Genomic DNA, 144,179 nt, shown 5'->3' with positions numbered 1-144,179 from the left:
GTATACCTATGCAAATGGAGACACCTATACTGGCGAGTGGTTTAACCACTATAGGTTTGTTTCATTCTTACAGTGATTTTTCAAGTCACCCAATGGCATTAAAATGCAAAGGTTATTTTCAAAGCATGGCTGACTGCAGCAAATCAAGTGCTGCTGGATGACCTTGACAATTTAGTCCAACTTGAGTCATTTCAGCTACTTAAACAATACAGTTTTAATACCTAAAGTATAGTAACATCCTAAATTCTTAATTTTCAGTAATATAAAGCAAAATTATTATTTTCTCCTTAGGCACGGGCAAGGTACATATGTCTATAAAGACACAGGATCTAAGTATGTTGGTGGTTGGGCGCATGGAAACCAGGAAGGAGAAGCTGAACTTATCTACCTAAACCACAGATTTAAGGGCAGGTTTTCAAATGGAAAGGTAAGTGTGCTGGAAAAGTCTTTGTTCATCTGAACAGTTAGCATCGACTTGCATTGATGTGATCTGTTTCCACCTAAAATAAGAAGCTAGGCTCCTGATCTTTTGTAGTATTTCTTGTACCGTAAGTTTAACATATGAAACTGAATTAACCTGTTAGGACAGAATAACAAGTTTCCCCTGAATCTTTCCTTTCTAACTATATTGTTATTGGCTATTTTATGAATTTTGTAGGAAAGCGAATTTTACATTTGTATGCTTAGAATGTGTTAACTTCATAGTTCTGCTGACTTTCGTATCTTCGTGCAGCCTGTAGGTCGTGGCAAATATGTCTTTGATACTGGATGTGAACAACATGGTGAATACACACAAGAGCAGGTAAAAAAAAATAGTGCAAATTATACTGAACATTGGAGAACTCTCTAAATCAAATCTATTGTTGAGTAATCTATAAAATGCCTTAGAGACACTGATGTTAATGTAGATGTAATCAGTCAAAAAAGGGTACAAACTCATGCATTCTTCAGAACTAAATGCAGTTTCATTTTGCTTCTTCTTTAGCTTCTCTACTGTGTAATCTTTGACAAGTACAAGGTGTGATTTTCCTGTACTTGCAGACAGGAGTCTTTTATGCTTAGTTTAGAAGAATCAGGATCTTCCCAAAACATTTGAAGTTTCAAACCACAGAAGAATGTAGATGTATTTGTATATTTAGCCTGTATTCTGTGTTGTTTGAAACATCAGAAAACAAAGTCAAATATTCTTATCTTTCTAAACTGCTTGATGCTATGTGTACAGATGGTAATTTCCAGCAGATTCATGTTTTGGAAGTATGTCCCATTGTTGCCCAAAAAGCTGTGGATCTCTTCCCATCCCTGGAAGTGTTCAAGTCCGGGTTGGACAGGGCTTTGAGCAACCTAGTCTAGCAGAAGGTGTCCCTGCCCACGACAAGGGGTTGGAACTAGATGATATTTAAGGTCTCTTCCAATCCGAACCATTCTGTGATTCTATGATTGTTGTCCTCGTCCTGTTAGGAACTTAATATCTGCACTCCTAATAACTGTAGAAAGCAATTAGGATTAGGCCCTTTTTTTCCTTCATGCATGAATGTTTTGAAACATTTCTGATTAGTATGCTGCAAAATAGCCATATAAATAAATATATGCTAATATTACTGGTTTGATTTCATGAAAATGTGTCACATTTTAGCTTACAGTTTGCTGCTTCTGTTGTCTGACAAATTAGTTCTCATTACATACTCTTTGAAAATTCTTCAATGCAGCAGTTGTTTCTTAAGACAAGGACAAAATAATAATAATAATAAAACCTCCTATCATTAGTGATAGAGATTTGCAAAACATGGAGACTGTTTTGCTTTTTTGGCTAAAAGCATCCAAAATGATGTGTATCTAGTATCCTCAGTACAGTTGGGAATTGTTGGATGTGCTGATTTTGGAATATTAAACATGAATTTAAGAGCCCAAGGTTAAGCACTTGGCATTAGTAATAGTCAGCTGATTTCATCAAGGTTCAAAGTGTAGTTCTCTTCCAAGAATTGCAGCTGCTGAAGTTTCTCCACCTGTAAATACTTTAAAAGGCCATATCATCACCATTTTGAGCCCAGATAAAGAAGTTTTAGTACACAAAGTCTAAGGGAGTAACATCTTAGTTACTGCCATAATACCTATAAGATGAGATGCTGGATTTCATGAGCTGTTTTCTAGGATAAAGGAGAGGAAGAAGAGGAGGAGCCCTCATTGCTTGCTGAGCCAAAATGGAAAGCATTAAAAATTACCAAATTAACACTCCGGACTCCCCATGGGGAAAGCCCACCTCCTCCCAAGGAAGCCTCTCTAGAGGCAGCAGCAGCTGCAGAACCAGAAGCAGGAGCAGGAGAAGATGGAATGGAAGAAAGGCCAGCAGCAGCAGTAACTGAAGAGAAGACAGTTCCATCCATTGCAGGTTTGTTCTACTGGGCCCTCCGTGCTTTGACTTTCCCCTGAAACCATGTTTTTCAGGTTTAATATCAAGTGGTGTAAGAGGTTTATTTTGGGAGTTTGGGTTGTTTGTTGTTTGTTTTTTTTTTCTCCTATAATTTACCACATATTGAATGTTAAACTTCCAAGTCTATTGCTAAACTGCACAATATATATATGACTGGTTTATCTCATAGAGCACAATGAGCTACAACTTGGGAAGCCTGTATATCATTTTAGTCTGTATCATGGCTTGGTATACAAACTTGATAATAAACAGTTACAAAAGATTTTGTGGGATTCCTCCTGTGAGTAAAGACTGCAGACTTCAGTAGAAGTTATTAGCTACAGCATAAAAACAATGGCTGAGTGCAAATTTGTAAATTTTGTTTTCTTTGATATTTCTAATGTCTCCTGTTTCAGTCACTGATGAGTCTGATGAGGGTAGGTATGATGAGCCTTCTGCTTTTGAAGCATCCTATGAAGTTCTTAGCTCAGTGAGGGACACAGGAGAAGAAGAGGAGGAAAACAGAGAGGAAGAAGAAAACAAAGACCAGGAGGATTAAGGTGAGGAATGGGGCATGCATGCTCATTCTTCAGTCAGGGTTTGAAATGATGTGTGTCAATCTGTTGAAGTCATGCTGCTGCTAAGAGTTCTATTATGAAGCTGAAGAGACCATGGGAAACTCTATCTTTCATAAGGGGGGGGCAGTCCTCTATACATGTCAACTGGGTTTGAGTAATCAAGTTCATATGCTGTAACAGCACAAATTAGAAATGCCACTTCTGTGCAGCATTATCTTGCCTGTATAGTTTGACAGCATGTCCTGAGCTGAGTTTGTTAGTGATTGCATTTGCAAACTATTTTTTGTTACAAAAGAGAGATTTCAGACCCTGGGAAATTCACGGGGGTTTGAGCACTCCACTTTTCTCTCATGGATGGAACTGTGCATTCTTACTCTCTTACCTGAAGTAAAAATGCAGGCAAAACTAATATGAAGAAACAATTTTTAGGTATTACTATGCATTATTTTGAACAACCTCAAGTCGGCTTGTTTCTCCTACAAAACAAAGAGATTCGGAATTCAGAAGCCTGTTTTAAATAGAAAATTACTAAGAAGCAACAAAAGGATGCAAATATGATTACTCATATTTAGCCTGTAGGCCTCCACCCAGTTCTGTTGTTTGCCTTTATTAAGTGCTAGCATTTACAAGTTTACATATCTGCTATATGAAAACATAAGATGAATTTATCCTTTTTGTAATCAGTCCATTTTATGATAAATCAAAGCTAAACAGTATCCATAGGGATCAGAAGGACTGTTAAACCATGTGAAAATGCCTGGGTGTCTAGGTCAGCTCTTGGAATTTATGTAGCTCATTTGCTCTCATTTTTACCCATCACCTCTGAAGGTGCTCTCCTGCTTCAGGGAAGACTGGCCAGCTAGCTACCTTGTGTGTAGAACTGACATCCAAGTCCTGGGCTTGGATCAGATTAAGCAGAAATCTTAGCAGGTTTCCTGCATAACTCTGCTTTGGATCTGGCAGAAGTTCATAGAGCCTGGTTTGTTTCATAGTACCTTGGACTCAAATGAACATTTTGACTGAACTTGATTATAATAAGTTTTCTGGCCTACCACAATGAAGTGGTTCTGGTATCCCCACTGGTTTTGTTTATTTTTAAAGAAAAATGGACCCACGTATCTGTCAGAGACAGCACAGATGCAGATACACATGCATGAACATGTAGGGATGTGATTGATGTTCTCAAAGTTTCTTTCAGCTCTTTATTCCTAGAATCAGAGTTGGATGATTTTATAAATTTTTTAACGTAGGTGTACATCCATAATTAATTAGGCAACATATTTTCCTTTTGTTCTTAACAAGATTAAGTTTAGTAAGAGGAAATGTTTGGAAGAAAATACACATGCTGTGAAGAGCAGATGTAACGAAATCTGTTTTCTTGCAGCCGTGTATTCTCTGTCCCATTGCTGTCATTTTTTTCGACACAGGAATTCCATCTTTCTCACTCCACATTTCTTATGATACCATCTAAATAGGAGACATTCTTTGGTTATTCCCAAGTTACATATGGGCTGGCTGTCAGTCAATATGCGTGTACTGAGTCTGTCTGGCAGCTGACAATGTATAGCAGTTAAATTCAAGTATTGGCAGTGAAAGACATTGGGGGAGGAGAATGGAATTATGTCCTAGAATTATGTTTTAGGTTAGTAGGATTACTTCCCAGTATTTTGTAATTAAATGCTTCTCTATGTCCTGTCTTTACTTTCTCTCCACAGGAGCTAGTGGTTTAGAAGATAAGGAGGAAGAATCACAGTGAGCAGAGTAATTGGAAATAATTAGAGATGAAGAGCCAAATGAAAGGAAATTTTGGAGTAAATAATTTATTATGGTAGACCTGCAATATTTTTATTAATTAAAAAAAAAAAAGCTGTGTTAAGATACTTTGAATAAACATTTCTGTCATGGTTCTGTCTGGAATATGTATATCTGAAACTTTTATGATCTCAGTGTGCAGTCTCACAACAACTTTCTTTATTCTACATAGCAAGTAGTCAGTTGCTGGATTCACTACAAGATTATTCTGGATTCATGAAGTTGTGTCCTCACACACTTCCAGAAGCAAAACCAATCTTCTCCCACAACTGGCAGTTCTCTTCCTTGAACCCTGCCTCTGGAACAGAGAACTGGGGGTCTTGCTTGTGAAAACAAAGGTAGCGCTAGGTTTCCCAGCTCTATCTGTATCCCCTTTCACTATACCAATTATAGGCCTACATTTTCCTAGTTTATTATTTTTATTGTTCATGTAGCTGTAGAAGCTCTTCTTGTTACCCTAAATCTCCCTTTGATAACTGAATTTTGCTGAAAACTGAATTTTGAGTTCCTAACACACTGGTACAGTGTTTTTAAACCTTTTCCTTTGTACTATGTTTTCCTTCCACTTTCCGCATACTACTGCATTTACTATTGTATGTTGCAGCTCAGTCCCGAGTTTGTTGCTTCCATGTAGCTTTCCCTAAGCTGTTTAAAGGAGACTGTAAGTGGATTGGGATAAAAAAGTAGATCTTCAACAAATTCCCAACACTATGCCACACTTAATATCCACAAGCTGTCAACCAGCATGTTGTCCATATATCTCCATGCATTCAAGCTTCTTCTTCACATAGAGGAAAACTCTCCTCCTTATTTTCCCTTTCTATTTTTACTAATGATCCCTTCATTCATTGGAGAGCTCCAGGTGTGTGAGCTGTCCCACCATGTTTTTCCAAAGATGTCACAGTTCTGCATCTGCACACAGAGCAGTTCCTAGTTCATTCTTTTAGTTTCTCAGTCTGGGAAACATTTGTATATATATAGAATCATAGAATCATAGAATAGTTAGGGTTGTAAAGGACCTTAAGATCATCTAGTTCCAACCCCCCTGCCATGGGCAGGGACACCTAACGCTAAATCATATCACCCAAGGCCTCGTCCAACCTGGTCCTGAACACTGCCAGGGATGGAGCATTCACAGCCTCCCTGGGCAACCTATTCCAGTGCCTCACCACCCTAACAGGAAAGAATTTCCTTCTTATATCCAATCTAAACTTCCCCTGTTTAAGTTTTAACCCGTTACCCCTTGTCCTATCACTACAGTCCCTAATGAAGAGTCCCTCCCCAGCATCCCTATAGCTCCCCTTCAGATACTGGAAGGCTGCTATGAGGTCTCCACGCAGCCTTCTCTTCTCCAGGCTGAACAGCCCCAACTTCCTCAGCCTGTCTTCATACAGGAGGTGCTCCAGTCCCCTGATCATCCTCGTGGCCCTTCTCTGGACTTGTTCCAACAGTTCCATGTCCTTTTTATGTTGAGGACACCAGAACTGCACACAACACTACAGGTGAGGTCTCACAAGAGCAGAGTAGAGGGGCAGGATCACCTTCTTCGACCTGCTGGTCATGCTCCTTTTGATGCAGCCCAGGATACAGTTGGCTTTCTGGGCTGCAAGCGCACACTGAACCCGGCTCATGTTCATTTTCTCATCAACCACCACCCCCAAATCCTTCTCCGCAGGGCTGCTCTGAATCTCTTCTCTGCCCAACCTGTTGCTGTGCCTGGGATTGCTCCGACCCAGGTGTAGGACCTTGCACTTGGCATGGTTAAACTTCATGAGGTTGGCATCAGCCCACCTCACAAGCGTGTCAAGGTCCCTCTGGATGGCATCCCTTCCTTCCAGCGTATCAACTGAACCACACAGCTTGGTGTCATCGGCAAACCTGCTGAGGGCACACTCAATCCCACTGTCCATGTCAGCAACAAAGATGTTAAACAAGAGCGGTCCCAACACCGATCCCTGAGGGACACCACTCGTTACTGGTCTCCAGCTGGACATTGAGCCATTGACCACAACTCTTTGTGTGTGGCCATCCAGCCAGTTCTTTATCCACCGAGTGGTCCATCCATCAAATTGATGTCTCTCCAATTTAGAGACAAGGATGTCGTGTGGGACAGTGTCGAACACTTTGCACAAGTCCAGGTAGATGACATCAACTGCTCTACCCCTGGCCATCAGTTCCTTAGCCCCATCATAGAAGGCCACCAAATTGGTCAGGCAGGATTTCCCCTTAGTGAAGCCATGCTGGCTGTCACCAAGCACCTTGTTGTTTTTCATGTGCCTTAGCATGCCTTCCAGGAGAATCTGCTCCAAGATTTTGCCAGGCACAGAGGTGAGACTGACCGGTCTGTAATTCCCCATTTTCCCCTTCTTGAAAATGGGGGTTATATTTCCCTCTTTCCAGTTGTCGGGAACTTCACCTGACTGCCATGATTTCTCAAATATGATGGCCAGTGGCTTCGCAACTTCATTTGCCAGCTCCTTCAGGACCCGTGGATGGATCTCATCAGGACCCATGGACTTGTGCACGTTCGGATTTTTAAGATGGTCTCGAATCAGATCCTCTTCTACAGTGGGCACAAGGTCTTCATTCTCACAGTCCCTGTATCTGCCTTCCAAGACTTGGGTGGTTTGGTCAGAGCCTTTGGCAGTGAAGACCGAGGCAAAGAAGTCATTCAGAACCTCAGCCTTCTCCAAATCCTGTGTCGCCAGTTCTCCCGAGAGCTTCCTGAGGGGGCCTACTTTTTCCCTTGTCTGTTTTTTTATTTGCTATGTACCTGTAGAATCCCTTCCTGTTATTCTTAATACCCCTAGCCAAGTTTAATTCTAACTGGGTAAGTTAGAATATACTAAAGGTAAGCTCCCTTTTGACTTGTTTTATCTTTCCCAAGGGGTATCTTGGTCCCACCATCTTGCCCTATTTACTTACTATTTCTGAACACTGTTTCTTAGTGGATGGCAGTAACAGCCATCTTACAAGGTATCAGAAGAGGCTCTCCAACTGCTACCACTTGCTGCAGATGCTCAAGCCAAGCACGAGTGGCTCTGAAGCTTTCCTTAGCAGCACCTTTTATGGCTATTAGGGCTCAATACCAACTCTCTGTATTCAGTCTGTGCAAGAAGGAGCAACATTTCTCCTGCTGCCAGAAGTCATGAACTTCAACAGCTTCCCTCAGGGAAGCCCCCATGCACTGCTCCAACCTGCACAGCCCCTAGACATCCCTCTACCTCAGGCTCAAGCTCTCACCTGTGTGGAGACCCTGCTGATATATCATTTACTCTCCTTAAAAATGAACAGTTGGCACACCTCCTTCTGCAAGTCCTTGGACAGATAGCATCTGGACCACCACACAACTCCCACAAGGGAGGAGCCCATTCCCCACAGCCCTGTGAAAAAGTCAGACACAACATCCCGGGCCCAATCCCTGCCTATGCTGTCACTGCTGATGCGCCAAGGGTACATTCTTCACTGGTGCTGAAGATCAGGCCCAGTAGCCCATCAACATTGGTGTTGCACAGTCCCACGCTGCTTGGAGGAGAGTTTCTGCCTTTCCCCAGCACCCTTGCAAATTGCCAAAAGCTTTTCTTGCTTCATTCTTATCTTGTAGCTGAGTAAGCATGCCTACACAGCAGACAAAAAACAGTCCAGCACCTCCTAATCAGTAGGCAGTCAACTACAGAACATGAAGCCCTTTTAAATTAAGAACCTGTCAATCAGAAAGCAGCCAGCAGGAGAGAGCAGCTGCAGAAGTCCCCTAGAAGCTACCAGAATCAAATGGCATTATATAAATAGTAAGCTAAAAGTACAATGAGGCAAAGCTGCAAAAAGTATTACACAAGCACTAAATGCCACAGGCAAATCTTTTCTTATCTTCTGCAGGTGAATAATTCTGCTCTGAAACACATTTTCCTGATAATATGTAAACGATACCCTAATTATTAATATATGTATCTGTCTGAATTTGACTCTCTCATACTGTAGGTATGAATGTTGATGGGCCTGGAGCCTGAGGTAAAGACCTGCCAGCCAGTAGCGGGTTTCTTTTTCAAGTAAAATAACCACTTTTGGCCCGGCTGTTGTACTGGTATTGCTGAGACAGGACTTGCGTTTCCTTAGTCACCTCATAACAGGAAATCTGTACTAAAATCTTAGAGGGAAATCATTTTAAAAAGTTCCTTTCTCTACAACTCACAATTCCAACAAAGTTATGCCTAGAAGTTTTGAAGTTAGTGATAAAAATGGAGTAACAGAGTGGAGATAAGGAAATGAGTCATATGAAATAGTTTATTACATCTTCCATGTATTTTTTCTCCTATCAGAAATTTCATAGTAAGAAAATCACCATGCAATCTTTCCCCTCCTATCTTACATACCATTTTGTCTGCAACTTCTTATCACACTGATGTGACTTCAGTGAGGATTTTGAGAGGTGTTTCTCTCTTCCTCTTAAATGCTGCGTTTCCATTATTACTGTAGCTAGATCAAAGCAAACTTGGCTTGCTCATGTTGGTAGGTTTTGTCTTTTTCTAAAAATCTAAAACCAATTAGTTTGTTTGATAGTTTCAATATATTTCACTGTACTGAGAAATATCCACACAACGTATTTCCCAGCTCACATTTAAAAGTAATCTTTGGGTCACGTTGTGTTCATTCTTGGGTAATTTATATTACCTTTTCCATGCAGCACTGTACTGTTTATTAGTACATGAGTGACCTCCAGTGGTATATCTGCAAAAAAAAAAAAAAAAGAAAGAAAAAGCAGCATCCTGTCTGTAATACAATCACAGAAAACTAAGGACATCTGGAAGTCTCTAACATGTTACAGAGTGCTCCTTTTGGAGACTACCAGTCCTTTTGTTGGAAGAGACATTTAATTTCACTATCTTTTCCAAGAAATACCTTGAGGATCATTTGGAAACTAGTTAATAGTAGTTCCTTCATTTGTAAATTGAAGAGGGAGGAACCCCTGCCCAAACTTGTTGCATGAAGGTGAGACAAGCGGAGCACAAAATTACAAAATGAAATATATAAACCTTTGGAATCAGTTTTAAGCAATGTTAGGTTTGATGGCTTTGTAACAGTAGCAATGGAAAATAACTGAGATGCATCATTTGCAGAAAAAAAATAGAGTGCAGCTAGAGAACATACCGAGAATTCTTGTACAAGATAAATCATTATAGTTGACATAGTTTTAGGCCCTTATGACTTTAGTACAAACTGAGTTTAAGAAAAAAAGGCTAAAAGAACAGGACGTAAGGATAAGGAGTATCTGGGAATGGCAGGTGTCCAGGGCTGCAGTTAAACTAATTGATAAGCAGAAGGACAGGATGATGTGTCTGTGGTGTTAACAAACCAATTAAGCTGGTATAAACATCTAGTGTTTTGAAGGCTGCCAGAAGTGATGAAGATTGTTGGGAGAAGTCAACGACCCTCAGAGACCACCACCACATTTTTGTACGCATGCAGGGAACATTCTGGAAAACGATGTAATCCATACGTAGCCTCATGAATATGTATGTATGCCCAGTGGCTATATAAGGCCAGCTTGTGTAGCAATACGGGGACACGTGTTGGGAGGAGCTACCCCCTGTGTCTCCTGGCGCCGCAATAAAGAATACCTGCTTGTCAGCTTGAAAACTTTGTTGGTGAGTTTGTTCCTGGAGTTTTCTCCAAAACAAAGGTATGCTAGCCTCTCTCATCCTTCTGCCTCTTAATTTTTCAGTAATGAACGAAGACCTCTTTAGATGGTACTGCAGCAGTCATTTTTTCAGACCTCTTCCTAAATAGACTAAAAAAAAATGAAGCTTTCCTTCCAGGTTTTCAACCTTAGATTATCACTCTTATGTACAAATTACTTATTCCAAAGTTGGTGAAGCATTCTTTAAAAATATTAGGCTATTTTAACCTATGCATCTATGTCCTGGGTTCAGTAGTAGCAGTCATCTTTTCTCCTTCTTAGTAGCTGGTGCAGTGCTGCGTTTTTGACTTTCAGCCTGGGAGCAGCGCTGATAACACCGATGTTTTTAGTTGCTGCTCAAATGTTTAGTCTGACCAAGGACTTTCTGAGTCTCATGCTCTGCCAGGGAGGAGGGGAAGCCAGGAGGAAGCAGAGACAGGACACCTGACCCAAACTAGCCAAAGAGGTATTCCATACCACGTTATGCCCAGGATGTAGAACTGAGGGCAGTTACCTGGAAGGGCAAGTGCACTGCTTGGTCGGGCTGAGTATCAGTTGGTGGGTAGTGAGCAGTTGTATTCTCTTCCCTTGTTATTTCCCTTATCATTATCATTATTGGTGGTAGCAGTAGCTGTTTGTGTTATTGAGTTACTGGACTGTTCTTATCTCAACCCATGGGAGTTACATTCTTTCGATTCTCCTCCCCATCCCTCCATGAGCGGGGGAAGGAAAGGGGGGGAGTGAGAGAGCGACTGTGTGATTTAAGACTGAGCTTAAACCACAACAATCTAATATTGATTTAGGTGTCCAGCTTTTTACCTTTAAATCATAGAATCATAGAATTCTTTGGGTTGGATGGGACCTTTAAAGATCATCTCATCCACCCCCCCCTGCCATTTTCCACTAGACCACGTTGCTCAAAGCCCCCAAGGTCCAACCTGTCCTTGGGTACATCAATGACACGTAAGTCATTATGAGTCTGAGGTTAAGAGTCAGTAATCATCTCTCAGGTATGAAGCTGTGTATAAAAAAAAAAGATGCTGAGAGTATCTATGCTCCACATGTCTTAGAAAATCATCAGGAAACTCAATTGTATGTGACTTCCAGAGCTGCTTCTTCCCCAGAGATGAGGCCTTTTCCACACTTGATATAAAAGCTGGTCACAAGAATTCATTGCAGCTAAATGAGGCACTCAGGGTTGTCAAGATCTCACACTAAGAAAGTATCATCACAGAAAACCCAGGAAGCTCAGGGAGATCCCATATAGAGGTTTTGCAGTTTGTCTTCTCACTAGGTGTTATGAGTCAAGAGCCCCAAAGTGCCCTCCAGACCTTTTGTGATCTCCACCAAACACTGTATTATAAAATTCAATTATTCACTAACTCCTTCCTATTCCTTGTAGCACAGTCTTTTATTTGTTCAAATCTTTCATGCTGTTCTCAAATTCAAAGAGGCTTGAAAATTTTAATTTTTAATCATGCATTGAAGAAAGCACTAGAAGATCAAGACCAGATCCATACATTCTTCTGAACTCACAGTAAACAGCTTCTTGCAGTCTTATAGATAATAAAAATAACATTTTTTTTAATCAATAACAAGAAAAATCCTTTTGTTTGGGAGCATTTCAATAACAAAGCTCTCAGGAGACAATCAAAAATACACTCAACTGATTTAGTCCCCAGTTGAGGATTTAAACTTGCACAGAAGGAACAGAATTAACTGCTGCTCTGAGCTGAATTGCACAAGTCAACACTGGCACAAGAAAAAAGCTTTGGAAAAATCATGAACAAAATGTTTGTAACATTTTTTTTTATCTTGCTTTTGAGAAGAACTGAACTTGTCTCTCCAAGCAGTTCTGCCTAAAAGTAGTGCCAAGCAGTATCAGACATTTCTATGTTACTATCCTTTCAAAGTGTATGGAAGAAGTGTTTGTGTTTGAAAAAATAAATAATACATAAAGCTTGCTTCTCTGACCCACCTGACCCACCTTTCAACCACACAGTCACTTAAATCTGAGGTCGTGTTTTCCCACAAGGTGTCCCCATAGATTAACTTCTCTGTAGGTCTTTATCAAAGGAATTTATATTTTCAGGTTTTAAGATATAAACAAAACACTCAGATTATCTAAGTGGTACTAAAAGCATTTATTGAAGTACATAAGTTTGTAGTGAAATAGATCCAATTAAAGAAAATTGCGGTATAGTAAAGCAACATCTATTTTTTGAAGTTGCATTAAAAAAAAGTAAAATCAAGAAACTGGAAAAGAATTTCATATGTCTTTTGCTAACTGAAAAACCAACTTTGAAGCTTCCAAGGACATGTGTTCAGCAAATAGTTTCATATTATGAACACAGCACATTAGGAATTCTCTCTCTCTCCTAAGCACTAAATTTTTACAATTAAGAACCTTTGTATGTTAAAGACATCATTTCAGCTCTGATCCTACAAAGTGCTTTTTAGAAGTAAACCTGTGTTCACCCCCAAGCCCTTGTCAAAGCTGGGACCATTTCTCACATCGGGGTTTCAGTCTGGGGTGACAGCCTCCCAGGTGACACCTGTCCTGTGGCTTGAGATTGCTTCATGAAATCAGAGAAAACTGTGCCAAAAGCCACAGCTTTCATAGAGAGGAAGACCCCATGGGAGCACTGTGACTCCTCTGCAGGCATTGAGCTCGAACCTCCCAGGACTGAGAAGAGATGTGCCATGCCCTAGGCCAGGTCCTTGCCCCGTGCCATCCCCATTACCCTGCTGTCCCCATTTTCCCCTGCCTTTCCACTTGCACAGGCTCCTTAGTGATGAAAGAGGGTGCTCAGAGGGGCTGCTTTTCATCAACTAGTCGGACTTTCTCCTGTGGTTGGGGCTGAGGCCAGCCTGAGAGAGCAAGTGGTGTGATGGGAGACCCTTGCTGGTTGCCTTTAGCACGGCTAAGCATAAGACTGAGATGTTGCTCCCTCCCTCACCACCTTGCTCTTCCCCTTTGTGCTGATTTTCATGTACCGTATGGCCCTTTCTCAGCTAGACTTCTGCCTCAGAGCCCTCCCTGAAGACCACAGAGGAGCCTTGCCACTGCCTTGAGGGCTCAGCTCAAAACAGTCCCTCACCATACCAGCCCTTCAGAGCTGACAGCAAGTGTGTGCTGGGGTGAGGTGTCAAAAAGTAACCAAGCCAGTCTTCTCAGCACTGAGGGGGCCTCCTGCTCCTCTGGAGAAAGAGGCGGTTGTTATGGTACTTGGGGTTTCATGTTTTTCCAGGGTTGCATCAATAGCTACCCATCTCATGCGCTTGAGCTGCAAGCAGAGATGCAGTCCAATGCCCTCCCTTGCTAGGTAAAGAGCTTCTGTCTTTGCCCTGAGGCATTTGATTTTCACTTTAAAATGAGAGCACTGTCAGAAAAGGAAGAGCTTGAGGAAATCACCAGAGCAAGAAAGTCAAAATGAATCATTTCAGGTGCAAGATCGAGATAGGAAATCTCCACACCCACAGACACTGGTGCTTGTCAGACACCACTCAGTCCCAAAGCCTGAATGTTGGATGGCCTGATGGCTAACAGCATGCATGCAGAGATATGTCAAGAAGGAGCAGGGAGATGAAGAGTGAAATTGAAAACATTTTTAGTCACGTTAAGAGAGAAAGAGAAACCTCCATTTTTTCCTTTCATTGAAAGAAACACTTGCACTTTCCCAGAGGTAATTATCTGAGAGATAACTAGAAAAGAAAAGAGTCTGAAGGAAGGTATGTTCCTGTTTATGCAGGTCTACGTTCCCTTAATTAAACAAATCTCCAAAAGAAGAGCTACAGAGACATTTTGCAATTGTTTTGCAATTATTTTGCATCATTTATGCAATTTGGCACAGAACAGCAGAAATGAAAGCTGCTGTCCTGCGAGTGCCATCTCAGGAAGTGTTCAGCAGTTAGAGTTGCCCACATCACAGTTTTGCCACCAGTACAATAACTCAAGGAGTCTTTTTTTTTTTGTTCCAGCAACACTAAAGCAATCAGTTTTCTTCAAAAAAGAATCATTTAGTCCCTTCTGCAATACAGCTCACTCAAGAATCACTGAATGAGGAGCAGTTGTGATAAAAAATGGGCCCTCTTGTGGGAGAGGTAAATAGCGTGGTGTTTGCTCTCACGGAACTGATGGAGGGAACAGGAAACCCAGTGGCTTTAGGTAGAGCTGGTCTCAGTCTCCTCTTCAGGTAGGAAATTACTTTTTTCAGTCCCAGTTTCTCTGATTGTCTGAAAATATCCAAGTGCCTTAAAAAAACCCAATTCTTACTGGATGAATTTTGGTCTTGGAAAATGCAATATTGTCTATGTTTAGTGCCTTCAGCAGTAGAATTTATAAACAGGCAGTTCCATATTTATTAAATGTTGGTATTCTCAGAAAGTGTTAAAAGGTACTCTCTTCACCATCAGAAAAGTTATTTCTCACTTGCATGCCAGTTACTGGGTTCCTTCTTCTCGGCCACTGAAATAAAAACAGAATTCAGGCACCAAACTTGGAAGTGTTTTTCTGTGCTTTGACAACTCAGGGAGGGTATTTCCCACCCTCTGTAAGTTCTGGAGGAATGACTGTACTGTGCTGAACCATAACCTGTCTTTGGCTTCTTTTTGACAACAGCACAGGCAGAGCCTGCATTCTAATCTTCCACAATAGCATTTCTCCAGTTAAATGCTGCGTTTGCTCCATGGGTTAATGTCGTCACTGGTGGGTTGACCATCTGCCACCTGTTCTCCTCTGTCAGCTCTTCACAGAAACACATGCCCAGTGAAGGGATCTAGGAAAGAAGTTACCAGCAGAATTACTAGCAGGGTTATCGTTTTGACAAGAAAGAGGGGACTTTGCTACAGAAGCGATCAGACCCTGAGATTGTTCTACGGGGGGGAGACACCAGGACATTTTGTCACTTTTGAGAAGAACTAAAAAACAGAGTGAAGGCCTGTGAGGTGAAAGCTGAACTTGAGTCATCACTGCACATTCATACTTGTGTTTGATACTCAGAATATATTCATGCTTTCTTATGCTTTGACTGCAGTAGTAAAAATATATCTAAAGACTGAATTCTCTGGTTGGTCATACTAGGGCATGTGGTAAGGAAAACTGGGGTGAAGAATTCTGTCACGGGTGATAATACACGAACAGAGTAAACAAAAAACCTTGGCAACCAAGTCTCAAGCATAGGCCCCACCAGTGAAGCTGGCAAAAACCCCTTCTCTGTTCTGTAGCTGAGTGTGAAAGTTGTGAGATTGCAGTGACTTGAAAAACAGTTTCTTAAAGAGTGGCTTCACTGAACATAGCTGCAGATTACGCTCACAGCATCCTGGGGAGGAGAGGGTGGGCTCTTAGCCCCACTTCTAAAGAAAAGAGGCTAGCTCCAAATGGAGAGGTTTCCAAATGTGCCTCATAGAATCATAGAACGGTTAGGGTTGGAAAAGACCTTAAGATCATCAAGTTCCAACCCCCCTGCCATGGGAAGAGACACCTCACACTAGACCATGTTGCTCAAGGCTCTGTGAAAGCTGGCCTTGAACACTGCCCCATTCCAGTGCCTCACCACCCTCACAGTAAAGAACTTCTTCCTTATATCTAACCTGAACTTCCCCTGTTTAAGTTTGAACCTATTACCCTTTGTCACTATCCTGATGAAGAGTCCCTCCCCAGTATCCCTATAGGCCCCCTTCAGATACTGGAAGGCTGCTATGAGGTCTCCACACAGCCTTCTCTTCTCCAGGCTGAACGGCCCCAACTATCTTAGCCTGTCTTCATATGGGAGGTCTGTAGGTGTTACCTGGCATTGACTTTCCAGTGGAGTTGGGTGAAAACCTTCTACAAAGTCTTAGCTACTAGTTGCATACTGTTTACCAGGAGAAAATCCTTCTCCGGGCCTACAGTGTTTTGCCAAAACTACATGAGATTCCGTTTGTAATGAGAAAGCTAATGTCATTGGTACTGGCATGCAGCTACAGTCATGTCTCACTGCGTAAGAAGGCTCCTTTTTAAAAGTATAGTAAAACAAAAAGAAAGCTTCTTACTGTAAAAAAAGTCTTCTTACCTTTCGTACCACCTGGGCAAAGTCTTTGCTGTCTCTGGTGGGGAGCCCTATCAGAGGTCGAGTGAAAGATGCCAAGGAAGAGCCATGGCCCACAATGAGGATGACACCTGATACACCAGGAAAAAACAAAGTAGTAAGGGAGCTGCAGCACTGACGGGTTACCCATCAACTTTTAGATCTTTTTGATAATGTGGCAGGGTGCATTGTCCTGGTCAGAAAAATTCTGCTGTGTTGCAGTCATGCCAGCTGGTGAGAGAAAGAAATTGCAAGGAAAAGAGGAAAAGAAAAAAAAAAAAAGCTTTCCACAAAAGTATATTATCTTATGCAGAGCTGCATCCTGATGTAGCAAGACCAAGTAGAGAGTATACTTTTGCAATTTAGTACTCATCTGTCTTTTAATTTTACTTTTTAATTTCTATCCCATAAATTGCATGTATTTTAACTTAGTGTAGCCCAGGACAAAGTCTCCACCTTAAGCTTTGTGCAGGACCAACAACTCGTGTTAAATGTGTTTCTGTTGGCAAATCTCTGCCAGGTCCTGTTGCTGAAGTGCCTGATAGAATATATAAAGACCTGAAACCTTTACCTTTGCTGGGGCAGGCAGTGATGATCTGTTTTATAACCGCAGAGCTTCTGCTTACATACTCTTCATAACTTTCCGATGGCACCAGTGAAGAGAGTGGGAAGTTACCCCTGACATTAAAATCACAAATATATGTTAATCTAGATAAACACTTGGACACTGTTAACACTATTGAATGACTACACTGGAGAAAAGGCACTTGGTTAAATAGATACAGGTTTATCTACTGACTTGGCTGATACACTGCTACCTCATCTTTCACGGAGCATTAGCTTTCCCCCACATCAATTTCCATCAAATCTTATGGCTAAATCTCACAGCTCATAAAGCACCAGATGCAGGGAAACCCATGCTTTAATGAAACTTGTAGATTACAGCGAACATTACTTAAGGTAGGATTCATGCCTAAAAAGAGGTGAGCTTTGAGCAGCTCTGTCAGCAAGGACCACTATAGCCCAGCTACAGACTGCAGACTTACAGAGCCACAGCTCTAGCAATCCTGACCAAGTTCAATCCAAGGCAAGACACTGATGATGTGAATGCTTTCAATATGTGGTGTCTCAGTGTTAGTCCCCTTAATAAACAAAGCAAATGAAATCAACAACAACAAGTGAGGCGTATCTACATTAGCTGGACAAATGGAGAGTAAAGATTTTCACTCCTAGAGTGAAAGAAAGTGTTTCTAGGGACATTACAATGCACCACTCCTAAGTATCTGAGCACTGCTAGTGAGACCAGGCATTCTTCTTCCTTTTATACACTGGAGCTCTTCATGCACAGAATCTTTTCCCCAAAAAGAAGGAGCCAGAGCTTCAAACTGCTTCGAATTGGGACAGCCACACAGGACCAGTAGGGCTTGGGCTGATGGATGCCACTCACCCTGCCCCAGCCTGGCAGCAGCAGGGAAGAGCCTGCATAGCCCTGATGTGCAGTGGCCAGTGATGCTAAGGGTAGGCAGCTGGGAACAGTGAATTCCCAATGATTGGAGGCTCTGACAGCCTTCTCAGAGATGCGGGTCAGGCAAAGTGGGCAGCAGGAGCAGCTATTTGCTGTCTCTCAACAGGCTCCTCTCTTTGATGATGATTAAATCAGTGCTTCTCAGCAACAGAATAAAACTTCACCAAAGTCACTTTGTATTTTTCAAATTGTCCACTTAATCTGTCTTCTCTGGGAATGGGAAGCATTCATTGCTACAGCTGGCAGTCAGCCGTACACTGTGATACAATACAGCGTGCTAATTCTTTTCTACAAACAACTGCCCCCCTCACCCTGATTTGATTGTCTGCTTATTCAGTGAATAGGCAGGAGTGAGATTAGATTAATATGTTGTAGTAAGGAATGGTATGGCAGTGTATTTTCACAGGTGAGTCCTCAGTACATTATGTCAGCACAAATGGCAGTAATAGAAAGTAGGTGGTAAGAGCATGTGAAAAGCTCATGCTGGGTTGCTAATCATAGCTAATATTAAGCCTGGCTAGGCTGGACAATCTAGATTGGGGTACTCATAACTAGCCTGCTAGATTCCAGGGAGTTATGAGGGGGTCTAAACCCTGTGGTTAGCATTGCTTCAGAGCTTCCCCTCTGAACTTCCCACTGCTCCACATTTGCACACTTTCTCCCAAGGCAAGTGAGTCTGTACTGAAAAAAATAGGAAAACCAGTCTCCTGGTAGTAAAACACACCAGAACACACTATGGTCCAAGAAAATGAAGGATTTTATTCCTTCATGCAATTTCAAATGAAGACACTTGCTTCATTATGCTTCATAATGCAGAAATGCAGTAAGACAACATGTTTCCTTTCCCTCTTTCTTGTACATGTAGGAAACCCCAGAGACCCTGGGGTTTGTTAACTCAGTAATTTCCTGGGTCTGCCTGTGCACTGTGAACACAGAGCAGCCTGGTTTGTGAGCAAGATGAGAAGCTAGATTGAATTGGAGGTTTATCATTTCCTGCCCTGCTGTGGTTTGCAAGCGCTCAGAAAAGGCATCACCCACCCTCCCCAGATTGTGAAAGCTCCAAAAAGTCCTTGCTAAGCAGAGTATTAATCTTTGAGCAACTCAAACCAAACCAAGCCCCCTCCCTGACCAAATCTGGCACAAACATCAATTATAGTGAAAAGCTGTTATCCTATCTGCCCCCAAAACCAGAAGGATGGATGGTTTCTGTTAGGCTCACCTCCCTCTCCACAGTCCCTGCGTAGATCTGCGCAGGGTTGGCCCCTTGCTTTCCCTTCCTCTTGTGTCCATTGCTTCAGTGACACAAACCAGAGACATTTCAGGCCTCAGCCTTCTCCCAGGCTGTGCCACCCTCTGCTATGGGACAGACCTCTTGCTGCTGCCCTGCAGACCCTCGGCAAAGAGCTTACTAACCTTTTCTAAAGTCACATTTCCCCGTTGCTGAGCACCAGCATGTTATCTACCCAAGAGGTTATTCTTCACGTTCCTAAAGCGTGCTTCACATGAGCCAAAGGTAAAAACAAGACTCCTGGTACCTGACACTAATGCCTGTAACACAGCTATGCCTGTGCATGACACAACGTGGGCCTGAGCCAGCAGATCTGAAGGCAACACCACAGCAGGGCTGGTCTTACCGCAAGTTTTGTGTGTGCAGGTGCACCCAGGCGCTACGTACACGCACGCTGTCAACTGTGCGTCAGAGCAGCAAAGCTGATTCGTGTTACAAGACAGCTGATAGCATCTTACTTTAGGAGCAGATCATGCAGGCTTGAATCAGAATCAGGCTTGACCAGAATCACCCAGCTTTTGCAATGTTCATAATTGTTTATAAAAAGATGAGGAGACAACTTGGGAAAAAATAAAATACTTTAACAGTTACATATGGAGCAATTACCTGTAACTTGCATCTATTTTGTAAGATGCTTCTACCAGTTCTGTCACAGTCATGAAGCTAGGAATTACTCTGCTTGCTTCCCACTTGGTCCATTCAAACAGTCCTGGTTCCACCCTGATTTTGACTTTTTGATCTAATTTAAGCCCTGCAAGAACAAGAAATGTTACCTAACAAGAGGAAGGTACACTCAAGTGTTACACTCAGGCTAAACATTCTGCCTTGTTTGCTATAATACTTTCATCAATGTAAATGAATTATTTTCAAACAAAAGAGGGTGATGTTGATTAAATGAAGCGACCATTACATTGTCTGACTAATGTTAAGACACTACAAATTATTACATTACCATCACAACCATCGGTATTATTTTTATTACCGGAGCTCTCTTGTGATGATCTGCAAGGTACAGAAGAGAACAGAAGAAAATGCCCCAGTAATGTTACAGTCTGAATAAACTTCAGATGGGAAATATTTTTGTGATTTTTATGTAGCATTTTGCTCAGCTGTCCTTGGTGGGGCACTACATTGTCCTACAGCTCTCAAAATGGAATCCTCTGATCAAAAGACACGTTCTTTTTTTGATTATTCTCAAGAGAGGTTACTGAGAAGAACTTTGTTTCTTCTAGTTCCCAGAAGAAATACACTCCTATCATAATTCTGATGAAAACATAGTAATGAGCTGTGAACCTGACAGATGTGTCGGAGGGGACAGAAGAGGAAAAAAGAAGAGAGGAAGGGGAAGAAAGAGAAGGAAAGAGGTTCTGCAATACAAAGGAATGAAAATAGTTTGGCTTGCAAATACAAATGCTTTCAGAAGAAAGCTGTCTTCCCTGATTCACATAGATACCCTTCAGAGTACTGGAAACATCTGCTTTTTGGCTCAGAACACTATATGAAAAAGGTGGCAGTGGTGATCAGGTGAGCAGGTACTAATGTTGAATTCATCCTGATGTGAAACGCCTCTATTTCATATAAAATTAGATTCCTTTTTAAATAGTGAGGACTAGAGTTAATACTCTGCAGACCATACACATGGCAGCAGGTTTATTACTGCCTGTATTACCAGCGAGACAAACCCACCTTGTCTTCCTTGCTTTAATATAACAACAAATAACCACAAAGCAGTACAGGTTCTTAGTTGCTCATCTCAGAGACTTCACAGAAGTCTGACAAAGACATTTTCACTGTGGCAAAAGCACCCGGCTGCTTTCGCTACCTTACCCTGCAGTATGTGTTGAGCTGTCTGTATGCAGCGGAGCGCAGGTGATGAGTACACGTAGCTGACTGTCACCTCCTGGTCCAGCAGAGCTTCTCCTGGTTGGGAACAGCAAAGCGAGTTGCTCTTTTACAAATCATGACAAATGAGAAACTACCACAAAATGCTCTCTGCAGAAAACAGTTTGGATTTTTTCAGTTTCATTGACATGGAATACATTGACAGTAATTTTTTTCACACTACTGGCCTACTGAGCCCACTAAAAAGCTCATTCTGGTGGCAGCAGCAAGTTTAAAATGAGTGTTGGAGAGGTAATTGCTGAAGATTCACTCAATCTCCATGCAGCAGTTACTTAGACATTTGCTTGTCCACATATATCTGAATCAGAGACAAGCATCTGCAGCAGACTTGCATTGTTGCAGTAGGCACAATTGCTCAGGGAGCAGAAACAGCTTCGTCGGGTGAGTGAATTGGGTCAGACTAATTTTCTTTACCAGGAACTGGTAGAATGGGTCTCAAAGACAAGCAATCAGTGCTTCTAGGAGCTTTTTCTACTACAAAGCCAGTATGAGCTTTTGCAGATAATGAAAGCCTGCTTCCAAATCCTGTACATTTGCAGTAGGGTATTATCCAGCTTACCTATAAGCCTTGACTGGAAAATACCACAGCAAGACAAAGGAGGATCATATTCAAAATGCTTCATGCTGTCTTTCCGCTTTGGCAGGGTTGAAGGGAAGTTCAGATCTGCTCTGTAGTATTTTCCTGAAATGAAGTGAGACATTTTACTGTGCCGCAAGGGAGGCAGCAGCCTCAGGTGGCATTTTATTACAACGGCTTTGTTTCTTCTGAATAGTTGGATGGCTGGTTCTGAAAACTCAGCGCAGAGTGATGTCTTGACTGGTAAATGGAACAGGTCAAAGCCCATTCCCTGGCCGAGGGCAAGTGATGAAGAGCATCTGCCCAAGGAACTAATCTCTCTTCCCTCCACCTCAAGGACCCATGCTGCCTGTCCACTGGGGCCAGACTGTGGTCTGCACTCACTTAGTTTGGGGGATCATGGGGCAGTGCCTGAACTCAGATGCCTACAGGTTTATTTTAGTACTACAAATAGTGTATCTCACGTTTGAAAAAAAAACCCCAGTCACTGCTATTACCGTCATGTTTTAAGGTCACAACACTGGCTTGGGAAATCACCTGTCCTAACAAAACAGCACCTCTTTGGCAAGCTCTGAAAGAGCAAATATAGGGGAGAAGAGATGGGACAGGAATTTGTGATAATCCAGCTTTGTGGTGCTCAAATGAAACAAAAATCTACTCCACATTGATATTTTTCTACCATTGCCAATATCATGAAAATCAGCATTCCCACCAAAGAAATATGAAACCAATGAACTGGATATGCAGCCAGAAGGTACTACCTTAATATCCACTGTGAATTTCACACACTTAACGTAGGAGATCTCCAGCATAATGAAGGAGTCCTTCAGCACAAAACTCTCCCTTCTGAACTCCCACCTTCTTGTTCCCCTCTTCCCTCTTGACACATATTTCCCTGCTCTGGGTCAGCTTTCTTCATCTCAAATTTTTTTTTTGTTTGTTTGTTTTTTTTTTTTGAGAGGGGGTCTAGAAATCCAGTTTTTAATTTAGATCAGTGCTGACATTTCCACCATTGTTTGCTCTTGCTTTTTTTCCCCAGGTTTGACTAGTGTTATACAGTGACTCTGATCAACAGACCATGGTTCTGACTGGGAGGGGTCTGACAACCACCACCTTGTGTAATGAGCAGTAGAGATCCTGTGTTGGACAGACATCCGTCAGTATCGCAAGAGCTTTGCTTGTTCTGCAGAGTTTATGCAACATAAACATGAAGGACTTGAGGACATTATGAACTGGTTCCATGCTGGTCAAAGCTACTGTGTCTGATTTGCAATGTTGCTCGCTCATTTGCTCAGTGTCTACATTTACATGTAGGAGATGGAGTCTTTTGCATCCATCACCAGCGTTAATTGGTTCTGATTTGCTAAGATCCTCCTATCATCTTACGCACCATCTGCAGTTAAGCACTGTTGAAGCCAAGATTTGCCAAAGACCTGATCAACTCTTTCCCCATGGCGCATCACCAGCAAGCCTCTCCGCAGGGTGGCATTCTGAGACATCTGTGTAAAAAGGGTTTTTCATTAAGATATTATATATAATATGCATGAAAAGTCTGGATTCCTGGATACTGTCTGACAGAGGAAGGAAGAGCAGACCTGTCCTGGGAGGTTTGTAACAAGTGAAGAGGAGGAGAGAAAGGAGCTGCTACAGTTGATGTTGTGCTAAAGATAGGCAATAAGCCTGGCTGGCTCCCCACTGAAGGCAAATGAAAGATTCCTGACCTTCATGGGATACAGATTAGGTTTTAACTCTGGGTTTACAGTAATGAAAGGTAGTGCTGATAAAAGATTTTTTAATTCCAGTATGTGAAGGAATTATAATTTTAATATACAATATATAGCTGATATAAACAAAAGAGGGCAACTAGCTAAGATTTAAGTGATAATGCTCTTCTCTACACCAGGACTAGCACTAAGCTTGTCCTTCTTTTGCAAATGAAATGCTGCTTGTACATTTTCATACCTGTGTGGCCAAGTCAACAGTGAACCCAGATATCTTCTGAGGCCACTTTTTAACTCAGACTGTATGTAATTACAAAGAAGTTCTAAGTAGTTTGGGGTTAGTATACAATGCACGTTAAATACAGATGAGAAGATAAAGAGGCATGGGTCAAAGGCTTTAAATCTTTTTCAACAGTAACCCATTGCAGCGTTACTGCTGCCGCACTGAGTTTAGTGATGTGTATCTACAGTTGCAGGGAAGGGAATTCTTAAGAAGTGGTATGAAATTTATACTCGTGTATTCTGCTAAACACTATTGCATTTCTGCCATGAAACAGAAATCAACTGCCACAAGATCAGAGTTTAAAACTAAGATTTTGTGGTTTTGCTCTTCTGCTTGTGAGGAACCCAGAGGCCAGAGAAACTCTAGACTGGAGGTGTTCACGTTGCAAAACATGTTCCTCAGCCCAAGCAGTGGCTCTGCCACAGATTTGAGCTAGATAAGAAAGGCCAAGAGCAGTCAATAGTCTGTGGAAGGATGAGTGAGTCATGTGGAAGTTTCTGTCTTACTGTCTTACACACAGCATCCTGGGACGCCCCAGGATGGAAGTCCCTTCAGGGTGCCCTCACGTTTCTCTTATGTTAACACAAATGAATGCAGGGTTATCCCCCAGCACAGTGAGAAGAGAGGCCATGGGGCCAACAAGCCCAAAGGGGTTTCTGCAGCATGTCAGTGTTTCAGAAAGGACCATCTTAGCAACCCTGACAGAGCAAATAAGGCAATGCAGGTGCAAATGTGCTGCAGGTAAAATAAAAATCCTCATTTGTTTTGTTCTTCCTACCAAAAGGCAAGTGGAAAACCTGTGAAAAAAAATGATGCATGTTGATTTTGAAACTGGGACAAAGATGCAATCCCATCAGTGCTGCTATCCCTTCCAGCTAGTTGCTCTCTTGCTGCAGTTCTATGCAGTTATTTGCATTAACTATGTATCTAAAAATAGAAAAGAAGCTGAAAGATTTAAATGTGCTAAGATCTGGGACTATGTAAGCCACCAAGGTGACATGCATAGAATTTGGCCATAAAAGTAACAATGAACAATCAGCATAATTCCATTTTAGTTACTCTGCTATAAACTATATGGGACTCAGGGGAGGTTGTGGCTATGTCTCACTTGTCAGACTTGTTGCCAGACCTTTGCACAGCTTACCCAGTAAGGCTTGTGCACAAAGAAACCTGAGTAGAGAACTCATGCATTATGCTATTAGGACACAAAGGAAAATAGCTTTATGAAAGAAGGCAAGAGTAATATAAATCTTATGCATTTCAAAATATTTGTGAACTATTGTAACATACCATAAGAGCGTATGAATGTGTGGATATATGTATATGTGCATTACAGCATAACATGAAAATGTGAGGAAGAACAGGGAAGATATTATTAAATTTACTAAATGCTTTTAATTAATAGCATACCTACAGAAGCACATGGCAAAGATAAGAAATGGAAAAAACCCAGTTACCTGAAGAGAAAGTACCTTGGTTACGCTCCTTAACATACTAGGACTTTGGACTTCTCCATTTGTCTTTACATTAGTTTCATTTTCAGTTTGAGTGAAGAGTCTTGAAGCTGTTACAAAAACATATTCCCTGTAGAAGAAACAGAAGCAACGCGCACACACACAAACATACGGACACACACACACAAATAGAAGGGATTTTTAAGTAATGATTTTGTCTACGGGCACATGTAAGTCAGGATTCTTGTTTCATTCAATATTTTTTGCAACCCACTTCATCACTTTGCTCTTGATTTAGAATAAACCCAGTAAAAATGAGGTTAAATTCTATGAACTGATGGCATGTATTGGATGCAGCTCTGCTGAAGTGTGATCTTCAAGCAAGAAATACTACCTGGTTGCCTTCCCTCTGTCTCTGAAGACTCAGCAAGAAGTACACCTAGACCTCGCTCCCTAGAAAAACCAGCTCTAATCTACAAATAGCATCAGCTGTGCTGACAGCTGCAAAGTACAGGAAGCTAGGTAGATGCCTGCTGATAAAGAGCGAGTCAACAAGACAAGGGTAGGCTCAAGGTGGTGGAGTAACCTTTTTGTGGTTTCATTTCCAGTTGACTTTCCAAGCTCTTGAAATGAAAAAAAACAAAGGAAGCAGTGAGCCAGGCTGGAGGCTCAGCCTGCCCAGCACAGCATGGAGTTTTAAAATTCATTAGGATATTCAGATTGTTCAAGAGCAAATAGGGGTCACCCCTTGGGCATCTTAACAAATGAACTCCGGGTGTCTGTGGGTGTGTGTCCTATCTCTTGTCTTTCAGAAGCCTCAGCACCCCACCCAGACCCCCAGGACCCCATTCTGCTCTGCCAATGCTGCCTTCAGCTCCCTCCTAGCACCCCACCGCTCATGGTTAGGAGGAAGACTGCCACAGCTCCCTAGCAGCAAAAGCAGCTGATGTAAAGCAAAGCCCCAATTTACCTGTGCTTAACCCACGTGTCCGACTCGTTGGCCCTCTCAGTGTAGTTTTCAGGAAGAAAACCCCTGCAGCCTGTCCGATGTGAGGTCCCGATCACCCAGCCTTTGCTCACGTCAGACTGCTCCGTCGGGTCAACATAGATGAAGTCTCCAGCACTGATCATGAGTTCATCGATGTTCTGGGGCTTATACTGGAAGAGGGCCCTCAGTGTCTGGGTGAAACACACGGCAGGGTCAGGCTGATGCCCAGAGCCTGCTGCTGCCCCAGCCACAGCAGTTCAGGGGATGCTTGTCCAAATCTCTGCTGGACATAGCAATCAGTACTGTTTTCTACTCTACAATGTGCTTTTTAATGGCACTTGGGCAGAGAAAAAGGAAGACACTACCACATTTGCAGTATGTGTAAAAATAGGCACTTGGTTTTCATAAAAACACTTTTTTTCCTGTAACTGGTACAGACTATTTGAGAGCAAACATAGCAAAACTGTTATCAGCTATTTTTGTGATTACTTGCAGCTCTCCTGAGTGTGACCAAAATCCAATGCGAGACTTGCAATATACTGACTAAAAAATGTTGATCATTCCATAACTTAATTTTAGAAATTAAAACTGGAAAAATGTTGACTAGTTTGAACTAAGAGTCTGTTAAGCAAAAAATCACCAAGAGTCTGTTAAGCAGAAAATCAGCAGCAAGAGCTGTGCCCTGCTCACTGATACTTAATCTGAGTTTTTGTCATGGCTGAAACAATCAAGAAAACTAATTTTGCTGAATGCACTTTAACTGCAAAGCTGTGACCTGACAAATCCTAGCAAATACTCAAGGATCATCATTTCCTGTCTCTTTTAATTTCTTGTGTGATAGTAAGATTATTTTTTTCTGCTAGAGTTTGGAAGTAGACCTTGCTGACATTCAGGTCAAGCAGCCCACCATAAAGGTATCTTCTACTGATTTGTGAGTACAGTTTTTCAACCCTAAGAGGTACTTGAAACAACCATTTTTTTTTAAATGCTGAACTGTGCATGCACAGATTTTCTTCATGAAAAAAGTCATGGTGACCACAGGCTCAGGAAATCAAGTAAGTCTGATGATGGTACCTGGTAATGCACAAAACGCATGTCCCGTGAGTAAAGTGCAGCTACCCACTGGCAGGTCTCCTCTGGGTTAATGCATTTGGCCAATTGTTCCAAAGTCTTCTGATGGTGAGGATAAAACTTGTGAGACAAGGTAAGGTGGAGCTGCTTGAGGCAGGGCTTCACATGGCAATCTAGGAATGAAACAATCACTTCACAGCATAGAAGCAAAGGTCATTTAAAGCTCTTCTTGTTTTGTCCTGCATGCTTTGCATGATGCAGGAAATACCATAGTAATTAGTAGTAGAGTAGGTCACAGATTTGATGAATAATGGTTTTGCAGAACATCATGGTTTCGATCAAGCCAATATAATTCACAAATCAGGACTGGATTTGCTCCCTGGCTTCAACCAGGAAAAAAAGATGAGCAGGGCTTGAATTCCTCTCCATGTCTGAAATGTCTTGAACTTGTTTCTCCCAGATGAAGCTATGCTGGGGCTGTGTCTCCTCAGTCTACATTGGTGATACAGGGTCCTTTGGATGTCACTAGAGTGGGGATTAGAACCTGTTTCTCAGGGATGCAGTCTGGCCACCAGTCTGGGAACAGGGAGTATTATATCCCTGCCCATTTTGGATATCCTGTTGGATGGCTTATCAAGTTACACTGCCAACCATTTCAGCTTCTAGACAAAAACACTGTGTCTTTGAAGTCTGAACCATGTTCCCCTAGCCATGTTGTTTTCAAATCTGCATGAGGAAAGGGTGCTTTCTGGCAGTAAAACACCAGCTGAGCTTCCAGAGAGACATGGGAGATGTTTTCAGTACCATGCCTAAGCATTTGTGCTATGACTCACTCATTTTCCCACCAATGTTTGTCCTACCTGCCACAGCTGAAGCTTCTGAGGAGAATGCCTGAGCAAACTCTTTGAGGATATCTGCATGTTTGTCATCAATGAAGAAGCCAAGGTAACTGGTGGATGAATGTAATAATAAGGAAACGGATGGTGGAAACCGTAGTGAAAAGCTTTCACCGACTCTCTTTAAGGTGTCATACAATAATTCCACTTTCTGGTCTTCACACTGAAAGAAAATATGAGGAGCATGCTTTATCCACGGGCTCAACAGCCATATCGTAGCCTGTGTTTTACAGTAGTACCAGAAAACAGTGCACGCATTAGACTTCCTGAGAAAGACACACAACTAAGAACTTGCCTGAAATTCCTGGTATTGAAATTAGTAATTCTGAACAATTTGATCAGCACACAGTATCCTGGTGCTACAATAGGAGATGGAGCCTTCTACGAGGAAACGTGTCTAGCCAGGGTAGGACAGAACCAAAAGATTTTACCATCTGACAGGTGTTCAGTAGCCTGTCTGAAAATAGGCTGGGATCATGATTTTCCATTTCAGTTCTAAGTAAGAAATTGTGTTATTGTTGTCCTACAGTCCTTTAGCTCACATTGTTCCTACTAAAGCTTCAAGATCTCAGATGCTGAGCAACATACCTAGCAAAATTCATAAGGCATCTTTGTCATTATGATCCTTAATGCTCTAATCACAGCAAATTAGATTGTACAGAACCGTGCTTCCACAAAAAATATGGCAATTAAGTAATTTATGAAGCACAGAGACAAATAAGGAATTTGTACCATGCAGCCCAAGACAGGAATGTTAACAATGCTCCATTTCTGGGCTGCTTCATTCTCCTCCATAGAGCTATTTGCTCCATTTAGTCATTACACTGGGTCAAGCAAGTGCAAGTGTGGAGGCACTGCTCTCTGTTTCAGTGCATCTCTGCTGCAGCTGATGTTCATCTCCTGCACCATCAATATGTGAAACCTGGATTCCAGGTGGCTCCAGAGTTTTTCCAGGGCAATAACTCCTTGCTGGCCTTTGATAATAAGCACATTCACCTATGCAGAAGCAGTTTTGCTGGGAAGTTCTGTAGGGGTTCTCCAGCAATCAGAAGGGCACTTAGGAGAACAGTAGCATCTCTAGAACCAGAAAACAGCCTTCCAGGAGTCCAACTCAGGAGCCAAACTTCCATGTCAAATTATTGACAAAGTGGCTCTGTTGGACTACACTCTGGCTCCCCTTGCTCCTTCCACCCCTGTGCACTCTGCTTCTCTCTTTTTCAGAACATCCAAGCTTCAATAGAAAGGGTAAAATCTGGGACACACCACCGTAGCAGTGACCTTCTGGTTGGGGCTCTCTGGGGAAAGCAGGAGTTTCCCTGAGATTCTCATAGGCATAATACCATAGTTGTCTACATCCTCTGATAATGCTGTCACTATTTCACATCTGGCTGAAGGCAGACACTCCTGCCCTGGCCATGAAGGTTTAACATCCTAGGTTGATGCAGCAATGGGCATGGTCCCCAAAGCCAGCCGATAGCTGTATGCTGGCAGGACAATGTGTAGACTGGACTGCAAAGGGTTGCTCTAGGTGGATGCTAGACATGAATCACTCAGCTACCCTGAAGCATCCCACTGGCATCAGCATTCAGTGTTTAGGTACACCAAGGCCTAAGGTGGGTAACTAAAGTGGGTGGTGGGAAGAAAGCCCCTGGTGCCTAACACAGGGTCTGAGCATTCAAATATTAAGCAGGCACGGGTCATGTCAGTTTGATCTCCGAGGAGAAGTTCTGGTGTAAGACAATGGCAGGCGGTCCAGTTCCATCGGTAACTTATATGTGATACTTGCACACATTTTGTGCCTTACCGTGAAGAAATCGCAGAGAGTGATGTGTGGAAAAACCTCATGGGCTCTGTTTTTCCCACACTGGCGTTTGCTCTCCTTCCAAAACTCTAGCAGGTAGTTATTCAAGCAGCCAGTGGGGCACAGGTAAAGAGCATACTCCTGGGGGATTGGGTCCTCCAAAGAGGGATCATTGCAGTGAGAGTGCAACCTGAAATCAAGAGCATGTCACAGAGGATAAGTGTGTGCACTGCCTACTCTTGTTTCCTGTGGTTGAAGGCATCCATAGCAGAGACCAGAAAAAGGAAATACAAAGTTGTTGTTTTCTTACAAATGAAAAGCTAAAATAAAAACTCATTACAAATTTTCTCTCTGAAGTACTAGGCAATGGAGATTTTTTTTCTGCTAATTTTTGTGTACTTTACATTTTATGATGTGCTTTCAATTCTTTCAACGTCTGAAAATGGAAGACAACAAAAAAATGACTTTTTTAGGGGTTTTGAGTTATTTTTCATCTTTTTCATGATTGGAAACAGAGGACTGGAGGGGAAAAAAAACAACATGTAGAAAATATTTAAGAATGAGAAAATAAAAGCTAACTGAAGATATTAAAAACACTCAAGAAGAGCAAGTCTTCTTATTCAGCCCTGATAAAGGCAAACAAATCAGAAAATGCACAAGCAAAGATCAGAAACTTATATCCCATGTAATTATATCCTTCACCTTGCTTTTCCTATGCTGTATGTTTGGCTTTGTGGCTGTTGGATTGGGAGTGGTTCTTGAAAAGCATGGTAGCATCCAGAACAAAAGAATACTGGGGAAGAACACGCCATACTCAAACGTGTCCTCTGGCTTTTCACATACAAAAAAAAAGAAAAAAGCAACCAAACAGAGGTGGGGAAGAAAGTCTACAACAAAAGACAGGTTTTTTTTTGTGGCAGATAACTTCATATTCAGTGACAGAATCAGCACATGAAGAAGGGTTTTCAGCCAGGTTTAACGCAAAAACACTTAGTAGAAATCACAGGTACTTACCATTTTGCAGCCTCTTCTACTGTCTTTTGTCCAGTAGCAGCCAAGGCTTTTTGACTAAAATAGAAACCAAAATGGATTCCTCAGAATGATAGAAAGAAAAATCCTAGAAATTAAAGCATGGACATGCTGTCATCACCAAGCTTATTTTCCAGCACAGGCAGGACCTCTAACACGTAGGTAATGCCTGGCAAATATTAATGTTCTTGAAGCCCTCCAAACAGTATTTTCCACAGTAAGTCTTTAATTCTTTGAAGACTGGTAGCCTGTCCTCCTCACAGGATATCATCCTGTGTATTCTGGAGGTGTTTCCTCCACAGCCCTACTGACCATAAGGATTTCCTTAGGGTTGGGTAAACCAAGTCTGAGGCAGGTGAATCTCCCCACCTCCTCCACTCTGGTGAGACTCCACTTGGAGCTCTGCATTCAGCTTTGGGTTCCCCACATAAGAAGGACATGGACAGGTTGGAGTGAGCCCTTAGAGTCAGGAGATTATTATCCTGTGACTATACATTCTATGCTTCCAAGATGAGCAGTGAATATCAAAAGATGATGCACAGAATAAATTCTGAAAATATAGTATATAGTAGGGATAAGCCTTTGAAAATCTCTATTAAAACTAGTGTATTTACTGAGAGGATGAGCTGTTTCTTCCCTAAAGCAGAATTTGCTGACACACATTCAGTTCTGTGTAAGCACCAGGGAAGGCCCATTTTGTTGATCAGATGCTTAGCTTGTCCATCACATATTTGGTCTTTATTCTTTGGGGAAACGTTACTTTGGCCTGCTGATTCTACATTATGAGAGGTTGGGGAAACGTTACTTTGGCCTGCTGATTCTACATTATGAGAGGTTTTGTAATAGTTCCATCCAACCTCTTTTTCCTCAGGCTAGAAATTAACAAAAGAACAGCTTTTCAGTACTTCCATTTACGGGTCAATCCTGGAGCTATACAGACAGCTAAGAGGTTTTATAAAAACACGATCAACATTTTGAAGGTCTTAAAGTCAATAAAAATGAATATATTAAAAATAAAGTGCTTTTGGACATTTTGTCATTTTATGTCGATTTGCATAGTACTTCTGCCACTGCTTCTTGATTTCGATCTGGGAAGCACAAAGCCATCTTAGAAACAGCAGAAAGTGTTTAGAAGGGGATTTGAAGAACATTATATACAGGACAAAAAAAATTGAAATCTAGCCATTACTTTGGGGTGGCCAAACTTACAGCATTACCAGAGAAATGATGAGCTATGTTCTCAGCTGAAATTCCACTGTGCATAACCTGGAACAAGGGACCCACAGTTTCCTTGTAAACTGTGCACATTGTGTCTAAAGTTGAGGCGCTAAACACAGCTATTCCTAAAAAAGCATCCCAACATTTATGAATGGAGCCTTTTCAACTTGCTTAATTTTCAGTCCGAAGGGAGAGATATTGGTCTGCTTTCTAAAATACTTTTATGAGGGGTTCTTTGACATATAAATATCTGTTTTTTGAACAATTTGAACTAAAGTGTCCATATTTGTCCTTCAGAAGCTGGAAAATCCTCCCCAGAACTTCCTTCTGCAGCTAGAATGATGTCTGGGGGAGGAGTGACTGCCATATTTCTTTTTCATTAGCTTGGTTAACTGCCACCAGTTAATCTCTTACCTGCCCGTGGTTACCAAGAATAGTGCCTTATTCTTTACTATTATATTTTCCAGGTACAAAACACTTTTGGAACAAGATCCTGATTCAAGATGGGAAAAAAACTTGACGGACTTATGTGGCATCTTTTTAAGGAAAGTTTACTGTTTTAAAACAGTTCCCAGTGACAAAACCCAGTAGGAGGTCTCTGCCAGGCCTGAAAAAACTTTGAGTAGAAGTTAAATCCTCATTTAACTCCCTTATAACAACAGTGAGAAGCAGAAAAAATGAAACACGATATATCTCAAGAGCAAACTACAGACTTCAACTTTTTAACTCATTGTGGATCCTCTCAACCTGAAGATGTGGAAGGACATGAATTTTCACATATACATGATATTTATAAAAATGGATACAAAGCAGGGTGGATTTTCTTAGCAATATAAGCAATACACACTGTTTTACAAGAAATTAAAAGCAAGACAGGTCTGATCCCTGTATAGGGACACCACCCCAGGTTGCAGCATGCTCTCTTGATGAAAAAAAGCAAGCTGCCAGCTACCAGGATCTTATGAGAAATACCTCTTATTTTAAATACCTTTAACTGTGCAAAGCAGCCAAACACATTACTCACGCAATATGAGCTGGGAATCCTTTGGCAAGGAGAGACTCAAGGAGTACAGAGGTGCTTCTGCTCCTGTGCTTGTTGGACACCTTTGCGTACAGCTGTGTCTCAGCCACCGCCATCTCCTCCACACTTCTCCTGACTGTGTGATAAGAAATTGTAAGATGGGAGGAGGATGGGAGGGAATAAGAAAATGAGAGAGAAAGAGGCAACTAAAATACAAAAACCCTCAAACCTCCTGTGATCTTCTCTGACAAAAGCTGACATCCTGTTTTCGTAGTATCTGCGTCTCTGAAGTTTTGTTTCAGGGTGGCTAAAAAATCAAACTATCTTCAGGAGTTTCCCATCCACCCCAGCAGAAGACTAGTAGTCCAAAGGCAAACACCACAGGGTGGACTGACAGCTCTGAGACAGAATCTTCTAGCCTTGCATTTTAAATAGTCTTCTGAAAACTGGGAAATCTGCCTGCTACTGCAGCACGGGGGAGGTGAGCAGGGATGTCCTGAAACATGTAAGAAGTTAGTCTGTAGGGCACATTCTATCCTTTGGGGCTCGATTTTCATGTCTTCCCTTCCCTATTCTACATAGCTCCTGCTTTGGTCTTTTCAGGCATAGGCGATGAGCCAGCCAACTGTTCAAGGTCAAAGCCAATGTCCCATCAAGACATCACGCCCTGAGACTAGGCTTGTGGCAGCTCATGGTGACAGCAGGGTGACCTGTCCTTTCCATTGGTACCAGGTCCACAGCGAGAGCCTTTGTACACCTGTACTGTCTGGAACCCAGTGTTTCCAGAGTGGCCAGAGCAGGTGAAATGGTTGGAGACAATTTTCTCTGGCTTGGGCTGTCCTCATTGCAGGTACCACAGCTCTCTGGGAAGGACAGGACACCTCACCCTGTAGACTGAAAGGCTCACCTGAACTGCTGGTCTGCTTTTGTTTTTATACTTTTTCTTATGTCCCCCTGTGTTTCCCCTTTCCAGGGAAGGCTGCCGAAAGAGTGGCATAAGAGATGATGTACTCTTGATGTCATGGCCTGAATGTGAACAGTTAACAGGATCATGATGTGGCAGCCTTTCTTTTGGAAGTGCCAGTTTCCACTGTGCACAGCAAAGGGACTGAAGAGCTTCTCTCATTGCAACTGTGTTTTGGCATGGAAAACCTTCATTTCTTCCCTGTTCTCTCAGGAGCCTCATTTCACTTAAATTATCATGGCCTTTTGCTTCATCTCTCATCCTCCTTCTTCCTTCCACCCGCCCCTCTGTCTTCAATTTGTCTTCTTAGAAAAACAAACCAAAACCGCCAAACAGCTAAATTTTTACTTATTTTGAGCACTTTATGAAGCTGAGCATACACTTTTATTTTCTAAATCCCAGACTACAAATGAGTTGTAGCATGAGATACTGATTGCAAGGTGCTTCCAAAATATTTTGCAGTATTTAATTATGTATATTATAGTGTAAGTTATTCAGGACTATCATGGTTTAAATCCAGCTGGTAACTAAGTACCATGCAGCCATTCACTCACCCTCCCCAGGTGGAACAGGGAGGAGAATCTAAAGAATGTAAAAGGTTGAGACAAGAACAGCTTAATAACTAAAGTACAATATACTACTACTAATAATAATGATAAGGGAAATATCAAGGGGAGAGAATATAAAACTACAAGGGGAACGGGAAAAAAACCCTCAAACAAACAATAAACACAAGCAACGTACAATACAATTGCTCTAGCTTTGTGTGCTGAAGAGATAAAGCACCTGGATCTTCTGCCTTTTGCCACCCACAGCTATCGTCAGACTCCTCAGCTGCACTAGTCTTGATAAAAGATGAGCATGTGCTCATCAGCTGTGGTGATGCTTCTTTGCTGAGGGGTTACAAAAAGGTTTGCAAACACCACAATATTAACTGACCTTCTTAGGCTAATTAGAAAGCATGCTGAATTTTTATCTTCTTTCCATAGCCATGCCATCCAGGGCTACCTGATACCTGTCACCAGGTTGAATTACACAGGCGGCTGCCATAATGCCATATGCAACAGATGACTGAACAGGCAGCCACAGCGACTCACTGAAAACATTTCCAGAGCAGACTGGCTTAGCAACCTCAGAATTTCCTTGTGGTTTCTTTTGATAATGAAGAAAGAAAACAGTTTTGCTTTTAACTATGACTTCTCAGGAAGAGGTGAGTGAAGCTTTGGGAGTATATGGTATCATCTAAATAAACGACACATCAGTGTCTACCTTTCATGCGGTATACTTCACAATGTTTTGCTTTCTGATGGACAACCTATGCACCAGTTACAAGGCTTTTTTTAAATATATACATATATTTAAAATCATACACAGTAAGCTGTCCTTTTCTCTGCCTTAAAGCCAGAAGCCTCTATATAAAGTTTAATTTACGTTCATTGAAACGTACATGAAATTTAGCAAATGAAAGAGTAGAAAACTTACTGTACTTGTTTGCTGAAAGGTGAAAAAATATTCCAGGTGACTTAAAGTGCTGCAGATAAAATATGTATTCTTTGCCTGAAATGTGGCATTGTGAGCATTTTCTGGAACTGACTCTGTGAACATGCTGCTTTTACAGCTGACCAGTTCCACTGTCCTTAACAAACTTGGACCTATTTCACAGAGCTGTGAGTTCAAAAATCTGATTTCTTTTGCAAGTGACAGTGTGCATAACCAGAATCAGAAATTAGCATTGCAAATCTATTTACTCTGAATTCTAGTATAGCCTGGTTTAATTGTTTTTCACTGTGTGGAAAGTTATCAAAGATTTTCTGGAGTAAAATTAAGTGGGCCCCTGCATTAAGATCTTGTCAGGTGATGTGTAGCTGTTATATGCTTTTTAGTCTCTGTTATTTGTTATTGACAGTAGAGAGCAGGGGATGGATTCACACTCCCAGCTATTAAAAGTAGCTACTTGGACAAATTTTAACAAATATTAACTTCAGTAGTTTGCTGTTCAATTAATTGTAAGAGCTCCTCTCATGAACATTTAAGTACACAACTTACTTGACTGTGTCTAGCTCTGGAGTCCTCAGCACAGGAAAGACATGAACCTGTTGAAGTGGGTCCAAAAGAGAACCACAGAAACGATCACAGGGCTGGAGCACCTCTCCTATGAAGACAGGCTGAGAGAGTTTGGGTTGTTCGGCCTGGAGAAGAGAAAGTTCCAGAGAGATCTTGTAGCAGCCTTCCAGTACCTATAGGGGCTTATAAGAAAGATTAAGACAAACTTTTTAGTAGGGCCTGTCGCAACAGGACAAGGGGTAATGGCTTTAAGTTGAAAGAGGGTACATTTAGACTAGACATAAGGAAGAAATCTTTTACAATGAAGGCGGTTAAACACCAGAACAGGTTGACCAGGGACGTGGTAGATGCCCCATCCCTGGAGACATTCAAGGCCAGGCTGGATGCGGTTCTGGGCCACCTGATCTAGTTGAAGATGTCCCTGCTCATCCCAGGGGTTTGGACTAGATGACCTTCGAAGGTCCCTTCCAACTCAAACCATTCTATGATTCTATGTGATTATCCTTTTTCTTCTTCTTTTTTTTTTTTTTTGAACCCAGTTGAGTCAAGTACAAGAGACAAATCCCACTACTGGAAGTCTTGAAATCATCTCTATTACAGAAGATGAACCACCAGTCCCAGAAATACAGTTTTCCTTCAAACGATTTTTCTGCATACCACAAGCAAAAGTGGACCCCACTGCAGATGGATGTGGTAGGGATACTGCACAGCTTTTTGACCTTTATAATCTAATGCCGAATGTAGGTTTTAGCCTTGCAGAACTATGCTTGCCCACTAAGCCAGAGAAAGCAATCACTTAGAGGATGAAGAAACACAACATCACTCTCCATTCGTGAGGTTTGCCAGCGTATTAACAGGCGATGACATCTTGTGTCAGTTTGCATACACAAGCATTTTTCACAGCCAGGGTATTCGCACACTTCAACCACATAGCAAATATTTGCCCACACTTTTCAAACACATTTTGGAATAGCTTATGTGAAATTTTACCAACCTGGAAATAGGTCCATTAAAAATCCTGAATATACAGTACAGCAGCCTTGGAGGAATAGCATGCGTGTTTGCTACTTCCCATAGGTTTCATGGCAAAAATAACCATTAACCTTAACAGAGGCGGGGTGAGCATGAAGGATGAAGATAGAGCAATTCAATTTTCTAGTTCATTAGCTACCTAATGAACAGCTGACTAAGATGCCAGCATACCAGACACCAACTCCATTGCCAAAACCACTTACTCAGCTGCGGCTGACAGAGTTTGTGTAGGTTGGGATTTACTTGTGAGTTTATACGCAGTGGGAGAAATATCTCATCCTTGACTGATTTGAAGTGTCTGCCAATCTCAGAAGGAGAGCTTTAAGAATGATGGGGTGATGAGCTGCATGAATTAAAATTGAAGACAAGGTTCTGCCAGCTCCTGTTAGTGCCCGTGCCTAGCTGTGTATGCTATTATCCCATAGTTTGCCCTTTGTATATCAGAACACATTTGAAACAAGTGAACTGTTCATTAATTTGAGTGGAATCTGTTGTCTTCCAGGTTGACAATACCACTAAGCTGAGGTCAGCTATAGGGGTGGCTGGTGAGCGTGACTGGTCAAGATCATCCAACATATTCAGCAATTATTAACTATATATATTTTAACTTTAGATGCATGTTTTTCCCTTGAAACCTCCAAACTCAGCCTTGAGCCATTGGTCAGTTGTCTCCCTCTCTTTATAGCAAAACTTCGAACAGATCATGTTTTCCCACATTTTTTAAGTCTAGTTTTGGGGTCTCATTTTTTGCAAATTTAGATTTCTAACAGTTAACCTTGCTTCCAAGTCCAAAAGGACTAATGACTTTCCTCCTTCTTGTCTTGAAAACCTATTTAGTCCTTTCTTTTTCTAATATCCTTGCTCCTGTTTGAATCTTTAGGATCCTCTTCCTAGTTTCTCTGCCTCTGCTACCCCAGCTCTGGAGGAAGTTATTGAGCATTAGACATTGCTCCCCAGTGCAAGAGGCAGAACTATGTGGTCTCCATCCTCATCCCAGGATTTCCTTTGTCCTGGACACTCAGTTGTCCCAGTGCTCAGAGAAGCATCCAGCTGGGGCTACAGCTTGGAGGGAGCACTGCAACCACAGGCTTGGTACCAGCAAGAGCCAGGAGGCATCACAGGCAGGAACAGTCATAAGGAGGAGTCTCAAACTAGTCTTTGCTACTTCCACTGAAAGAATTTATTAGTCCACTTGAGCTTTCTGAAGTCTTCAGAGGGTATACCTGTACTTTCCACACTGGCTTGTTTTCACAGACAAAACAGGTCCAAATTTCATTTTTCAGTGTGATGTAGCCCATGAAAATTAATTTAGAGCTCATACCCTTGACTGCATTTAGAACAGGCCAGGTGCTCTGTAAGAGCATGATTCAAACCCCTTTTAAGGTAAATGTTGAAGAGATGTCTGAGAGCACCAGTCAGCCCCAAAACACTTGGACCCTTCTCAGCCTCTGAGCTGGGGGTTCCAAACCACTCTGAGTCAGGTCAGCTCATGAAGTATACGAAGGAGTTACTACTGCCGTCTAGTTTAATGTTGGATAAACCTTTTTAATTGCAAACTCAATCTTTTCATTGTAAACTCAATCTGGTTTAACTTCACAGAAGATGTTCTCTCTGTTTGGTTTCTAGGAGATATCGAACCACCTTCAATGTGCCATGTTTTTATGTCCCTAAAGTACTTTCCATATATCTGTGGTTTATTCCTCGCAGTAATCCTAGCAGTTGCCATTGGCCTGGGTGGTGAGTATAATTAGTTATTCATTAAGTTCTCGCTTAACCTTTCAAATGCTTAATTTTTCATGAGCTTTTTACTTAGAATGGAATTAAACTGCTACTGTGGCTTGTTTGCTGAAGTAAGAATCTTGATGGTGTGACGGCTTTAAATTTTATTTACATGTAGGAATAAAATAGATCTGGCACTCATGAGAGGATTGGTGTAATATTTACAGCACAGGGGAACCCACAGCTCAAGGAAACTTTTCTCTAGTAAAACTTCACTGATTCCCTTTGGGTAGTAAGATGCGGGGGAGGATTCGGGTAGCACACACTGTATTCTTATCCTGTAATTCACATCTCTAAGTTTCTTTTCAGGGAATTAAAAAACTTTACCCTTTCACAAGCAACTTTTACAAAGCAAAAGAAAATCCTGAATGAGTTTAGTTGTGACTGGAAAGTGTGACCTACTCACATCCAGGTGCTAAATACCTCGATGCTAAGAGCAGTACCTTCACACCATAAGCTTGTGGAAGGCAGCTCCTCAGGAAGGAAGTACACTGGCCATGTTTTGCAAGCGTCTCTTTGCTTTGCTGCTGAGAGGCTGAGGCCTCAGAAACTTGCCCTGGAGTGAAATATAAACTGGGTAGAGAGATCTGGGAAACAGCACAGATAGCAAGGCTGACTCATCCTACAAGTCATCATTAATAGATGAATTTAACAGCACCATGTAGCCACCTGAAGGTTGTATTTCAAAAGTTCCTAGAGTACAGGAGTTATCTTTTCATTAGCAAGACAGAAATCTGCACAGATAATGGAATTCAGAAGTGTTAAATTAATATCCAAGTGTATTTTCATCACCCTGTTTTCTTTCGTTCTTGTTAGTCCAATACAACTGCATTGGGAAGTTTCGCTGCAGATCATCCTTTAAGTGTATCCAGAAATCAGCCAGGTGCAATGGTGTCTTCAACTGTAAAGAAGGGGAGGATGAGTACAGATGTGGTAACTTAAATTTGGTTATAAATCCCTCCTACCTCCTCCTGTAGCATCTGGCACATTATCAAGAAATTCATGTTGTAAAGAGTTTGGGTGAGACAAGAAAGATAGAGGCTGATGGACTATCTAAATCACCACTTCAGAGGAACAATCTCTCTGAGGTATTGATTTACACTTTTTAAGAAATCAAACTGCTCTTAAGATAAATGTGATGATTGCTGAATACCTCTACTGCCATTTTGGGCATGTTTCTCCATTAGAAGTCTAGATGGTTCTTGACTGTTAGCATTTCCTCTACCTGCAAGGTGTACCATCACTGCACTGTGGTGTGTATATACAGTACTGTACTCACTGGCACACAGCTGCACTTGTCAGTTTTGAAGATTGCAAAAGCCAGTAATTATCTTAAGGAACGTGGGAACAGGAGAGATCAGCACTGCCTTTTACGCATTGAGTACTGCAGAGTTTCATATGCAAAATATATGCCCCCATGTCTGAGTTTCTCTCTGTCATGAGCTCCAAACCTGTGCATCTCTCCTCTCCCCAGCCTATATATTCATATCAGCCCAGACACGCCAGCCCCATTTCAGGAGAGGGAAGCAGATAGGAAACTCCACAGGATTCCAGGCATGGCTGGGAGCAAGTGCATCCACCTCTCTGACAGTGCTGTGCAGCACAGGATGTACCAACCACCTGTCATCACTTATCTTGATCGTAGGTTTCTTTGATGCCAAGGCATCTGTAGCTCCAACTCACTGCAATCAGCAAGACTTGCTTAGGCTCACTGGAGGGCAAGGCAGTCTTCTGTATCTGTATTAGAGCTAGCATCTCCCATCCATTGCCATGAGCATAGACTTTTTATTCCTGGCTGTTGCAGCTCAGCATATCTTGAATACTTCCTTAAAGAGGAAAAAACAATCTGTTAAAGGACCCAAGTGATGAAAAAGACAAGCAGTACAAATTCAGTGAGCCAAGAAATGTGGATGCCACAGTAGTATATTGATGCTGTTGTGTACCCAGTGGCTCTTCTTCACAGCTCACTCAGGCTTTCCTTTTCCACAATCTCAAAGTCAGGTTGAGTGGCAAGAAAGCAGTGCTGCAAGTGTTCACTTCTGGATCCTGGCGAACAGTCTGCTCTGATGACTGGAAAGCAGAGTATGGAAATACTACCTGCAAACACCTGGGTTTCTCAAGGTAGGAACACAAAATGGAAGAAACTTTATTTGGCATTTTGAGCAAACTCCGGGGTTTTCAATCTTTCTAATCAAACCTTGTATTAATCTGTGCTTTAAAAGAAAAAGGAATTACCAATCCACATTTAAATGATATGGTTGAGGAGATTTAGAATTATGTAAATACTTGTGCACTGCAAATACCATTTATTACTACTATAAATCTGGGATGATGGCTAAATATAATGGTTTGCTTAAATCTTCTGTATGGGATGCAAGTGCCTGAATCCTATTTGTCTCTCTAGTAGCTTACAACCTGTCAGGGAGCCACTAAAAACCATATGAGCGTTTTCCATTTCTTTTACTTCCTCTGCAAAGTAGAAAATAGGAATTAGGAATAAGTAGGAAATAGAAAAGTAGGAAATAGGGATTATGATAGGAAAATTGTATATACAATTGATGCCGTGACATCTGTTAGGAATTAAGGTCCATCTTACTATTGGAGAAGAGCATGGCGATTTAGTTCTTGCTGGACTGATCCCATTCCTGAAAAAGCACTGTGTCTTTCACTAACTTTCACACAATTGAGAAAGAGTTTGAAGTTGTGACTTGCAATGATGCTGTTATTTCTTCTAATGATGTCATTTTGTTTTCTGCACACTGTAGACAGCAGCATAAAGCTTCTTTGAATAAGTTCTTGCTGTCCTTAGGGTAAAATACATCTCAATTTTTCAACAAAAAAGGACAGGAAAAATTACAGATTATTTATCCTTCCTGCTGCAAAACTTAACTCTAGAAAAAGGCGTCAATGAGCTTGCCAGTGCTAACCAGTTACAATGAAGACTTTGTTGCAACATTAGAATTAAAATTTACTTTCTCAGCCAGTTAAATGACTCTCAGCATGTTGTGACTTCCACACAGGGTTGTGGCAAAAATACGTGCATGTTATGAAAAACGTTTCTTGGGGAGGACGCAATTACTTTGTCAAGTGTCTGAGTCTGATTATTGTGGTTGTGACACTGGGTTTTCATTAGCAGAACCGCTGAATTATTTAAGCAGATTACTGAAATGCTGCCTGAGGAAGCTGTGCTTATGGTTTATTTGTAGTTACGTGAGTTCAGGTTACCTGCCCGTGGCTGCTGTTGAAAAACAGTTTCAAAGACATTTCGTATCCCTCAGTGAGTGGTTATCAGCAGATCAAGCTACATCCCTGCACAATGCAACAAGCCTCAGGTATGCCTCGGTTTGTTCACCCTGACAGAAAGAGAGTGGTTGATAGAAGCAGAATTATCAACAGTTTTGAGATTGTTACCAGTTTTTTCAGACAAATGGTAAATGGTCGGTAGTGTTATCCATCATAGACCAAGGTTCAGTAGCAGTCTTACTGGAATACCAATTTGGAGCCTGATCCAAGGCCCATCAGAAACAGCAAAGGCTTTAAACTGAGCTATTTGCAAAGCCTGTTTGTCCCGTGATTCTCTTTTTGCAAGCAGATAGACACCAGACACATTTTTTCCATTGTGAAGCAGTTTGTTTCAGTTTACAGATCCCTAGATGTTTCCCAGTGGGCTCATGAACCCATTATGGCCCATTTCTTCCTCCTGACAATTGCTTGTTTTTCTTAGTTACCTTTCACTGAGAAGCAAGCTCCAAGGAGTCTACAGATCACACATTGAGAATTGCTGATGAGCCTCCCCTTGCAGAAGAAGAAACATTCTTTAGTGGGGCAGCATATGGTCTTCAGGCTCACAATGGTGTCTAAGCTCCTAAGCATTTCAGCTAAATGCCCTAAGTAGATTGGATGAGTACATGACTTTGTACCTCTTTCAATATGAGTTACTTGTATTTATGTGCACATAGCTGTACAGGAAGATGTCAACGATATTGAAAACACACTCAATATTTGTGAATTGGAACTAATACTGCACTGTCTTTTCATCTTAGAGAGGAATGCACTTCTGGCAATGTGATCATCTTAAAATGTTTGGGTAAGAAACAGGAAACAAAATCTGAAGTTGTCCTTCTTCATCTACTGCATGGCAAGAGTTGGGAGGAGCTGTGTACACAGGGCATGCTATACCATCAGTTTATCACACCAAAGAAAAATTGTATTTCTTTTATAAAATTTGAACGAATTTCAGAAAATGAAAAGAGGCTGAGAGGGCAGATTAGGAGCACCAGGTTAGGAGCAGGAGTGTTTTGATGAGAATCACAGTAGACAGTAGATGTTTAAGAATGTGATTTGAGTGCATGGAATAATGCTGTAATTCCAGTTCTTTGTCATCTCATCAGGAAAAGGGAAATTTTGTTTTAATATTTGAACTTTCATCCCACATCTCTCCATGTCAGCTAGGTTTTGGATTGGGGTATGAAAAGTCAAAAAAAACAGCAGCAAAATAATCATCGGGGAGAGGACATGCTTCAACTTGCCTGTGTGGGGCCCTGGGACCCTGGGACCCTGTGCATTTAAGGAGGGCAGAACAGTAGGGTTACAGCTCAGCTCAGAAGTGAGCTTCACAGCCCCCATATGGGCTGCCAAGCACGACGCTGCAGGGATTGGAGGGAGGAGGAGAAACCTCTTGAGCAGCTACAACTCAAGATGTAGGCCATGGGGATGGGGATGGTCCTGCTGCAGAGACCTCCCAGCCTCAGCGAAGCTGAGAGCAGAAAGGCTGAAGATGACAAAAACCATGCCAGTGTTTCCTCCATGGACCCCAAACCTTTGCTTTCTGGCAGCATGTGGGACACGGGCCAGCTACAGGCCACGGATCGTGGGGGGCAACGCGTCCTCCCCTCAGCAGTGGCCCTGGCAGGTCAGCCTGCAGTTCCATGGGCAGCACCTCTGCGGAGGGTCCGTCATCACCCCGCGCTGGATCATCACAGCTGCCCACTGTGTCTATGAGTAAGTTCCTAAACTGTCTTGCTCAGGGTGTCCCACTCACCCCACCTGCAGCACGTCTGTGTGTGGGGCCACTGCAGAGGAGGGCTAATACACTGTGCTTTCTCTAAGAAATAAACTGCAGAAGAGACTGGGTTATCCTTAGTTCACGGGCTTGCTCCATTACATTTAAACCACCTCTCTCCCTTCTTGTGTAAGTGCGAGTCTCTACTGAAAAAAGACTCTCCCCAAGAAGTGGGCTAAATCAGGAGACTCGCTTTTCAGATGTTATGGGCGCTCCTGGCTTCCTGGGAAATCAGCTTAAAACAACATTGAAGAGCTAGATTTTAGGTATCCTGATCTGTAGTTTCTGTATATTGCATCTGAGTTAACAGGTACAAGAATTCGTACTTGGTTGCTCAAATACCTTTTAGCTTTAAGATTAATTACACAAACCTTTTCAAGTTCACAGGACCAATCAGTGGTAGTTAGGAAGTTGCACTGTGCTTAGTGCCCTTTACCACATACTCACTGCTTCTTTTTATGCTGTTCAAGTAGTCTTTGAGTTGTAAATAGATGCTAAACTGTAATTAGCCTCCTCTTCTTTGTTTAATTATAAACATAGCCTTCCCTTTTATAATGAGTTGTCTGGTTTTGCAGCCTTATTTGTTGCTAGCAGTGCAGGAGCGCCCTTCTCACTCCTACGAACTCCAGGCCACTTTCACCTTATTTCACTTTATTAATACATAAGATAGCAATTACAGCAGACTGTCGCTATTTGCCTGTAGAGTTTAATGTGGTTCGTAAGTTCGGAGGGCAGTTAGACAACCTGAAGGCTTTCTTGAGGGTTTTTCACTCTCTCCTACTTCTTTTTTCAGCCTGTACTTCCCGAAGTCATGGAGTGTGCAGGTTGGTTTTGTGACTCAGCAAGATACCCAGGTTCACTCATATTTGGTGGAAAAAATTATATACCATCGAAATTATAAACCCAAGACAATGAGAAATGATATAGCACTGATGAAACTGGCAGCACCGCTTGCTCTCAATGGTAATTCTTCCCCTTAGCTTTCACTTGGCTTTTTAGACTTTCTAGCTAAAAAATGAAGGGTCTTTTCCAGCACAGACAGGGAAACTTCTGTTGGTAGCCTATGCCTGACCCAGGACAGTTCAGTGTATCCCCACCACCTCTACAAGCGATGATGGATGTGCTGTGTGGATGTAGCCAGTTTGCTGCTGAGACAGCAAGGCAGTGGTCCCTGTTCAGACTACACTGGCAGAAATCCCTCAGAAATCCTCTCAATATCCAGGCATAGAGAGCAACAACACGGTCACAGAGCTCTGCAAATTGTTCCCAGTCTATTCTGGTATTGGCTTACTGAAGGCATTTAATAATAGGCAAACATTAACTTTATTCTTTCTAAGTATTTTTTCCTATCTAAAATAAACACCCCACCTCATTTTACTTGGAGATCGTGGAGATTTTTGTCCTTTCTGTGAGTATGTGGAGATCCAGCAGCTTTCAAAGCTGAAAGTTAAGCTTGAATTTCAAAGAGAAGAAAAGGCAATCTAAATATAATGATGCTTTTAAATTAAAACTACTTTTGTTTCCTCAGCAGGATGCTACCTACAGCTGACACAGCTAATGAATTGAAATAATGTGTATGAATTGAAATGGTCACCTGCCAGTACCTCCTAATCACTGAGAGCTCTCTGCAAAGGGGAGCTGGCTCTCTCTGCCACATACAGACTGTCAGTTCCTAAATCAATTCTCTTGAAATACTCTAGACTTCCACCTTGAATGAAAATTAAGCTTGAGTTTGTTCTGCTTTATATCTCAGCTAGTGCTGTTTTGTTTCGCCCGGGGAAGAAGTCTGGGAGTCTGTCAAGAACAGCGATAGCATTGCACCTGAGATACCTGCTATGCCCTGTGGGGACTGGGGGCACGCCAGGGGTCTTGGAGGCTCCACAGTGGGTGCTTTGTATCTTGAGCTGGGATCATTGCACAGTGCAGAGCTGAATCACTAGGAATTACCCAGTAATACCTTGTATCTTCCCTCCCTTTGCTCAGTGCCAGCTCACCTTACATGTCAGTTTGCTCCTGCAAGCATCAAACGCTGATTATATTGCACTGCATTGCGTGCCCCAGGGCGTAAGCCGACTGGTGGGAAGCAAAAAAGATGTCTTGCTGCCCTTTCAGAAGAGAGCAGAGATGTGCATATGTGGCTCTTCCTGTGCCACTGCACAAAAGCTGTTAGAAAGCACCCTGCAGTTGTGCCATGGTTAGCTAAAGCCATTTCTCTGCCCAGCCAGTGTGCGGTGGGGTCTCTGATCTACCAGTCAGCTGCATACATGGTGCATTTCTTGTTTGCTCATTCTTCAATTTATTGAAGAACACTTCCTTTTGTTGCTTCATACTTGAAACTAATTAGGCCTGGGGCAGGTATTGATTCAAGCCTATGGAACTGGCCCTAAGACAAAAGACCTGCAGAACTGCCAAGCTGTTTATGTGGGGAGTGGGTGGTGTTCATAAGAAGTTCACTGCATGCCAAATCTTTCGCCAGTCTTCACTGCATGCCGAAAGTTTTACTGAGTCACAATATTTTGCTAAATTTTAAAGGCAATTTTCTCTTTTTATTTTTTTAAACCAGGTCACATAGAGCCAATTTGTCTGCCTAATTTTGGTGAACAGTTCCCAGAAGGGAAAATGTGCTGGGTATCAGGATGGGGAGCAACTGTGGAAGGAGGTATTTTAAATGACCTGCTGTTAATTACACTACATCTCACATACAGTAAATACAGGATTTGGTTGTTCAATATTAAATTTTCTAGAATATCTGGGATGGGGGGGACAAGATTTATTCCTAAATTTTATGCTTACCCTAATGAGTAAAAGTGCTGTACAAGCCCTTATCGTGAGGAATGGATGGGTATGCTCTGTGAAAAGGTTGAAAATGACATGAGGACTGCATCGATGTTGTACTCAGCCTCAGCCAAACAGGTGGTGTCCTTTATAACTTCAATCATAGAAAGCACAGAATGAATGCAAGAATTGACCATCCATTTTCTCAGAGACAGCATGTATGCATTTTCAGGCAGGTTGGATGATGTGGAAATCAGATCTGTGAGCAGGGAATTCTTTTTTCTCTCTTACCATTACTCATAGGTCATATTAATCAATTATCTATAGTGAATCACTTCCATGTGAAAATACTTGAATTCTCGGGTAATTGGGTTTTATCATTCTTCATTTGTCTCAACTGACGTGTTCCCATTGTTCAGAGAGCAAGAACAGTATGTTACCTGACCTACTGGTAACAGTGGAAGGTAGGAAAAAAATGAAAGCAAGGTTTACCACATAAAAGTCAGCTATAAATGGACAATAGACATTGTGCAAATACTCCCATTTACAGAAATGATCCGCTTAGACTCAGGAGAAAATAAATATTTATAAAATAAATCAGATATTTGCAGATGATTTGCTGACTAACAGAACAGGTGATAAATTTGAAATGAATTTTGGCACTGGTTTAGAAGACACTGTCCAATCAACTTTTCATTATTGTCATTGATTCTCTAGTCTGAAGTAAAAACACACAAGGTACAGCTTTGTATTACATACTGTGACAATCCACATCTCTACAGAGTTGCTAGTTACTAGATTTTGTATGTGATGAGACACCCAGTTCCCTTTATTTGTTTGGTGTCATTTTAACCACATTACTTTCAGCCTTGCTTGCCAATTCTTCACATACTGAAACACTTTCTGTGTGTAATTAGAGATTAGTTTCTGCAATAGAGAGCTTTTTCTTTGTGAGGATTTTTTTCCTTTTCTATTTTAACAGGTGATACATCTGACACCATGAATTATGCAGGTGTTCCTCTGATTTCTAATGCAATTTGCAATCACAGGGATGTCTATGGAGGGATCATAAGTCCTTCAATGCTTTGTGCCGGTTTCCTGAAGGGAGGGGTAGACACGTGCCAGGTATGGAAGTTTCCAAATTGCAACTCAGCTCATTAACAGCAGCAATGGAAAAACATGACTGATAAGTTATCAGAAGGCACTCCCAGGCTTTTCTTGGACAAACATTTGGTTTTGTGCCATTTACTCTGTTTACCATGAATATCAATCAGTGAATGTGCATGCATTCATACGCTACAATTCCCTTCTGATGTTTAATCTGTGGCCTATATCTGCTACTTCTGAAGCCAAATTTACTTAAGACATTTTTTAATTTCTTGCATGTGGTACAGTGTGGTGCCATCCTTTCATTGCTCTGGCTGCGGCCTCTGCACTGCGCTGAATTGTACTGCAGTGCGCTGAATTTTACTGCACTGCACTGTGAGAAGCTCTGAAGGCCTGCAAGGTGTAGAAACCCCATGGTTAAAAGCAGCTAAAGTGTACATCAATAAAGAAACACAAGATTTTGGAAAGAGCAGAGTGAGGCAGGGAAAGGAAGAAAGGGAGAGGTGTCTGAGTAACTCCATAGACTGGTAATGACTCTGGAGGAGAGCGTTCATAGCAGTGATGAATCAGAGCATCCTTCACAACACAGTGTGGTAATGCTTCAAAATCACTGTCAGAGTCAAGAGAGTGCCCACCTTGTGCTAGGTCTCATTCCCATACACACTAATGTGGACTCACCATGCTAGTCATGCATGAAGTGCAAGAACTAGGAAGAAATTTGTTTCCAGGTATGTTCAGTCCCAGTTTCACAGGGAGCAAGACAAAGAGAAGACATGAGGTGCATAGATATTCATTTATGCCCCTTTTTGCACTCCCCCCCAGTCTCATCACTATGCCTATGCGAGCTGCCCAAAGGCAGCACACTCAGCAACAAAACAAGCTGTACTCACCAAAGGGAGAGGCTTGTTCCAACTTCCCTTGTTTTCCATTGTTGTGCTGACTCTGATGCTCATAGGGAAACTGCCCCAGGAAAATAAATAGGGAGTTTTCAGTTCGTAGATGTGAGTCCATTGAGTTGAATCTGCTTTGCAAAGTGCCAGGGACAGAAAAGCACTATGTAAGACTGCAGGTAGAAGCAGGCAGGGAAGGAGGTGGGGTACAAGCTTGTTGCAACCCTGGGCTCAGCTAAGCTCAACAGCCAGGAGCTCTTTGAGAGAAGCAGCTTCAACACTGCTTCTCTGGACTGCTAGATAGGGAAAGAAAGGTATGATCTAATACACATCTCTAAGAAGTCTCCAACTTCTACCATAACATATGCTTTTCCCAGTACCCAGAACAGAGCAGATACAGAATACTTTGAATTACTAGACTATGCCTCTCCCCCTACCCCCCAAATAGATCTTCCACTTCATTTCTGAGGCACTAACATTTGTTCTAATTCTTTGTCCTCCAGGGAGATAGTGGGGGCCCTTTAGCATGTGAAGATAGGAGTATCTGGAAGTTGGTGGGGACCACCAGCTTTGGAGTGGGCTGTGCAGAAAAGAACAAGCCGGGTGTCTACAGCCGAACCACCTCTTTCCTGGACTGGATACATGAACAGATGGAGGTCTACTTTTGCCCTGTCTCTCTGTCTTTGCTTGCTGCTTTGCTCTGCCACATAGTTTAGGTCGTATTTGTCACAGCTGAGTTGTGTTGTATGGACACATGCATTCTGAGTGCACATGTGGGGATTGCAGCATGTCCACATGCAGGGCAGAGAGAGCAAGATGCAGGGGGCGCTGGGCAGCGGTATAGAGGAGAGAAGAGCATGTATCAATATGGGTGGGAGTGACTGGTGAGGGGGCCTGGAGGCACAGAGTGGGGAGGTGTAAGGGAGTTTACCTGAAAGCTGTGAGGCAGCTACAGAAAAGCCTGGGGAGTCAAAGCTGAGGGGGCCAAAGGAATTGGGGAAGGTGTTGGCTGGAAGGAGAGAATAACAGAGTTAAGGAAATGGGGGGAAACTGCAGCCACCTTCACCTGACCCAAGGGTGATCCACTCTCCAGAGACCAGGTTCTCTGCTGTCAGCATCCCTCGAGTGCTGCCAGAGAGATGTTGGGTTGAATCAGCTGAGCAGGAAGAGTTGTGCTTCAGGAGGAATCCCAAGCAAGGATCTGTTGCCTAAGCAGAGGCATATAGAGCCATTTGGGAGACCCCAGGCTGTTCTGCCTGGCTCACAGGTATCCCTGCAAAACGGAAAGGATCTGCAGCTAGACCTGGGTCTTACCTACCATCTTCATGGGGATGCCTCATATAGCCTGCTAATGAGCCTTCCAACTAAAAGGAAAGAGAATAAACCCCTTCAAAGCTTCAAAGCCTACCCCTTCCTTCTATCACTAATATATTCCTCCATCCTCTGAAAATGTATTTCTTTATGACCCTTATGTTCCTGTCTTAGCACAGGCTGCGAACTGGTGAAATAAAGTGGTGGGAGAAGCTGCTCTCATTTGCTTGGGTTAACAGTGTACACAGCAGGAATTGGACCACATCACACCTCTTGTGGTGGTGGTGGTGTGTTTTCCTGACACACTTCTGCTGGTAGTCCCGGCTCCAGCAACCCTGCAGTTCCTTTGGTGACCCTAGTACAGCAGGGGAAAAATATTCATTCCCTTTCAGAGTTCAATAGGCAGCAACACAAGCATTTGAATAGATGTATAACTGGTTTTGCTTCACAGAGAGAAGAGCTGCAGACCTGAGGAGAGTAGTGGCGCTTCTGAACACTCACAGCCCCACAGAAGGACTCACCACACTCTTCTGGACACCTGCTCCAAACTTTGTACCTTCACAGACTACTTTGTACCATTTGGTTTTGGTACTGGTAGCTGTACTTAATGAAAACTGCTGCACATCCAGCCTCCTTTGGATGGAAGAGACAGTCGAATGCTGGATAATGGGCATGCGTATTTACTGTCAGCTATGAATTTCACACATAGAAAAAGCTCTAAGACTGATAACCCAGGATGCTTTATCCCAATAAAGTTTTTCAGGAACAATGAGTAAAAGACTAGAACAACTTCAGATCAGGTTGTTAGCTGTTATTTAATACTTACCTTCCAAGAACCAGATGACAAAAAGACTTCTTTTCTGGAAGTATTCATGTATAAAGTCCACGCTTGCACAGGGAGCAGTAGCTTTCTCTGAAGCCATAAAGCAAGCCGGAAGTAGCAGTTGGCAAGCATTTGGCAAGTATGCTCAACTCTTTTTGGAAAAATTCTCTGGATTCTAATCTTTTATCATGTGGCTGTGAGCAAAGTCCCTAAAAATGAGGGAGTTGAGAGGGGTATTCTTGTGATAAATAACTCTGGAATGAGCAACACAGGCTGTAACTTCACTGAAAAATCCTGAGATTACTGAAAGGGAAGTCTGAAAGGGAAGAGAAGCTTCTTTACTGCCTTTCAATAGGCTAAAGAGCCAAAATCATTGCTGTATATATGATGAACGATGCAGTGCAATAGCCACCGAATACTCCCAAGTTTGCATGATGTAGTACAGCTCACCAAGGCACTCATGCTCAGTCGCCTTCCATGTTTTCCTTCTCTTTCTCTGCAGACAGGACAATATAGATCCCTCACTCTTTGTACCTGTTAGTGACATCAGTACACTATGCAGATGAACTGATGTCAGCCAGGCAAAGGACAAAATATCTGAAGTGCTGCTGTGGTTTCCTATTTGACAAGACTTTTTAATGTAACAGCCTCGTGTTGTTAGGTTGGAAAGCACGCAATTGTTTTACACTTGCTCTTTGTAAAAATCCTGGGTGGAAGTTGTCAATTTTAGAATTGATTGTCTGGGTCTAGGTGGGCTGAATAATGGATAATATTGTTAGAGCTTTTCAATATCAGCCAAAATTGATCTTATCATCTTATCAAGTGTGCTGATCTGCTTGAAATGTGGTTTTGGGTGCGCCTGTGTGCTTCTAAATCAGTATCCGTGTCACCACTGTCATCCACCACTGCCACAAGAAAGTGCTGGCAGAACTGGAACTGCATTTTCACTGCAATATGTTGGATCAAAATTGAGAGAGAACAGCAAACCTGCACGAACTGTCAACCTCCATGTTGCTCTTTGATCTCAGAGGACACTTCACCAATACTTTTCACCCTGGCTAAAGAAACTGCAGTACAATGGAAACAGCACTTACAAACCTGGCACATTGTTGAAAAGAAGAGGGAAGCATTATTGCAAAGCTGATATAAAAACAGGAATAAAATGGGAAATTTGACAGAACCATGATGGAATTAAAACAATGTTGAGCCCTTGTGTAACTAGGAAGTTTTCAGGAGAGCTTTAATGTTCACTGGTTGTTTCCATAACATATTCACAGCCCCAGCAGGGCTCGTGTTTTAGAATTATCAGCAGTCTGGAGATGAGGGCACTGCTGTCTGAGCTCATGGAGTTGTTATTTCATGTTTCTGAAAGGACCCCTGAAAATTCTGTTTGGACTCCTTTTATTTCCATGAGAAGACTGTATAATGAGTATCCATTGTGATCTTTATGTTAAAGAGAAATGCAATGTAAAATGTAGAAAGGTAGTGAATTCTTCTCAGCAAGAAGCCACACTGACCCCCAGATCAATGGCAGACACTTATGAGTATACCTAGCTCAGGTTACCAAATCTTTTCCTTTTTTCCTTTGGCTTTTCTCCTCTTTATTCAACAAAAATAATTGGCTACACCACACGTGCATGACAGAGGCCTGCCAAACCAGGCAGGGCTGAAGGCAACTCCAGTTTAACTAATCCTGATTAGGAGATTTATGGTAAACACCTTGGAAGTATTTAAGATCTTTCTATTAGAGGGGTGTATATCTGCTACACTATTAAAGAGGCTGCTGAAACAGCTTCTAGCTTGTGAACTCACATCTCTGGTTAAAATGGTTGCTTTATCACATGATTATATTACAGCCATAGTGTCCCTTAGAAATACAACCTGCTTTTATGCACAGCTTGTGGAGAAAACTTGCATCAACGTGTACTAAACTCTCAGAAAATGTACTCAACCTCACAAGAAATGTCCAGCATGTGAAGATAAATTCCTTTGGGATTCATCACCTGCTCCTGTATTCATGATATATAAGCGTGGAAATTGAGACGAAGCTGGTAAGTTTGGGTAAACCAGATGTGACTTTTATTCAATGTGCGGTTTTCCCAGACACTCTGAAAAAGCATCACATGCATAAAATCTCCTGTGGCCAACTCAAAACTCTTTTCTTTTTCACTTGAGAGGTACAAATAAGGCAACTTCTGAAGATACAGAGATAAAACTAAAACCAAACACCTAAGTTTGGTGTCCGAGAAAGCTGAGAGGTGACATGCTTTTAACATGCTAATACATAGCGCACCAGGAAGCAATCAGTGCACAGAGGTGGCGATGCCTCACAGCTCTGCTCATAGGGGCTGTCTCACTGACAAGATTCATATAACTCTGTAAATAGAAATTCAAGAACTGCACATTAAAATTAAAGAAATGGATCTGGTTAGTCCATTTTTTATTTTTTTTTTTACTGTCTTCAACATCGAAACAAGGCAGGTTGGAATCTTATAATCTAAGTGTTGCACCATAAATCTTGCTGTAGTTTGATCCCTGAAAGGTACACACTCTCCAGTATCTCTGTGAGTGTAGTACCATTTTAAGATGTGCAGATGAAATCTCTTCAACAAATAGCCCTGTGACAAGCAGTATCACTTGTAGGCAGCAGGAGCCTGAGATTACATCAAGCACAGTAAGAAGTGAGCTTACTTGAGCTGTTTAAGGAAGGGACAAGGAAAGGTATGAGGAAGTGTTTCTTATTGGAACTGAAAGAGTATGCTCAATCATTGCCTGTAATCTCTGTTTTTATGTGTTTTACATTAACAGAGGCTTCTGAGTTTGTTTTGTTGCTTTTGTCACGTGTTCTTGCTGTAAAGTACAGCAGATTGCGTCCCCACCATTGACACTGGTTGGGTGGGTAGGATTTTGAGAAGTTTGCTTCAAGATTTGGCAGGGGAGAGGTAAGAATGCAGCCTTCTGAATGGCACAAAACAACTAGACCTATTTTTGCTGATTAAAAGAAAACTGATTCCTTAACTGATTCATTTTGCTGAAGACCACTTTGTTAGCTGCCAGTCTGAGCAATGCAAGTGTAAAATGCAATGGGCAAGAGAGAAAACATTAATGATCCCCCATCTCCTTATGCTGGAGTGCATTTATACAAGGTAGATGAAGGCACATGACTAGCAGCTGAGTGAGGAGCCTATCCTTGCCTCTGGTACCCACATCAGACCTCTGCTCTAGGGCTGCCAGCATACACCTCTGTGTCCCCATAGCCAGGGCTGGGTATGGCCACACAGCAAAAAACAGCTTGGCAAAATGCTATCTTAGAAGATAAAGCCAAAGCAACTGCTTTAATGCTTTAGCAGAGGACTAAATAAATGGAAATTAGCTGCAGCAAGTGGGATGCTACCCTGCGTACCCATAATTCAAGGACTGCTGAGCCTGGTGCAAGGCAGGCTGGTGGAGCTCCAGTGGCTGGGTAACCACCTGTGGCTTTCCCAAGACAGCATTTGCTTAATTCCTGTTGGGATAAATGTTGAACTTGATTATCTTAAAGGATTTTTCCAACTCAGTTGAATCTATGATTCTGTGAATTAAAGTGGCTTGCAGTGGCAATAGTAGGAATGAGGCCTTTGTCTCTCAGGTGTGGTCCTAAAACAAATATGGTCTCTCTGAAGCTTTCAGGTGACAGAGGGAGGGAGTCAAAAGGAAGAAGAATAAAGAACAAGACTTGTCTTGAAGCGCTACAGCATAAAGCCCTTGGGGAAATAATTTGCAATTAAAAATAAACTTACCAGTAAATCTGGTAAATCTTCTTACAGATTTCCAGCTTTTTGAAGCACATTTTGCAGAGACAGTCCAGTGATAGGAGGCTTTAAATCCTTTTTATACAACTAGTGTGATCGTCATGTACCATTTATTTGTGTACCCTTACTCTCAGCAGCATTACCTCTATCAGAAATAAATTTGAAGTGCTTATGATAATATGAAGCCCTCAGCAGATGGCAGCATACATCAAATTTTTGTCTGCATCCTCTGTTTTAGAAAACCCCAAACTGAACTCTTCATACCTCAGCCATTACAAGCAGGTAATGAGAACATGGTTATGGTCCCTATCACACTCTTGGCTGTTCAAGGAAAGGTTACTGGAGAGATAAAATTTCCTGATCAGAGGAGGGGACTCTCAGGCACCTGGGAGCATGGTGAGAGCATCCACAAGCCTCCTCATGTCTCTGGTGAGTGCTGGCCCTGGCTTCCCTAACTGTGTAGCTCTGCTGTCTGCTAGTGCTGCTGGGTCCTCATGCTATGGGATGCCCTGGAAATCACAGCCTTAGGCTTTCTCATGCTGTGATATTTTTAAATTATTTGATATTTTAAAATAATTTAATGTTTTTAAATTATTAAAAAGTTACAGTGGAATAGCAGTAAGATGTTAACTGCAGAGCTGATCTAGAGAAGTCTGTTGTACAGAATACTATCCATATCTCCAACTACTTGGCTATTCTCAGCTGAGACTAAAACTGTGACTAAATAACAGTGAAAAAAAAACCTTTTCCCTGCAAATTAGTTTGTGTCACTCACCAATGGCAGGAAGAAAAAAGTTTATTTAGAGGTGTAGTAACCTTCCTTTTTACTAGCACTTTTACTAGGACCAGGACGGCATCACAACTTTACCAGCCTCAGGGCAAAAATATCACTGTCACATAACAATATTTCTGTGCAGGTACCCTGTGCTGGACGCTTACAGCCATGTACAGATACCCATCGGCTTAATTTTAACAAACCCTTAAAGCCAGTAGGAAAATGGAAGCTAAGCTTCTCCAGAATCAAAGGACTTTATCGCACTGTGGCTGCCGTGAAAGTAAAAGGAAAGTTGTTTAAGATTTCCTTCACCTTTTTCTGCTGCTTCTGCCTGCGGGAGGAGTAAAGGCATGGAATGTGCCCTCTGGAGCCGCAGCCAGGCGCTGCATTCTTGCTCCTCCATGGGTCTGCGTCCCCACATCCACACACACCAGAATGATCCCTGCTTTTTATAGTGCAATGCCCCTAGATCCTCTCCACCTCTCAAGACCTCTTTCTTTTAAGCCTTTTGCTGTCTCCACCCCCCCTGTGTCCCTAAATACCCGTCTTCCCTCCCCTGGCTGCCCCTCATGTCCCCTACCCGTGACATCTGTCTGGGCAGGAGGCAGGACAAGCAGAGCCAGCCAGTCAGCCCAGCATCTGATGTGCTGATGGCACACCAAATCCTGAAACCTCCCTGCTTCTCCTTCAGTCGGAACAGTCAGTCAGATCGTTTTCTTCCTCCCAGATTTATCTTTATTGCTGGCAACCCTGCCTGCTGTGTAATGCCAGATGTACTGCATGTGTGCTACACTGGGATCAGCATTTCCCACCTTTCTGAATCTGAGGGCTATGGAATCATTTTAAACAAAGCTAGGGACCATCTGGCACCATGCAGCCAAACTGATTTTACACTTACAAGTAGAGATGCTTCTTTATTTATGCTGGTTTCTTTTCCTGTTTATCCACTTGCTTGCTTGGGCATGTGCTCATATTTATGACTTCCCCCCCTTTCTCTTTTGGCAGTTGCTGGTGCAGTTCAGCCTCCGATCACTAACAGGCTGGGACTGGAGACTCAGGAACACTGCTCCAAATGATGAATTAATTCCCCTTCATGCTGCAGTAAGACAGTAAGGAAATGCTGACCACTGACTCCTCTGGGACCTGAAGCTCCTCATCCCTGCCCAAGACATGAATGAGCTGGAAGGGAGAGCAGTGACTGCTGTTTTCAGCAGCCCTCTGAGTGCTGTGAGCATCCCTTTGTGAGACGCCGGGGATAACAGGTATCTACCTGACACAGTTAAAAGAAAGGAGAGGTAATAAAAAGCCCCTCTACAAATCCATTTGCATTTGGCTCTATGCTTATATGTCTCACTAAAGAAGAAATCTTATTTGTTGCTTTTTTTCCCAACACTTCCAGCCTCTGCTCATTTTGCCCCTGGACTGAGCATTTTTTGAAGGCTCCCCATTACTTACATAATTTAAGAAGCAAGTAAAAAATATTGCTGAACACACACACATAAAGGCGTTGATTTGGTGATTCACCATACTGCAGATAAGTTATTTAGCAACTGGCAGAACACACACACAGTGATGCGTGGCAGTACTGTACAAAACATGAAGAAACGCTTCCCGCTGAGGGTCTTAGAGCCCAGGCAGGGTGCAACAACTGTCGTGACTCAGACATTCTGGCCCAACCTCTAGTGCCTGGGGCATCCTCAGCGAGGTGCCTGCAGCAGAGCATTTCCAGCAGATGGAGGGGGAAAGGCCTGTTTTTGCATCAGAGGGGTCTGAAGACAGGCACCCCAGCGATCAACCCCATCATCACCGCTGCGCTAGAGCTGAGACTTTTTGTGTGAGCCCCCTTTGCTTTTCACATGGACCCTCGCTGACACATTGCTCACAGTTTCAGTGGCATTGCTCTCATATCACAGTTAAGTCATACCCTGCTTCATGTTTACACCTAACAAGCTCTTAACACCAGATGTTTGCAACCTGTCACCACTGCCAGCAGTCTGTTTCCACAAGGAAGCAGAGCAGCACAGTGTCACCCCCTCAGAGGCTCCTTGGGGTGACATTTAGAGGCAGACCAGTCTGCACAGCAACATTATGGTCATACACACAGATAGGTGCCAGGGACTAGTGTGGAGAGACCATTAAACTGGGAAGATTAGCATACTCCAATTCTGGTAGCTGGCCAAGACTAGATCCTGCTTCACTAAGTAGCCCTTTGCTTAGAGTATTGACCTACGTTGGGCCTATTTGTAGTAGAAGGCACTGAGTTCACAGCTATTTTTGATATTTGGCCAAGCAGATCAAATATCACAGGCAACCCTTGAGTGGCTGCACTGATTAGTTAGGAAAAATATTTCTATTAACTCTATGCTTTTACATATTCTTATATAAATATATGTATTTATGTGTATGCATATGTTTGTGTGGCATATTGGTATATATACATGTTATTTACCTTATCCTGTGCTTTAGATAGACTGTAAGTACTATGGTGTGCACCCAAAAGCAAGGGAAAATCACAGGCTTCTGGGCATCACAGAATCATCACAATGCTTAAAATTGATGTGTTGCTCTGAGCCAACCATCTCAGATGTGCCCTGGTGCTTCAAACCTGTCTCCAGGCAGTCAGCATTCACCAGAAGCCTGCCAGATGTCCTCAGTTTTTAATGACAGGCCTTCCTGTTGTGGGTTTCTCCCAGACCTGTGCTATGCTGAGGGCTCAGCACTGATGATCTGCATTTTAAGATCAATGCTGGACCTTACAGAATGGATCTCAGGTCAACTAAACATCATACCACCTGCAGCTGTTGCTCTCTGGCTGGTGGCACAATGCCACAGTTTGAAGGAGAGCAGTATGCGGTGTAGGAGCACGGTTTAGTGGTGGACTTGGCAGTGTTAGGTTTATGGTCGGATGAGGGGGGCCTTTTTCCAGCTCAAAAGATTCTGTGACCCTATGATATATCTATATGGCTACCTGCCAATGTGCACATTAGCAAGGGCAGGTATGGCCCTTCCTGACATGAATGGGGGGGCCAAGGAGAGGCTGCTCCTTCCCCTGTGCTGATGCTGGGCCCCTGTGACATGCAACTTTCAGGTCCTGCCAAGGAGACAGCCTGTGATGTGGTGCAACCTCAGTGCTTTATCTACCAGGCTTGCAGCGTGGGAGGAGGCACTTGGGAGGCAAATCCCACTGTGTACTCCAAGCAAGTACAACTGAGGAGCAGGAACAAGTGCTGGGAGGAACTCAGGGTTATCCATGTACTGACCCAAGCCAAAGGGAACCAGTGCTACCTTGAGCCCATGAAGTAGACAAACTAACCAGAAACAATTGATTTCTTTCTCTTGCAGCAAGTGGTGTGGCTCAGGCAGAGCTGTGCTCAGTGGGTGGTGGAGGGAGGGAGGGAAAGGGAAGAACAGGAGGATGGTCCTTCAGGACCCTGGTATCTGGATTATGGGAACCATTTAAACAAGCAGCATTGTGTGCAGGAACACATGACAGGGAAGAGGCAGATTGGGTTGCTCACACCTGGGTATTGGGTGCCCGACAACAAGCACCCCAGGTCCTGTGTGATACCGGCCATCATCAAGGAGTGTTGAAGATGCCATGGGGTAGTGCAGCTGGCACCAGTGGTGCAGACAACCAAACTGAGCCCTAATACAAGGCTCTCAGAGACTGTAGCATGCCCAAACTCACAAGCAAGCACTATCAGGGTCATTTCCACAGCACAACCCACGTAGTGGGGTTTCTGCTTCAGGAGACACCCCACTGGGGTCCGTGCCTATGCAGCTGGAGCAGGAGTTTCCTCTCAAAAGAGGCAAGTAGTTTGCCTTACAAAGAGGAGTCAAAGCCCCTTTGGGTGGGTGAGGATGGCTGGGGAGAGCTGGGGCCAAAAGGGGCTCAGAGCAGACAGGGCTCCCCACTGCCAATACCTGCAAACAGCTAGCAGCCCTTCTGCAGGGGACCACCGCCACTGTCCCTCCCCTTCCTCCCTCTGCACAGCTAGTCCATATGCCAGAAGAGGGAATACAAAGCCAACTCACAAGCAGGGCTCCATGCTTTGGATGATCAGTGCTTCCTAGATTCAAATGTGCTCAATTTATAAAGACCTCTATCTCTGGTAAGTAATCCTTTCATATTTCCTGTTCCAATATCGCTGACAAAGGAAAAGCAGGAGGAAAACATGGGGTTTGCAATTACCAGCCATTCCCATGGAACCCTGAAGTGCCAGCCTTCAGGGTTCCATGGGCAGGAGCAGCTCTCTGGAGCTGCCGCAGCTCTCCCGGGTCATGGATGGCCCCGGGTCCAGGGCTGCAGGCAGGCAGGCAGGCAGGGCTGTGGGCAGGGAGGTCAAGCTACGGCTGGGGAAGCTTCTGCCCTCCCTGTGGCTCAGTTAAAGCTGAACTGCTGCTGCCTTATCCCTGCACTCTTGTTTTCAGGGGAAGGGGGGCAAAAACACTTAGACAGCACATGGAGAAGATAGATCTGCTGACATCCCCAGAAGCTGGGAGCCTGTGGTCCTGGCTGTGCTCTCTTCAGGCAGCAAGGCATTGGAGCGGGCAAAGGCTGGGGCAGCAGAGCCATGTGCTGGATGCAGGGTTAAACCTGCTAAATGCAAATACTGTGACCCCATCTCTCTCCATCTCTTGCAAGGATCTTGCATTTCAGAGAGGGTTTACTCTTATGACTTCAACTCTGAATAATTAACCCTACGCTACAGCCTGTGGAAGAGGATTTCACAAACAGTTTTGCTAACTTTTAGGCTCAGGAGGCTTGTTACAGATGACTGGAGAAGAAAGACATCTTCTATGTTTAACTGAATGGGAGGGGTCTGAGGTAAAAGACCTGCTGAAATCCACTATTCTTGCGCTCCTTTCTTGCTGAGGGAGCTCGCTGTCTATGCCCTCTGAGCACACTGGGCTATGCAAGACCTCAGGGGAAAAGCTAGCACCCAAAGCTCGGGGCAGAGGCCTGATCCAGCACCTGCAACCTTGGTCTTTCAGAAGCGAGCATTGACCCAGTGTGAATGAAGGGTCTTGAGACACTGCTGCTGCCCCTGGTTTGTGAAGGCAGGTGAGAAGGTGACTGCCCATCTAAGCCTGGGGTTATGGTTGCCTTTCCCTGGACACTAGTCCAGGGTGCATCAGATGGAAAGCCACCAGCCCAAGCAGGAATGAGCCAGCAGTATTAGCATAAGCCTTCTGCTGGGCTGTTTGAATTGAGATATTGGCAGAATTTCTTCCTACTGCTAATGTAATTTTACTAAGTAAAAGTACTTTAAAGAGGCAAAGGGACTGACCCAGGAATTTACCTCCAGTCCAGGACAGAGGAGAGAATGAGGGGAAAACCCCCAACCATAAAACCATCAGGTGAAAGCATCTGGCTGGGGCTCCCAGCTTCCAAGGCTTTGTTCTGACTCATGTAGTTCCCCTCTCACTTTTTCCCCTTGCAGCTGGCCCTCCTTAAGGCAAACAATTAAATGGGCATTAGGTGAGAGTGGCTGATCCTATTGCCTAATGAGAAAGGCATTTGGCAGGAAGGCGACAGCACCTGGCTTGTTCAGAAATCAGGCACTTTCTTATAAGGGCCTCATGTTCTCCACATTTCTAAAGTTCTCCTTTGTTATCAAAGAAACAAATAAAAAGGTTTTGAACCTCTACAAACAAAGTTCAGCCAGCCTGAGACTAAAACCCAGAAACAGTGCATGTAGAACAGAGTAACAGTGGGTTCCAGCAACCAGAATTTCACTGTCCAGTTTATATGTAGTTGAATCTCACTGGCCCTCTCATCAGCAATGAGTGCTGCCATTGCAAAGGCATCAGCTGCAAAGGGCTGTGTTCCTGTGCTCTGCACTTGTAACTGGTTCAGGATGCGACACAGTGGGACTCTAAGGGTGTGGACTGGGACATCTGCCCCAAGGAAATGTTTTCAGTGGGGCGGGACTGGTGAGAGGTCTGGGCTGCTTTCCGTTATCTGCCTGGTGTGAACATGCCTGTAATGGCTGGGCAAGAGCCTGTTGCCTCTTTGGGAAAACTGATTTCACTTTGGGAGAAAAGCAGTCTTTGATCTCTGGATGGTGAGATGGGAAATGCCATGGGCTCAGCCTGAAGTCCCTTGGGATTGCATAAATTTCGTCAATGAAAAGCCTGTCCTCAGTGCACATGTTCCTTCACAGAATTTATTGCCTAAATAAGCCATCCAGAAGCCTCAGTAGCTGTTGACAACAGTCACTGGATCTCAGCAGCACTTCTTGTCTAACCTGGATGTGGTTAATGTGCATTAGCCTATGAGTAAGATGCAGCTGAGAGCTATAATGCAGATACTGCAGGTCCTTCGGATCAACAGGAAAAGGTTGGGGATGGATGGGTTTCTGCACAGAGCTGATTGCAGGAGCACTGTCCACATCACCTGCAATGATGTCCTCCTTCAGCCCAGGGTGAATGTGACTCCCAGCAACCACATTTCATGGTATAGCCTTGGGGAAGCAGCAGCCCCTGAACTCCCCAGAAGCCTTCTACAGAGCCTGAGCTGAGCCAGGCTGCAGCATGGGCTGTCAGGAAACAGCTACATGTTGGGTGACTGCCTGGGCAGCCAAATGTCCCTGGAGGTAAAAGGGAGCCCACACGGTCTGGGGCTCTGTTTCAGTACTTATCATCACCTTTCAAGAGGGATCTGTGATGTTACTGGACAGTGATGCTCAGTGGGGTGGTTTCCTGCCCTTTTAGTTCACCAAAAGCACAGACGCAGTCCCTCCCTTTCGGAAAGGTAAAAGCCCACAGGGCATCTCCGATTATCCCACCAAAAACTCTTCCGGAGCAGCATTTGTTAGCACTGACACCAGCATACCCCCAGCCCTCTTCCCTCCTCAGCCTCCCTGCACACCAGCATCCAGCTGTCTGAAACAGTGCCCAGCCTACTGCCTTTTTCCTTTTTCTCTCTCTATTCTTACTTGTAGTCCCTTCATCATTAGTTCCCAGAGGACTATCAATAGCGTATGTGTCTGACACAGACATTTTCACTGCTATAAATTCTCCACAGATCATTGAATAGAGACTTTTTAATTAGGTTTTAGAATTTTTCCATTAGCAGAAAGACATTGAGATTTCTGGTCTCACTTCTGAAAAGCAAAATATGATAGGCAGGGAAGCTGCTTGATTTATTGCAACATTAACATTTTCCTTCCTGTATTTATGGGCATGAATCAATTGCTGTTTTGCCACTGTGGACATGAATGTGTTTGGCAATTTATTTTACTGTGCAACAAAAGAGAGATTTAACCCAGTGAGCTTTCTTGGGCTGCTGTATTGTCTGCATAACATATACAGAAAAGATGAACAATGTATTTTATCATCAAAACATGACTGTTTTCCGATTTGCACCAAAATGTCTATATGTTCTCACTATTAAAGGGTTTTTCTGGCTTTAGCTCTCAATTTTCCTCACAGATCTGAGATAGGGCTCTATATGAAAGTAGAAAACATTGAGTTGGTGCCACCTCCTCTACAAGTATGAAAGAGCAAAGCTGTGCTGCCTTTGGCCCTAGACACCAGCCTCCATGGTCACGAGGAGAGGGCAGACATTTGTTTCTAGTATATTCCAGGTTGCTGAGCATTCCAGAGTGAGGGAATTCATGAACCAACTGTGATATTTTGGGTTTTTTAAAAAGCCTGGGTGGATTTTTCCCTTCCAGGAACTGTTGCAGATGGCTTTGTATTGAGCTGAGAGAGAACTCTCTTGTTTACTGTCTGTCCCATCCAAAACCACCTTCAGAGTGTGAAGAACTGTCACGGCATTGTTTTGCCAATGAAACCCTCGCAGGCATCAAGGTTTTATTTCTATCTACTCATCCTGACAAAACTTTATGTTTTTAAAATAATCCCAGCCAACTCTAACGAGCAATGCTTTGATCCTGACGAATACATCTCATCCAGTTCTTGCACCTGTTCTATAGGCCAGTGTGTTGCATCATCTTTTGTTGGGTTATACTGGGTAAGAAAGAGGCAGCAAGGGCAGCCTCAGGTGTCGTTTCATCTACTGTGGCATCCTTCATCCCAGCTGGAGACCACCAACATGCTCGCCTGGGCCTGAGCTAAAGAACTTTGCGGCTTCTGCAATGCTCTCACATGCAGTAATAAATGATAAAAAACACGGTAAAGAAAATGTTCTTATTAAGATTTTACAGTTTCAAGAAGAGCAATTTTTTTCTTCCCTTTCCTGATTCTTGACCAAACTTTACTTCATATGCTCACTCACTCTCTTTACAATCCTTAAAAGGAAAGCTTTAAGCTTTGAAGGAATTTTATAACTAGCCTTCTTTTATTTTTTCTTCTGAAATTTCTACTTTTTCTGTCTACTTTTAGATTTCATTATTTTGTTAACTCCTTTAGAGAATTTAAGTATATAGACATTTTTCCTCTGAAGTAGCACTCCCGTTAATCCTCATATACACTGTCCAGCATTAGAGCTTACTATTTCTCCCTCTAGTTTTAACCACATATAATTGGTATAGGAGAAACACTTCCTGACCTCCACTCACTGTCATCAATGGAAAAAACAACAACTGAAACTTGCTAAAAGCAGCAATTGCCTTAACTCCTCTCTGCCACCACTGCAGGCAGTTTTTCCCAGCAGCTCAGCTGAGCCAGACTGCATCGCTTCCTGCCCTCTGTTTTTTTCACAGACCCTGACACACTGTACCTGCCTCTAAGCCTTCTCCAGTCCTCACCGTTATTCACCGGAGACAGCAGTTTAGGCAGTATCTTCTTGCTACCCATTTCTGAAACAGCTAGGGTGAAACTTCTCTGAAATGGCCATTTCCTCCCCCACGGTGTCTTAAGCCTTGCTTATTATTTTCCAAGTTTCCTGCTACTCCTATTTCAGGAATTTCTTATTTGCATTTATCTCTTTAACTGTTTGTGCCAGAAATAACCTAACAGCCCTTTCCATGTGTCGCCTGGTTTTCAAAGTTTTGATCACTCAAAGTTCCCATGGGAGAAAATGAGAACTATGGATTACTTTCTTTTCCTCATATGTCCTGAATGATATTCAGTCCTTGACATATAAAGTGAAAACCAGACTTCACAGTCTGCTTTAAGAGTCTCAAGAAAACGGGGAGCATTTACCTTTAGCTTTGCAGGATTAATGGCTGCTAACTCCTGCAGTCTCCTGTTTATGTTACTACTTGCTCTGACATTAATGAATTAATTATGCTAAAGTGGTACAATATTTATCAGCTGTTCCATGCCATTGCCCTCAGCACATCAGTGTTTGGAGCTCTCTTGATGCCTCCCCAGACCTTGTGCAAGTGAGAGCTGTTGGCCTGCTCATATGCCTTTGCTATCTGCATCACAGGCAGTGCACTTTCACTGCACCTCTGAGCATCCCTCCCTCCTGCCAGTCACCATGGAAGGAAGCCAATCCAGAGACCCTCCCCACTTCACACGTAGTGCTAGATTTGGGGCTTTCTTCTGGTAATCACAATCAATTCACAGGTGTGGGTTTACTTTGGGGTTTAGTGAGTTTCAGAAGCATCTGTAAACCTCCACCCATCCCAGCAGTTCCCATTTCTCCAAACTGGGACATTTCTACCAGATTCAGTATTAAAACCAAACTAGATTACCTTGGGTTTAGGCTTGAAACTTTCACCAGGTGATTCAACTCATCAGTTCAGGAGAGTTTGAAAAGATGCTCCTGAAAAAAATGATGAAAATCAAAACATGCAATGGTAAAATCACAGGACAGGCTACAGTAAGCTAAATCCATCTCTACCCCAGTTCCCCATGCCATGCATAGCCACTTACAGGTGCTTACAAGAAAACTTCAAGAAAAAGCAGAGAGAATACAGTCATACACCATATTCTCCTCATTTACAACACCTGCCTTATCATTTTATGGAATTTGTTTTATTCTGAGAAATCATGAGTAACATTAACTAAAGACCCCACAGCCACAGGCAGTGATACTTGCACAGGTTATTCTTCCAGCCTCCAGTGATTTGCAGCTTAGACATCTCCTGACATAGATGTGTAGTTTGGGGGTTTAATAGCCCCAAACAGTTTTTCTTCAATGGGTTCATGCAACTGTTTTTCAGACCTGTGTGACGCCTTAGCATCCACAATGTCCTGCAGAAGGGATCTCCACAGAGGAACTGCATTGTACACACATGCTCAGCAAAGAACCCTCTTTCTTTGTGTGTTTCTAACCCGCCACTCAGACTTTATGTTAGATGAGACAAGGACCCCTGCCTCCTGTGGCTTGTATAGAGCTCAGGATCTGGAGAGACCTAGTGTATGTGGTCATTCCTGGTGTGGATGCTGTCCCACACTGCCATCTCCGTCATGGGACCTTTTACAGGCTGGAGATGGAGAACACTGCAAGAAAAAGTGGCTGTACTGTGAGTTTATGAGATGGTATAACAGTGTGAATCTGTGTGAGTCTCTGTCCCTTGCCTAACAATTGTTAACCTGTCACTTGCTTTTCTTGTGGTTGCTAAGCACTGAGCTGGTATTTTCATAAAGCTGTCTGTTACCCACCATATGCTCCTGTCATATTACATTGCACTCACGTGTACCTGAATGATCATACTCAGCTCAGGGCCCACAATTTTATTTGAAAAGGTAGGATTGCTCCTTTCCCAGGTGTGCATCACTTCATGTTTAAGGACATTAAGTATCACCTGCCTCTTATTCTGCAGTCATTCAGATTTGCACAACCCATCTGAGCAATTTACTACCACAAAAATATGTTACTAACAAATCTTACCCTCTCACCTATTATCTAGGTGTTCCTGCTCCAGCAGGGGGATTGGACTAGATGATCTTTCAAGGTCCCTTCCAATCTCTAGCGTACTGTGATACTGTGTGATACCTCTTCTTCCAGATGGTTTATGAGTTTGTAAATCTGCAAACATCCCAGCATAACACTCTGCCTATTACCCCTTATTTATCCAGGAGAAAACTTCCTCCTCTGTCCTGGGACAACTTAGTCCCTAAGATCTTTACACTCTACAAGATCTTTCTTTGTAGCTCATTTCTCCTGTGAGCCAGAGGGCTTTTCTCAGCATCTCTTCTAATTACACCTTCTCCTTTTTAATTTGGGGTGACTGGGACACCACAGAGTGATACAGGCACGAGAGTAGCAGGGATTGCCAGTGAATCAAAATGATGTTTGCCACTTTGTACTGAGTCCCTTTCCTAACAACTACTAAAACTCAAGTTGCCTTTTTGACACTTTGAATATTCAGTTGGCATATCTACAGCAATGCAGAGCTATGTGAGTGACAATAGCTAATTTACAGCCCCTCTTTGTGTTTGTATAATTAGGTTACTCTTCCTCCATGCACTTCACTTGGCACTTACCCACTCTACCTTTCATTTGCCATTTATCACCCAGTCCTTAAAGATATTTCTCCAACTGTTCAGTTACCTGCACTTTTGAAAAATATGAAAAATAATTCTGAATCATCAGCATATTCATCACTTTATTATTCCACCAAGCTTTCCTGATCATTTCTGAACAACAGAAATCCTCTCCTCTCCCTTGTGATCGCTAACCTTTGTCTCTTACCTTAAGAGAAGTTATTTATTTACCTCGTTATGATATTACTTACCTTTGGTCACATTTTTTTTTTGTTTTCTGTTTTGTTTATTTGGCTTTGGAAAAAAGTCTTTCTTCTATAGCTTCCTTTCCTCTCCCATTTAGTTTTGCTGGGTCTATATGTGTGCCTGAGGACATTCTTTTCATATTCTTTATTTGATGGTAAATATTTACACTGAATCATTCCTATTGTGTCTTTAAATAGCACCCTGCTGTTTGTGAACATTTCACCCATTTTACTCTTCCTTGAAGTTACATTTAATAAGTCTCCTTGATTTCTATGTTTCCCTTTTTAGAAGGTAATAGATCAGGATTTGGTCTCTCTTGTTGCTTGGGGCATGGTAAACTGAAATGCATCACAACCACTATCATAAAGAGACCTTTCAATGGCCATGTCTTCAACCAGATCTTCTGCATTTCTCGTACGGAAGTCTCTTCCTCTCTCTGGGTCATTGCAAAACTGATAGAGTATAGAAAAGAAACAAAACACATCTTTCCCTGCCTTACTTTATTTGTCTTTATTTCATTTTTTGTAGGTTTTAAAAGGAAGCTCATCTCTGTACCATGCCTTGGAAAGGACAAGCAGCATGTGGGAATGTGCCTATTGAAAACACAAGGCTCCACAGAACAGTAGCTGGAAGAGACCAGTGCCCTAATTCCAGCCACAGCATCTTGTCCAGACATGTACATTGAGATGAATGTCCCTATGTCAGGAGCGCAGACCCTGCCCAGAGATGCAGCATCTACCTGATCTACCTGTGGGTACCCTGAGTATACACACACATAGATGGTTTGTGTTGGTGCCCTACATGTACCACCCATATAACTTGTCTTGGTAGAACAGACCCACAACATGGCTCCACAGGCCCTGTGGGAAGTACACCCTGAGAAATACACCCTTTAAACACTTTGGTGAAACAGGTCATACCTGTGCTGCCTGCTCCCCACATCAATCCCCATGTACCTCCGAAAGGAATGGAGGAAATGAGATATAGCAGGGCATCAGAGGCTGTCGTGAAGCAAGCAAACAGTAAGTCTGAACAATAATGATAAGGGAGGAGAGTACTACTTATTGCTATGGCTTCTGGAAACGCTCATAAAACGCAGTATTACAGGGAATGAGCGGCATGTAGTGAGGTTGACCTAAGAGGTGTTGTCAGACTATCCCTGCTCCTGAGCCTGTCCTCCTGCTGAGTGCCCCTCACACAGATGGAAGGCGCGAAGATTCCCCCTTCCTTTGTTTCTGATTTTTTTCTCTTTTATGATGGCTTAATTTAGGGAACCCTCAAAACTTGGGATTTAATTTGTGAGCTCACAAGTAGTGTTGTTGGTCCAGTGACAGATTTCTCAGGTCAGCACTTATATTGTTACCAAGCAAGGAAATTCCCTTTAGGACAAAGAACACCCTTTGGGATGTAAAACTAAGTTGTACTATTGGTTGCTAGTTCTTTGTTTTTAAGTTAAAGAAAAACAAAAAACCAAATCCCTTAAAAGTTCTGTACTATCAGAATAAAAATTTGTAGCCTGTTACTGGCCCACAGCAAGAAGGTCCATACCAGCCATGGTGATTTCTTCATTTTCTTGCTGGAAAAGAAATGAGAGAAAGCCCTGTGGGACTGGAGGACGGTGGTGAACATGTGGGACATGGAAGCTGAAGAAGAGGAAGGAGCCCTCCAAACCCCCTCTGGCCATAGGAACTTGCCCTGTGGGCATCCTATGCTGAGTTACTAAAAGATCTAAGTAGGTGCCGGCCTCAGGGAAGGAAATACATTTGCAGGGAAACCCCAGATACTTTTCAAGGCTTTGCTATATAAACATATTAAAATCTGAAAGTAATCCGCTGGCAGATAGCAAGAAGCTTATTTCTGTCGATGTATTTGTCTTAAGATAACAATCAAATGCTCTTTCCGCAGCAAAAAGTCAGTGCTGGATTTGTTTTTGTGCATGCAGTTGGGATCCCGCCCAAGAGGTGACAGCTGACAGATAAGACTTAATTAATGTCCAGTAAGAAGCAGGAGGGATGAATGTTATCAGCAGTTCCACCTGACTCATATGATGGGCTGATAATCTATTGAGAGCTCCATGGAGGTCTGAAAACAGTGGGTCCCCTCCTTGGGATCATAGAATCATAGAATGGTTTGGGTTGGAAAAGACCTTAAGATCATCTAGTTCCAGCCCCCCTGCCATTGGTAGGGACACCTTCAGCTGACTGCTTTCCTAGCATGCACAGGCAGTGTTTCAGCCAATCTCACCCCTTGCACCATGAGAAGAAAGCTGATGGAAATATTAGTAATAACTTGGCTGGATCAGAGATCAAGGTGGGCCTTTAGGAGAGCTGTCAATGTTGCACATAAAGAGAAAACCGGGCTTTTAACTTGTAAGTTCGATGTTTTCTCCCAGTGATGGAGATAAAAGCCATGACATGAACTGCTGGAACACAGTCCTCTTCTGCAGCTTGGATTGTGTGAAATGAAGGATTCACAAAATGTCTGGTTTACAAATCGTAACTTTCCATGAGAAGTGCCATCAACATACTGAATAGGGATGAACGTAAATGAAGTCCATAAAGTATTAAGTAAGTTAAACAGTAGGAAAATGAGCTCTATTGTATTTTCCCCTCAGACCAAAATTCCTAAATCCTCCCACAGGGTTCAAAATACTTTTCAACAAATGAATTACCTTAAAAACACAACCATAGAAATTCAAAGTTCTCACTTTGAACTTTGTCAAGGAAAGAGGCACAAATCAAATTTATACCAAAAAAAAAAATCAAAGGCATGAAGAGACACTATCACAGATTAAAAAAAAATGCATTTAATCCCTGTTTTGGTGATAAACAGGAAGAATTCCATAGTGGTTTTCCCATGGGAAAAGGGACACTGCAGAGCACCACGGGGGCTGCAGCTGGCCCTACCAGCTCTGCAGGTACCTCCTCTGTGGAGGGTGTGGAGGTGTTCCATCCCACTGCTTACCTCCCCTTCCCTGGAGCTGCTTTGCTTGGGTTCAAGCATTGGGAAGTAGTTAAAAGTTTTCCTATTCCAAACTGGTGTAAATTGCCACATGTGTGGAAACAAACAACAGCTTCAGCCAGGCTCAGTACTTCACAGTCACACCTTCTACTTTCTGTGTTTCTGTATTTCTTCAGGTGCATGGTTTGCCCTGTGGTCTCCTGGAGTTTCACACCTCCAGCTCTCCTGCCTTACCTATCTCACATTAAGCATAACCAAAATCTTAAGGCCAGGAAAAAATTGAAGCAGAATAGATATACTTGAGTAGGAAATAACTCTATGGATATTTCAGTAGTAGCAACCATTTAGCACTGTCCAGAGGTCTGAAACACTTTAATGGCAATGAAATCATCTGGGGTTGCCAGAGGCACCTAGCAGCACCGATTTAATAGGTTATGGCATCATGTAATAGATACGTATCTATAGGTACGTAATAGATATGTAACCAGCAGCTCATGAAAGCCCCGAAATTTATCTCAGATATATCAAAATACGCATGGCAGGATTTCCTAATTAAGCAAAAGAAAAGCAAGCCTCTGTGTGAAGTGTTGGATGGAACAATGTTATCAGACCTCTCTGGGCAAACACAAAGATCGTATAAAATAGGCTGTTCCCAGGGAAAGCAGCACGTCTCCTCCACCCGCCTTCCAAGAGCAATGGATCTCAAAGTGACCTGTGTGCTTTCTGTTGTTCTCATCATAGCCCTCAGCACCTTGGCAGGTGCTGTACCAAGTAAGTACATTCATCTGCTGTAACCTTCACAGGTGTGTATGTGGGCCTCATCCTATAACTGCGACAAGAGCATGGTTCCAGTTTACCTATCAGACAGCGAATGTCTCGCTCTGGTGAACATCCAGCTTTGCCAAAGCTGGAGTCTACTTTATAATTTTTTAGAGAGCTCTATGGCAAAACAAAAAGGCTGCAGGTGAACTATTGTGTTGCTGGAATAACCACAAAGGCAGAGGGACAGACATCCCCAGGAGCTTGCCAGCACTAGAACAGCAACTAGCTTTGTCTACAGTCTGCTGACATTTATTTTATGCTACTTTGCCACATTAGTGCAATTGCAAAAGCATCTATCAGCCTCCTTAGTGAAAGACAAGTCCTTTAGGCAACTTAAGAAAGCGAGTAACTATGACAGACACCTAGGATATCGCTAGAATTTCTTGGTTGTGGATGACTGTGCAGCAGACTTAAAATGTTTAAAGTATAGTGCAACTATTTGCATGTAAACCTATGTTTTTATAGACACCTTGCAAATATTTTCTGGAGAATGCAGACATCCTTGGAAGTTTCTTTGAGCAACCTGCTCTAGTGGAAGGTGTCCCTGCCCATAGTAGAAGGGTTGGAACTGGATGACCTTTAAGGTCCCTTCCAACCCAAACCTTTACACGCAAGAGAAGCTGTGGATGCATCATCCTTGGAAGTGTCCAAGGCCAAGTTGGATGTGGCTTTGAGCAACCTGCTCTAGTGGAAGGTGTCCCTGCCTCAGCTAATGGTTGTGCAGACTGACAGTAACTCGCTACTTTTGTCCTGAACAGCAAGATGCCAGTGTAAAATGGAGCCCAAGGAGCGGAGCAACTGTGGCTACCCAGGAATCACAGCAGAGCAATGCAGAAAAGCTGGGTGCTGCTTCAACTCTTCAGTCCCTGGCGTTCCCTGGTGCTTTTCTCCTAAAGCAAAGAAAGGTAGTGCCTCTGACTATGTGAAAACGTGTATAACTGCAGAGCAGCTCTGCTTTTCTCTTCAGGCCAATGAAATGGCCACAGACCTCTACTAGAAGGCCACCGGCAGTAGAATGCAAAGTCAAACCTTGCTTACACATGAGTCTTCCATCTCATCCTCTTCACTTAATATATTTTGTCTTCCTTCAGTTACCAAATGTTATCTCTTCTCTTTCTTCTATTTGTCAAATAACCCATGCTGATTATTCAAAACCTTTTTACTGCCATTTGTGTTCTTGTTCATCATTAGAGCAGGGGATCCTCAGCACTTATTTAAACGGGTTTTCTATGTAGCTGAGGAGGACTTTAGCACTACGTGTCAAAGTCCTGAGTATGTGAGTCCCTCTGTAGTCTTTTGACACCTGTACAAAAGACCACAGGCATCCTGTAACTTCTGGGTTTCTTGCTCTTTTCTCCAGCCTGTTTTGATAATTGCTACTTCTTCCTCTCTTCCTGTTTCCCAGCCCAAGTCAACTTGGTGGTTCTTTTTTTTCTCTCCCATTTTTGCTCACCGTTTTAGTTCAATGAAATCTCAAAAATACCCTTTGGGAAATCTTTCTCTCCATTAGATTTTTCCTTATGAAGCTTCTTAAGTCCTGCTTCTGGTTTTTGCCTTTGTTTTCTCAGAGGGTAAGAGCTGCTCTCGAGTCCTTCAAGGAGTGGGTGTATGTTTTACATTATGCTGAATGGAAGCCACATTTGCTGGGCTGACTGCGTGACTTTTTCTTAGGAGAACTTCAGGGCAATCTCAGCAACTGCACAGGTGAAAGGAAAGGAAGTGAGGGTGCAAAGGCAACATTACCCAGTGGAAGAACTTGATATGAATCAAGATTGGTCAACAGGGCTCAGAATTGTTGGAGGAAAAATTAACTGTGCTTTTGAACACTGTTTGCATTTAATGAAAGAAATGAAAACCAAATGGCAGCCCTTACAGTACCATTTTGTAGACTTGCTTTTCTGAGCAGAACTGTTTCAGGAGAGGAAAACTGAATTATTCAGTCCAGATGGTATAACCTCTTTACTTGTGATTTTACTTTAAATGGCCTGGATGAGCTGTGACTTCCTCCTAAATGACCCACATCCTCAACTTGGTATGCTGAGGAGGCTGGTTTTCCTCTCCCCATACTAGTCAGGCTGCTCTGAGGTTAGCATTGGGTCAGATCATGAATACAGCCTGGTCTGAGGCCAGCGTCTGTGGCACCATTATGGAAGACATATGGCTTTTCACCCCATTGCTGGATCTAGGAAAGGTAAAGTTGGGTCAGTGCCTACCAGACACTTCTGGGGGAAATTTTGCACTCTCTAGCCCCACACTGGCAAATCCACACCCCTTGGTATTTAGTTTTGCCTATTAGGCACGGTAAGGATTTGGGTGAACCTGCTGGCTGAAATTGGTACGGGGAAGTTCATCACGACTGTCATGCTTGCTCACTGACCTCACCTTTGTGAGTTATGCCACCAGGTAAACAGAACATAAAGTAACACTGCCTCCTTTCTTCCTTGGTGTTGGCTTTATGCAGTTAGGAAAGTATGTCCCGCTGATTCTCGCGCCAGGATAAACTGCGGCTTCCCTGGCATCACGGCGAAGGAGTGCGAAAAGAAGGGGTGCTGCTTCAGGTCACATCCCGCTGGTGTCCCCTGGTGCTTCTACCACCGCGTGGTGGAGGAAGGTAACATCCTGCATGAGACATTGTCCCCACATCCCTTTGGATCATGATGGCTCCTGGCAGGGTCCATGCTGAGCCCAGTCATGGTGTGCTCTGACAGTCTGGTGCGGCAGGAGGGAGCAAGAAGGGGTGTCCCACTCTTCCCAATGTGGCTGCAAGAGCTTCCTCACTTACAGCATGAGTGGGAAAGAGGTGGCTAAACTCTAAAAAGCCTGGCTTTGCACAGAGGGGTGGGTGTTGCCAATGCATCTGAGTCAGGGACTTGTGGCCAATGTGGCTAGATAGGTAGTCCGGGATCATATGTGAGCTCAAGCCCTCAGCGAGAGCAATGATAGAGGTGCAGCTACCAAACTCACACCTACTTTATCACAAGAGATAAAAAGCTTTGCTTTAGAAATGTGGAATGGAGCACACAGAAACATCTGATCCCCTACTTCTATTTTTTTAACTGGGATTGACTTTTCATCATATGTAACATAGATGACCAATAGCCTCAGCCAATTCCAACCCACCCCACAGTGCGTTTTGAGGAAGTGTATTCTGGGTAACCCATCACTAAAAAATCGACATTTTGGTGTCCTGCACCTAGGCAAAACACTTCTGAGCACCCTGTGTAATTTGTGGAGAAAACATGTCCCTTAATCTGCTTCTCCTCTTTACCTCCCCAGCTTGTTAAGAGAAACTTTCATCAAGAACCCTGTGATCACTGGACCTTCTCTAAAGGGAAATAACAGCTGGAGATCCCAATTCAAACTTTATAGTTTGCAACAGTTATGTTTTCTACATATTTTTACCTTGGATTGACTCCTTTCTGACAAAAAGTTACTTGCAGCTTTTATTCTTTTAGTAGGCTAGTACCGTGCAGGTTTTCACTGTAATAAAAGAACTATGATGTAATTTTTTTGTTCTCTGCCATCTTTATTTTTAAGCAGTGTATTTCTCTGTTTCCCAGGACATTTGGCATCTTAGCAACCCGCCAGTGACAGAGTAGTCACTAACACTTCCAAAAGGAACATGGCACTCAGCTTTCTGTGTTAGCTATACTTCACACTCGCAAGTAACTGCTTGCATTTGTTAGTTGGTATGTGGCTTTGCATGGGTGCTTGCTCTTCTGAATACTGACAACATTCAGTGTTCCCTTTATACAACTATAGCTGTGGGTTTGGACTTTTTTTCCCCTAGAGACGCAGGGAAGAATGCCTTTGTTATCTGACAACTGAGCTGGTCTGACTCAGATGCCTCCTGCTCCTCTGCATCACCATGTTTCTGGTGCTGCCAAGCTCTTGGTGCTGTTACCAGTAGGACATGGAATAGCTCAGGAAGGCAGGTACCCACCAGGTACCCTACCCAACCCAACATAAGCCCTGGCTGCTGGTGCAACATGCAGCTGAATCACTGTGCACTCTCACTGTTAAGCAGTATCTCCACAAGTGGGTCTCATAGGTCATGCTCAGGGAAGGACTCTGCAACACTAAGATCAAGACACAGGTCCCCCTGGCCCTGACCTATACCTGAAATAGAGCCTGCTGTGTCCCACCAGACACAGGAGAAGCTCCTGGTCTCCAGGCCAGTGTGGCTGCTTTCTCCTGGGTGTCTTTATTGGTCAGCACAGCAGCTTGAATGCTTTCCTGGTTCAGCTGAGTGAGAGCACAGTGAAGAGTCTCTTAAGAGCACCAGTGGGAACCGAATGGGTATCATGAGGCTGCCACAGCAGCAAGTCGTGCTTGGGGCTTAGCAGGAAAGAACAGTTGTGCAGGGTTGTGCTGCAAGGAGGGAGAAAAAGGATGGAGACACGTGCCTCCTTCGAGATTTCGCCAAGTATGTTTTTGTGATAAATAAGTTTATCCAAGCGGTAAAAATCAATCATTCATAAAAGTTCATTATCTCATACTTAAAATAGTTTCTATAATATGATATGAATATGGTAGGATATTGGGTATAATTTAAGTGATAAACTGATAAGTCTACCGAAGGCCTTTGAAGGTCTTTGCTGAGGAAGGTTTGGTGCTGTAGCCTGGGTGAATTTGGAAGGCGTATGCACAGTGTAATCACTGTAATACTGTGCTGCAAAATCTAGTGCCACAATTGAGTGCATTCACCAAGTTAACAGGAGTCTCACTGAGACAAAAGAATGAAAACACAGCCACACTGACAAGGGTAACCCTAACTAGTGCTGTGGGAAACCATCTGCAGGGACTGAATTTAGGCTGCCAGTTAGTGCTTTTCAAGGGCAAAGCTCTCACTGAGCCACACGTACTCACCAGAAGGCTTTTCCTTCCACAGAGGCACTGACACTATGTGCAAGAGAGTGTAAGGGGGCATGCAGGGACTTCAGAGGGAGAGGCTCAGATGAGTAACTGCTCCCTACTCTTGTCTCACCCTCACAGATCTCTCTGCTGGGGCTGTGGCAGTGAAGCAGGTGGAGGTCAATGGTCTTGCTGAGATTCACAGCATTCTGGGGCTGTATTTGGCTTTGCAAGAAAAACTATGAACAGAAATGTTTTAGTAAGGGGGGTGGTGGGCACTGTGGTGTCTTCCACTGCAAAATCTGATGGGGAAACTCAGCCTGGCAAGGCACAGCAGCTGAAACTCCTGGGAACTGCTTGAGCCCCTCTGTTGAAATGGTCTGTGTGTTGGTATGGAGAAAACAAGCAGTGACTGTGCAGGAAAGCCATGCTGATAGCAATCTGACCCCAAAGGGGTGAAGCATTAAGGGCTCAATTTGCTCACTTGCTGTCCCTGAGCATGGTGTCCCCTGCAAAACCCATTAATTGCTATGTGGTGAGCATCAAATCACTACCAGCATGCTCAGCCAAGGACACTGTGTCACGCAGGTGCTCCAGACATTTGAAGTTAAAAAACAAGAGTTAATTGTTTATAGCACAAAAAATTATGACCTAAGAATCTGTCATCATCAGTAAGTGCTAAGGGATGATGGCTACTCTGGGAAGTTAACTTAAGTAAGTGCTTGAGGTCTCTCTATGTAGACTTTTATTCACACCCACCCAAACGCACTTGAAAAGACTGCCTAGAATTCTTAAAATTAACATTTTTGGTGAGAAAACAAGCTGACAAAACAGATTAGAAGACACAGCTGCTGAGGATTTGAAGATGACAAGCAGAGCCAAGGTAGAGCAAAGTGAGATCCCAAAACAGGCATGCACACCAAAAATGAGTGTGCAGAATGTGATTCTTGCTTTCCTAGCCAACCTGGTGGCAGATGCCCAAGAAAGAGAAAACACTGCATGGGAACAGAGGCATCCTGGCTGCTGGTAACTGACTGCCTTTTGGAGGTCACAGTCTGGCCAGCAAGTAGACACAAGTAGATACGTGCAGTTCATTCATTTATTTTGCATTAATAGTTTGACAATCTTCACTATCTAGCATGATTGAGATAGCTTCAATTCATTGGATTGTGCAAAGTCTATCCTTTCCTGTCCCTTCTCTGTCTTCTTTTTCCATTCTTTTTGCTTGTACTTAGCTTTATCTGGCACTAGGAAGAGAAATTAAAAAAGAAACTTTAAAACTGTTTTTTTAGTGTTTCAGGCAGCCTGTTTTCAGGCTGGCTACTCTACCTACTTGATCTGTGTAATGGAAAGAAATCTGAGTGTATCCTCAGTGCCTTGAGACTGATGAGTGACCACACTGGGTCATTTCAGGTGTCCATCTGGCCCTTCATCCATCACTGACCAAAAAGGTTGCCTAGGGAGAGGTGGAGTATAAGCATATAACAAGGCTTCTCTTCTAACAAAATGCAGAACTGTCACAAATGTGAATCAGTTTTAACAAGCAAACGTGAGAAGCCCAAATGAAGACTTACCCTTTGTAGCTCTGCAATTCTACTTGCACAGCCACATCACTGTAAGGTGAGTGAATAAGCATATAAAGTTCTGAATATTTTCCTGGGGGGGAGGAATAAAAAGTAGGCCAGCTTCATGTTTTTTTATCAACAAAGGTACCATTGGAATAGGAATCAATCTCTGTGACACAAAGCATTTGTGATGAGGAGGCTATTACACAGATAGTGAATGATGTTTAAAATCACAAATGAGTGGTAGTCCTAAACTGACTGCAATCATGACAGCTCTGTGCAACCAATGCTTCACTCCTAATAAAGGCTGAATAGAAAATGTTTGCTATTGTACATTGGTTGCCTCTGTGGTTCTGCAGTGTGTGAGGATATTCTACTGCTTTTTAAAAGCAATTGTAGCCAAGAAAAAGGTCTTGGAAATCATTCATTTTGAAGCAATGTAGGAAAGCTGTGTTTGGCTGACACGGAGAATTAACAGGGGAGAAAACTAGGACAGACAAGGAGCACAGAGCAGGTGGGTGCTAGGAACAAAGAACAAACCTGTAGCAATGTGAAAAAAGGAATGTAACTGAAAACACCTCCAAAATAGTATATTTTCACATGCCCACTCAGTTAGGAGCCAATTCCCAGATGTCTCTGGAAATGGTATGCTTTCTGCATAGTATCTGCAAGTATCACACACCTCCTCTGGGAAAGCTCCTGCTCAAAAGGAATGTTTCAGAGAGGGTGCTAAGCCCAAGTAAAAAAGAATACAGAAACTGAAATCTTCCTCTGTTGAGAGCAGCTAAATTGTGTGGTTCTGTCACAAGTCTCTAAGGAGCTACTTGCTTCACTAAAGCTTGTAAACTTGACTATGATACCCTCAAGCAGCTTGAAAAGCAGAAGGTAAAACACAAGAAACAAGTCTGATTTCCCGTGTTAAAACCAGGCAGAATGATGAACTCAGAACCCAGATTCAGTTACTGGGATGTTGCCCTTGCTTCCAGGCTGAGTCCAACAAAGGCGAATGCACTGCTCTGAGGTGCGGGTTGCAAAACCTTGCTTGTGAGCAAAGCTCAGGTGAGTTTCAGAAGCTCTCAGGTGACAAGTTTCCCAAGCAGCTCTCTACTGGAAACAGAAGTCATCTTTAGGCAGATCAGCCCATTATTACTCTGTAGACTTCTCTCTGAACCTTCTTCTAAGGCATTTGAAAACTGACAGTGTCAGTATACAAAACAATGAACTGCCTGACTACCTAAGACAGCATGCATGGTCACTGTTCTGGTACACCCTGTCGGGTACGCAGTGGGAGGATGAGACTACAAATGTGATCTCATTACTGGAAAACAATGGCCAAACAGACAAGACTTTGCTTAAAATGTGTATGCTGCAATGCGTAATTCATTCAAGTGCTAGAACTAATGGGTAGAGCTTGCAGATGCTATAGAAGAGGATGCTGCTTTGTTCAAGTGTTTGCAGTCATTTGGTGCTACAGTCCTTGCTAGTGAATGGTAAAACTTCTGTGTGCCTATCAGAGGTAAGCCATTTGAAAAAATAAAGTACTCTTCTGCTGGAGACAGGTGTATCTCTTAATCTAGCTGTATCTGGTGCTTTGTGAGCACACTTTGTATATACTCTTTGTGGCACTCAGAAATTCCCCTGAGAGATGGCACTAGACAAAGACAGGCACTTGCAGGGTCTTGCTCACATCTGTCTTCGAGTTAGGTTTCCCAAGCTGCCTTCAACACACACTTCCATCTCTGAACATAACAAGTTTGGAAAAACAGAAACTTTGAGGGATTTAATACCAAAATACAACAATTGAAATGAAACTCTAGAAGTCTTGAATCAAAGTATTTCACTGCAGTTGAGCCAAACAGTTTCATTGCAGAACTTGTTGCAGAAACTCTAGGAAATCCCCAGGGTTCAAAGCCTGTGGAAGTTAGATGGGTCTGACTAAACACAGGAGTGGCCTGATGGTTGTTTGAAAGCAGGTATTGTCAGTAGGATGATCTTGGTCTGTGGTGTTTCCAGGAAGCTTCATGAAGGGTAGGTTTGGTTAAGTAAAACCCAGCCAGGACACTTGCTCTTGAAAGATAAAGCTATGAAATCTACCTAATATTTGACTCTACAGATGCTGGTGGGGATGAGCAAGATGGTGTTAGGAACAGGCAGAGCTTTGTCCAACCTGCCCAGCAGAGCAGATGAACTGGCGGTGTGAAGAGAATGACTATGAACGAGAAAACAGCGGAGGCAAATAGTGCAATATTGCAATAGTGCAATAGTGAAGGTAGTTTTGCATCTACAGGCTGATAATGGATCAGATTCACATTTTGATAACATTTTCCACCTGTGGGGGAGATCAAGTACTGACTTCCTTCTCAGCCCTCCTATGCGTGTGCGTGGGCAAAGACACAGAACCAAAATATCAGGTACCCAGCAATGCTGTTGCACAAAGTTAATACTACACAAAAAATGCACAATGTTGAAAATATCTTCAAACCGAAAACATAAAAGAAACCAAATAAGGATACAAAACTGAAAATAGAAATTGATGCAATTAGTGCCAATTTGACTAATCCATCCCTTGACGGCCCTTCTGCCCTAAACAGAGACTTTAACATACACTTCCCTGCCAAGCCCTTTATTAAGGCTCTCCTAAGTCGTCAGTGCCAGCATCTGACAGCATGACAGTTGCTCATTGCTCACCTGGGCACTGCACAGGTCCTTATATCCTCCCATGCTGAAAAACGTGATCATTCTTACCATAGCAGCTTTTCTGGTTGCCAATGGCTTTCAACCTGCCTTATGAAGCAGGTTTTAAATGGATAGCTATTAGAAAATACAGTATAAATTGTCCTGTATTTTCAAAGACTCTTTTAGTGTGAATCCATTTGGAGTACACAGTAGATGGTAATAGCATGTGAGGTATATGAATTTTTGTGGCATTCCTAATGAGTAGTTTATGGTTGGCTTATTTCACAGCATTGGCTGTAATATAAAACACTTAAAAGTAATTTAAGTTGCTACTCAGGCTATGAAGGACTCCTGTTCCTTCTTTTCTCCTCCTGTTGGCATGGGGAGGCATCTAATTCTTGGGACTGTAATTCCTTCAGTCTAATAAAAAACACAGCATAAAGTATGATCTTTGTTATCACGAGAAAATTGTCTTGACATTACTTTAGAAAATGCAAGCCTATTGGATCTTTAGGATAGTTTATCTCTTAAGCATCACTGCCCACATCATTTAGGACTGGGCAATTACCTAACTTGTAAAATCTAGGGCTGTTACCCTTGAACCGTGTGACCACCCCAGGCAGTGTTACTGAGGTGGTCAGGAAGGGTGGCACAAGGACAGTGATGTCATCCAGCTGCTGTGCAACACAGACCTTTGCTCCGAGCCAGTGTGACTGCACTTAACATTTTAAGAATTCTCACTGCGTATTTCTGTCACCCGCCTGCATTAGGAGTTACCTGAAACCACCACAAGGTACATCTGAAACAGGCAAATCTATGTCCTTGCTGGCTGCCAGAACCTAGGAGCAGGCAGAGAAAACATGTCCCTACCAACTCACCTGCCACTTTCCCTTGAGAGAACAGGGACAAAGGCATCTGTCTGAAAATAATAACACTTTATTTGATTTTATTTTTTTTATTACATTATCATAAATGTTCTCTAGTCTCAGAAAACAAAGCCCTAGTTTGGAAAATAATGCACATACAAATCTCTTCTTACAGGTATTAAGTATACAGAAATATACAAAGATTTCTCTATTATTGTAATATATCATCAGAATGCCCACATCCCACATGTTTACTCAGGTCAACTGTACCAGTAAGCATAAACTACAAAGGTAACAAGCAACCTGAAAAAGACATGGTTTAGATAATATAATTATATATATGTATATATATATCTACAACAGTGCAAATATATCACAGCGTGCAGGCAGCAAGTCTCTAAAGAAGCATAATAAAATTGATTCATAGTAATGCAAATGCATTACAGAAACAAGAGACAACAATGACATATTAGATATACAGAATATGCACACTTTAGCACGCTGATTTAAAATGATGCCTTGCATTGACTCTTGCTTTAAAAACAGAAGAACAGATGTTAAATAATTCAATGACAGATTCAAGGGCAGTATCTCACAACAAAGTCAAATGACTCAGATAAGGTATTTCACAAATCTTTACTGACACAGGTAAAGGCTTGGCTACACTGCAGGACTTGTCTTCTTTTTAGATTTATCAATGCAATATTTTCCTTAAATTTAATTTACTATTACCATAATTTAAGAGCATTTTTTCCCATTTTTTTTAATTGCTCACAACTGACTCACATTTGTGAAGTTTGGTACAATTATCACAGGAAAGCTGGTTCTTGGAAGTAATAGAAAGGAGTCTGTGTAATGATTACTCTAAGTGGGCTACTAAAATAAGCTACAATGGGGTCAAAAAACCCCCAAACCATTACAGATGCCACAGAAGTAAAACAACCCCATCAACCTTAAAAGCCAAGACTTCCATGTTGCCTTGCAATCTGCTTAAAAAGACATTCTAGATTTTCTTCTTCTTCGAAGAGTAAAGCACACCCATAGATCCAGCACATTATGCATTCAGTAGCTCAAAGAAGCCTAGAAGTTACGCCTCCACCTCTAACTACCTCGCACAGTTCCCAAGCAGCCAATTTTGACACCCCACGTGGACAGCAACAATGAATATCTAGCAATAAGGACACAAGCAATTGGTAAGAATGGCCTGAGCTGCATAGAGGACCCAGAAAGAAAATGGGTTGACAATATCGTGATGTATCTCAAAGGCATGAACAAGGCTGCCAGAATGCAGGCTGGCAGGCTGAGTCATGGGGATTTCTTGTGCCAAAGGACACGGATTTTGACTGGTCACCTTTTGTTTTACTGTGCTGGCAACAGGTCTCCACAGAAATCTAGATCTCTTACAGGAAGGTTCTGCGGTTGACAACTGCATGAAGTTATGGTTCATTATAAGATTCCAAAACAATAAAAGCACTGACGCTAGATTCCGTGCTCTGCAGTACCATTTCTCCTTCACAAACTCCACATGAAATCCATACAGAAACACACTAACAAACACACAGAATTAAAAGGAAACTTGTTATGCCTGCAGGCTCAACCTGCAAGTTTTGGGTATGTAATATGCAGAATGATATCTGGGGTTTTAAAAACCACTCAGTGGGATTCATTACAACAACCTCTTTTTGTATTGTGAAAACAGGCATTTAAGAACAGGACAGTAGCAGCTGATCCCTGAAAATGCTGCTGTCCCTGTCCACAAACAGCAGAGCTCATGATCAACCTCAGTGACACTCAGCACTTAATCTATGACTCATTAGTGCTGTGTGGCAGTGTCATGGGCACAGCAATGCTCAGCCTGTTATAGACTGTTAGGGAGGACATGACACGGTGTCATTTTCTGCCTACTTCTCATTCCCAGCAGCTTTTCAAATTGTCATACTTCATAAATGGCTTTCCACAGGGAACTAAAGGAAAGAAATTCCTGAGCAATTGCACCCTATCAGCCTGATCTGGTAGGAAAACGGGCATGCATGAGATCATTTTCTGAAAGAAAAAAACTACGTAGGACAGTGTTTCTGCAGCTACCACTCAGATCCCCTCTGCAGAAATACAGGCCCCAGTCAACCTGCTCTAGCGGAGCCTAAGGCTAGCTACTGCCACAGCCATCCTCGATGTTTTCTAATATTCCTGCCTTTAGCAGGGATCTTTGCTGCCCTGTGTGAATGTTAAAGCAAACAACAATCCTAACACTCGAGAGCTCAGGGTGAAGTCCAGACCTTTTCTAACCTACAACAGGGCTACAGAAACAAGGTTAACTTCAAGAAACTCATCTACCTGTTAACTATGCTCTCGTATCCACAAGGCAAGGCCAGATTTAACAAGTTTTCCTTTCCTCGTGACATCCTTGTAGTTCCCCTGAGTTGGCTGCCCCTTCTTCCAAAGGTCATAAACTCAATTTTTTTGTCCTGAGTTCTAGCTAAATCTCTCTGTTTAGACAAGCAGGTCTTCTTCCCCACTGGCTTGTCTCTTGGCAGATGGGGATGGCCTTCAAGATTTCCTTATTGAAGCATGTCCAGCCTTCCTGGTCTGCTTTGCCCTTCAAGACTGCCTCCCAAGGGACTCCATCAACCAGGCTCCTCAACAGGCCAAAGTCTACCCTCCAAAAATCCAAGGTAGCAGTTTCTGCTGAATCCCTCCTTACTTCTCTAAGAATCAAAACCTCTATCATATAGCGATTACTATGGCCAAGATGGCCTCCAGCCACCACATCACACACAAGTCCTTTTCTGTTTGCAAACAGCAGGTCCAGTGGGCTGCCTTCCCTTGCTGTCTCACTCACCACTCTTGTCAGTATGTTATCATCTTCTGCACACTCTAGGAACCTCCTGGACTGTTTTCCTCTCTGATGCGGTGTATTTCCAGGAGACATCTGGTAAGTTGAAGGAGTAGCCCTCAAGAAGCAGAAGCTTTCTCTTCACAGCTTTAACCTGGACCCTCAGTCAGCAAAGCACTTAAGCCTAGACTTTAAAGACATTAGTTGTTCCTTTGATTCACATGAGACAATACAGATGTGAGAAGTTATTAACATTAGGCACTTTGTTGGAACAGACCTTCAAAGGATCCCACCAGGGCCACAAACATCTATATAGTGTTGAATAAATAGGACAGGGCCTCCTCTGTAAGGATCACTGGGGTGGTACAAGTCTGCATGTACTACACTTCTTTCCAGAAACAAATGTTTAATGAAACATTTGCTTCTGTTGACAACATAGACTTTAATACAAAAGAGTAGATTTAAATGCCAGTCACCTGATACATCATAGAATCACAGAATGGTTTGGGTTGGAAGGGACTTTAAAGCTCATCTAGTTCCAACCCCTCTGCTATGGGCAGGGACACCTTCCACTAGACCAGGTTGCCTAAAGCTCCATCCAACCTGGCTTTAAACACTGTCATGGATGGGGCAGCTACAGCTTCTCTGGGCAACCTGTTCCAGTGCCTCACCACCCTCAGAGTACAGAGACCAGTACATCCGGTAGTTGGACTCAAGTGTTTCTTACCTCCCACTCATATAACCAGCCCTCCCTATTACGTGTGCATCTTTATTCCTCTCTTTTAATGAAAAAAAAGATATCTTGGGCATCAGATACTAAGAAGTAAACAGGATTTTAGCACCAGATAATCTTCTGTTACTCCCTTTGATCTGTAAAGATGAAATTTTCTCAATTTCTTAAGTGAGTAGAACCTGTTTTCCAAATCTTTTATTTAATGTTAAACAATGATTTAAATACTTTTGAAAAACTTTCAGTGTTTTTCAGATTATATGCAGGTTTCTGTGAAGAAAACCGACAAAAATACATTTCAAAGCACCTAAAATATTAGCTGATGCAAACAGTAACCAAAGCAACATGTCAAAAGTAAGTTGAAATAACACAAGGAGGCCTACAGAACACTGATGTCTTCCTGCAATCCCAACAGAAATCGTACATTCAGTTTTCAAGAGACCTTTAAAAACCTTTAGCCTCTTAAATAAATCTTAACCAGATTGTGACTGGTTCAAATAGTAGCAATGGCATTGATTTAAATCAGTTTATGGCTATTAATATATGGCTATATAAACTGAGGATTTGAAGTCTTTAGAATCTTGGTGACCTCATTATTCTTCCACATGAAGCCTCCAGAGCTTCACAATGTGATTGCTGAACATTACAGCACATGCATGCTTAGTCCATTAACCTAGGAATGTGTTTTATAGCAGCCTGCTAGAATTTATTTCCACATAAACAGAAAAAAGCCAAGCTGAGACTAAGCTAAAAATCTATGAAGTGTAAAAGCATAATTGGGATGGACTTTAAACACTTCTGTTCCACAGTAGTGAGAAAAGAGTTATCACTGATTTCAGAGCTAAGGAGGGGAAGAATTATTATCTCATCTATGTGTAGCACTGTCTTTCAAGAAAATTCATTTATTTATTTATTAGGATACTAGAGTCTGTAAGTGTTCCTTAGAACAGTAACTTTCAGCTAAATGCTACCAGTAGATGGATGGGAAAAAGGCTATCTAACAAATAAGGGAGTGATAAAAATATTCCAGAGCATGTATTTTCTTAGGAACACCCATGGAGGACCAGACCTTTTGCTACCGCAATACAATACAAAGTTATAGTACAGGAGGACATATTGCAGACTTGAGAGGTAAAATCTACAAGGTAAAGTCTACAGAGGAATAGGCACAGATAATAAGATAGTATCAGAGGAACTCATACAGCTAAACTGGTCTGGATGGGAAAATGTGAGCAGAGTTACTTCATTTAATACACTGCAATGGATTTTCAATGCTGTATTTGGTAAACACAAAACATGAACCCTGAAGGTATTTAATGCACTGGACATCAAACTCTTTCACATTCAGCTAGCCTACAGCTTGACCAGCAGTATGCAACACAAGTACTATGGCAAATGTAGTCTTTTGCCTGCTTGCAATCAGCATTTGAACTGTCTGTAACATTAACAAATATTTTGAGAGTCTTGAAATAATCAAGGCATGCTGTGCCAAGGGATTTCAGCTTGTGCCTTATTTAGAAGCACTTCATAGTTACAAGTATTATTTAGAATAACCAAATTCTTAATTTCTCATACCTGACAGCCACATAGGTCCACATCTGCTTGTGGTTATGCTCGGAAAAGCTGCAGAACTGCATAAAAGCTTTTTGTGAAAAAAAGCAACAAAACTATGCAAAGAGGTTGTGTGAGGATTTTTCTGTTTCCTCCTACAGTAAAAGCTGACTTTGCTTTCACAGGTGAATCTCAATTTCAGGGAAAGTTCAGCTAACCTTCCCAGAACACGTGACTTGCCTTAAAATCTTCCAGAACACAGGCTTAAATTCAAATGTCCTGAGTTTAACCGATACACATGCCCTGTGTCTGTACTGGCAAATTAAACAGAGCCCGGGCACACGCCAGAAAAACTGGGAAACAGTTGTCTTCACTGCTAAATGACAGAGCTGCAGCCCAGCACAGCCAGAGCTTTTCCAGCTATGTTTGGGCTCTATTTAGGAGTTAGCATAGTACAGGGACCATTCCTGTTAGTCCCAGTTGTCTGAGGACTAACAGGGCTGGCCCTGGCACTATTTAGTTTACTACTAAACACGTAGCTATGGAGTCTTCAAAAACAGTCTGTGGATTGTGACTGTGTGTGGTGGCCAGCAGATGCACAAGATCTACTTTACTGCCACGAGCTGATGAATGTTCTGCTGACATTGAGCTGCTTCCAAACTAGAAGACATCAGCATCCTGATACACATTTACAGAATGTCTGACTCAGAGGTCTGTGACACTAAGGTGAACACACAGTAAGAGCAGAAGGTAGTGGAATTTACACAGAAGTTGGCCAAGGTGTCCCACATGAGTATGGGCTCTCCATAATTTCATTTTGGGTTGAAAATCCAAACCATGAAAATCAGTGATGAGTCACATCAACTTGGAACCAGAATTCCCCCTGCCTAGTTTACAATGGTGAAACATGCAAAACAAATGCATGTTTCTTTTAATGGTTTCATTGGTGTTTAGATATATTAACTACTAATTGCCACGTCGCACATGTAGACTTCAGGATGAGAACAAAACTGCTTGGCATAATTCGACTTGTAGTATTACAAGATCATTTGTGTATTTTGAGGAGAGTTCTAAGTGTAATGTGTTGCAGATATAATAAACACTGCCAGGTGAGGCAGTCACAAGTGTTTTAACACAATACCCCAAGCTTTGAGCTGTGGATAGCTCTTGAGCTCCATCAGGCTTTAACAAGCTCTCAGGCTTCAGGGATAGATTCTGCTTTCACAATTTAAGAAAAAACGAGCCTTGGAGAGCTTTGATATTTTTCATTCACAGGAGGTAGATCAAACAGATTGTGAGCAGAGTTAATATTTTAAATATCACAAATATTGATTTAAAAGACACTGCAAAAGAACGTTTTCTTCATTCATTCAGCAACAGCTTGAATATGTCTGACTGCCTGTGCTATCTACTGATGCTTCCAAACACAGGCCACAGGTTTAGTGCAGACTCTGAATCTGCCTTTTCCTCCCATCTTTACAGTTTTCAGATATGAGACCAGCTCAACAGGTAAAGCACCAGAATCCTAAATTTAGACAGAAACAAAAATGATGACTTGAATCGCTTGAGGTTTGTTTTTTAAAAAAAAGTGCCCATATTAAAAAGGTATCTTTAACTTATTAATTAATAGATTTGGAGACTTTTGACCAGAAGGGGTAATTCTGTGGAAAAGAATTGCAAAATAATACATAGAAAACTGCAAAGATGAAACTCTGAATTTAAAAAGATGAGAGAATCCTATTTTCTTTGCATTTCCCATTTAGCATCTCATTACCTTGTCAACTATAGACGACATTATACTCTTCTGGCTACCAGGACAAGTATCTTAGCGACCTTAACCCAAAATTGGTTTTCATAAGGAAAGTTCCTGCAGGCAGATTTTTTGTTACAGTTACACTGCCTCGGTTTTGATATTCTGTGGTGTAAAATTCCCTTCTATTTCTTCTTCCTAGTTAAAGCTAGAAAGTGTAATGAAAACATGACCCAACCCAACTGGACTGATTGGCTTAACACTGTATGTCCACTATCCCATTGTGGTTCTCTATGGGCTAGGTCATAACAGCATCTAGCTGGGCACTGGAGACTGGCCTGCCACAGTGAGACAATGTCAAGTGCCCTCTATTGCATGTCTAAAGATCTTCCTACTGCATTGTTTTAGCTGGTTTTCCTTTACCTCTCTGCTCGGATTTTGTATCTGAGAACAAAATAGGCAATTAGGCGCAGAGAGAAGAAGAAAATTCCAAGAACAATGAAATCCAGGTAAAGTTTGGCATTTTCTACATCCAGTTCTCTCAGAATGGCCTCTGATTTTTGAAAATGGCAAGTTTCATCTTTATCACAATGCAGGTCTTCTCGATCCAGTCCATAGATGGAGAGAATAACTCCTTCAAACCCGTATCTAGAAAGAAGAAAGATGGATTACAAGGAAAAGTCCTGATGATCTGTTTAGAGGTACTCCACCAGCAATAAAATCCCTATGAGAGCTCGGCTGAAACACTGAATTACTGAGTAGTTCAGTATTGCTCTGACATGTGTCTCAGGGCAAGTTCTACCCCTGTTACAATCAAGCGAATCACGTCACTGGTATTTTATGTAAGATTGAAAAAGGACAGGAGTTTTGCCTTTAACTGCTTCCAGCTAGTATATAATGCAATTTCTCCAAAGAAAATGTTAAAACAGAGGGCAGACTAATTTCAGCTCTTATTCAGAAATTCCCCTTTTAAAAGTGACATAATTAATTCATTTTCCTCTTAAATAAGCAAAACCAGGAACACAATTATGGTTTGAAGTCAGAAACATATTCAAACAGGCATCAGTCTAGAATGCTGCTTCTCTTTCCTTCCATGCTCTATAGTTTCACTAACAATGCACAGTTTCCACATGTCCCCTGGCACGGGCTGCACTTACCATTTGAGTTTGTGAGCAGAGTGAAGAGAGGGCTTCAGGAGACCCCACATGGGCTGGACAAAGGCTTACGGCCTCATCTTGAAGTCTAGCTACTAATTCAGGGTCTCATTATCTCTTGTAGGTCCTTGTATAAGACCTCACTTGCTAAATGAGAGATTACTTTAGCTTGGGCTTTCTCAGTAATAGTGCAGCTTGGGCAGGGTGAAGGAGGATGAGAAAATTCTCCTCACCTAGTTTCAGCTATAAATATTTAAGTGTCTTGTCTAAACTAACCTTCCATGCCAGCCTCCAGAGGTTTCCTCATGGCAATCATCCTATCTAAAGATAGCTGTCTCAGACTGCAACAAAGACTGACACAGATGGGATATAAGGTGCCTATGGTTCTTAAAACACTAGTTTAGATTAGAGATGACACAAATCCCACACCTCTTGTGGTAGTGCTACCACAGGTCTTTATCCCACAAGTCTACCTATGACACAATATTGTCTTTCAATATAAGATGCTGGCATCAAATTCTCAGTTCGGCATACTGTCCCTATTATTTCAGATATCCACTACTGCAGAATCTAGGCAGATCTGCATGCTGTGCAATCTCACTGAATTCAAGGAGACTGACATGGGCTTATAGCCAATAATTTTGGCTACAAATACTAAATGCTCCTATTTATTTCATGTCATATACAACATAAAATGCAGTGAGAAAATGTGTCATACATCACATGTGAATTTATACTCTAAAAGAATGTGCTGTGAACATACGTCTTTTTGCTACCCAAAATAACCAACCAAGCAAGCAAAGGTAAACATACAGCATTTCCAGATGGGAGGTTAATGGCCTCCCTAGCAGTACCTGACATAGGAAATGTAGGACATCCATTGGAGGTATGTTGGGATGGTATCAAAGCTAACAAAAAACCCAGAGAACAGAAGCACCGGGATTGCAGTAACTGGGCCCACAAAAGTGGCCACCTGTGAAGAGAAGGAACAGACAAATCTCTTGTCAGACAGCCATAGAAAACTTCCTCTTTCATCTGATGTCCTGGCCTTCAGTGAGGAAACTAGCCTTTGACAGAGCAGTCTTTCATTATGGCAAATCCTCTGTTCTGTGCCAAACCCAAACACGCAGTGCAAACTTACTTTTTAAGCAGTGGGGACTGAAGCCATTCAAGTCCTTACAATGCAACTTCCCAAAATTATCACAGTTCCAAATACTAGGAAATTACTGACTTATTTATTTATGTAGACAAGATTTCTTGTGAGGGGAAGGGTAGATGCTGTTAATGGAGAAAAAGGAGTTACTCTCGTCTTCCTAAACCCTTTACTAGTTGACAAAGCTGCTGTGCTGGGATCTGTCCTTTGAAGGACTTGAACCCATCAAGAAGTTTACAGAGTAAGATGGGCACTCTGACTCACTTGCTCCTCTGGGTTTGAGACCCCTCTTTCTAAATATTATCCTTTATCACTTCCCACTGAGGACACACAGACCTCCCTCCTCATTAACCCCACATGAACAGTAGCTTCAACCAGTTGGTCCTAAAATGTTGTGAAGAGGATAAGGAGCATCTCCAGCTGGGTGGCTTTGGTGGGGAAGATAGATCTTGACCCAACTCCAACCTGTCCTCTCTATATCCCCTCCAGGGCAAAGGTACAGGTATCTGGGGAGAGCAGAAACACACAGATTGCACAACAGGGCTATGGTGGTCTCCACAGGGTGGCACAGAGAGGGAATCAAATATTCTGCTGCAGAAACAGCACCAATGATAGCATCAATGTATGTTAATGTCAGCATCACCTGTTATTATAAGCACTACAAAACAGTTTTGCTGTGGAATGGTTACCACAGCACACCTGCTGCCAGGAAGCAGAATGAAGCTACATGCCCAGCTTCCAGTGTGACAGTCCTACCAACAGCTGCTTCTCTCCCTCCTTCTGGAGAAACTGAGTATCTTGGTCAAGCTTTTTCTTATCTTGCCTCCTGCAATCTTTTTGTGTGTGTACGGAAGAACCCTCTCCCAAGCTCCTGATTCTCATGGCTTACCTCCACTTTGTAGATGCATAGAAATGCACCAGTCCCACAGTTCTAGGACCTACTCAGTGTGGGATGAATAGCGAATGACAACCTACTCAAGGAGGGACAGGCACAGCCCCACTCAAATGGGGAAAGGAGCCTCATATCCAGTGCGTATATATGCTGTTTAAGCTGATGCCAGTGGAAAGCATCAAGCAGCTGTACCAGACCAAGACAACTTTTTGCCTGTCATCTCTCAACAAATGTCTTGGGGACACAGCAGCAGTCATAGCAAGCAGTGTTAGGAGACAGCGGGGTTCCTGTGAAACCACAAAACACTATCAGTACCTGGAGGGATGTAGAGGCTGCCCCTATGAGAAGACCCAGTGACTGAGCCACCAGGGATGTCATGGTTCCCAAGGCTGCGAAGAGGACAAATCGGAGTGCATCAGATGGCTGTGAAGTCATCCAGTATACAATACTGCAGTAAGCCACAGGAAACATGATCTGCAAGGAGATACCCTTGGAGTTAGTCTATTAAAGCCAAATATTTGCTGTTACTATGACTAATAACAACATGGGGATTTCTAATGAATCCACATCTCTAAGCCTTTCCATTACATGACTGGAATGGCTGAGAAAAATACATATATCTGCCAGAGACTGTGATACCTATTGTATTACTTAGGCAATAGAAAACAGATCCCATTTGCTTATAACCCTCTCCAATTCCCCTTCTGCAAAAAAAGAAGATACTAATCTGTTTATTAAAATAATTGGGACAGGTCTAGGTTTTTGTGAGGGTGCTTCTGATTTGGGCCTGAAGCTTCAGCACACACATATGGACAGTTTCTCCACCATTCAGATGAATAAAGTAGCAGTACTAATCTTTTTGGCAAGTCGACTTGCCATGAACTTCAATGGTTCTTGTTTTATTGAAGAGTAGAGCATATACCTGAAAAGGAACATCAGCCATGGTTTTGGCGAGATAGTAGGCTTTCAGGCTGTACCAGTAGTTCAGATGCTCTCTAAGAAATACTCCCATCTCAAGAGGAACTACAGAGAACACAAATTAGTAAATTAGGTCGTCAGCATGCAATATTGTTGCACATAATAACATAGTTTATCCCTATCTAACCCTGACCGCTGCAGTCCCATAGTGGGACTGGAACTCTGAGGCCTTTGACAGACCAGCAATAGTTTCAATGGTCTGTAATGAAATATGAGAGGTCAGGTACTCACATGTAAGGACAGTTGGCATCAGCGCAGCAAACATAAGAAACAACATGGAAAAAAAGAGGAAGCCAGAGTTGCTGAGGACTTTCTTAGCTTCATTGCCAATGCCTAAGTAAAGCAAGCCGATGAGCAGCCCAATACCAATGTGTGAGGTGATACGCAAGTGCGTCAGGACCTACGAGCAAGGGAAGAGTAGTATTCCTGATCAGAAAGTCTAAACTCAAAAAACAATGGTAATATGACTGAAATCAGATATACAGACTGCAGAAAAGGAGTATTTACGTCCAGAAGAGCTTATACAGAAATTACAGAATCACAGAATCATAGAACAGTTAGGGTTGGAAACAACTTTAAGATCATCAAGTTCCAACCCCCCTGCCACAGGCAGGGACACCCCACAAGAGACCATGTCGCCCAAGGCTCTGTCCAACCTGGCGCTGAACACCGCCACAGATGGAGCATTCACACTACTCATTTCCTTCTGGCAAACTATGCTTCAACTAAGGAAAACTTACTGTAATGAGCTTCCCAGTGTCAATCAGACACCTCAGTATTAAGAGTTCAGAAAATTTCTTCCTGTAAACTCAGGCAGAAACTGCAAATGATGCAACCTGAAACCTTCCTGACAATGTCACGGAGCCAGTGGCCCTCATTCATCAGGAGGAGGCTTTCTCTCTAACTAAAAGATAACCTTCCTAGAGGAGAAGAGAGGCAGAAAAGGTATTTCAGGCTTATCTAGACCAAACTAACTTAATCAGGCATAAAATATCCTTCTGTGCCTTCTCTGCAATACAGCATTCCTACAAGAAGTATGGAAAAAAACCCAACAAAACAACATTTGGAACAACTGCAAGCCTTTACAGTTGAACAGAAAAAAAAAAAAAAAATAAAACCAGCACTGTTCTTCAATGTCTGCATCAGAAAATAAATTACAATTTCCCCTTGATGGGGATGAGGATAGGACCATATGATCCATGGTCAGCGCTTGCACACCTATGAGATATGCTTTTCAAGTGCACCAGAGACTCATCAGCTCATTGAACCATGTGGAGAATGTGAAGCTGTATGTTCGCTTTGGATTACAAAATCCCTCCCACAGGCACATGTCAATTTATTTTTGACCAGTTGCTCACAATGAAGATGGTACAGTTAAAAGCAAGACTGAAAGATGAGTCTCTTTCCTTTGAAATTCTGTGATGATCTTCATGTATGGACTGTTGAACAGGACCTTTAAGGTGTATTATACTACCTCAAAACCAACTGAACAGACCTTCTGGATACAAAAGATATTATAAAGGCAGTCTTACCGAATCCCTCATGATGGTGAGAAAAGTTCTTTTGAAGAGGATACAGAACTGGGTTAGGCAGCTGGCAGAGAAGCTGTGGCAGCCTTCTGTGGAGGAGGAATCCTGTAGAAATACATAAACTTCTTTCTTTGCAGTATCTTGCTTAGTTTTCATTCACAAAACCCTACTCCTATCAGTTACGTGTGCCCAGAAGCCTCCCCCCACCGATCAAGGATTTAAACTCTCTCCCTCTCCCAGCTTCAAGCCATGCCCATTAGTTGTGGTATATAAAATACCTCTTCAGAAGGCCTGTGCCAGAGGAAGGGATTCAACTCATTCTCACCACCAACATCTCTCTTGTAGTCTGTGTCACATATCCTTTCCCGTACTGCCCTTACCAGCCGGCCATTCTGGTCTCCATATTCACCAGATGCTACTTCCATAACTACAAAAAAATAGAAAGCAAGTTATTGATTTACACTACTGACTAGTTACAAGCCTCATTATTAGATCCCCATGATTCAGCAGCATTGACAGAAAGTTTTGTCTAGAACAGGCTCTAAAATGCCACACAAGTTCATACATATAAGCACATATTGTAAATGTGTCTTTCTATAAATCTTCCAAGTTTTCATTCTGGAAGTTAAATGAACCATTTTAGGGGAAAGGCAGTGAACATGGGACAGTCTTGGTAACAGCAAATGACAAAAGCCTATTCTTATGGTCCTTACTGATTCTTTGGAATTAAGAAACAACAGTCAGAAAACCTCACAATGCTATTAGCTGTACAATACTACAGCGGTATTGCTCAAGATGAAGAAAAAAACCCAGAATACTGGAGCCACTTTGAAACCACTAAGATTAATTACTAAGAATTTTATCTTTAGTTCCCTGCACTTGAGAGAAATACTGACTAAACTTTGCCACTAGATGGCATTCGAATTACTTAGAAAAAAACTAAGATTTTGAATATTTTGAATTTTGGTACATATATGTATGTATACATGAATGTATGTATACACACATATATACACATATGTATATATGTACCAAAGTATAAAACACACCATGGACCCTATTACCCTGAAGGTGTGAATCAAATACAAAATATATACTATTCAAATTGTCCTTACCAAAATCTGCTGGATTGTGGTAGGTTGGGCAATTCAGACCCAAATCTCTCAAGTAAGGGACAAGGTTTACTACTTTCCCACGGTAAATGCATTGGCCTTGACTTAAAACATAGAGCTGGAAAACAAGGCAAAGAAAAAGATAAAACCCCATGAAATAGTATGCAAATATTTGAACCTGCTACCTGTATGACAGCAATCTATTAACATAGTGACCTCTTCCTGTCCCTCTGATAAGAAGACCTTGTGAAGATCTGTCACCACTTGGAATTCTACCTTTGCGTAGAATTATAACTAATGGGAAATTACATGCTTAAGGTTTGACTTCTGCAAACATTCCCTTCAGGACTTAAAGCACATTAACACAGAAACAGACTAATTGCAGACAGACACATGCTGAAAATATGCAAGAAACACATTATGGATATTTTGTGCTGGAAGACCAGGCTGGTGAATGCAAGAATGGAAGGAACAGCACAGCAATGGGAAACAGCTTGATTATTCTTACTTTTAGCCACACTATTGACTTTCAATAAATTTAACCTAAGCACATGTGGTCCACATCCTGTTGTTGGGTCGGAGAAAAGATCTCCAACTGACTTCAACTATTATTATCTCACATGAATAAACTCTTTTGAATTTACACCTGTGTAGCTAGGATGAGAATGTGTATCAGCAACATTGCAGACACTGGCACTAAAGCTCCCTTGCTCTTAAATTATTCTAATTTACTCCACTGGCATCCCTGTGCCCAGGAGCAGTTGTGGGTGAAGGGGTAAAAACTACAAGTGTAATAATCATAATTTGAGAAACGTACCAGACAGATTCTTTACAAACGTTACATGTAAATAACGGAAATGGGTAGAGAAGAAGAAAAAAACATGATCAAAAAGTATATTTTGCTCTTATTTAACTTCTTGATTTGATTTGAACCACAGACTAGAATTATCCATGATTTTACCTGAAGAGTGAAGCCTTGAAAATACAACCTACCTAAACCACACATAAAGAGTCTGAAAACAATACCTGATCGAACAACTCGAACAGTTTAGCACTGGGCTGGTGAATCGTGCAGATGATGGACCTGCCACCCTGAGCTAAAGCCTTCATCAGAGAGACCACCTGAAAACACGATGCGCTATCCAAGCCACTGAATAAAAAGAAATGTTTGTTATCCACAAGTCCACAGGCACCATTCAAAGCTAGCGCACATATTTGCTACCTCTGCCTCTCACTATTATCCTTTTATAGATTTTCTCTGTAGCAGTTTAATTTTATCATATGCCAAACTTATGCTTTTATTTCTCCATCAGTCTTTTAATTAAGTTGGAAGCATGCCTGAGAATGAAAAATAGACTATTCTCAAAGCTGCCTTAAGGGACTTCTACATTTTAGGACTGCAGATTTAAATGCTCCCAACTTTAATGAACAGATACGTATTCATAGCTCTCCCAGCCTTTCCAGACTGGGATCACAGACTTTGATTCTAAATATGCCACATTCATTATTAAGTCACACTTTAAAATGCTTATATTCAAGCTATCTTTTCTTGAAAAAAAAGAAGAAAACTTCATGCCACAATCTGAAAATATTTTCCTCTCTCTTCCTTCCTGTTTCAGTTTGTGTCTCCCTTAAAAATCATTTGTTGCATGATCTGGCAGTGACAGCAGTGACCCAAGGCACTAAGCACCTAAATCAAATTACTTCTTGTGGCATCACTCAGTTCTTACAGGCAACATAAAATGAGCCTTTTCCAAGAACTTAAGAGGTCAATAACCTTTCTGCAGCACTGTTCTACCATATAAAGCAGTATTTGCCTATCTTTAATTTTTGGCAATGAAGTACCTGGTTGGTTCATCAAAAAACATGACAGGAGGATTGTTCACCAGCTCCAAAGCAATGGCAAGACGCTTTCTCTGGCCTCCAGAAAGACTCCCAGTCCTTGTATTGGCACATGTCAGCAAACCAAGGGCTGTCAATATTTCCTTTACCTAGAGGAAACACAACAATGCATCATCTAAATTTGTTACACAGAAGAAAAGCCTCTTTACTGATTTTCATGGAGTATGTAAACTAGCTCATGACTTTGTTTCACAATCCATATACCAAAGACTTTTTCCATCTAACGTAGGATTTATTAGATTCAGTGGGGCTTAACAATCTACCATTTACTATTTTGACCCAAATTCTACTTGTTTGCCCTATACGACCTGTCTCAGTAAGGAAACTCTGGCTGTGAAAATGAGTGGAAATCAGTTCTTCTGCATCACCCCCTGGATATGGCACAGATATCAAAACAGCTCTGCAGCTTGTGAGAAGTTATTATATAGTGAAACCAAGAAGCTTTTTCAATAGAACTTCTAGGCTCTTATGTACATGGGACTGGAGAACTTTGTAACAAAAACAGTGGCTTCTATGGAGCAATGACTTGCTCTTATCCCATCTGTTCTTCACAGACTACTCTTTAAAAGGCAGACACTGATTTTAAGTGTTTCATTCTCCTCAGAGCCAGTTCAGTTATCACACAGGCTTTCAGACGTTTGGGATTTCCTCAAGGCACAGCCCCAGGAAGGGCACAGCTTGTCCCAGGATCTCAGGAGCAAAAGAAGAACAATCCCAGCTGCTATGAATTTCTGGTTTCAATGATTGTAGATCTGGCCTGGTAGATCCATATGAGGAAAATAGCTCTTTGGCATCAGTAAAAACATGAACATAAAAGTGAGCAAATCCAAGCCACCTTGCTCATGCAATTAAACACTCTACCACTTAAAAGGTAGAAAGAAAGCCCAGATATTTAACACTTCACTGAAGTATGGGAAGAGGAGCCTGTCATTTTTTTGAAGTAATGTTGTTTGGATGGAGGGAGTTTTCAAAAAAAGGTGGCTGACATGGTAAAAAAATCATTAGACCAAGTAGGGCCTGACCCTGCATTTGTCCTGATTTTCATTTCTAGGAGCTTTCAGTGATAGGGAGTGAAAAAAAGAACAAGCCCTACTAACCCTCGTCCTCAGAGGGAGGATCCAAATGACATCCTTCCCTTTATCTCTAGGAAAGATGCTATGGGACATGAGCAGCACTAGCTAGGTCAACTAGAAACATAAACTATGGTTCAGTGGAAGATTTTTCACTTGTCTCTATTTCAAACAAGCATCTGTAATGGTGACAGCACAAGTGCATAAATTCGTAATATTTATCTATGGTAAACATTTACTTTACAATTTACAACAATAAAATGAATGATGTAGTCCAGCACAGGCCAGTAACACTAACCAGAAAATGACTGCCCTTCTCGTATGTTTTGAATAAAGGCATACAGCAAAGATTTTTCCTCAAAGAGTTCTTTGTAAATACAGTAACAGAGTGGACAAGTGAATTGACCTGCTTGGCCTAGCTTACTAAAGTGTAAATGAATTAAGACTTTCAAAGTACAAATAAAATTAACAGCTGTTTCTAGACAAATGTATTTTCCAATGAGAAAAAAACAAAATCTGTGGTTAGCTTATGAAAAAAATAACAGTAAAACTTGAGAGAATCGAAGCAATCTTAAACTGCCAAAGATACGTTGATTCTTTTAAGTTCCCCTCTCTGGAGCTCTTTCTGGTTCTTAAGGGTCTCTGAGACTGAAGAAATGCCAAATGTTCCAATTTGGAAATAAATATATTTGAGGTTATGATTTATTCTACCATTACAAGTCCACTGCAATTCAATATTAGATAAAAATATCTGCTTTACAGATCTCACTTCATGGACTTCTCTGACATCCCCAGAAATGCTCTGTTTGATGGACACTATACATACCATTTCTCTCCTGCCTTCATCCTTCTCTTGAAGTTTCAGATGAGCAGATACCTGCAATGCAACACAATGGAATTTGATTTTTAACTGGTCTGAAGCACAGCAACCAGTTAAAGCAGATGTCTCAGGCACAACATCCCAACGTACTGTTGAAACAACTTTCAACCCAGTCAAGAAAGTTTAAGTTGAACTATAATGTTCAAATTACAAGAATTACATATGCCTGTGCACTAGGTAACTGAGTATAATCTGATTTAAGCAACCACTCAAGCATCTGACAAAAAACATATTAGAAAGAAAGGCCATTCTGCAAGTCAAAGAGCTTGGGAGGAAGATGAGGGAGTCATGTCTTTTGCATAGCCACTGACTTCCCAGGCAATGCTAGAATCACAGTTTATTGGTGCTCTATCCATATTCTAAGGATAACCAAACTGCCATTCTCCAGTATGTGAACAAATGAGTACAGAAATAAATAATGTTGTAAAAGATGTCATTGGCTATCCTAAGAGGCAGCTCCACAAAACATTATGATTAACCCTTATTAGAAGCAAAAAAACTGTTAACTAATTTTTTTTTTGTCAGAGCCCTGACTGATTAATTTAGACAGCAAGTATCATCTGGGACCAATTCTACAAAAGTGGTCCTATGGGATTCTGACTAGAATGTTCACATAAACAAAAGAGAAGAAAAATTTCCTCACAGAGAAGAGCCTTTGCAGAAGATTAGCCACATAAAAATTACTGTGATTTCTTCTGGCCTTAAAACTTGTGAGCTGATGCTAGCATACAGTATGAGCAAGCTTAGACTTATTTTGGTAACAACCTCTGAGAAAAACTGCCTCATTCTCTCAAACTGATCAAAAGGCATTTCTAGACTGCTTGGTCAAGCCAGCAATTAGTAAACTTCTTAATGCTATGAAAAGCAGTAAGAAGAATTTATGTTCCCTGTAAATCTTGAGATTATTCTGTTCCTGTTGGCTTCCTGCGAAGAACCAGGAGAGATTTTATACAATACCTTTATTTTAAAATAGGCCCAGAGGAGTAGAAGTAGCAGAGAGACCATGCTCAAGTCAAAATAGCAGTCAGAACACAGAAGGTGGGGAGACAGAGAGAGACAAGGATACTCATCCACCACACTAAAAAGCCTCATTCTGTGCAGCATTTCAGGTTCCACTCTCTAGAAGGAGTAGAGCTGTAGATCTTTCAAATCCTACTGCTGGTCACAAATTGAAAATGGTAAAGCTAAGGAAGCTCAGACAACCCCCCTAGGAGGATGAGCCTTAAATGGAATTCAAGGCATCATCAAAGTCCAAGCACTTTCATTGAGTGGGATTAGACAGAGATAACAGCTCGTGCCATTACCAGGCATAAGAACATAGGCACAGGACACAAAGATTTTTCCATTTTCTCCATCCTGAATGAATGAAAAAGCTCACCATCATAGCTTCCTGGACAGTCAGATGAGGAAGGAGCATGTCATCTTGCATGATGTAGCAGGAGACTTTGCGAAAAGAGCGTAAGTCACGAGGCTGTCCATTGATGAGAATTTCTCCTTTCATTCCTGTCTCTCTGAAAGGAACCAAGAAAACAAACAGGGGTGAATCTTGCCTTCGCTTGTGCTGTTACAGGCCTCGCTTCAAGTGTGTATAAAATGTGATTTAAAAAATAACACAAATGTAAGACATTGAGTCAGATTTGTTACACAGCTAGAAAGGACATTGTTTTTGTGTGTGTTTTGGACTTTAAATTGCTTCTTATCATTGGATCAGACCTGTTAACAGATATATCTAAAGTGACCAGAACAGGACAAAAAGAAAAGATATAAGCAGTAAGAATCTCATTCAAAATCTGTGAAATACATGTTTTCACCATACACTGGGGTAAGATTTCTTCTGCTGTTTTCCCCAGGGAGCCATCAGGCTAGCTGATCTTATTTGGGATTTTCATTGTTACTGACCTGTATCCTGCCAGAATGTTCATGAGTGTTGACTTCCCAGCTCCTGAAGGACCCATAATTGCAACAAGTTCTCCACTGCTGAATTTCCCTGAAATTCCTTTCAAAAGGGTCTTATAGCCTGAAAGAAGAAATAAAAGTTTCCTGAACCCTTCACAATCATGTTTGGGGAACAATGAAAGTTCATTTCCACTAAACAATGATGACAAACCGGCATTAGCAGATACCTACTGAGAGGTTGATGCTAAGATCAACACACTGCAATAACTATCAAAAGCCAAATTCTGAGTGGCAGCAGCAGCCTCCTCCTGCTACACAAGGATCACATTAAGATTCAGGGATCACACACTCTTGATTCACTCTAAGAAAATTTTCTAACAGGGCTAAGAAGCCTTGCTGCCATTTTAAAGTGTCTTCTCAGACTATTTTACTAGGAGGTTGGCATTTCCATTAAAATACCTAGAACCTCACAGGTAACATTAACTCCACAGCCTTGGAGTAGACTGCCCTCCAATCACTGCAGTTTCAAAGCCAAAATTCTGCCCTCTCATCAATACAACAACTTCTTGGAAAGTAATAGCCACAATCTCAAAGGCAAAGCCCTATGTTTTTCTTCATTCCCCGCTAAAAGAGGTATGACAAGAAACACAGCAAAAAGAGACATACAGATGGACCATAAGGACTCTCTTACCAGAGGAACTGTAAAGGCTTGTCTAGACAGGGAGACTGATCACAATAACTCTGTAAAAATAATTCCTAGGGAAATACTTACTCCAGATTAAGAACATGCAAGGTTTTTTCTCATTTAGATTAATCCACCTCAGAAGGTCATGCCACAATAATAATGTCCCAGGCAAAGCTGTTCCAGAATAACCAAATCCAAATATCTCACCTTATTCCTGACTAAATTACCTTTGTCAACAAACCTTAATTTAAACCCCAAACTCCCTGTTGCTCTAGGTGTAAGCAAACTGGACTCCAATGAGAATTCTAGATTTGGACTTAATTGCTTTCATCTTGTCCTGTATGATTCCCATTGCATAAGCACACTGGGGAGGGTGGAAAGAACCCTGACTGGCATCTAAATTCTTAAGGATCTCTTTCCCTTTTATTTTTTTTTGCTTGCTTACTTTAATTACCAGTGTTTTTATTTAAAACTTTTAATAATAAGTAAGTTAAATAAGGTGTCACAAACCAATCTCATATTAAAACCAAAAAGAAGAGTAGAAGATTCATTTCAACTCAGTGCTGTGATCTGGCAATCCATTTTGCATACACAGGCAGCATTTATATTCCACATGTAAACCTCTCCCAGTCCTGCAATTATCATTAGCATAGGTTGTATCTGGATATTGAAATGCTGTAAAAAAAAAAAAATCACATTGTCTGCAAGCTCCTAGAAAATGAATGGTGGATTATATTCTTTTGATTTCTCTTTCTTCCCAACTCCACAATTTCTTGCTTTCCTTTCATCCTCTCTTAGCACTCTTTATTCTTTCTCTAGTCTCAGTTCACTCTTTCAATGCCACAGTAAGCAAGCTTTTGCACCAAAACCATTAATGTTATACTGCCATGAAGCCTCCCAAATCCACAGCAAATAATTCTTGAGTATTCCCCAGCCCAGGGGCAAAGCAGCAGCCACAAAAACTCTGTCTAGAAATATCTGATCCTATTATTTTCACAGCAAATGTCCTAGAAAATGTGACTGACCAAATCTCTCAAAGTAATCAGTTTTTTAAGTGCCTTTTTTAAAAACAGTAATTTTTCATTCTAAAATCCTGTCCTGGACCTGAACAAAACTACTTGTTTGGAAGCTATGCAATATTAGGGATATGTAAACAGCAGTGTAGTCACACTGCCTGTTAATGGCACAAGTCCTAGGAACAAAAGCAAAGGTGATCTATCAAAAGGAACAGCTATTTTGAAGAGAGAAATCCAAGAGAACTTATCCCTCATGCCAATGTCACCACCCAAACCAGCATCTGAAGGAAAAGTGCAAGGAAGAGATGAGACCTTTCAAACATGACAATATTTATTAAATAAATTTTACAGGGGCATGTGGTGACAGGACAAAGAAGTGTGGTCGTAGGCTGACAAAGGGGGGAAACTGGATTAGATGCTGGGAAAAAGGTCTTTACTATCAGGGTGGTGAGACACTGGCACAGGTTGCCCAGAAAATTCGTGGCTGCTCCATCCCTTTCAAGGTCAGGTTGGATGGGGCTTTGAGCAACTAGACCAGTGGAAGGTGTCCCTGCCAATGGCAGGGGGCTGGAACTGGATAAGCTTTAAGGTCCCTTCCGACCTAAACCATTCTATGATTCTATGATAAATGTGACCTACAGAGACAAAGTCCTTTACACTATCCCTTAAGTGTAATGACAACCAGCTACCTCCCAAGCCTATTAAATTTGTAAGGGACACAAACACTAGACTGTACCACCAATTATTTGTATGATGCACCCACCACATGAACAAGTTATGTACAGCTGGGAAACTCTCACACTGGTCAAAAGCTGGCCAGGTTGGCCTGTCATTAACTTCCACTGGGATAGGGTTTCTTTCACTAGGTCCCACATGTAGTGCACAGGGTAAAGCAGACACCGGTGTCCATCTCTGGTCCCTGTCTGCCCTGCAAAGCAGTTCAACATGATAGTATCCCATGGCAACTCCATTACAATTTCTATTATATGGAAATCTGACCCAGATCACCAGGGTAAAGACTTCTTGTCAGTTTCGTAATAGTCAACTCATGGTGAGTTTCACTATCAGGACAGTAAATATTGCTCAAATTTATAGGGGAGCATAAAGAATGCATATTGCCATGAACACTGAGGGAAGTACAACCTAAAATACACCTCACTGTCTGAAAACATGTATCAACACGCATACCATTACCTAAAACTGAAGCCTTTCCTCTCACTACATATGAGATTTAACATTACATTCATTAAAGTCACTTTTCCAAACATAATTTCACAAATGATAACCAGTTTACCTCTAACTGCAGTATCTTCCCCCTCATTGCCTGCACTTGTTTCTGCCCCTCTGGTGTAATTTTAAGTATCCTACACACAATGTTAAATCAGAGAAGGACAAATCTCAGCCAACTCATTTGCAAAACAGCAGAGGAACATGATTTATGAAGAAACAGAAAACACTTATGAATTTTAGATCAGGATCCCAATCACTGGCATTTTAACTTACTACAAACTCAAAACTATCTCTTCTTTTGACTGGAAGCATGTAAGAAGCCTTTTTATTACAAAGGTTAATTTAGCAAACCGACAAAAGGATTTGACATTGTAGCTGTAGTGTAGTGCCCAGTATAATCCTTTATAAGGAATTAGTCCATAAGTAACTACAGCCTTCTCTTTCAGAATATCGAGGCTAATCTTTAACTGAATCAGTTGACCTAAAACTTCTACATCAGCCACATGTCTTTCACGAGAAACAGATTATGCATTCAGAGGGGACTGTATTCTTACAGTATAGGGACTGTTTTATAGCCATCTGCTGTATATTAGGAATTTCTGATTACCTTCAATCCCAGTTTACCTGACCTACCTTATTTTCCTTAGGCCACCAGTACATGATCTGTGCAGTAAGTTTTGGTACCCCAGAGTTTAATGAGAGGCTGAACCTCAAAGCACACTCCCCCCAAGATAAATGCATATTACAGGCCGTTCAGTTTGAGCACCACAGTGGCTGTATCCTTTTGGACTGGACTTACATCAAGACCAAGTTTAGCATCATGACTTTCAGTAACTTCTCAAAAACCTGTTTTAAATTACAACGCAAAAGAGCTTGGATGCTTTCAGTTTTCCAGAATTCCCTCCCAGAGTTACAGCGACCTCATCCTCAAAAATGTATTTAGGGACTGAGGTGTAAGAGAATCCGAATACCAGTTTTCATGAACTACTTGAAATACAAATTTGTCGATAGGACATTAATACACCATCACCAACCAGAATCAGCACTCAGCATTTTCCTCAGTCCAACCCACTAAATATAGAATACAAAAAGTAAGAAATCAAAGCTGAAACAGAAAATTCAAGTGGTGCAAAGTTTTCTGGTCTTAATTTCACCTCACATTACATTCCGGAGTTCAACTGCTTCTCCTGAAAAGTGAAATATGTTTCGTTTTCCCGTGTTACAATTTCCCATGGAAAGCAAACTCCAGGCACTATGATATTAGACCGGATTCACAGCCAGAAATATATGACTAGCCTGAACAGACCCCTATTCAAGAGGTAGATTTCCCTCACTGCCTGGCTGCAGCACAAAGCCCACAGCAGCCCCTTCTTTAATGAGCTGATAGGGTGACCTCTTGCCTTTGATGAAGATGCTAAGGGAGTTGTCGTTGCTCAAGTCACCAAAGTTTTTGCTAACGTATTCAGCAAGGGAGAAACGTGTTGATGGTTTTATCTGCTTCCTTATGGGTTTTACAAGGATTTCTGGGAAGATGTGGTTTTACGATTCTCACAATAACTATGATTAACCTGGAAAGAAGTAAGCCACCCCCTCCTCATACTTAGGGTAGGAGTGCATGTTTATGAATGTGACTGAATCAGGACCAAAAAAAATCATAACCAGAACTCACTCCTGCTCTTACAGTGAATCTCCTCAGGTAAATACTGTCTCTAGGTTTCTGACTAAAATGCTTTAATCATTTGCAATTCACTGAAAGTAATATACTCATCTGTTACTCAAAGAAACATCATGCAGACTGCTAGAAGTTTCTAGGTGTTGTAGCCTAATTCTGCATCCATCAATAGGCAGCAAGAACCCATCTTTGGTCCCAGGTGAGCACCGCAGGCTTTCCCTGCTCACTGCAATTAGAGCAGGATTTGCCCTTCCCCATACATCTGAACTGTTTTATCACAAACTCTTCTGAAGGTAGGAAATATCTGTCAGTGCCCTCCAAAAAACTGCTGGCCTGAAATTGCTCTAAGGTTTTACTACAGAAAATAAGGTAATATAGGACATTCCATCTCAAACAGCTCAAGTTTGGCAAAACTATAAATGACTGAAAACCAAGCCAAAAAATAAGCAACATTTGACACTTGTATGTCAAAACTGAAGAAATCATAGCCTACTCTTTCCACACTCTCTACCTGAATCCAGGTAGAAGTGCACAATTTCTTTATTTTTAAAAAAATTATATGATGACTGTATTTCTGCATCTTTTTGTGGTGCCTTTTAAAATTGGGTTTGATGTATTCCCAATTAGAAACATCCAGCTGGATATATAGAAGACACGTCTGGCAAGTACTATGTTACTAATGTGCCTTACTTTGATACCTTCAACAAGCAAGATGATTTTTAAACAACAATCTAAATTTCAATACACAAATTTGTTCTTTTACAGCACCGTCAGTCAAATTGTTTATTAAATCATGATAACAAACTGCAGCAGTTTCTCGGCCCTATGTACTGACCCTGTTCCAATAAAGAAACTCAATTTTCCTATTCTAAAATTTATAGGCTGAACTGTCATCTCATTTTCTTCACATTTCAATCAAAAACACTATGCCAAAGTCAAGGGAATTCTCCAGCACAAAACCTGAATAAAGGAAAATGGAATCAAGAGGTCACATCCACATCTTTCCCCTTGAGGCAGGAGTAGGCAGTCCTCCTATTATGGAAGAATGCTCCGAGCAAATTCATGACTTTGCTGCTCGACGGCTGAAGACATTTGCTTGGATTACCTACTGCACAAAAACACAAGAAAGGGAAAAACAGGCGAACCCAGTCATATATCATATTAAAGGGAAAGTTAGTGACTTACAGATGAGAGAAAGCTTCCAGAAGTCCATCCAGACATAGAAAAGGCCCTCATATCTGTCAGATATTTCATTTATAGACTCTTTAGATTTAGATCAGAAAACTAAACAGCTGAGATATGCTGGCAGAAACTCTACTGAGAAAAAGAGAAGCACAAGACCAGAAACACCACGCACACACGCACACACACACAGATAACAGCCCAAGGCCAGATTTATACTAGAAACATTTGTAGATGTAATACAACATTGACTAGGAAATGTATTTCTTTATAATTTTTACATCAGCAAAGTCTTTTCCATACACCTAGATCTAAGTATGTCAACAAAAAATCCTCTTCTCTGATCTTTCTCAATCTATTATTCACTTTGTACACCTCAGCCCCTGTTCTTATTCCTGAGAAAAAGCCACCATCATAGCAAAACATCTACATGCTTGCTAGTAGAGACTACTCAAATCTGCTTCATCTAATAGTGTTTTAATCCCGTGGGGCAGGCACAAGCAGGGAGTGGCAGCATAGAGATTAATGTGAAGCTCCTGGAGAAAACTACACCAGATCACTGTCCCATGGAGTCTCTCTTGGTCCCCTCATGCTTTACTTCCTCTGTTTCTCTCCTGCACTGAGTAACAACCTTCTTAAACCCCAGAAGCAAGTATGCATTTAGGGTAGACCAGCAGGCTGACACTGCAGATCACTGAGGGCAGTCACAGTAAATATCTTGCATTTATTCTGCTGCTATGGAGCGCACAGTCATGACCACAGTCTATCTGCACATGTAAAGATAGGTTTCTTTAAATAATGTAATTGTGTATGTAAATTCATTCCTTATGATCAATAGTTCCATTCTACAACTGAGCAGTCAGCCAGCCATCTAGTCTGTGCACGTAAATATGACAGCTGGGAGATTCACAGAGTGACTAGTAGCTGTTGCGAGGTCATGGCCCAGTTTGTGGGTCTGGGCTATTCAGAGCAGTTTGCTTTTATACAGTTTAAGAAGTAGCAATAGAAGATGATATTGCTACTGAAGCGAGCAGTGTACTTCTGCCCTTTCTCCCCAGGACACATTCCCATCACTGCCTGAGCTGACTTTCAAGTGCACCTACAGAACCAGTGAGGACATCAAGCCCATCCACCTGGAAACCGTACCTGGGAAATTAAGAACAAAAAGGGCTTATTTCTACCTGCATGGGCTGCAGGACTGTCACTGCCAGGACAAGATGGCATGGCTCGCAAGGAGGGAAGAAAGGGGGGACAGCCCTTGTAGCAGCTGGGGACCTTCTGGCAGCTTGTGCCACCCAGGAATCTGTCTCTTGAGACACATTTTCTATTCTGAAACACAAATACGACTTACAGTTAAATGAAATTACCCCTTCTGCACTACTCATGCTGGGCAATTCAAACCATTTAATTTCAAACTGGATTGCTTGTTTGCTTTATTTTAGTATGAACCAAAAATTAAATCACTTCCCATCGGTAAAATGAAGGCACTTGAGGCTTTTCACCTAAACCAAAGTTAGTTCAAAGCCAGGTTGTTTCCATAAGTTGGCATATCTTCACAGAGATGTTTTCCATGTATTTCTAATTCTGCTATTAACTGTACCTCTATAAAGCCTGGGGGGCAAAGTCATACTAGAAACAATAAACATGTTTCAGGTAACTGTCTACCAACTAAAACCTGTATGTAATCTCACAGGCCATTGGTTCATGGCTTCCACCATAATTTGTGTATCACAAGTAAATTAACCTTTTTATGATTCATTTTTCGACTTTAGCTTTAGAATCCACATATCCACATATTTCTATTCACATGTCTCTCAGGGATGCAGACATTCTAGAACAGCATTTTACATTGTCTAAGCCCTGAGCCCTGCTTTAGAGCAATTAAGGGAATTTACAATTGTAATGCATTCTTGTACCTTGCCTCAGAGAAATGACCTTCATTATGTAAATGTCTATAAAACAGCAGGCCAGGCACCAAACCATCAGGACAGAGAGGGCAGAAAAGCTAAATGAGTGCTTGAAGTAACTAAATCAAGTTTCACTGCCTCTAAGTCCTTTCCAACTCGGAAATGAGGAATCCATTGCTCTCAACCTAAAAATACGTCTCTCAAGCTTTTTGAAAAAGAAAGAAAAAAGGAAAAAAAAAAGAATAAAGAAAAAAAATCCCCTGGGCAGCAAAGCTCTTTCTTTGTGGTGGACTAAACTGCATTTCTTAATATAGCCCACAACCAGACCTTCTTAAACACATTGCTCTTGATCCACAGCCGATTTCCCACTTAGTGATCAGGGATGGATTATTTGTAACTCAGATGGAGAGCTTAGCCCATGCTCACAGCGAGCCTTGTAGCATTTCATCTACCTAATTTTATATACCTAAAAGTTTGATGCTTAACCTAATTCACTGTTTAGGACCCATAAATTACCAATGAAGAGAAACAGGCACACCTAACAGATTATTAATTCTACCTATTTTGCATTCGTCTTCTGGGAAGGCATAAATAACCCTCTGGAAGCACATCTTTCTCTTAACTACAGTGGGAGTTCAGGATAATTAGCTTAGACTAGATACCAAACATCTAAATGCTGTGACAAATCTCATCCTTTGCCAACAAAATCATGGCTGAATTCAGGATCAGTCACAAATAAAATGGACATCAAGACCTCTTCTGTGTTATTTAGATGTCAATTTGATCACAGTCCCTCATTTGCTTGCATGATTGCTGTAATCAAGCACACAAATCACACTCAAAATCTTCAAGTTGGACTGGCACATGTTCAGGCACTTCCTATCAAGAAGAGCATCCTGCCCATGTTCAGGATGTACAAATATATCAGATGTTATGTTTTTACCTAATCATTAGTATTTAGCACTTACTCTGCACTCTGATATCCGGGGACAGGTCAAAATTCTACACATTTCTGCTTCAAGTTATTTACTAGCTCAAGAACACAGCACTGCATTGATAGCACTTGGTTGAAACTTAACCAGAACATCTCAGTGCCTGAGAAATCCAAACATGCTGTGGGAGATTACATATTAATCAAACGCTAAATGTTAGAGAACAAACTTTAAAGCAGTTTTTGAATTTTGTTTGTGTGCATGTCTAAGATTTGACTTCTACCAGCGCACTTCCTTTGTACTAAACATATCAACTAACTTGCCTTCTGTGGCAAGTCAGTAAAACATACAGTGAATTGGAGCCTATAGACAGATTATAAGCCTCCAAATCAAGATTTATTACATTAAATCCGTAGTTATTGTAGGCCACGTTGTATAATAAAAGAGAATGCATTGATGAGAAGATGGCAATCCAGATGAGGAACTGCGTTCTAGCAGAGGAAGAATCTTAAACCAAATTGTAGGTTATAAAGAATATGAAAAATCCCTTTAACGGCATTGTTCTTTCAGATCCCTGGACTAGATGTTGAACTTGTCTCTGACAGTCCACATGGTGCAGCCAAACAAAAAAATCCCTAAGTAAAGATTTCACTCTTTTGAAACTTCAAAATAGGAGTTGTGAGTTGGATGCACCATGTTCCTTCTCTATTCTGTAGGCTGCTCACACATTGTTTTAGTATCTGAATACTGCTTTACTTCAGAATAACTAATCAGATATGACAGTGTTAGCCCTGCAACCCCCTGATTTTCAGTTTGAAGGTTTAATAGACTTGCCTTGTCTGGCTGTTTCACATCTCCTGGTCAGGCAATGTTTCTCTATAAACAAGATGTGTTTTACGTACAGAGAATCAGCAAGTAACAGGAGACTGAAATGTTTGCAGGTGGATGCAGAATTTACAGAATTTCTTGTAAAAAGAAACATGCATTTCTGCATCAGTACAGAGGAGCAGGAGTCAGTGGCATTCTGAGTACTTGCTCCTGCAACTGCTGATTATACCTCACCACCATGCTGTGAGATGAATGGGTTTTGTGCCAGGCCCCTTTAGGTCTACACTCTGTACAGCTATGAGAAGGCAGAGCTGAAGTATGTAAGTAACTCATCATACCACTAACAGGCCCAGGTAACGACTAGACACCCTTCCTGTTAAAGGAATAAATACCTCATATGGGTTAGCACCAGTCCCATTGGAACAGCTGCTCTGAGCCTTTCCTTGTATACATCTTTTCTGTATAGTCCCTTTACCCAGTCCTACAGCAAGGTTACAGCCTTCTACTGAGTCTTACAAGATGATTATCATTATATACGGGTCCTGCCTATCAATATTAATCAGACACATCCACAGCAAGATTCAGTTCTTATCGGTTTCTCTGTTGAATGTTTCTGCCTGAGAGAGTCAAAGCTGTTCATCTTCCATACGCATGCCCATGAGCCATATGCCTGCAACTGAGGATAGAAAATGACAATTAAGTGGGTCAATGAACGAAAGTAACCTTCAAAGATGAATGCAAATAAATCTGTACTTGCAGCAAGACCTGATGGCTTCAGAGGCAGTATTTACATGTTGAAGCGTTTGGAGATCTGGGGCATAGCTTCTACTTTGGCTGCACAGAAAATAGCTACCCTAATTTATCTTCAACCCTTAGGAAACATGAAAGGGAAAAAAAAATCCCATGTATGAATGACGTACAGCTTTGTCTTTCGTCTAAATCTAGTGGAAATATATTTTCAAAGCAAAATCCATAGCCTAATACTTGTTTGATAATTGCTTTTTGCTGCCTTTTTTAATTGCCTTTGTTTCTGTTGAAAGGTCTTTCCTGACTAAAGAAGAGCCAACACAATCCAAAAAGAAAGGCTGACACATTCCCTCGAATGACAAACTGAAGTCACGAGCTTGATACAAACACGCTGAGATGAAAGCTGTTTACGTATTCCAGTCAGGCAGAAAGCAATTTCTCGTAATTGCAGTACCTTTATTCCTCAAAGTACAAATAGTATTATTCACAGTCTTACAAACAGAACCAGAACCCTTTCCAACACCCTTTCCCTCCTTTTAAAAAATCTTCAAGTAGGAGATACTCCAAAGTAGCCCAGCAGCTTTTATGAACTAAACTGCCCCATCTGCCTTCATTTCAAAGTGCAGATCCAGCTGGGTCATTCTGCAGCAAGGGAGGCAGAAACACTTCCTCCCTCAGAGAAGACTACTTTGGGTCTCATACGGTGATGCCCAGAGTTACCACATTTCTGACTGCTGCGCTCTCTCTTCCTCCTCCCAGCCTTTCCCCACCCACATGCACAGAGAATGAAAGCAGAACAGTAAAAAAGCAGAAGTAAAACTTTGGCTCTTTCCTCCTATCTGTGTAAGCGCTAGAGAAGAAGGCCCTGGAGTTTTCTAGAGTTACAGCTGGGAACTGCTGAGCACTTCAGCCATCTGACCTTCTGAATAACCTTTGTACATCCTCCTCCTGCTTCTTCCCATCCTCTCAAACCAATTCTGCACTGCAAATTTCTGCACTTCCACCTCTCCATATTCCTGCTGCTCCCATCCCATTCTTTCCCACCAGTAGGCCGAGGAACACTGGGAGACAAGAAGATCCTTCGAAACACACTCAGAGGCAAGTATCAGAAGTGTTTTAAAACATTTTAAACTCATGCATTGAATCTTTAATTCCACTTTACACACCCAGGATCAGACACAGGGATAGATACATCAGCAACTGACCTCCAAAACCGGAAGAGCTCAGTAAATGAGAACCAGTCACATTCAGAAGAACTGCTGAGGTTGAAGAAGCTCCTACAGCAGCAGGACATCCCTATGGCCAGCCAGAAGAACTTCTGACTTCAGAAATAGCCATACTGATTCTGCCCACTTATCCTCAACACTCTCGAGAATTTCAAGAAATAGAAACACAGGATATGTTTACTCCATTCTAGCACTAACCTAATAACAGAGAAAACGTACGTTACTGAATGTAAAAATGAAGGAAAACCTGATGTGTATGTGGAAATAAACCCTGGATTACCTCCAGTTCTCGCATCTTACTTGGAACAACTGTGTTTTTCTCTCTCGTCTTGAATATTTACACTAATGAAGTTGCCCAAATTAAAATACTTTTCGTTGTCAGCAAACTAAATATAAAATCCTCTAAACATCACTGAAGTAATTATCATCTTCTGTAGCATGTCAGTGCTGAATATGTTACAAACAAAACCCACTGCACAGGGCACTGCTGCTTCTGGAATGAAAATGAGTTAGAATGAGAGCCTTTCAGCAGTCTAATTTCTGCTTTTTTCCTCAATTCAGAACTGGAGGAGTTGGCAGCCTTGCAGGGACATACATCCATCGACTACCATAAACTATGAAATTTCTACCTGTTTTAAAAAGCTCCAGCTTTTTATATTATGGATTAGCTGAAGTTTATAGAGTAGCACGAACAAAGCTTGACTCGTGGTGCTAACCATATATGCTAAGCAATCAAATGTTCTATCAAGAATATGTCCCATGTAAAGATGAGAGTTTTCAAGAGGAGAACTCTGACATTTCACACAAAACCTAGAAATGATTTGACAGATGCACTTAGATTGCAGTATAAGTATCATCAAATTGATTAGCTCATTTCACATACCAAAAAAATTTAAATGTACATATTAAAATTATGTGACGTTTTGAAAAAAGGCTAATGAACTTTAATTCCCAATTTCAGAACATACTAAATAAGGCATCAGAATCATCCAACTTTTTGGAAATCCTGTCTTTTCTATTTTATCTAAAAAAAAAATAAAATACTAGTAAAGCAAGTTGGGAAGCAATAACTCATTTCACAAAAACAGGACTTCCACCTCAAGTTTCCATTTTGTTCTTATTCTGAGGCAGAAGGAAAACTCAATTTTGAGTTTTGGTGGCAGATTCTTTGATTGGCTGTGTTTTTTACAAACCAGTAACATGTCATTCCAGGGACCAATGGAACACACTGAGATGAGGGTGAACCAAGTCTAAGCCCCTGAATCAGACCAAGAACTACAACTTGCGTCTCTTAGATTTTCAAGTACCCTCATCATCAGCTTGATTGCATTTTATCTCTTCCTAACTAGAAAGCCCTCGACCTAACAAATCTCCGTGAAAATATAGTCAGAAAAATATAGTGAGGAAACAATGTTTCTACTCTGATGCACTACCATTTTCTAATGACATGAGGATATAAAAAATTTCCAGATGGATTTTCATTACTATAGGTTCATTAGGAGACCCTCTGTGCTAATAGTATTTTCATTTAACACTTTATCTCTGCATTGGTTTATCTCCCAGTAACACCTGTAACTTCTTTTGACACTTTGTCCTTCTTTAGAACTAGGTTATTCAACTGCTCAATAAAATGGAGAGGGGTAAGCTATGGACTGACTTAAGCTGGATGTTGGAAATCCATCAAAAGAAATTAGCTATGTTAGTGGCCTGAAGACTCACGTATATCACTAGTAAGAGACACTTAGATAAAGACTATTGGTCTTCTCACATCCTTATAATTAGATGAAACCACATTTCAAAATATTTCTGTTTTCTAAAGTCACAATATTTCCATTTTTTCCTGATCACCAACTACACTGACAATGACATTAAAAAAAAAAAAAAACTGGTTGAATACATTACCAGAGAAATTAAACTTGACTTGTCTTGAGGTTTCTTTATTCTCTTACCATATGACTTCTATATGCCTGTAAGTCACACTTCCATAAGTCATTTATTACCACACCCATACATACAAGAAAGAAAAAGCAGATGAGAGTCCAGGCTGTTTACATGTTTTTTCTTGCAAATACTGTCACTTTAAATGAAATAATGAAGAATCACAGTTAGAACAATATCCTTGTCTTCTCAAAACCCATGCTTTAATCCTAAAAACCACAAGACACAGTTCCTGTAAAACAACAGGGTACCACTAAAATCAATACAGCAACCAAGGTTTAGTCTAGCTCAGTAGCTGACACAGGTGAAGGGATCAAAAGCAAGGATTCGTGATAATCTAGACACACAGTAATACTGCAAGATTCCAAGACTGGAAGGTGGAAAACCTCTACATAGGAATACTGATATATCAGGAACTCGTATCTCGGAAGTTTGAACTAGATAATCTTAAAGTCCTTTCCAACCCTAACCATTCTACGATTCTGTGATTCTATGGGGATTTATTTTAAGCAGCAGCAAACATCTGCAATGTAAACATTTGCATGAGAGCTATTCTACTGGGTCTGGCTGGGATGGAGTTCATTTTCTTCAAAGCCACCCCTGTGGTGCTGCGCTTTGGATTTGCGACTAGAACAGTATTGATAACACAATGTGTTTTGACTATTGCTGGGCAATGCTTTCACAAAGTCAAGGCTTTCTTTTTTTAGAGTAGGTTGGCATGCACAGGAAGCTAGAAGGGAACACAGCCAGGACAGATAACCAAGGGATAACCCATACCATATGACACTGTGCTCAGCAATAAAAGCTGGGGGAATGGGGAGGAAGGGGGAATGTTTGAGGTTACACTGACCCTTCCACATGCTTTCCACAAAGCGGCTAAACAGCTGCCCGCCAATGGGAGCAGTGAATAAACTCTATTTTGCTTGCTTGTGCGCACAGCTTTGCTTCACTTATTAAACTGCCCTGATCTTGATCCCTGAGTTTTTCAGCTTTTGCTTTTCTGACTCTCTCCCCTGTTCTGGTGAGGGGAACTGAAGGAAGGAGTTGTGGCTGCGTTGGGTGCTCAGCTGCTGGCTGGGGCCGCCCCACCACAGGTATTCCTCCTAGTAAATGTAGAGAGCTGCTTGTGCAAATAGTTTTAGATTAAATGAATAGTAATGTACACTCCACTGCCAGTGAAATCTTTTGTCTATAAAGAGAGCCTAGGCTGTTGTCTAACATGGGCACAGCCTCTTACACAGTAGAAACCTACATGGACACAGGTGAATGTGACTGTCAAGCCTGTCTCTCACTGCTATGAGATGTCCAAGGAAAAATGAATGTTGGCTACTATCTATTAGGTATGATGGTTTATGCAATCCATGTTTTTAAAAATAACTGATATACCTAAATCTCAGTGTGAGACAAGCAGCTTCATTACACACAGTGATAAAGCAATTGTATGCCATGCTACCAGGCAGTCCTCCTACGGGCAGTGCAGTCAGTGCCATACGGGAGATGCACAAGCATAAAGTTTTCATGCATTTTTTCTAAGTGTCTGTGACAAACCAAGGGAAAGTAATGACAGATGTACCCTGTGCACAAATGGAAGAATAAGCACAGCTCCAATAGTCAGTTGCTAGTTTTCAGTTCAGTGCTGGCTAAATGCTTTCAACAAACACGTACAAGGGGTGAATGCACCACCAGTGTCTTTTTCGTCTTTGTGCTAACAGGTGAGATTACATTATGCTGACAGGGCCTGCAACCATCTGGGTAATGGCACAAGTACAGAACATTGCTCTACCATTAGATCACAACATTTTCAATGTAATACCATTTTCTTACTTTTCTGTATGTACGTGTTAAAACTGTCACCACTTCCAATGAAGACCGAAGTGAAACTCAACTAACTGCTTTTAAGCTCTACTAGCACCCAAAAAATGAGTTTCTACTACTGTATTTGCAATATTTGTAAGAGTTCTTGTGTATCTCACAGTTGATATTACTGTTACACAGTAGCCTCCACATGCCCTGGTCAGACTCATGGTCCCATGACATCAAATATCAAGATCAACATTTTGGAGCAAGGACAGGATCTATCTACTCCATTGTTCTCTCCCACATTCTCCACTTATTTGCTGACATATGACAGGGTTTGCTACCATATGTTTTTCTACAGGAACCCAAAGCACTGCCGTTAAGACCCTTATATGTCAGTAAAGCCAAGGTCACACCATTGGGATTAGTTTCACATAAACTCAAAACTTAATCAAACCCCCAGTTTGTCTTTGCCCACAAAAATCCCACCATCTGTTATGTTAGAAGACTGCTTGGGAAAACTGCACAAGACATGTTCTTCTAGAGGGATGCTTCCTGAACCTAAACCAGAAATTTCAGAACTGAAAATTACCCAAATCAGAAAATCAGACATGAGTCCCAGCACATATAAGCCTCAAGAATGGGTCCTACGAATTGTGTAGCAACAGCCTCAGCTGCAGCATCTTCATATATTTAAACTATCTTGGCCATTTTCTGCAGTAAGGCAGAGCAACTAACTACTGGGTGACAAGACTCCTTGTTCAGGTAAATGGCCTTTTCTGGCAACTGGGAAGAATTCTCCACTCCCTCCCATTCCCACTCCATCCAGCTTATCACAGCCCAAATTCCCTTGATAAAGGCTACCTGTGTTGGCAATAAAATAGCATGGGTGACTCTAAACCAGCAGATCCTCTCCTCAGGGTCTGACCCACTGAATTCCAGCAGAGCTGTTCTATCTCTGGCCCAGCAGCCCAGGGACAGCAAAGACAAGGGATCCCCACATGGATCATCCAAGAGCCAGTGGTTCAGGAGGCAGGAGTCTCTTTAAAGACAATGTGCAGAAGGAGAACATTCAACTGCCTTTGGGGAGGTTTACATCTATCACTTTTTCCATCTTCCAAAGCCACAAAGAAAATGGTGTAGGTGGACGGCTGAAGATTGCTCTTCTTTTAAGGCTTCCTCCTGAAATGGGTGCCTACGCTCTGACTAAGCCAGAGGGCTTTGCTTCTGATCTAATTAGATAATGATACTGCAGTACAAAAGGAGAGGTTAATCTTGACTATATCTTCAATCTCCTTTCCTTGTGTACAGTTGTAAACACCCTGGAAGCATTTGGAGCAACATCTTCCTATATGTTCTAGTGTCAGAATGGCTACAACTGTGGATAATTAGGGGAGCTAGAGACAGAAGAGACAATCTTTTCAAACACCCTGGGCAATTCACATAAATCCTGAGGTGTATTAGTGACAGTGTGACTAGCAAAAGAGATGATTACAGCAATGTCAGCTCTTGCCACCCTATTCCATTCCCTTCATCCCTGTGAAGAAGACACCACAGAGTACTTCCTGCTCACACCACCAAGATATGCCAGGTGTAAGGGCATATCCTTACACCTGGCAGATCCTCTCAAGGCTGACCATAACCAGCCAATATCCCCACCAGCCTTTTCTCTTCCCCACATCAGAAGTGCTCAGGGAAGGCAAATGCAGCCACAAGGGAACACGGACACCCACCATGTGCACACTGCTATTTCTGGGAAGTGCCCTCCATTTGCAAATCTTGGAAGCTGTTATTTGCCCTCCTTGGTGCATGCAAGGTGCATTTCTAGCCCCCAAGAAACTCAGCCAGACGAACACCTCTACCATATTCCTGTTCTTCGCACCACTGTCTCCACAGCTCTTGCAAGTCAAAGCACATGGTCCCAGTCGTCTGCATAAAACCTTTGTATTTTCTTTCTGCACCCCAAGATACACATTCCTTCCTAGTTTTCTGTCAACAGCAAACCACTATTCAAACAGAGAAGCAGCACACATCTGTCATGTAAGCATACTCTCCTTTACACTCAGCAGGAAAGTGAGTTGCAATAATGCTCAGCTATTAAAGAAGGAAATTCAGACAATGATGTCGGCAGTTATAAACAGGCAAAATTGCCCAAACACATACGAACTGGACCCACTGCTGATACGCACAAGAGCTCCAACCCATTCTTTCACACAACTTCTAAAGAAAACAAGAACAAAGCATAAGCAATCTGATTACAAGGGAAATGACTGAGAGCAGTAAATAACTTATGTAATGCAGTAAGTCCTATTGAAAAGCACCAGCAAAATGCTTTCTTTTCTTTATGCCATTCTTTACACTGCTGGCATTCAGGCAGATAAAACACCTTCCATTTTGCAGTCATTTTTCTTGCTATTTTAGCTTGTTATGCTGTTAATCCAGTAGCAACAGCCTTGAATCACTTCCAAGCAACTAATATTCTCTTTTCATTTAAAAAAACATCAGGTTGTTACTGCTTTTCTTTAATTGTAATATGATGTCACTACAAAGGAGGAGGAATAGGCACCTCTATAAATTGTTACCTTCAAAGTATCTGTTATGGTGATACACTACACAGCGAGTTTTTGTACATAAATAAACATACCTGAATGTCTGACCATATGTGCATATATACACATATACATATATGAAAAGAGATAGTATGCACATATACACCCACATGCTTATATTTACACATATCTATATATTAGATGCATCTATACGTTATATTGAGCATATTTTTACATGTGTAAAGACAATGCATATGCAGTATACTCACAGACCACTAAACCAAATTTACAGTTCTTGGTAAGAAGCAATACACTACTCTTTGCACTCTAAAAGAGCGGTTTCCGATGCTTTGAGACATGCCTGTATCAGATGTTGTCCCCTGACACATTTCCACCCCCATATAAACATGCCTTGCACTCTCTCATTTGTAATGCTGAGTATCTGGACAGGAGTTGCAGTCCAAGTCAGGACAAGTTTTCTTACGTTAAAAGTATGGGTGATAAGAAGGAGTGGGAAAAATATGTTGTTTGCTTTATTATCTTGATAGTCAAAAGCCTAGTTTGGCTCAAACAGCATAGTGGTTGCTCTCTGACGTTCAATTCAACACTGACATTTCATGTGAACTGCATTAGCTTCTGCATTATTTAGAATGCAGTTTTAGCAGAAAACCATACTAATAAGTGAAAAAGTGTGATTTAGGTATTACTCTTCCTTCAGCAAGCTTTACTCATTTTGGTTCATTTATATCAGGGATAAATTTGGTCCAAAATGTTCAATCATAACACTCCTGGCAGACTATCAGTAGTTGGTACTTGAGTAAACTATCCACTATGCTATTGTGGTGATTTCAAAGTTCAATTGGCCCTGTACTTTAAAAGTGGCATAGTATGAACATGTGAGATAAGCTGTAGGTTGGCTTCAAAGTTAGTTTTCTTTATTGCACAATGTGTGTCACTTTTTGACCCAACTCACTGTTCTTGGGGAGTTTATTTTTGCTACCTATCAATAAGAATGAAATGCTGGGGTTTAAAATGCCTCCGCCATGTCCTGTATGGGAGGGCCTGCTTATTTTTATTTATTTGTGTGTTTTTTCCACGAGTACATGGCGTACTTAGAGTATATGGGTTTCAGGAGACTGATGCCAATACTTCTGTTTGGAGGCTAAGGAGTATAACATATTTTCATATTAATATATAAAGTTTAATATATTGTTATTATGAATATTCTGAAGTTTCATCTTCCTTTTGGTGTCCCCAGGTGTCATACAATTACTGGATGAGACACAATCATTCTCTATGAACACTTAGTCTTACAGTCATCCTAGGATTCATAGACTTACGACTACTTCAGGTAATGTATTTCTCCTTGAGGTTTACATCGTCTTTTTCCCAGACAAGAAATCAAATAGTCAACCTTCCTCAGGAATATCTGTCAACCTCCGACATTTCTGATATAGCAGGTTGCACACATAGTCATAACTCAGCCTTTAGGACAGCAGAACCTGAGTAATAAGTCACAAGTGGCAGCAACTTGATTCCCCGTTTGCAGTTACTCACAACTTCCTGAAACTTTCACGCATAATAAAGTGCTGGTGTAAGTTCCACTTCAATGATGACTTACATCATAGGGAAACTTTCCATAGGCTTAAACAAGTGACTGGCCAGCCAGCCAATTTCATTTACTTTTAAATGGAAAGCTTAGAAAAATCAGATGAGCCAAGATCTAAAAACGGTCTTTGCCCAGTTACAAAACTGAAGGCCAGTCAGACTGAACACAGAGACCAAGTCGAGGCTCAGAGCAACAACCATACTAACGTACCCAGCACACACAGACCCCTGAATCAGTCAGTCTGAAGATGCGCAAAGGAAAAGTACAGGATTGCTGCTCCTGGAGGAAAGCCCACCAAGACATACGAAGAGGGAAACTCTCTCCCTGGAATCCCAAGCAAGACAGAGGGGGCAATGGCCTAGCTGGATAGACTTATGACGTCATGCAGGGGGAACAGAAATTTGGGATGGTGTAAAACTAGCCATGGGCTGGCTATTTAGGATATTAGGGACAGTGAGAAATACTTGTGTCAGGATGTTTAGGGGAACTGTCAAAGGCAGGAAAAGGGATGGATCAAGGACTGAGGAGGAACAAGCCTGAAAAAACAGACGGAAAAGGAGATTAAAGGAGACAGATGCATGAACAGGCTCTACTGTGAGCCCATGTGCGTGAATGCTAGCAATTATGACAGTTTCACCAGTGAGTAACAGAAGTTTGCATGTCAGCTACTGGAGTAAGAGACTGCAAATCTGATGGTTTGCAGGTCCAGGTACCAACAACTGGGGAAGACCAGAGTCTGGGTCACTGACTGGATTAGCAGCGTCCAAAACTGTCCAGAAACCTGTCTTGTGTTTGTGTGCAACCCACAAGCAGCCAGTGGGGAGGAATGGCAGTGAGCCAACAGTTCACACTGTTGTCAGGTTTGCACAAGTGCTGTCTTGTCTGTGTTTAGGTGGGTGCTCTAAAGGTACTTCTGTCCTTGTGCTGGTCCATATGGCTGGCTGAGTGCACTGCATGTATGGACATGCACGTGTGCCTGCTGGGAATACATAGCCTGCCTTGTTATCTGCTGGACCTGTAAATACAGAACAAGGCTGCCACATACCAATTGGGCTGGGGCTGGAGTAATCTTCTCTAGTCCCAAAGCCCCACCAGATCTGGCTACTGCCAATAGTCTTGTTTTACAATCACCACAATTAGAAGCTCTCACAAACTTCTTGTTGTGAAGAACTTGCAGTTCTGATTACAAAACAGATCTGACCCAACTGGTTTTCAGAAAGGTCTCTGATCCAGCGTATGCACGCTTAATATTTACTGTCAATTTGCTCCTCTGGGGCAAACTCTCCTTTAGTAATTCTCCAAGACTCACGGTAAAAATCAAAACCCAAGAGAGTAACTTGACATGGCTTCACCTGTGCACACATGCACCCCTCCACTTTTTAACTTGCCTTTCTGACTTTCACATTTCACTGGTGGCAGCATACGACCTTCACCTTTCCGAGTGCAGAAGAAAAAAGAGCTCCATCCCAGACAGTCACCACATGCTTCAGCTTCATAAGCCTCAAATAGTTCTTGTAGACAGCTGGGTCTCAATATTTGTATTCAATAAGCTGGCTGAAGTTCATCATTTTTTGACCCGGAAAGAAAACACCTGACCTTCCTCTAACAGCAACTATTTATCTTCGATCCCTTACCTTTTAATTGTGTACTCATTTACCAATTTTAGCCCTACCATGCTGGTGCTATTACAGTGTTTAATTTCTGAAGCATTCAAGGTAGTAACGGAATCATGACTGAAAAAATTATACCAGCAGTGTTCTGTTGGTGCAGCCTCATCCATGACTGCTTCCACAAGCAGAGAACAGATGCAACAGGGCAGAATTTAACTTTATTGCTTAAAAAGAGTATCAAAAACTTCAGATTTTTGTTCTTCAAATTTTATATTAACTGGGTGCACCACTTCATCTGAAATTCCTCTTGTCTGCAAGAGACAGAGCAAACGTCTTAGTTATCCAAGAACCTGACCACTGCATGTTCCACCTTCTCCTCTCTCCTGTAGCAGATGTACTGCAATTATAAACAGCATTTGTTATTATTCTAAACATGGAAAGCAGGAAGAAGTATGATTCTTATACAAAAGATGTAGGCTGTAGATTCTAGATGAGAGGCAGATGGTAAACTATCTTGTAAAGCCAAGGTCTCTGCTGTTATTTTTCTTTGGAACAGATATGTAACAGAAAATGAACAAACAAAGAAGTGGTTAAATCAGTTTGACTACTATATAATTCCACATACTTCTTTCTGATCAGAATTTGGATGGCTTCATCTGTATCGACTTTAAAGAGAATTAAGTCTTCAGGGTGCACCTGGTTCTCCCCCTGAAATCAGCGACATCTAAATGAACTGTAAATGAGAATACAAGCCCAACGGCAACAAGGAAGTTAAATTGGGAAATGCAGTTACAAAGGTTCCCCCAGCATGACTCCAGACATTCTGCAGCATGCGTTTCCAGCGACATCATTTCCTAGACAGAACTATTTTGTCCTCAGTTCCAGAGAAAATTACACAGCAAAGGTCCTCCTGTATGTTATATTACCACTCGTATTCTGTATCAGATATTCATTCTAAAATCTTCTTCTCTTATAGAGGAAGTATCCAAAGACCAAATTAAACGTCTACACTAAAGCACATAATTCACAAGGGAGCATTTTCTAATACCTGAATCATCACCGATGGGATATTTCAACAGGCCTCCTGATAATTATTTCAGGAACAGGTGAAATACATATAAGAACATCTACTTGTAGGAAGCTATTGAGATTTAAATAGGTACTGAAAACAATTAAAATTGCTTGGCCTTCTATAACCCTTTTCCATCACACTTAACATGTTGTTTCAGGGATGAACAAGTTAAAGAATTGTTTGAAAAAGGAAGTAATTCTTCCATGCATATTTTATTATATATTCTTTTCATATATTTGAAGATTGGTGGAAAACTGACTATGTTTGAATAGATTTGGGGACCTTCAGTCTTTCCATTTCCTACTTAACATAGGCTTTGAGAACAAGACGATGCCGGCTACACCTTGGTCTTGTGCTTGATTGAGGAGGATTCTGCCAGTCCTAGGCACTAAAACTGTGCTTGCAAATTACCTTCTATTAGATAACTAAATTTTCCACATAGTGCAATGTAAGTAAGGGATGGTGGTTTCACTGTCCTCTGTACCAACAGTGGTAAACAAAAATTGCTAGCTTCTAGGTTCAAAGCCGGCAGACTGGTGAGGCAATGGGAACTCCAAACACCTCAGCTTGCTACTGTCCCTATGCTTTTCATAGAGAAAAAGAGCAGATCTTATACAGAAGTCTCTGGTATTACTACAGAATTCTGGTAAATTACAAGATTTCTTAGTATAAATTGCATGCAATGCCTTTTGGAAGTCATACCTAAAAAAAGAGGGCCATTTTGTCATCTTACATGAATGACATGTTTCAACAAGTTCTGCTATTAAAGTTCTTAAATAAATTAATCTGACAAGAAGGTAGAGGGCCAGTTCTCAAATAAATGAGACAGCAGATAAATCAACAGGAAACAAAAGAGTAGGGCTCAATGGTCAATCAATAAAGAAAGCTTACCCCTGAGTCTCAGGGAATCTTTACTGGGCTATGTTCTGTCCACCTTACTCCTGAATGGTTTGAAAAAGGAGGTAAAGAGCAAGGTAACAGCATGAACACTAAAAGCTCACTTAGGTTCAGAGAGCAAATTAATGGTTTTACAATAGAAAAATCTATCAAGAGCTAGTAAACACAAAAATACTACACCTAGTTCAGAAAAAATCTCTGAGCTGCAAGCTGCAAGCACCCTGGGAAACACTGCCTGCACTGGAACTCTTCACCAAGCATTTGGCTCTACCTGCTGTCAAAGAAAGGACATTGGGCCAGGTGGACTTTCTCTAACTTGTCACAACGGCAAGCAGACCTAAACTTCCAGCTTATTTTAGTCTTATTTTGTCATTTATATGGCTTATGTTAGCCATATATCCTTACATACTTCAGAAGCATGTAAGTCACAGAAGTTCTGGAGATAAGGCATGGCCTTTTTGGCTACTTCATTTAGGTTTTGCCCCAGGGATGTTCCTCTTGAGACTGAGCACCCGCCCTTCAGTTTGCAATGCTTTAATTATAAATCCAAATCAGTTCATTGCCATGTGCTAAACTACCATGCAAATTTTGCTGGGCTTCTCCTTGTGTGTTGTTTCAATTAAGTCTTGAGATGATAATTTTAATAGTAAGACCAAACCCTGTTTTCTAATAGAGGACAAATGTAGCCATCGGTTTAGTGAATAGAGTTGTGAATTATAATGCAGTTGAGTAGTCCTTGGGAGGGTCTGTCATGTTTTGAGTGGTATCATGTTTCCTCAACTCTGACTTCCCAAAGCCAGCAGTTTACCTACAAGAACAATGGTACAGCAAAGCGTGAAGCAATTCATTTTTTTTTAGAGAATACACAGCTGAACTCTGAGACATTAAATCCCCTGAGAACAAAAGACCTACCTTAGTAAGCAGGTAAGTTTAAACACCCATGCTTCCAGAAGGCGCTTACCAAAATGGCATGTAAATGCACATGTAAAAATGGACTCTCAGCAGCACTTTTACTCTTGAGCTAGCTTCTGGTCATGGTTGCTTTTGTGATTTCTCTTTTCTTTTACTGATCAACCAACTGATCAACCATATGATGGCTGAAGCCTTCAACTGCAAAATTACTCTTGCCTCAGTTTCCTTCAGACTTCAAGTATCTTCAGACCATGCTACAGAAGCTTCAGAACACTACTTTGAAATATGAAAAAAGGACACCCATACAATGGTACATGCTGTCTCTAGCTCCTCAACACCTCGAGCAAGACATGACTGTGTATGGGCAGAGGACAGCAAAGCATGTCATCAAATCCCACTCAGTGTACAGGAAGTTGTAGTGGAGGGTTGTCAAGGTGAGTTACAGCCATCCCACACGCTTACTGTGAGATGGAAACAGCAGAGACCACAGCTCAAACTCCTGACAAGTCATCATCATCACTGCCATCACCATGTCCCTGGCATATAAATTCTGAAATGTTTTGCTGGGTACAGCTCTAAAACTTCCTTCCTCGGCCAAAAGTTTTCACAATGGCAACTAGTATTAAAACATTAGCTAGAATGAAAAACAGGTCATTGTATTATTTAGTTCTAATAAACTAAAAAGCAAAAGGAAGAAGAATATGTTCGACTCACACAAAGTCTCAGTGACCCAAATTCATGGAATCAAACTCAAACACATTTCCAAAAAAAGCTCTAGGTACAAAAAAAAAAAACAACCATCACAACATAAAACAAACCCACAACAATAACAATGGATTCTCCTTGGAAGAAAATAAGTAATGCTGAAGTAAGGTCATACTCAGCTGGGAAACAGTAAAAGGATCAGAGAAAGGGGCTGACCAAGACTTGTCCCCAGTAACCTCTATTTTATACAACCCATGCAAGAAGTTGCTAGGAAGAGTTATATATCACTTAATAAAAAACTGTGAACAATTCCGGTAACAGTGACTACTCGGTGTATTTTTACCACCATGAGAGAGCTTAAGTGTTAAAAGAAAAACTGCACAGATTTTAACAAGGTTGAAACATGCATTAAGAAATCTTCTTGCTAAAAATCATGTTAGTGAAATTAATGAAAGTAGTGAAACATTTTAAGTCACTGAAAACGAATCCACAAAATATTTGCTTGAATGGCTTTTTATTAGTACTGCAGTTCATTTCAACCAGCTTAACTTGTTTATTCCTTCTAACATACGCGTCTTAATTTGCATACATCCTGCTCTCCAAGATGAAAACACACTCTCAGACAAAGCAGTCAAACAATACAATCCATCTGTCAGAGAAAAGGCAGAAAAAACCCACCCCAACCCAACCCCTCTCTCGGGAAGTGGTTTTTGCTCTTTACTGTTCTGCATCTTCTCCTCCTACCTTAGCAACAGCGCGTGCATCAGCCAACCGGGGCCCAGGCAGCACGTTGAGAGCATCACCGCCGGGTTACTGCAGTGCATTGCCCGCCAGTAACCGCGCCGGGAGAGACCCAGACCGTGCATGCGGTACCTCTACCGCAGTGCACCTGCTGGGCATGAGGACAGGCTTTTTCCGACTCCTCCAGCACGGATTAGCAAATAATTTAGGGCAAATCCCCCTCTCCCTTCCCCCTTCCCCCCCCCTCCTTCATTTGGGTATTCGGATATCTCGCGGGGGGGGGGGCGGAATCTGTTAAATGAAGTCACAGTGAAAAAGCCTAACTAAAAAGAAACAGGTCTGCTTAAGTGCGTGTACCAGAACTAATTTGTAACAGAGCACCGAAGCAAATCAGCAAAACCCAGCCTGTTTACATCTCTGATGATGATTTGACAGGGGGTTAACTTTCCATCTTATGCAGGAATCAGTATTAACATAATATACAGACCTCCTAGCTGAAATGTAGTCATGCTCTCATGACACTAATTCAGACCGTGATGACCACTTTTCGCATTTCATGAATATCAAGCAAACTGCCAAAGGCTCCATGTTTCCCATTGGACATAACAGAGTCATCCAGAATAAGCCATGGTCCTTCCTTCCTCTCCTGCCACTCCTGCTGTTTAATGTGCTGAATCTCAAAGCTATGAAGCAACAACCTTGACAGAGAAGACAGCACCTCTCTGGCTGGTTGTTTCCACATGGTCTGAGCCATTAGAACAAACCCAAATTAACAGAAATACCACATTTTCTGCTGAGCATGCATTCTGAATTGCTACTAAACCACTCCAAAAAAAAAACCTTGACTGCATTTTGTCTGTCTAGATCCCGTTCCCTCAAAGGTTACTACAGACCAAACCCTAACAGAACTTACACTCTGTGAGTGCAGCACAAATGAGTCATTATGGTACTAAAAATAACAATGGAGAAATTTCCAACTAAAATGTTGCCTAATTAACCATGAATACTGACAAGTATGAGAGAAAAAAAAGTAATCCCTGAGTTGTGGAGTTTTGAAATTTATTACTACTTTCTTCCTGGATGCACTCAAGTTATGTAAAAACAGTATTTCCATTTCCATCCTACATTATATATAGCAAAACCACCTAAAACCAATAGAATGAATATCCTCTGGTGGGTATATAAAATGTATCTATCTTTTCAAAGTAAAGCTAAATGAGTCTGACCAAGCCAGAAGGCTCCAAAGAACTTGTGATGCCCTATTCATATTTGGGACTACTCCTAATTTCACCCCCAAAGCACTCATTCTATTCAGACTACTTTATGCTGCTTTTAACAAAAACAGCAGAAACCTAAAGCGCTAACTTTTCTCCAAAATCCTCTTGCAAACAGTTTTCAGGCAGTTCTAGTACCAAAACTTATGTACCTATAATTCGTTTATAAACTGGTAAAACCAGTATGTTTCTGTAGTTTGCATTTCAAACTGCAGCTTAAACAAACAGTTCAGAAGCCCACGTAAGATCCACTTTCAGATCCCCTTCTCAACCCTTAGATAAATGGCTCTGTGACAAGGCAGTGAAACTTTGGCCACATTTTGTTCTGAAGCTCTGCAGATCTTGTTTTCCACACTCAAGCAGCCCACACTGGATCTAACACAGGACTCTCTCTTCCCCTCCAAGCCAGCTGGCTCCCACGTCCTAAAAGAAAGGAGAAGGTATTTTCGGACTAAGTGGCTCTGTGTGTGCTGAAGTTTTGTTTTTCTGGCTTTACCAGTCTGTCTTGATCTTGATCAGTGTCTCCACTCCAGGACTCCTGTAGCTTTCTTAAGCAAACCCTGAACCTTGCTGACCCACAGGAGACCCCTGGGACATGCCTGAACATAGGCTGGATTCAAAGACTGAGACACTCTTCCAGTTCTAGAAGACCCTTAACCTCCCAAGATCTCTGGATCAATCTCTCTCCTTCAAAACTGAAGAAATAGTTGATTCTACCAGTTGACTGATTCCATAAAAGCTCTATGGGGAAAAGTCATCCTAGACCCTGCAAAACTTTTACCTCTGTAACCTTTTCCAAATTTCCATACTGGTAAGAACTCCTGCTGAATGAAATGGGACATATACAGCTGCTCTGATCAAGGACTATCGGGCCAGATTCCTTCTCTGTTAATATCATTGACTTCAAGAGGAATTACATCATGAGTGAATCAGGTCCAGAGTCATACCAATCTTTGCTATGAATCTGATAAAACCTCATTAAAATGAATAAAGTGGCATTTTTCATACAAATCCGAGAATGAAAATGCCCTTATTTTTGAAGAGAAAGTGAGATTTAGTAGATAAATTTGGCATTTTAAGGCTGAGATACAAATCAATAAAAATTCTAATTTGAAGTCTACTATGACTTATTTAGCTTCTTTGTTGTTGACAAGCAATGCAAATTCATGTTTCGCTGTGCTTTTAATAAAAAGTAAATGATGTTACACACCATGAGTGTCATTGTCTGAACAACAAAACTAAGTACAGAACACAATAGCAGCATTACTAATTATTCTTCCTTTTGTTAACTTAGAGCCTAACCTTAACATTACTTTGAAATACCATTTTTACTGACGGGAGTACATTTTTCTGTTGCTCTTTAGTTGAATTCCTCCCCAATGTGCTGGCACAAACTGTCTTTGCAAGGAAACTATACTTCTTCTTTTGTAATCCAACACTCATAAAAGGTTTTAACTAATTCATTACAGTCATGGAGGATGATGTATAAATAGCAGAACTTTTTTCCAACCTCCACTTCAGAACAGAAACACCATTCATTTAAAAGGCACATTTTCGTAACAGCATCCCTTATTGCTCATTGCCACAACCACCACCCAAGAACAATGCGAGCTGGAAGACACCACTCTTTTTATTTTCATCTTGTGCATACAAGTGTATTGCTTTTTAAAAATCAGTCATATTTCCTACACTGGGTTTGTACTTTCAGAACTTTGTTTTCTGCTATTCTTGTAAAAAAAAAAAAAAAAACAAACAATAAAATTTAAGTATTTCACGTCACAGCCATGAGAGATCTTTTTAGCAGGGGAAACCCACAAGAAGTGTAAAGCTACAACAACCACCAGTGTTTGGAGGCACAATATTGCCCTTCTGTTGAGCAGAGACAGATTAAAGCCCATTGCTAAGTCACAGTTTCCCATTGGAGGAGAAGTGAGTAAGAGACATTCAAAACAGTTTTACATGTAAGGCATTCATCTGCAAGCCCGTTCCAAATTACACACAAACAATTCTACTTGCAGAACCACTAAAACAATTCAAGGAAACTGATAGTTTGGTCATTACCTTCATTTGAGACCATTCAGGCAACTCAGTTTTGTATTTCTCTGATGTATTTCTATTAAAACCAATGTATTGTGCCAATCCCTGGAGTAGGCAACATGGCTGGGAGGAAAGTTTGTTTCTGGCACATATCTCTCGTCTGACTAGCAATTCATTGACTCATAGATGGAAGAGACCTCTGGAGGTCACCTAGTCCAGCCTTCTACCCAAAGCAATATTACCACCACCACCAGATCTGGTCAGCTGTGGCTCTGCAAAGCCAAATCTTCTACATCCCCTCTTGCATGGAGAAAGCACGCCAACTCTGGGTGACCTCTGCAGTGCTGCACCAACCTTGGGGTGAACAGGTATCTCGTAAGGACTACCATAAGCCATCGAAACTTCAGTACGTGGCCACTGGCTCTTGCTACGTATCATCTAGTGCTACTGACAGAAGTTCAGCTTCACTGAGCTGCCCTCTAGTTAGTGGTACGCCAAAATGAGATCATCCACCAGATTCCCCTTCACTAGACCGAACAAGCCCAGCTCCCTCAGCCTCTTTTTGTAGGCTTCCTGACCAATTTTTAACCTCTCTGACAGACCCTTTCCAGCTTCCTAACACCTCTGTTGATCTGGAGGTCCCAAAGCTGAATACGTTATTCTCACTGTGCTCTCACCGATGTTGAGAAGGGTAACAACTTGCCACATCCTTCAAAGGTGACACATGTGACACATGATGTGGTTTCTTTTGCTTGCAGTGAGAGTACACTTTGGCTCATAGTCATCTTGGCATCAGCTGTGCATCTCCCAAGTCTGTTCTAGATCCCTGGTGAGCAGAAGAGTGCCAAGACCTGCTGGCAGGCAGTATGCCTCACAGCCACTCCCAGGCTGTCCTTAGCAGCCTGAGGAAAGACATATGGTGCAAGACCAGGTAAGGAGAGAATATGAACTCCTGCTTATAGATGGCAAGAAAAGTTTAATCTCCTCTTTCCTATCTAAGCATAGTGACCTACTCATAGACACAACCTAGAGTTAAATACCCCAACAGGTCTTCTTCAGCAGCAGGACATTTTGCCAGGATGTGCCACTGTGTTCAAGCCATGTCACTCAGGCATTTCAGCAAATGTGGACAGAGGTTTTTGGCATAGAATCCCTCAGTCATTTCAGGCCAATGAGAAAGAGATCCAGGTAGAAAACTCAAGGTTTTAAATCTTAACGTGAGACACTTTAACCTAGCTCAATTTTTTTTGGGAAAAAACTTCAACACTTGAGTTTGTTCTGCAAGATAAAAAATAATCCTGAATGTACAAAAGTTGCTGCCAAATCAGGTTGTTCACCTATGGACAGTATGGCTACACACAATTTAATCAATAATTAAAATAAGGCAGGTGTGTGTACATACAGTTTGATGTTGAAAAAAAGCCATTAAAGCCTCAAGTCAGCACATCCTTCAACAAATGTATAATTGTATGCACAGGCTGTCCACACACAGTAGCACTTCCACGGCCACAGCTCCAGTGTTTTTCATACCACACATTTTTAGAGTATTCAAGGCTTGGTGCTGTGATAATTACACAATTTCCAGACAGCAGCAGTGTACTTTATGAAACAATTTCAAGTAGAACCTTTAAGCCAGTGGATTTATAGATTCAGAGCAAGTGCAGGTATCAAGTATGGCTCACATAAGCAGCATACTGGCAGGGGCTTATCTCTTAAAAAGAACTAAAGCACACAACCATACTAATTTACATTATTAAGAGAGAATTCCTGAAGGAAAAGCAGTTACACCATTTAGTACACAAAATTCTCCTTAAGATTTCAGTATTTTGTCTTGGGCTTACTTCTTTGTGCCAGCAGGAATTTACTGCACAACCTAGCTTTCATTTTGGAGATGACTAGTCACACACACAAATCAAAAACTCAACGAAACACATGGCTACACAAAGCAGATGAAGGTATAAAACGAATGCAGGCAAAGCAGATGAAAAAGGACGGAGCCACCTTACACCCACCTTTCAGAACTGGAATAGACCAAGAGCATCTAAAGAAGAGAGCTGAATATGCCTTCCTTATTGCCATTGGTAAATCAGCACCAGAAGAACTGTTTCAGAGCCACGGTAAGCGCAACTGGATTGTGAAAGTGGTAACACATCCCTTCCTTGAGAAGCATCCATTTGATGTGCCTTGTGTTGTAGACTGTGAACTCTTTGCTGTGTATTATTAGCAAAGTAGCTAGCAAAAGAACATCCTAGTCCTTGACTAAATTCTAGGATTTACTCCTAGCTATTTTGGAATATGCTAGGATTCATTCCTAGCAATAGCCAGTGTTTTCATCAGTTAAAAGAAATGGTAAGCTTAGAGAGACCCATCATAGAACATCAAGAGATAGGCATGGTCTGACATTCCTATAACTCACAGCATTTACTTCCAAACACAGCACTTTAAGAGAATAATTTTTACCCTGGTTTCAAATGCCTTCTGAAATTCTGCGACGCTGTCTGTTCTGAAATAGTATTGAAAAAAATAACCATTTCACAAAACAGCCAATTGCAAAAGTAAAAAAAGCAGCTTCTTTCCCCTCACCCCCGTCTTTACACTACTGCATGCTCCACCCACTACCGACAATAACTTGTAGACATACAAGATCACAGGACAGATACTTGGCAGCACAGCAACACTATAATTATTTCAGATACTTTAGAATTAGGAGGCAAAAATATGCAGTTGTTTGAACTATTGCACCTACAGTTTCTTGGGGTGCAAGAGGCCACACACCCTACTGCATCAGGCTCCAGGAAAGTTCCCGGTGTCAAGCGGAAGCAGTGAGTATATTAAGAAGCCAAGCAAAAAGCAACTCTGAAAATGTGCTTCCTCTACTTGCTCCACAACAGATTCATTACACCTAGCATGAGCATTCACATGGGCAATAATGTTTATACATTAGCCAAAACATTACGTTTTCCTCACCTTTCTTTCTCCACCATGGCCCTTCTTGGATAGAGTATGACAGTTCTTTAAACTCAATATTCACAGCCGGTCTGCGGGGTAGGTAGGAGAAACGATGAGCTTCTGTCAGAGTACTGTCCACTTTTTTAAAATGTCCATTCATCAGTCGAATGTCTTGGATATCTGTGCCATTGGACACTACTTCATCCACTGAAACACACACCGACTTTGGCTCGGCCATGGCACAAGCAGAATTGCTGCCGTTCTAGAGAGAAGTTGGAGAATGGACAAAGTTCACAGACTTTTGTTTAGGAACGTGTTTCCAAACCTTCTGCACTAGAAGAATTATTACTTAAGTAACACAAGAATCCAGCACAGTAATGCACTGAAAGGTGAAAGGGGAAACAAAAATCAATCTTTTGTTTGTTCTGCCAGTGTCTTGACAGAAGAGGTAAAAGAGCTGTCGCATTCAGCAGCACACAAAGGGCAGTTCCTTGAGCACCAGTTACCCTTCAAAGGGTATATACACAGCACACTAGTATCGTCAGAACAGAGTAGCTCTTTCACCAGATTAATACATTTATAAGTTCAGTCCCCATTGGTTTCTCATGCACCCAACAGAATTTGGTTATAGTTACTCTGATTCCAGGGCTTGTAGTGGGACAGAGCTGAAGGGGGAAGGGAGCTGCCAAACAATTATTTGTGCAGACATTTCAAAAGACAACCACTCAAAAAGTCTAAGAGCTGTCATTCCTTTGGATCAGCATGTAATTCCATAAATGTGAAGCTGCACAAGCTATATTTCTGTGAATTTTAAAATGTATGATTTTGTGCCTTATTTGCTCCTGCGCTGATAGTTCTGGAGACTTTGCAACTTAGAACAGTAATTCTTTCCTAGGTGTCTGTTAGAAAAGCACAGTGCTTTCCACCCAAAATCCTTGCACGCTTTGCTTGCTTGACAGTGATTCCTAATGGAAATCTTATCAGTTACATAAATGTATTAAATCTTGCTAAAGTACTTGCACTGTTGACATTGTAAGGTCAATGCTCCCTGCTTACAGCCATACTTCTTACTACGCTTTGCCCATTGTAGCACTCAGTGTAATTCCACTTGGCATTTTTTGGACTGAATCTCTTTCTCCTCCTCTCCTGACCATGATGATGGCCTGCTGCCTGCCCTTCTCTTCTTTTTTATTATGCACACAAGACTTGAACTTTTTCCATTACTTTCACCTGCATAGGCACCTTGCACCAGTATCAAGAGGCTGTGTATAAAGCCAAAAGTGAAACAATAATGAATTCTCTTCAGCTAAACACAAGTTTGAAGAGTTAGGCTGTTTGCTGTCATCTGTTGTTTGGAGTATGTCCTAAGCAGGGCCCAACATCTGCACCGTTGTTTATTAGAAAATATTAGTATTTTTAATGTAGATCTGTATCGGAGAAGACTTCTTTTGTGCTAGGCTTTCCATGCTGTCACATGTGTCCAATAACCTACATGTCCCCAAAGGTTAACTGTTGGGAAAACCTTGGAGCTGCACTACTTTTCAAGGCATTAGTGTTGGAATACCTCCAAACAGAGAGCTGTAGGTCAAGCCACCGTCTCCCCCTATTTATCCTCCATTGCCACAGAGAAGTCACATTGCCCCCTTTTCTCTGTGCCAGTTTCATCCTCTGTCACGGTTATTGTTCCTTCCCTTTATGTTGTAAAAACAGTGCTGCTCAGATCAGTCACTTGACATGAATGCAGATGAAAAATATTTTTAAAAAAGTCCTACATAACCACTGATGAAAAATATTTCAAAAGTAGCCCTAAATAAACACTACATAGCAAGGGCCATCTTGCTCTCCATGCATATGCCCCAAGTTCTGGATGTTAAAATCAGCTCTGCTTACTTCATTTTCTCAGGAGATTTTAATCATGCCCTCAAATTACTTAAAGGTCAGGTATCCAGTAACACTCCCAATTTCTTACAGAGCTGACTGTAATGGTATGTAATTTGAACATAACAAGCATAACGTAAAACATCCTAGAACTGAACAATTAAAGCAGGGGAACCTCCCTCTTCCCTAAAAAATAAGAGAAGATGAGTTAGCAGTATTCTTTCCTGAATGTTTTCAAGGTTTGTCACTCATAAGCTGTTTCAGAAGAACCACTTCACACACCAAAGGGAATATCCAAAAAAACAACTCTCTGAACCAGTCACCTTGAGCATTCAGGTGACAGTCAGAGTTTCTCTAGTTCAAATCAATTCAAATAGAAATATCCTTTGGACAAATTCCTTGTCCGCCTACTTATTCTTCTGGCAGTATGAAGCCAGAGGCTTTTATTCTGGGCACATAAAACAAACCATTTCAATCACCCAGCAGACTGAAATGCCTGTTTTCAGTGAGAGAGTCCTGCCGGTACTTGGTCACAAGCCTGCCTTCTCCAGCGACCACCGGCCAGGGGTGAGGATCCTCCCAGGGCCTGGGGTGGCAGATGCAGCTCCCAGCCACGGGATCACCTTTGTTTGCAAAGAGACGGCCAATCCCCATGGATATGCCAGACTTACCCAAGCCCTGTGTAACGAACTCCTCAAGCACACCCCAACTCCCTTCCCACAAGGGCTAACACCAACAAACCCTTCAAACTGGTACTCACTTGAACCCCCCTGCGCATCAGACACGAAGAGCGCTATGTTCTCAAGCACTACGCTCACATCTCAGCCGCTTTCGTACAGGTTTACTTCCCCTATAGTTTTACTCTGCCGCTAAGGAACTGAACCGCTTCCCGGCGCCCACTGTGCAAGACCCCACCGCCCGCCCGCAGCGGCAGGACGGTCCCGCCGGCTCTGCGCCCTCCTTGCCCGCCTCATGCCGCCCCGGCTGTTATGCAAAGGTTACGGTCCCTCTGCAAATCTGTTTTGAAAACGACGGGGCGCAGCAGCGCAAGGAGCATGCTCGGAGCAGCCGCTAATCCCCCCGTCTTAGCGACAGCACTGAGGTAACTAGCGGTCAAGCGCCGCCGTCCCCTTACATTCCCCGCCGCCAAACGGGGGCTGCCCCGCACCCCGCTGCGCGACGCAGCCCCGGGACCACCGACCAGCCCCGGTTGTCCCTCAGGGACAGTGGGACATTACCCGCGGAGCCCTCGCTCCGTGTCCCCCCAGCTCCGCACCTCGCCTGCCGCGGCCGCGCAGCACCCCGCGGAGGTGGGCAGGGAGCGCAGGGAGCGCCTTACCAAAGCGGTGCCCAGGGAGAAAGCCGCCATCAGACATGCCATGTGCTCCGCTGCCCGCCCGGCTGCTGGCTGCTGCTCCAGCTCCGCCGGCGGCGCGCCGAGCCCTCGAGTGCCGCCTCTCCGTCCGGAGTGGCTGCGGGAGGCAGGCGGGCAGGGAGGGAGCGGCCTCCCCCCGCGATGGGGCCGCCTCCGCCCGGGGCTGCCCGCCCCCCGGTCCCTGCTGCGAGGCTGGGGAGAGCCGGCGGCGCGGTGCCGGGGGGCCCAGCCCGCAGGGGCCGTCACCGTTCCTCTGCCCAAACAGGCGGCAGACGCTTCACCAGGGGACTGCGGGCGGGCAGCGCTCGCCGGATCACCACTGGGGGAGGGCTGCCGGAGTTGCCTCCACACCCGAAACTCGCTCAGGTCCCGGCCAGGCTTCCTTATGGCCTCTCGGAGGGGACGTGCGGTGGCGTTCCCCGAGGAAACGGGGAATCGAGGCACTTTCTAATGTTGTTTTCTGCCATCCTGCCCGCATGAGGAGGAGGTGGCTCTTCTGGCCCTGGGACTTGCATGCCATTGATTTATAAGCTGTTGGGTTCAGAAACAGGGAGAATGAAGGTTCTCGCTGAGTTTCCATCTTCATTCATTTTCCCATCAAATCAAACACCTGCATTTCAGCATGGTCCTGCAAAGATGGGGCCTAAACCCCATGTTTATGAAGGGCAGTGCGTGCTGTTCACCTGCTGTTGGGGTTGTTTTAGCACTGCTGACTCGAATCTAGATCCATGATGAGGTTGTGAGATAGATTCATGAGCTGTGCTACCCAGTGGCAGGAAGCTCTGCCCAGCCAGTTCACCAAGAAGCCAGATAATGGAAGAGCTGCCAATTGCTTGAAGTGCCGGAGAAGTTACATACCTGCTGGGCCGGTTTTTGGTGTGTGCTTATGCTCCATCTCTATTCCCCAGGAAGTAGTAGGAAGAGGTGACAAATTATAGCAGGGGTCCAAGAGCAGGATTCCAAGTGTCTACCAAATGTTCTACACGAGTTCATCATCTCTGCTAACCAGGGGCTTGCCATAATGCTTGGTGCTCGTTTAGCATTGTAAAGAGACAGAGGTAATCTTTACAAAGCCCCTGGAAGGTAGTTAAGTGTTTTATCCTTGCTGAGCTGTGGAGGGGTGTTTACTGCAGGAGGCACAGCGCTGCAGGGAGGCAACTGCTGCACAGAACATCTATGCTGGGTCAGATGAGAGTCCATCTTCCACAGTACCCTTCCTCCTGAGAGTGGCTGGGAGATGGATACTCAAAGAACTTAAGCTCAGGCTGGCTTATATTAGGTGTCACACTGATACTCACCCAGCCTACAGCTGATTTTGTCTCTTCTTTCAGCATCTACCTGCTCTGGAATACCAGACCAAACACAGATAGGCGCATACTCACTGAAGGCTTGAACTGTATTTGAGAAGAAATTTGAAATGCAATTCTTTCTTAATGTTAGAAATAAAGAGAAATTATGAAGCAGTCTTCCAGTGAGGGTCCAGGGTTTTAATTAACATGATTTGGAGGATGTGTCGATAGCATCTAAAATTTGTTCAAGCTTGTCTCATTTATTTTCCCTTAGAAACATTGAGAAGGCTGCATTATCTCCCCACAGGGCCTGAAAAAGGCTGTGAAATACAATCAACAGAATGGTTTGGGTTGGAAGGGGTGTTAAAGATCATCCAGTTCCACCCTCCTGCTATGGGCAGGGACACCTCCCACTAGACCAGGTTGCTCAAGGCCTGTCTGACATGTCCTTAAACATTTCCAAGGTTGGGGCAGCCACAATTTCCCTGGATAACCTGTTCCAGTGTTTCAGCACACTCATAAGTGAAGAATTTCTTCCTAATATCTAATCTAAATCTATCCTCTTTCACTTTAATTCCATTTCCCCTTGTCCTATGCAGCTGTATATGTTTAAGGCATTTACAGAGTAAAATAAACTGCTTAAAGATATCATTTATTTTAACTGTGAAATGGAACAAGATACAGAGAGCAAGAGATACTCTGATCTTAGTGAATGTGTGATACCGATTCAGCATGATGCTTATTATCCTGTTTTAACTTCGTAAAGGCTTAGGGAGAAGTAAGAAAAACAACATAGAGGCTGTAACGAAACTCAAACACACAGTAGTGAAATCTGCTGCACAAACAAAAGTTTTAGCTCCGTCTGTAAGCGGCTTACAGCACTAAAGGCTGAACTATGCCTTTCACAGCCCAGTCCTTCACAGGAAGGCATGCACTGCCTGTCAGCTGCAGGGCTGCTTGCGCTGCCCACCCGGGCTCACCCATGTCACCAGCTTAGTTGTGTTACTGCCCCTCCTTCACAGCCCATCAGTGTGCAAGGAGGAGCATTGCTCCAAGTTCATGAGACATTGGATGCCCCTGATGAATGAAGTGACAGTTTCTCAATCAATGTCATGGCTGAAGTAGCGTGGGCTCAACCATCTATTTACCATACTTCTTTTAACCGTGTATCTGAAAACTACCTTTCACTGTGTGAAGTGTCACAGAGGCACAGGCACTGGGCATGATATGAAGACAAGTGATGGCTCGACCCTGCAGCCTCAAGCACTGTTCCTGTCACCTTCCATGATAGTTTTTCCTGAGCAAGAATGCATGATCAGATCCTGAGGACTTACTTTTCCAGGGTGGCCACAGTATCAGTATCTAAGGGAGCTGTGTGTGAAAAACTGAGACATAAAACAGGTTTCTCAGAAACCCAAGTTCTGTTTGGTATCTATTTTGATACCGCACAGGCAAAAAATGATTACATAAGACGAAGAATGATAAAAATAGCAGTCTCCTGCATTCCTACATTCCCTCATTAACTCTTCTGTTAACTTTACCAGTGATCCCCTAGTCCCTGTAGACAAAAAGATCAAGAAGACAACTCTGGGGGAAAAAAAATAAAAAGAATAATAATAATTAAAAATATATATATATAAAACCATGTTAAAAAAATCCAGGACAAAAAAAAAAAAAAGAGAGAGAAGCTGCAAATGAAGGTGAGGACAAGCAGGCAGGGACAAAACTCTGACTCTTAAAATAGAATAGGAAATAGTAGTAGCTTCCAAGCTTTACAGCAGGGTAAGCATTGCAGGCAGTAGACTGATGCAGCTCACAGGAAAGAAAAAGGACATCCATTGCAAGCAGAAATGCACTGGCGAAGGGCATGGTGAAGTGGAGGCTCATCAGTGGCAGGGGACAGCAGGTTTACAGCACAGCCAGGGGAGGTATTTCAACGCAGTACTGATAGCTCTGGTGCCTCTGTACAAGAACTAGTTCATAGAAGTAGCCTGGGGAAATGCAGAAGCCAGCATGGACTTAACTGCTGAGATGCAACATGTAGGAAAAGTTCAACTGAGAAGTGTTGAAGAGGCAGATGAGAAAAAGAAAGTCTCAACTATTGAAGGCAAAATGTTTTAGATGGAGTGTTCGTAAAAAAAACCAACCACAACAAAACCTTGGTTTTAACTGTTTGCAACTTGCCATTAATTTATGCTGGTCTGGGCAGAGCTGAAGGAATTCTGTGGAAAAGATATAAGGAGCTTTTGACAATAATGTCCTGTTCTTAGAAAAAAAATGTTTATCAAAGAAAAACATTTGGGGTTTTCATTTCAGAATTGTGCTTCTAAGTCTACCTAAAAAGTCGAAGGATCAGAGAACACGAAGAAACACATCCCATTGTGAAATGCTCAGACAATTATTGACCTAAATAAAGCCCCAGCAATAACAGTTTATCCCAGATGGAGTGTCACTTTGCCATTTGAAAATATACACTGTTTTGGATGGTTTCTGAAGTATAATTTCTCTCTTTTCATGCTCTACCCCAGTTATTTCCATAGGTTTAGTGAAATAAGAGTTGAAAGGACATTGGAAGATTTGAACAGTCTGAAGATGAAGTTGAAAAAAAATTTATGGTCTGATTCTGAGAAAGGCTGGGTTCTGGCAGCCATGAGCCTGCATTGTGCTTTAGAAAGAAAGGACACAGGAAAGGAAAGCATCAAGAGGAAGAAAATCAGTGTGCTACTGGAATATAATTATTTTAACTAAAGAAATACTATTCTCTGTTCAGGTTCCCATGTATTAGGACTTGTAAGACACCAACATATATATGACTTTCAGGTGATACATCAAACAAATCACCAGTGACATATCAAACTTTACTACTGGAAGTTATTAGCTGTTTTGCACCCAGTCTCCAGGTAAAAAGTATATCCCAGTATTTTTGGCAGTGACTGGAAATTTGAAGAAGCATCTTACTAAAACACATTAAATCCCTGACTTAGATCACATTTTTCTTCTCCCTTCCTGTTGTTCCCCTCCATATTTGTTGGAACAACAGTTATAACCCCTCTCAATTTTGTCATGTCTTCTTGTACATGACACTAATATATCCCTTCTTAAACTGGAAATATTCACGTAACGCTATTTGAGCAGAATGTGTTCAGTCAGTTTAAACAGATCTGCCTTCAGATCTCTTTAATATTGAAGAACATAATCAGTCATTCCTTCCAGGTTAGGTATACTCTGTATAATGGGTGGGATTTGTCTCTAATTTTAGCTGCCTAGAAAATTGGTATTAAAGCTAGTCATGCAAACTCTCAGTCAGTGGAAAGAAATGGGCATACCCAAAAGAAAATTCGGTCTCTCCTTGAATATTTGCCTTGCTTTGGAATGGATTCTGAATCCATCTTGGCTTCCCTATCAACTGGGGAGGGCTCAAGATACCTAACTTGGAATAGCCATGGCCAGAGACAGAGACCACCTAAGCTGTATTCATATGTCATTTTTGTTTCAGGTAACATTTCCAGGAATAGCACAAGAGGTCTCACCTGTTTATTTTCCCTGAGATTTTGTCAATTTTTTACATTTGGGTACTCAAACGTCCCTCTTCTGAGATCCAAAGGCAAGAAATTCAAGCAAAACACCAACCTATTTCTGACCAGTTTTAGCTGCAAGTTTAGCTGAAGTTAAGTATTCTGTGGGGAAAGCATTGGGTGTCTTTCCCCTTGCAGTTGTTCTGATTTGAAAAAGCAACTACACCAGCTGGGGAAGGGTTGTGAATGCCCCCTCCCCTCTGTTTCTGTGTGGAGTGGAACAGCTTCATGGAGTTTCACCCCAGGGAACACAGCTCTTCTATAAAGGACAAGGGACTGAATAAAGCCCACTGCTCCAGGTTAGGCAGAGCAGTTACTGTGCCTGCCAGAAAAACACTGTAACTATCTACATCATAAGAATAAAAGAGTCCTTTTCCCAACCCTGTCTGCCTCAGGTGGTTTTGTACAGGACTGGCAGCAGAAGTGCAGAAGATGTGGGATTTTAGACTCTTTCCGAGAGACATGAGACTCAGCAAAGAAACCCCAATTATTCCACTTGACCATGCCATCTGACACATCTCAAAGTTCATTTTATGAGTGACATGAACCTCCTTTGGTGCTCCCTGCAGCTATATTACATTTATTTCCTGCAGCACTGAAATTCCTGGGAGATAATGACCACAATTCCTAGGCAACAAAACGAGCCTGTTAGTCCTATAGAGAAGTTGTATGTTCTCCTTTAGCTCAGGAGAAAGAAGCTACAAACCCTGTCAAAACTGTATAGTTACTAACAAGGCATTGGAAAAGTTGTCCCTCCTTCCAGTAGCCCACATGAGACTGAGAGGGGGAAAAGCAACAACACACTTATATCATCCAATTATCAGGATTACATGCAGAAAGGACTGTGGCAGGAGCTCATAAGCTTAGTGCATGCTTGTTTGCTTGTTACATGTACTTGGCAATGCTTTTGTCCAAAAATACATCTAGAAACAAGAAATAAGTGCAGTGCACTCTGCGAAAGGTGCCTGGTCACTGGAAGGCTCCTGAGAAAGCAGCTGCCATTACCCATGAGGGAGCTGAATTGCAGGCCCTGAACTACATACAAATTTGTCATGGTTATCAGAGTGACAGTCTGTCAGCTTGGAGAGATGAGCTCCTCGGAGTCCCTGGCACAGCTCACAGAGGTTTGAGACTGGTGCACTGGGAACCCTGCAAATAATTTGGCACCATCACAAACCTCACAGCCGCAGCATTCAGTAGCACCTGACTTACATAGTCAGTCTGCAGACCTGACATGAAAGCCTTTCATGGTGAGCCTTTCCTAATTCATACATATTTGGCCATCGACAAGTTGATACATGTCAGACTAAGAGGCCGTATCTGTTAGTCTGGTCCCTCATATGTCACCAGCCCTTCAGTCAGTCTCCATTACCCTGTATGGGTGTTTGTAATGTTCAGCTCTCTTCTGTACAGGTATTCTAGCTTTATTTGAAAATACCAAATCAAAGAAGGGCAAAGTTACTTTTGATAGCTTATTCCACCAGGTTTTCATTTGCTGTAAAATCATTTGTATTTACATGTCTACTCCACTTCTCATCTATTTATTTACATGGGTAATTAGCCAGGTTAATAAGCCATTTACAGTTTGGTACTTTTCCATCTGCTGGTCCCAAGAAGTTAGATACTTAGACTTAAAAAGTTTTATCAAATCTTTTTGCTAAGCTATGCACACTGAGCCATTTAAGGCTCTCTGTAAGCCAGCTGCCATTTAACCATTTTTGGGTCTTTTTTATACCTTTTCAGCCTCTCCATAGAGTAGTTGATGCCAAAACTTGATGTAGCATTCCAGTGTTGACCCTACTAACACCATGTTCAGAGTTAACATTATCTTACTTCTACCCTGCTTATATGCTGTTAATCCAAGCATCTCATTAACCTTTCTTGACCACAGTGAAACTGTGGGAGCTCCTGCTGGTTTGCTTATCTTTCAGTTGCCAAATCCTGTTCTGAGTCCATTTCTGTTGGGATACAGCATCCTATTCTGTAGGTATGATCTTCATTCTTTACTCCTAAAAAGTGTATCTGTGCAGTCAGCTACTTAAATATATTTCACTTGAGTCAAGTTTATCAAGAAGTCAAGATCATTGCATGCAACAGTTCTAGCCTCTTTGTTTACCATTCTGCATAAGTCACACACCTTAATCAGCGGAGGAGTTATATTTACTGCTGAATCACCAATGCAAATATTTAATCACTTCAGGCCTAACACTATCTCCAGTGCAATCTTAATCAAAACATGCCCATTAGAAGCTTCCCCAGTGATAACTGCTTTGAGGTATGTTAGTTTACCAGTTGCTAAACTATTTATCTTATTTTATGGCATTGGACAGATTGTTATAGAACAATAAGTCAAACCTCACAAGAATGTAGCTCTATCACTTGTGAACGTGCATACATTTTCATAAATCAGGCTCATACCTCCTCACAGAAAAGAGCAGTCTTCTCAGTGCATGGCATTGTGCATCTTGTTTGATATTGTAGTTCATTATTAAAGCCATTCCGTTACTGTGCTGTGAGCTGGTGTCACAGACCCCAACCTAATCCAGCCTTTGTTCTGGCCTTTTCTGTTTCTGGTGCAACATTTTTAGGAATAACGACATTTCCCCAGGACTCCAAATTTTATTCAACATGGTCAAGGTTTTCTGTAGAGATATTTTTAGAAATCACAACTGTAAATAATCCAGGCTAATGATTTAGCAGTTTAGTGCCAGCAAGTGCTATGTAGCATTATTTTCCATCCTAAAGGCCTGAAAAATACTTCTTTGTCTTCATCGATTTACACCATGCAGCTTCTTTCCAAATTCCATTAAATTACTCTGCTGTTTTCTGCACTTCTATGAATCACGTCACGTTGACAGTGGATCTGTCCCATATGTGGAGCACTACTGGGACTCTTCTGTTGTTGACTTACTTGTAAACAGGCAGACTGGTATCAGTGGTCCCGCAGCAAACACTGGCTTCCAGTCCAGTGAGAAAGAAAGTACCTAGCTACTCTACATTGGGCATAATGCTTTTAAATGTTACCAAATCAGTACTTTTTAACATTCCAGGGGTGGTTCATTACCAACAGCTGCAGAATACAGCATGTCTCCCATGTTAAAGTCTTTCTACTTTCATTTCCACCAAGGTACACTCAGTGTAGTGCATGGACACTAACACCCCTCTTCCCTTTTTCTATTTTGAACCATTCAGATCTACTTTGTGCATCATCTGTGAGTGCACTGTGGACAGCTGGAGTTCCCAGATGTAGAGCAGCCCTTGTGAGAAGCTCCTTGCAACTGTGCCTGCATATGCTTCTGGTATAACATCTGTTCAATGGAAGCAGGCTGTGTCATTAAGGGCAAGACCACATACCTGGGCATCCCAAACTAACACAGCAATTCCTCAAACTCAGATAACTTTTCTGCATAGAAGATGACAGACCTGAGAGACATGAGAGATTTTTACACCTCTAAAAGGATGACTACAAGGGGGAATGGCTTTACGCCTTAAGAGGGGATATCAGATAAAAATTCTTCCCTGTGAGGGTGATGAGGCACTGGTACAGGTTGCCCAGAGGAGCTGTGGCTGCCCCATTCCTGGCAGTGTTCAAGGCCAGGCTGGACAGGGCTTTGAGCAATCTGATCTAGCGGGAGGTGTCCCTACCCCTGGCACAGGGGTTGGAACTGAATGAGCTTTAAGGTCTCTTCCAACCCAAACCATTCTGGGATTCCATGATTTTATGGCATGACAAAGTAAACCTAGAGTGGGTGGATATGCCTCAGGGTCATTTTATTCAAGATATACTTTATGTTTTGTAGCAGCCTACTAGATTTTTGTTGGGAAAGGAAGGTGAAGAGGAGTGTTAGGGAAAGGAGCCTTCAGGGAAGTCATGGCGCAGTACAGTGCAGCCTCCCTGGCCAGAGTCTGAGCAAGCTGACAGGAAAACAAGCGGGATCCTGCAGAGCCTTTTAACTTCGGCAGTTTTCCAGTGTAATGCTTCTGGTCTGAAAAAGTGACATCTAGTTGTGTACTCTGTGTCAGAGGTAACTCCAGAATTTGAGTAGCCATTTCACTCTCTTTTAAGCCCCTTAACTCCCCCAGCTCTTTTAA

The 144,179-nt window shown here is 42.1% G+C and overlaps 5 protein-coding genes across 8 annotated transcripts in view; 3 read left to right on the top strand and 2 right to left on the bottom strand.

Annotated features, from left to right (window-relative positions):
• RSPH1 (radial spoke head component 1) overlaps positions 1-4,902 on the top strand; it is a 7,000-nt gene extending 2,098 nt beyond the window's left edge. Inside the window, exons 4-9 of the mRNA XM_062602459.1 lie at positions 1-54; positions 292-427; positions 734-802; positions 2,149-2,386; positions 2,824-2,967; positions 4,701-4,902. The exon at positions 1-54 is cut by the window's left edge and continues 37 nt beyond it. Coding sequence (XP_062458443.1) covers positions 1-54; positions 292-427; positions 734-802; positions 2,149-2,386; positions 2,824-2,966 — 640 coding nt within the window. The 3' untranslated portion in view covers position 2,967; positions 4,701-4,902. The remainder of the gene's footprint in view (positions 55-291; positions 428-733; positions 803-2,148; positions 2,387-2,823; positions 2,968-4,700) is intronic.
• An 8,798-nt stretch (positions 4,903-13,700) lies between these two features.
• On the bottom strand, positions 13,701-33,530 carry UBASH3A (ubiquitin associated and SH3 domain containing A). 4 transcript variants are annotated; one of them, XM_062602447.1, is made up of 14 exons: positions 33,317-33,526; positions 31,060-31,113; positions 30,049-30,235; positions 28,209-28,407; positions 27,352-27,521; positions 26,260-26,468; positions 25,293-25,419; positions 23,222-23,330; positions 21,814-21,936; positions 21,180-21,272; positions 19,959-20,103; positions 17,111-17,217; positions 16,525-16,631; positions 13,701-15,249 (listed from the first exon to the last, which is right to left on the bottom strand). In XM_062602447.1, the coding sequence occupies exons 1-14, from the start codon at positions 33,427-33,429 to the stop codon at positions 15,112-15,114; spliced, it is 1,881 nt and encodes a 626-aa protein (XP_062458431.1). In that variant the 5' UTR covers positions 33,430-33,526; the 3' UTR covers positions 13,701-15,111. The 4 variants fall into 4 exon arrangements, with proteins under 4 accessions (XP_062458431.1, XP_062458432.1, XP_062458434.1 ...); XM_062602448.1 differs by having other exon boundaries at positions 25,308-25,419; XM_062602450.1 differs by lacking the exon at positions 16,525-16,631 and having other exon boundaries at positions 33,317-33,529.
• A 1,605-nt stretch (positions 33,531-35,135) lies between these two features.
• TMPRSS3 (transmembrane serine protease 3) lies at positions 35,136-52,682 on the top strand. The gene is made up of 13 exons (XM_062602479.1): positions 35,136-35,487; positions 36,881-37,034; positions 39,000-39,110; positions 39,969-40,085; positions 41,150-41,273; positions 42,359-42,484; positions 43,196-43,239; positions 43,988-44,153; positions 45,008-45,177; positions 46,778-46,873; positions 47,972-48,114; positions 49,490-49,642; positions 50,749-52,682. Exons 1-13 carry the CDS (start codon positions 35,470-35,472, stop codon positions 50,767-50,769), a joined length of 1,443 nt encoding a protein of 480 aa, XP_062458463.1. The 5' UTR covers positions 35,136-35,469; the 3' UTR covers positions 50,770-52,682.
• An 18,188-nt stretch (positions 52,683-70,870) lies between these two features.
• On the top strand, positions 70,871-74,663 carry LOC134155389 (trefoil factor 1-like). The gene is made up of 4 exons (XM_062602536.1): positions 70,871-71,013; positions 71,823-71,969; positions 73,526-73,675; positions 74,341-74,663. Exons 1-4 carry the CDS (start codon positions 70,938-70,940, stop codon positions 74,346-74,348), a joined length of 381 nt encoding a protein of 126 aa, XP_062458520.1. The 5' UTR covers positions 70,871-70,937; the 3' UTR covers positions 74,349-74,663.
• A 10,718-nt stretch (positions 74,664-85,381) lies between these two features.
• Positions 85,382-135,408, bottom strand: ABCG1 (ATP binding cassette subfamily G member 1). The gene is made up of 15 exons (XM_062602568.1): positions 135,188-135,408; positions 131,989-132,232; positions 100,459-100,576; positions 99,938-100,070; positions 98,506-98,556; positions 96,553-96,698; positions 95,734-95,857; positions 94,711-94,825; positions 93,874-94,022; positions 93,599-93,700; positions 92,298-92,466; positions 92,011-92,111; positions 91,404-91,562; positions 89,898-90,016; positions 85,382-88,537 (listed from the first exon to the last, which is right to left on the bottom strand). The coding sequence occupies exons 1-15, from the start codon at positions 135,227-135,229 to the stop codon at positions 88,309-88,311; spliced, it is 2,001 nt and encodes a 666-aa protein (XP_062458552.1). The 5' UTR covers positions 135,230-135,408; the 3' UTR covers positions 85,382-88,308.
• Positions 135,409-144,179: the final 8,771 nt, after the last annotated feature.

Source organism: Pezoporus occidentalis, unplaced genomic scaffold (assembly GCF_034315485.1).
Source record: "Pezoporus occidentalis ecotype Australia unplaced genomic scaffold, CSIRO_AGI_Poc_V1 ctg77, whole genome shotgun sequence".
In the NCBI taxonomy this organism is placed as follows: Eukaryota; Metazoa; Chordata; class Aves; order Psittaciformes; family Psittacidae; genus Pezoporus; species Pezoporus occidentalis.
Note: the sequence above shows the minus strand (reverse complement) of the source record. Positions and strands in the feature narration are given on the sequence as shown.

Excerpts from the sequence above, each read along its gene's own strand:
- LOC134155389 (XM_062602536.1), top strand. The coding sequence starts at position 70,938 with ATGGATCTCAAAGTGACCTGTGTGCTTTCTGTTGTTCTCATCATAGCC. Across the intron at positions 71,014-71,822 it reads CTTGGCAGGTGCTGTACCAA|CAAGATGCCAGTGTAAAATG; the intron begins GTAAGTACATTC and ends TGTCCTGAACAG. Across the intron at positions 71,970-73,525 it reads TTCTCCTAAAGCAAAGAAAG|TTAGGAAAGTATGTCCCGCT; the intron begins GTAGTGCCTCTG and ends GGCTTTATGCAG.
- TMPRSS3 (XM_062602479.1), top strand. Across the intron at positions 39,111-39,968 it reads AGTTGCCATTGGCCTGGGTG|TCCAATACAACTGCATTGGG; the intron begins GTGAGTATAATT and ends CGTTCTTGTTAG. Across the intron at positions 45,178-46,777 it reads AGCACCGCTTGCTCTCAATG|GTCACATAGAGCCAATTTGT; the intron begins GTAATTCTTCCC and ends TTTTTAAACCAG.
- ABCG1 (XM_062602568.1), bottom strand. The coding sequence starts at position 135,229 with ATGGCATGTCTGATGGCGGCTTTCTCCCTGGGCACCGCTTTG. Across the intron at positions 94,826-95,733 it reads TGTTCGAGTTGTTCGATCAG|CTCTATGTTTTAAGTCAAGG; the intron begins GTATTGTTTTCA and ends CTTGTTTTCCAG. Across the intron at positions 92,467-93,598 it reads TCACCATCATGAGGGATTCG|GTCCTGACGCACTTGCGTAT; the intron begins GTAAGACTGCCT and ends CCTTGCTCGTAG.
- UBASH3A (XM_062602447.1), bottom strand. The coding sequence starts at position 33,429 with ATGGCGGTGGCTGAGACACAGCTGTACGCAAAGGTGTCCAACAAGCAC. Across the intron at positions 30,236-31,059 it reads GTAGAAGAGGCTGCAAAATG|GTTGCACTCTCACTGCAATG; the intron begins GTAAGTACCTGT and ends TCTTGATTTCAG. Across the intron at positions 20,104-21,179 it reads AGCTCAACACATACTGCAGG|GGCTTAAATTAGATCAAAAA; the intron begins GTAAGGTAGCGA and ends TTGTTCTTGCAG.